Source organism: Arachis stenosperma, chromosome 2 (assembly GCF_014773155.1).
Source record: "Arachis stenosperma cultivar V10309 chromosome 2, arast.V10309.gnm1.PFL2, whole genome shotgun sequence".
Taxonomy (NCBI): Eukaryota; Viridiplantae; Streptophyta; class Magnoliopsida; order Fabales; family Fabaceae; genus Arachis; species Arachis stenosperma.
In genome coordinates this window covers 7,360,006-7,504,184 of record NC_080378.1, presented here as the reverse complement: position 1 = coordinate 7,504,184, position 144,179 = coordinate 7,360,006, and the positions used below count along the sequence as shown (strand labels likewise).

General features: G+C 33.3%; 14 protein-coding genes across 16 annotated transcripts in view; 10 read left to right on the top strand and 4 right to left on the bottom strand.

Moving 5' to 3' along the window:
• LOC130960780 (tyrosine-sulfated glycopeptide receptor 1) overlaps positions 1-2,043 on the bottom strand; it is a 3,717-nt gene extending 1,674 nt beyond the window's left edge. The window contains exon 1 of the mRNA XM_057886241.1: positions 1-2,043. This exon is cut by the window's left edge and continues 1,674 nt beyond it. Within this exon, the coding sequence (XP_057742224.1) occupies positions 1-1,848 (1,848 nt within the window). The 5' untranslated portion in view covers positions 1,849-2,043.
• A 36,732-nt stretch (positions 2,044-38,775) lies between these two features.
• LOC130961554 (uncharacterized) lies at positions 38,776-42,339 on the top strand. Its single transcript, XM_057887495.1, has 4 exons — positions 38,776-39,070; positions 39,441-39,982; positions 40,299-41,210; positions 41,744-42,339. The coding sequence occupies exons 1-4, from the start codon at positions 38,870-38,872 to the stop codon at positions 42,042-42,044; spliced, it is 1,956 nt and encodes a 651-aa protein (XP_057743478.1). The 5' UTR covers positions 38,776-38,869; the 3' UTR covers positions 42,045-42,339.
• Positions 42,340-44,792: 2,453 nt separating this feature from the next.
• LOC130961618 (uncharacterized protein C594.04c-like) lies at positions 44,793-47,409 on the top strand. Its single transcript, XM_057887585.1, has 3 exons — positions 44,793-45,064; positions 45,654-45,917; positions 46,742-47,409. The coding sequence occupies exons 1-3, from the start codon at positions 44,816-44,818 to the stop codon at positions 47,222-47,224; spliced, it is 996 nt and encodes a 331-aa protein (XP_057743568.1). The 5' UTR covers positions 44,793-44,815; the 3' UTR covers positions 47,225-47,409.
• A 14,443-nt stretch (positions 47,410-61,852) lies between these two features.
• Positions 61,853-63,722, bottom strand: LOC130962459 (uncharacterized). The gene is made up of 3 exons (XM_057888670.1): positions 63,221-63,722; positions 62,717-63,121; positions 61,853-62,598 (listed from the first exon to the last, which is right to left on the bottom strand). The coding sequence occupies exons 1-3, from the start codon at positions 63,720-63,722 to the stop codon at positions 61,853-61,855; spliced, it is 1,653 nt and encodes a 550-aa protein (XP_057744653.1).
• Positions 63,723-73,265: 9,543 nt separating this feature from the next.
• Positions 73,266-80,670, top strand: LOC130958813 (probable inactive purple acid phosphatase 29). The gene is made up of 3 exons (XM_057885244.1): positions 73,266-73,760; positions 74,512-74,906; positions 80,005-80,670. The coding sequence occupies exons 1-3, from the start codon at positions 73,427-73,429 to the stop codon at positions 80,464-80,466; spliced, it is 1,191 nt and encodes a 396-aa protein (XP_057741227.1). The 5' UTR covers positions 73,266-73,426; the 3' UTR covers positions 80,467-80,670.
• Positions 80,671-86,130: 5,460 nt separating this feature from the next.
• On the top strand, positions 86,131-89,591 carry LOC130961082 (probable inactive purple acid phosphatase 29). 2 transcript variants are annotated; one of them, XM_057886752.1, is made up of 4 exons: positions 86,220-87,344; positions 87,958-88,352; positions 88,445-88,907; positions 89,270-89,591. In XM_057886752.1, exons 1-4 carry the CDS (start codon positions 87,011-87,013, stop codon positions 89,278-89,280), a joined length of 1,203 nt encoding a protein of 400 aa, XP_057742735.1. In that variant the 5' UTR covers positions 86,220-87,010; the 3' UTR covers positions 89,281-89,591. The 2 variants fall into 2 exon arrangements, with proteins under 2 accessions (XP_057742734.1, XP_057742735.1); XM_057886751.1 differs by lacking the exon at positions 89,270-89,591 and having other exon boundaries at positions 86,131-87,344; positions 88,445-89,204.
• Positions 89,592-89,675: 84 nt separating this feature from the next.
• On the bottom strand, positions 89,676-92,232 carry LOC130961085 (chlorophyll a-b binding protein 7, chloroplastic). The gene is made up of 4 exons (XM_057886754.1): positions 91,983-92,232; positions 91,108-91,334; positions 90,041-90,555; positions 89,676-89,835 (listed from the first exon to the last, which is right to left on the bottom strand). The coding sequence occupies exons 1-4, from the start codon at positions 92,036-92,038 to the stop codon at positions 89,818-89,820; spliced, it is 816 nt and encodes a 271-aa protein (XP_057742737.1). The 5' UTR covers positions 92,039-92,232; the 3' UTR covers positions 89,676-89,817.
• An 807-nt stretch (positions 92,233-93,039) lies between these two features.
• LOC130961083 (uncharacterized) lies at positions 93,040-97,003 on the top strand. Its single transcript, XM_057886753.1, has 11 exons — positions 93,040-93,420; positions 93,703-93,783; positions 94,361-94,456; positions 94,563-94,646; positions 94,730-94,799; positions 94,927-95,009; positions 95,391-95,470; positions 95,787-95,885; positions 95,965-96,073; positions 96,303-96,392; positions 96,541-97,003. Exons 1-11 carry the CDS (start codon positions 93,139-93,141, stop codon positions 96,577-96,579), a joined length of 1,113 nt encoding a protein of 370 aa, XP_057742736.1. The 5' UTR covers positions 93,040-93,138; the 3' UTR covers positions 96,580-97,003.
• Positions 97,004-100,861: 3,858 nt separating this feature from the next.
• LOC130961456 (uncharacterized calcium-binding protein At1g02270-like) lies at positions 100,862-105,551 on the top strand. Of its 2 annotated transcripts, none has more exons than XM_057887355.1 (11): positions 100,862-101,195; positions 101,405-101,638; positions 101,718-101,822; positions 102,001-102,106; positions 102,306-102,526; positions 102,603-102,679; positions 102,773-102,866; positions 102,950-103,078; positions 103,723-103,833; positions 103,921-104,028; positions 104,806-105,551. In XM_057887355.1, the coding sequence occupies exons 1-11, from the start codon at positions 101,193-101,195 to the stop codon at positions 105,046-105,048; spliced, it is 1,431 nt and encodes a 476-aa protein (XP_057743338.1). In that variant the 5' UTR covers positions 100,862-101,192; the 3' UTR covers positions 105,049-105,551. The 2 variants fall into 2 exon arrangements, with proteins under 2 accessions (XP_057743338.1, XP_057743339.1); XM_057887356.1 differs by having other exon boundaries at positions 100,863-101,195; positions 102,953-103,078.
• A 13,180-nt stretch (positions 105,552-118,731) lies between these two features.
• Positions 118,732-122,449, top strand: LOC130960403 (NAC domain-containing protein 62-like). Its single transcript, XM_057885795.1, has 6 exons — positions 118,732-119,098; positions 119,381-119,649; positions 120,332-120,460; positions 120,554-120,910; positions 121,664-121,930; positions 122,067-122,449. The coding sequence occupies exons 1-6, from the start codon at positions 118,915-118,917 to the stop codon at positions 122,304-122,306; spliced, it is 1,446 nt and encodes a 481-aa protein (XP_057741778.1). The 5' UTR covers positions 118,732-118,914; the 3' UTR covers positions 122,307-122,449.
• Positions 122,450-126,173: 3,724 nt separating this feature from the next.
• LOC130962458 (serine/threonine-protein phosphatase 7 long form homolog) lies at positions 126,174-127,436 on the top strand. Its single transcript, XM_057888669.1, has 4 exons — positions 126,174-126,625; positions 126,699-126,789; positions 126,895-127,363; positions 127,420-127,436. Exons 1-4 carry the CDS (start codon positions 126,174-126,176, stop codon positions 127,434-127,436), a joined length of 1,029 nt encoding a protein of 342 aa, XP_057744652.1.
• On the top strand, positions 127,278-128,879 carry LOC130960405 (uncharacterized). The gene is made up of 2 exons (XM_057885797.1): positions 127,278-127,917; positions 128,548-128,879. Exons 1-2 carry the CDS (start codon positions 127,536-127,538, stop codon positions 128,703-128,705), a joined length of 540 nt encoding a protein of 179 aa, XP_057741780.1. The 5' UTR covers positions 127,278-127,535; the 3' UTR covers positions 128,706-128,879.
• A 405-nt stretch (positions 128,880-129,284) lies between these two features.
• Positions 129,285-130,327, bottom strand: LOC130962457 (uncharacterized). The gene is made up of 3 exons (XM_057888667.1): positions 130,201-130,327; positions 129,714-130,105; positions 129,285-129,638 (listed from the first exon to the last, which is right to left on the bottom strand). Exons 1-3 carry the CDS (start codon positions 130,325-130,327, stop codon positions 129,285-129,287), a joined length of 873 nt encoding a protein of 290 aa, XP_057744650.1.
• Positions 130,328-140,910: 10,583 nt separating this feature from the next.
• The window catches only part of LOC130962456 (uncharacterized), a 10,033-nt gene continuing 6,764 nt past the window's right edge, over positions 140,911-144,179 (top strand). The window contains exons 1-2 of the mRNA XM_057888666.1: positions 140,911-140,953; positions 141,372-141,595. Coding sequence (XP_057744649.1) covers positions 140,911-140,953; positions 141,372-141,595 — 267 coding nt within the window. The remainder of the gene's footprint in view (positions 140,954-141,371; positions 141,596-144,179) is intronic.

The following is a 144,179-nucleotide window of genomic DNA, read 5'->3' as shown; positions in this document are numbered from 1 at the left end:
AGATGGTATATTGCCAGAGAAGTTGTTGCTCTTCAAATCCAGCTGATGAAGGACCTTCAAATTTCCAATCTCAATTGGAATACTGCCACTGAGTCTGTTCCGTCCCAGATACATCACTGGTGGCAGATTGGAAAGCTGATTATATTGCATCTGGGAAACATTGTTGGCATCGGCAAAAACCGGTAACTCCAAGTAAGCTCTTTCGACTTTATCATTCGCCTGTTGTGATATCAGTGCTGGCAGCCTTGTAAGCTCAATAGGAAATATTCCTGTAAGGTGGTTAACAGACAAGTCCAGGTAGAAAAGCTGAGGAAGTGTACCTAACCAGGGAGGAATCGAACCACTGATTTCGTTAAAGGACAGGTCCAAGACCTCAAGCTTTGTCAGGTTCACAAGCCAGCCTGGTATTTCGCCGGTGAAACTACAACCTCCAAGTCCTAAAACTTGGAGCTTCTGGAATCCACCTGTGTCTGCTATGTCAACATCACTAGGTAACTTTTCATAGAAGAAATTTTTTGAGAGCATCAGAGTTTTAAGCTCCTTTAGCCCTGTGAGAATTCGCAGAGCCCCCGTGATGTTTTGCAGCTGGTTCCTTGAAACTGCTAGGAAAGAAAGGGATTGAAGGCCAATAATCTCATGCGAAATCTGTCCCTCGAGATTATTGAACGCTAATCTCACAGCTGTAAGATTCTTGCATGCATAGAGTGTTGGTGGCAAGATGCCACTGAAGTTATTGTTGCCAAGATCAAGTGTTGTGAGTTTAAGGAATCTTGAGAAGTTGAACGCTGAGAGATTCCCTTCCAATAAGTTGACCCTTAAATTCAACACAAGAAGATTGGCACAGTTCATCATAGATTGGGGCAAGGTACCAGTCAAGTTGTTAACATGAAGGAGCAAACTCTGCAATTTGATGAGTTCACCAATCCTTGGTGGAATTTTTCCTGTTAAATTATTGGAGTATAGCTCCAAAACTGTGAGGTTCGTGAGGCGAACAATGCCATTGTCGATTGTTCCACCAAGCTTGTTCCGGGGCAAAGAGATTTCTGTCAAAGAAACAGCATCAAAGACATCAACTGGGAGATTCCCAGTTAGTTCATTGAATCCTGCTCTAAACTTCTCGAGCTTTGAACACGCTCCGAGCCCCGGCTGAATAGTATCACCAAAATCATTGTAGGAAAAGTCCAGGAATCTCAAAGCCGAGGAGTTATGATCATTGATGCAAAAGAGTGAAGTTGGAATTTGACCTGTGAAGCTGTTATTGCTAACATTGAAATACACCAAATTCCCTCCTGCTGCTATATGCTGAATGAGAGAATGTTTCAATGTTCCATTGAACAAATTACTAGACAAATCAATCTCCTGAATCACAACACTTGTATTGGTATTTCTATTGCTAGTTTTGTTACTATCAACAAAGGGTGATTCTGGCAATTCACCAGAGAGCCTATTATAGCTTAAATCAAGAACAAGCAAATGATCAAACAGTTGGTATAGGTGGTCAGGGAGGTTACCAGATAACTGATTATGTGACAGATTAAGGTATGATAGACCTTCAAGACCGGTCAGAGATGGCGAAATTCGGCCGAATAATCCTCTAAATGGAAGCTCAAGATGTGTGACTCTGAGATCCAAATCACAGGTAATCCCTTCCCATTTGCAGCAATCAGAAGAATTTGACCAATTGAGAGAAGCATGTGTGGAAGAGATTGATATGTTGCCATAAAAGGCCAATAAAGAATCTCTATCATTCTTGTTACAACATGAAACTTGATGAATCAAAAAGAAGGAGAGAATCAAAGGCAATACAATAACAGATACCATCAAATTAAAACAAGAAGCTTGTGTCATCACAACTAAACAAGAATCAAAGATTGATTAAGAGGGAGTAATAACAGTTACAAGTTGTTGAAGTTGAAGTGATGATGAAGGTGATGAAGATGAAGAAGAAGAAGGAAGAGGGGAACACAAGGAAAGAGAAGAACCAATGTGGTGAGAGATTTTTGGGTTGGCATGGCTAATGAGCATGACCATCCATTGACTCTGCAAAAACAAATCAAAGGGTAAAAAGAAAATACTTTTCTTTTTCTTTTTTATTTTCTTTTCTTTTTCTTGTGGGGTGTGACGTTGACAACAACTAGTAGAATTTATTAATATGGCGACTATTAATAATAATAATAAAAAAACTCCCCACAACAATATAATTGCACGTTTGACTCAAATTTGATTTAATAACTTTTTTAAGATTAAAATAAAAAAGAGATAAACTCTATTTGAATTCTATCTTAAGAAAGGAAATATAGAGAAAAAGATTTTTATAAATGGTATATATTTGGATATTAAGATGAAGACAAAACCATTAAAATTGTCTTTGTTTCTCTAAAGATGTTTCTGTATTTTTGTTTTTATAAATACTAAGGGACACAAATTTAATTGAAAAAGATAATAAATATAGGAATAAAGATAAAACTTTTTGTTCTGTGATAAAATTTGCTCAATTTCTTATTCTATCTAAAAAATTTGAAGCACAAAATAAAATCACAAATTCTAATATTTTTATCTTAAAATATTTATTAAATATAGTCTCCAACAGACTAACATAAAAGATTTTTCTTTTAACTTTTTCTCAACTAATATTTTAAGTATATTCTCTCATTTTACATTTATTAAGTAAAAACAAGAAAAAATGTAAAAAAATATTAAATAGCTAAAAAAGTTATAGTTCACAACACAAATTAATTAAGAAAAAAAATTGAGAAAAATAATAAAAATAATAAAATGTTAGGTCAATATATAAATAATAAAAATTTATATGTAATTAACTTTATATAAAATTAATAATTAAAAATTATTAAATAATTTAATAAATTTAATTAAATTATTATTTTTTAATAATTTTTATCTAACTTCACCTAAAGTTAATTTGTATTTATTTTTTGTATAAATCTATAAATATATAAAAAAAATTTTAAATATATTGTTATACTGATATTTTACTAATTTTTAATCATTAATCTTAATTATAAAATATAATATATATAATTAAGATCCACAATTAAAAATTATTGAAATATTGATACTACGGTACACTCGAAAACTTTCCAAATATATATGTATATGTGTATGTATAGGTGTATGTGATGAACGTTTGTTGTGAGGTACACACGTTGAATGTGATTGGTACTAAGAAAGTTGTTGCTTTTGTGAATGATGAAATTGATGATCATCTCATGTTAGACAAATTCCACCTCTTCCACCACTCGCCGCCCCCTCACCTCACTCATCCCCTCCACCCTCCTCTCTCTCTCTCTCTCTTCAAAAGTAAACGCTTCATTTGTTTTTTATCAATGCCAACCATCCACTATCTCCTTTTTTTATATATATTATATATAAAAAATGTTAAATATATATATTATTTAATTTATTTTTAATATATATTTTATATAAATTATTAATTTAATAGTTAATTTTTTATTTATACTTATATTATATTTAATTAAATAATACACATTAAAATGTTAAATTATTTAATTAAATATATTAAATTATTTATATTTTTTGTTTCTTTTATATTGTACCATACCTCAATTATATTTACTAAAGTATGACATAAATATAGAAAAACAATATTTTTTTCTGTATTTTCTAAAATAATTAACAAAAAATTGTCTTGCTATACAATAACAACAAGATAAACATAATCCTACTAGATAAAATATATGGATCAAACGATATAATTGAACTCTATCATGCATTGAAAAATTTATCTCAGTAAACATAATTTTTTTATTTATCTTTAATTTAAAAAAAAAGAAACATATTATCTATTTTTGTATAATGTATAAATTGTTAAAAGTATTTGGAGCAAGTGGTATTTAAGTGGTGGCACCAAGCATAGAAGCACCTTCCATTATTATAATTTAAAGTTGTTTGTGTTGGGGAGTGGGGTGTGGTGGGGATATTCTCTCTCTGACCCTCAAGATCTCATTGGTACAGTTACTTTTCTAAAATGGGTCTTGCACTTTCACTTTGTACCCTTATTCCTTTTTTAACTTGTAAAGGTATCATTGGTTTTCATTTTGTATAGTCCAAAATTAGAGTCCTCAGAATTATAAAATATAAAATATGAGAAATATATTCTTCAATTTTTTATTGTTATTTTCACTTTAGTATTTTATTTTTTATTCTATATTTTCAATTTATAAAAATATTAAAAAGTTATTGTACTATTATTATTATCTCTTTTCATTAATTAAGGATTGTTTATAGTAATTTTATCATTAAAATTCACAATAAAACTCTACATTCAAATTATTTAACCAATTAAGTTAAAAACATCTACATTTTTTTTATGTGGATTTCGTAATTTTTTAAATTTTTTAATATTTTATGTGTTCTTTTTGTTTATGATCAATACTCTTTGATCTTATTTGAAGATTTAGATTATTTTTTTTTAAATCAAGCTATAAAATCAGGTTGAACAGATATTTTATTTTCAAAGACAATAAATAATGCAAGTTTATACTATCAGTTGAATTAGGACGAATTACTATTTTAAAACGAATCAAGTGGATGAGATTTGGTTCAAACCTCGTTAATGTAGTTCATTAGTATTTGATGCTCCTGTAGTAGTGTTCATGGTTGAAGGTTTGAATTTAAATGTAATATAAGATTTTTGAATTTTTTTTTGTTGAATCTATTTTTGTTCCTAGTTTTGGTGCATTTGAAAAGACATTTTGATTTAATCAGGAACATTTTTAAGTGTTTTTCAATTTTTCTTTGGTGTTCATGAGCAGTTTGTGTCAATTGATAATTTTTTTTCTCCTTCTCTTTTTTCCTCATTTTTCTCTTTCATTATTGGTATTGTCATTATCGTTGTCTTCTTTTTATATGTACACTGAAATTTCTTAATGATAATGACACACAAACAAACTCAGTTTAAAACAAGTTCAGACTAAAAGTACACCTTATTTAAATCCAAAATGCACCGCAATTACTTAATGATGACGACACACAAACTAACTCAGTTCAAAATAAGTTCAGACAAAAAATGCACCTTATTTAAATCTAAAATGCACCGAAATTATTTAATGATGACGACACACAAACAAACTCAATTCAAAACAACCACAGACTAAAAGTTTACCTTATTTAAATCCAGAATGCACCAAAATTACTTAATGATAACTCAAAACTCCTCCTCTTTCTTCTTTATCATTATCTTCTTCTTCTTTTTTTGTTTATTTTTTTCTTGTTTTACCTTCTCATTTACTCTCTTAACAAGAACAAAAATAAGAAAAAATCAAACAAAAAAAATGCATAATGATGCAAAATCATTAGAAAGAAAAGGAAGAAAAGAAGAAAATATAGCAACAACAATAAAAGAACGACGATGAAAAAAAGCACGCGAAGAAAAAGAAGGAACCCAAAGAAGAAGGAGGAGGAACACAAAGAAGGAGGAGAATGAGAAAAAGGGGGAGAAATACAAAAATGAAGAAAGAGAAGAAAAAAAAAAGAGGAGGAGAGGAATGCTGAAACCATTTCACGTAGTTGGAGTGTATATTTACACTAATTTTTGTTGGTTTTAAATTAATTTAATTGAACTTAGTTACCAATAAAATTTGAATGTGTAGCATAAATGTAAATTTCACTTGATTTTATTGTTTTTAATAAATATTCATTCAATTAAAAAGACAAAGTATAAAACAACCGAAGAAAGGAGTGGTATTAAATTAATCTTTCACATAATTTGATCATATTTAGATTCTGTATTTAAGACAAAAATATATAAAGAAACAAATATAAAAACTCGTTTAATTGTAGCGATAATATAGATACTAGTAAGGCTAGAGAAATAAAAAACAATTACGTACCTCAAATAACTTAAAATTATTTTATTTAACATTTATTTATTATAGAATATATTAAATAAAGTTAAAAGTAATAAATTTTGACCGTTTTTAACTTATATTATTTTGTTATCAAACATTTCATAAATTTTTCTTGTGATAAAAACCTTTTGTATTTTCCATATATTTTAAAAATAAATTCTATCTCTATTTCTTCACATCTTCACCAAGTGTCTCTTTCTTACCTACATAACACAATCCAAATTGTGTATCATTTTTTTAGTACAACAATTTTAAGACTTACTTAATGATTTATTATTGAAAGCCTAAGAGCCTGTTTGTTAGAGTGCCACATATAATTTGAGATAATTTTACCTTATATTTTGTACAGTATATGAATTTTATGTTAGTCAGCTCAAACGTTCGATTGATTAATTATTATTTCAGATGTGAGATTAAGATTACCTCTAATCATAGAACATGAATATGTAAAATTGATTAATTAGTAGATCCACAATCATGGACAGTTATTTTTTATACAACTATTGTGCAATCATGGTTTTTATTGATATTCCTATTTGAAAATTGACCCAAATAAGATTATTTTAGAAATAATAAAAGAGTTTATGAATTGTTGTATAATAATTATATAAAAAAAATGTATATCTAGTATTATTGTTAAAACATACAGGCTATAAATTAAAGTTCAAAATCTTTTAGAGTAGTCAAACTTAATATTAGTAGAATATATTCTTAAACAAGTAGTAATTTTAATATAAATTTATTTTCTAATATTCTCGTGATCTAATTTATTTTTATAAATTCATGATTCATTCTTAGTCATTACCAAAAAAATTAAAAAAAAATGTTATTTTAGTTTGGGACGATTTTTAACTCCTGCAAAATTATTGCAGTAATTTCGCCATTTTTTAAAAATTATTGTATGTGTTCATAGCTAGGTGGTTTTTATATTTTACAGCAATTAAGAATACTTACAACTTGTGTTCGAAATAAATTTTAGGTTTAATTATTTTTGTAATTTCTATGGTTTTATTAAATTTTTAATTAAGTCTTTATAATTTTTGTTAGATATTTTTAAATTGAATCCCTACACTATTTTTTTAGTTTTATAATTAGATATTTTATAGTGTAAAAAATGTTAAAATTTATTGAATATTTCTCTATAAATTAAAAGTATCTGTGATTAAGAATCTAATTAGATTTTTTTATCATAGTTTTTGAAAAAAATATTCTGTTAATTTTAATATTTTTGACATAAAAAGGACTTAATTATAAAATTAAAAGTAGTGTAAGAATTTAATTAAAAAAAATATGAGAATGTAATTACAAATCTAGTAAAATTATAGGAATTAACAAATTAATTAATGATTTAAAAAGTTTTAAATCGCCGCAATTTGAAAGAGACGCATAATCAAAACTGTCGCAATATCTATTAATAGGGTTTTATTACTTTGCTAATTAAACTCGCGGTGGATAACATAAATGACAACAAAATTTAAGAAAATTGACCAGGGTTTGATTGGACTACTATATACTACATTTAAAAAGAGGCAAATTGTATCTGGTCACGATTTTGCACATTTCAATATGATTCATAGTCAAACAATTTATTCAACCATCTGAACACGTCGAAAACTTGATATGCTTCTCATAACTAACAGATAAAGAAAGCAAATTGTTACCTTAATTTGTAAGAAATATATATAAAACGTTTTTAAAAGCAAAATCGGAATATGAAAAATATATAACATGTTCTCAAATGATCAAGTTGAGTAAAATTTAATATTTTATATATAAACGCTCTTAATTATTCCTCAGCATATATACCGTGTACACAAAATATTAGTTATTAATCCGCTACTACATATTAAAATATGTATTTGATAGCTCACAAAAAAATTGTATATTAAATTATTATCATAAATAAATTTGATTATTAGTTTATTATATGTTTAACTATTTTACTATGACATATTTGATTATTCTAATTGTTGATTATTTAATTAAAAAAATGTGTGAATATATTTATATATGACTGATTTAATAATTAATTTTTATTATATATTATAAATAGCTTAGTTTATCGTGTTTGTGTCCTTTTTTTTTGTTTTACTTATTTTTCTCCAGTTTTAAAAAATATAATTTCTTTGGTCAACATAATATTTAGCAACAAATTCTACGAACAATTTTCTATTTTATTTAGGATTTTGCTCATAATTTTTTTTATGTTATATATATATAGTCATTTTAGAAAAACAAATGATAAAATATACTAGATCATTTTAGACTTGGAAGTTGGAACTTTTTGAAGTTCGAACTAGAACAGTTTGTTCCTAATATTTTTTGCCAGCTGTTATGAAAACAATTATAATTCATCCATAGTTTAGACCTTCTATCATAATTTGTCGCAGTTACTATTAATATTATTTTATTCAATAAATCGTTATTAATTAGTAACATTATTTTACTTATAATTTCTTTAATAAAATATTTAAAAATTTGATGAAATTGGACTGAATTTATTCACACATTTTTTCTTTATTTTATTTTTCCCAAAAAGAAAATTTAAATAAATTGTTTATTATTGTTTCAAACTATCAATACAACATTATATTCAAGTAACTATATCACAAATATGTTAATAAACAATGCTAAGAAGGACTATGGTAAATCATAAATTTACCTGTATAATTTCTTATCCCATTTGTTACCTCCCAACACACAAAAAATACCCTAATAATTAAGAATATATGCATATGTTAAAGCTATTCAACTTGTTATGTATACATCACACATTTTTTGTTCTCACAGCAATCCGACAGGTTAAGGATTAATCTGTTGCGAATCGAAATTTTATTTAAGAAAAAATATGAGGAGCTAATAGAAATATTGCATAATGCATACAATGGGATTAAATTGAAAGTTAAAATATATTATGGGTAATTAATTAATTTTATATTATTTTTAATTTAAAATTTGAAACAAATTAGAATTACTGTCAGTTATAGAATCAAAATAAGAACCCCCTCTCTCAATACGCCATTACCTTCATTCTCTCCATTTTTTCGAAAATCTTGCCAGTGCAGCGCGTCCACGATCACCGCCTGCCGTCCGAATCTATTCTCCCTATTTAGTACCCAATTTCTCTCCTTCGCACCCTAATTCCTCTCTGTAAAATCCTTAACGTCGTGCCGCCTTACTCATAACAACCCGACTGCCGCAGCCACCGCCATTGACGCAGAAGGGAACGCGAAGGGCAGCAACATGCCGTCACGCTGCCGCACCATCGCTTCTTCTCTACCCAATCCTTATCTCTCTTCTTCGTTTTCTCAACCCATATCACCCCAACCATCACCCCCAGCCAACCAACCCCGTCAAACCGTCTGCAACCACCACGGGCGACCACCGTCGCCCACCCTCTCTATTCTCTTTCTTTCTTCTTTCCCCATTTCTCCCTGCCATGTTTGCTGCCCCACACCCCTATTCGCGTCTGCCAGCTCTGGCGAGTAACAGCCCGGTGTAATCCAGCAGCGGCTAAGTTCTGTGCCGCTGCGACACCATCACTGCCCCCATTCTTCTTTCTCTCCTTCATCAACGTAGGTTTCATCCCTTTCTTTGTCCCTAGTTCTTTCTATTTTATTTATTTCATTGCTTTTAATTCTGGTTGTTGCATATAGATTAGGCTTAGGACTAGTTAATATCTGTTGCTAGATTGAATGTGTTTGTTGGCTGAATTTTATGGGTTGATTGTTGCTTCCATTGAACTGAATGCTCGATTTACACACGATGCACACCATATGCTCGATGAAATGTCTAAATGAAATCTTTTTGTTTAATTCTTATGTATGGCCAGCATTTGACTTAAAATCTATTCTCATGAGGCATTATAATTTACAATTGTGTAGTTTTATGTGATTTCTAATGATGTTTGAGCTTGAATTTTGTTATGTACTTGTTTGTATTTTTTTTTATCAAAACACCAATTTGGTTAAAAATTCAAATGTTATCAATTGTTTGGTATATTTTTAAGAAGTGGATACCATGTTTTATTGAGTGATTTGAATGAAATGGTTTATTCATGTTGGTTTTGAACATAAATGATCACATGCATCATCACTCTCACTTATGTTTGTATATCTTCTTTTTGTGATTTTACAATGTGTTTTCAATAATAAGTGATGTTTCTATTTTAGGTTATTGATCATAGTTATTCTTGTGTATTTGTGGGATCATAGTACCATATATCACTTAATTTCTTTTGTTGGCTTTTTTTATTTGTGTTCAATTGTAGGTTGTGGAAGTGACTGAGCTAAAAACTGATGAGACGCAACGTGATCATATTGTTAAGTTGGATTTAGTTTATCATTCATTGAATTTAAGTATGCTTAGAGTTGTTGCACTTAGATATAAGTGATTAAGTTATAATAGACATGCTATTACATTGCTAAATTCTACTTAATTATGTCATATTCCATAATGTAAATTTATCACAAAGTGTAAATTTTCTCAATTATAAAACATGTGCCATTAGTATCATGAATATGTAATTAAGCAGAAATTTACCCAAAGTATTATACGTTGTGATCAATGACGAATAATCCAGATGTTTATTTCACTATGTTAGTAGATGATTATTTTTATTCATACGTGGATGGTTATTTAAGTAATCACATGTTAAATATATTGTCTTTCAGTTTAATATGGATTCGAATGTTTACTTTCATATACAAAATAGATGGTTATTTTTGCCACCTAGTAAATATATCATGATTAAAAGATATTCTACCAATATATTCAGATAAGTTCAGAAAATGAATGAGCAATCACATGTTAATCTTCATCAAGTCTCATGAACAAAATCTCAATACTCCAACTAGGGAATTAGCTCAACAAACATTTTGTATTAGAAAAAAAAATTCTGTTTATAGATATAATAAACTGGATGGTCAATTTCATATGGAATTGGATAATTATTTTCATAGACAAAATAGATGGTTATTTTTTATGCCTGGTGTTCATACCCTGGCCCAATAATAAAGGTCCAAGGTCCAAATAAAAGGCCTAGTCCAGAGGATTGATCCTTACTAAGCACCAACCTTCACACTAAGAAGTCGGTGTTAAACCCGACTTACTCCCAAGAAGTCGGGACGGAGAATAGTTGGCAGATAAGCACTCCTTCAAATGAGTAACTGCCTCTAAAATCTCTCTAACTACTTTATCGAGACATATCTTAACCTCCCTAAGATAATGGGACGGTTAACACCCTAAAAATATGGCACTACTCCAACGGTGGTTATTGGCTCACCACTATAAATACACTGACACCCCTCAGGTATCTCTAAGCCCAATACTCTCTAGACCTGCTCACACCCTTGCTAACTTAGGCATCGGAGTGTCTTTGCAGGTACCACCCCCCATTCACTCACGAACACAAGTCGGAAGGAGGCTCCAACGTGCAAACCAGCTCGGAAGCTACCATCCGCGAACGATTGGGCCAACCAAAGCCATCCATCTTATTAATCTCTGATTACCCACCGTAACATTGGCGCCGTTGCCGGGGACCCGAGAGATCATCCATCGATGGCGGATAGATCCCACGAAGAAGGCCATGTGGAGACAGATTCTGAACAAGAGAATCTGGACACAGGCAACAACGATGTGGACCTCACCCTCCACCAGGAAATCGATAATCAACACAGGGAAGGCACCTCCGGGGTAAAGAACCCGAAGGTAAACTCCTCAGAAGGGCACGAGTCAGAAAAAGAAGGACCACCCCATGTAAATGAACTCATGGGATTAGTCCACAGCCGCCTAGAGCAGTTAGAGCAGGAACGAGAGCGGCAAAAGGAAACTGAAAAGAGCTTAAAAGAGGATATGGAACGACGAAAAGATTTAGAAAGAAAACTCTTAAAGTTGGAATCCTCCCTCAAAAGTCGCAACTCCCGCGACGAACAAGAAGAACCACCCTTAGGTGGGGAGGATCCCTTCAGTGAGGACATAATGAGGGCTAAAGTCCCGAGAAACTTCAAAAGCCCTGATATGGACCTCTATGACGGAACCACGGATCCTAAGCATCATCTAAGCAACTTCAAAAGTCGGATGTATCTAGCTGATGCTTCCGACGCTACGCGATGCAAAGCCTTTCCGACCACTTTATCGAAAGCAGCAATGAAGTGGTTCGATAGCCTCCCCCCGAGGTCGGTTACTAGCTTTGAAGACCTCTCAATGAAGTTTTTGATGAGGTTCTCAATCCAGAAGGACAAAGTGAAACATGCACCGAGCCTCCTGGGAATAAAACAGGAGGTCGGAGAATCTTTACGAGCCTATATGGAAAGGTTCAACAAAGCATGTTTGGAGATTCAAGACCTACCTACCGAAGCAGTAATAATGGGGTTAGTCAATGGACTTAGAGAAGGTCCTTTCTCGCAGTCCATATCCAAAAGACACCCCACCTCCTTGAGTGATGTACAGGAAAGAGCTGAAAAGTACATCAACATGGAGGAAAACGCCAAATTAAGAGATCTGAGTTGGCGACCGGGGCCCCCTCCCTCAACAAAAGAGAGGGAAAGGGAAGCCAAGAAAAAGGAAGAACTCGGTCTCGAAAGGCCAAGAAAATATCACTCTTATACTCCTCTGAAAGTTTCTATAGTGGACGTATACAGAGAGATTTGTAACACTGAGAGACTGCCACCCCCTAGACCCATTAAAAATAAAAAAAGGGGGGAGCCGCAACGACTACTGCGAGTACCATAAAATATATGATCACTCCACAAACGACTGTTACGACCTTAAGAATGTGATAGAAAAGCTGGCTAGAGAAGGTCGGCTTGATAGATATCTCATAGAGAGGTCGGACGGTCATGGAAAGAGAAAGCGAGATGACATGGATAGAAGAGACCCACCACCGCAAACTCCAGAAAGACATATCCATATGATCTCAGGAGGGTTCGCGGGAGGGAGACTTACCAAATCCTCTCGCAAAAGACATCTCAAAAGAGTTTATCAGGTCGGAGAAGAGTCATCCGACCTCCCTACCATTTCATTCAAAAAAGAAGATGGGCAAGGAATAATCCCTGGACATGATGATCCAGTAGTGATAACCATGATCCTAGCAAATGCCCATCTCCACAGAACCCTAGTAGACCAAGGAAGCTCGGCGGACATCCTTTTTAAGCCCGCTTTCGACAAGCTAGGGTTAGATAAGAAAGAATTAAGAGCCTACCCCGACACCCTATACGGATTAGGGGACACGCCAATAAAACCACTAGGATTTTTGCCCCTTCACACTACTTTTGGAAAAGGGGAAAAATCAAAGACTCTGAGTATAGACTTCATAGTCATTGATGTGGGGTCAGCATATAATGCTTTAATCGGCAGAGCTACCCTCAATCGGCTCGGAGCAGTGGTATCTACCCATCACCTCTGCATGAAATTCCCGACCTCAGTGGGAATAGCAACGGTAAGGGGAGATCAAAAGTTGGCAAGAAAGTGCTACAATGAAAGCCTAAATCTGAGAGGAAAAGGCAGAGAAGTTCACACGATAGAACTCGGGGGCGCAAGGGCCAAAGAAGAGCTACGACCACAACCGGGAGGAAAAACCGAGGAGATACAGGTCGGTAAGGAGGAAGGGAAAAATACTCATATAGGAGCCAATCTAGGGGAAACCCTAAAACAAGGATTGGCTAAGCTCCTAAGAGATAACTCCGACCTCTTTGCCTGGAAAGCCTCGGACATGCCTGGGATAGATCCCGAGCTCATGTCCCACAAACTCTCGGTTTATCCAGGATCCCGACCTGTACAGCAAAGAAGACGGAAGCTCGGCCCAAAACGAACCCTAATAGTAGAAGAACAAGTACAGGCACTCCTGGAAGCTGGCTTCATCAGAGAAGTTAAGTACCCAACATGGCTAGCCAATACAGTGCTAGTCAAAAAATAGAATGGCAAATGGAGAATGTGTGTCGACTACACCGACTTAAATAAGGCATGTCCCAAGGACCCTTATCCCCTACCAAATATTGATACCCTAGTGGATTCCAGCTCGGGGTATCAATACTTATCGTTCATGGATGCCTACTCGGGATATAATCAAATCCCGATGTATGAGCCCGACCAGGAGAAAACATCATTCATCACACCCAGAGCTAATTTCTGCTACGTGGTCATGCCATTCGGATTAAAGAATGCAGGGGCCACATATCAAAGGTTGATGAATAAAGTATTTTCCCCTCATCTGGGGAGTCTAATGGAAGTATACGTCGACGACATGCTGGTAAAGACCAAGAAGGAAGTCGATCTCTTGTCAGACCTCTCTCAAGTCTTTGACACCATAAGGCTACACGGGATGAGACTAAATCCCGCAAAGTGCGCCTTCGCGGTGGAAGCAGGGAAATTTCTAGGGTTTATGCTAACACAAAGAGGGATCGAAGCTAATCCCGACAAGTGTAGAGCCATCCTAGAAATGAAAAGTCTGACTTGTTTGAGAGAAGTCCAGCAGCTAAACGGCCGACTTGCAGCCCTCTCCAGATTTTTGGCAGGCTCGGCATTGAAATCCCTGCCACTATTCTCCTTATTAAGAAAGGGATGCCAGTTCGAATGGACTCCTGAATGCGAGGAGGCATTCCAGGAGTTCAAAAAGTTTTTAAGCCAACCTCCTATTCTAACCCGACCAGTACCTGGGAAAGACCTCGTCCTGTACTTATCCGTAGCAAACAAGGCTGTCTCATCAGCCTTGATAAAAGAAGACGAGGTCGGACGACGTCCAGTCTACTTCATCAGTAGATTTCTACAAGGCCCTGAACTAAGGTACCACAAACTAGAAAAGTTTGCCTACTCCTTAGTAATAGCCTCACGAAGGCTACGACCCTACTTTCAGGCCCATACAATAAGAGTCCGTACGAACCAACCCATGAAGCAAATCCTCCAAAAGACGGATGTTGCAGGGAGAATGGTCCAATGGGCAATAGAGCTTTCCGAGTTCGACTTAAGATATGAAACTCGGACAGCGATCAAAACTCAATGCCTCGCCGACTTCGTTGCAGAATACGCAGGGGATCAGGAGAAAAAACCAACTACATGGGAACTCTATGTAGATAGATCCTCCAACAAAACGGGAAGCGGCGCAGGCATAATATTGGTAGATGAAAGAGGAACCCAGATAGAGGTTTTCTTAAAATTTGAATTTCTGGCTTCAAATAATCAGGCAGAATATGAAGCCTTGATTGCTGGACTAAAACTAGCAGAAGAAGTCGGTGCTACAAAGGTGATGATATACAGCGACTCACAAGTGGTGACCTCCCAAATAAGTGGAGAGTATCAGGCAAAGGACCCAAATATGAAGAGGTACTTGGAAAAAACTTTGGAATGCCTTGGGCGCTTTGCAGAAACCGAGGTCAAACACATAACTCGGGATCTGAACAGCAGAGCAGACGCCCTATCTAAGTTAGCAAGTACCAAACCAGGAGGGAACAACAGAAGCCTGATCCAAGAAACCCTTCAGGAACCCTCAGTAATAAAAGACAAGCAAGAAGTACTTGAGATAGTCGGTTTAGACCTCGGATGGATGAACCCTTTAGTTGAATACATGAAATTCGACATCCTCCCCAAAGAGGAGAAAGAAGCTAAAAAGATCCGAAGGGAAGCACAACACTACACCTTGGTGAGAAATATCCTTTACAGAAGGGGGATATCAACACCACTATTAAAGTGTGTACCGACCTCAAGAACTGACGAGGTGTTGGAGGAAGTACATAGTGGAATCTGCGGAAACCATCTCGGAGCAAGGTCACTAGCCAGGAAAGTAATCCGAGCTGGATTCTATTGGCCGACCTTGCAGAAAGATGCCACAGAATTTGTGAAAAAATGTCAACCATGTCAGATGCATGCAAATTTCCACGTGGCTCCACCAGAAGAGCTCATTAGTATCACTTCTCCATGGCCTTTTGCAAAATGGGGAATGGATTTGCTAGGTCCTTTTCCCCAAGCGCCAGGACAAGTCAAATACCTGATCGTGGGAATAGATTATTTCACAAAGTGGATAGAAGCAGAACCATTGGCCACCATCACCGCTCAAAGAAGTCGGAGGTTCCTCTACAAAAATATCATCACAAGATATGGGATACCTTATTCCATCACTACAGATAATGGAACCCAATTCACCGATGCTACCTTCAGAAGCTTAGTAGCTAGTATGAAAATCAAACATCAGTTCACCTCGGTGGAGCACCCACAAGCCAATGGACAAGCCGAGGCAGCCAACAAAGTCATACTGGCAGGACTAAAGAAAAGATTGCAAGAAGCAAAAGGAGCTTGGGCCAAAGAGCTCCCCCAAGTATTATGGGCTTACAGGACAACGCCTCAATCCGCCACTGGAGAAACGCCCTTCCGACTAGTCTATGGCGTAGAAGCAATGATACCAATAGAAATCAATGAGCAAAGCCCAAGGGTAATTCTCCATAATGAGATCGGAAACACACAGGGGCACAAAGAGGAGCTCGACTTGCTCCCCGAAGTCCGAGAAGACGCCCAGATAAGAGAAGCAGCGTTGAAACAAAGGATGATCACAAGGTACAACAAGAAAGTCATTCGAAGAACATTTGCTCCAGATGACTTGGTCTTAATCAGAAACGACATCGGAGTCAACAAATCAGGAGAAGGAAAGCTCGCCGCAAATTGGAAGGGACCATACAAAGTCAATGAAGTTTTAGGAAAAAGGTTATTATAAAGTAACCGACCTGAACGGCACTGAGTTCCCGAGGTCGTGGCATGCTTGTAACATGAAAAGGTACTACAGTTAAAAGCGAACTCTACTCCCTGATATACTCTTTTCCCAACTTCATGATTTTTTCCAAAAGGGTTTTTTCTGGAGAAGGGTTTTTAACGAGGCATCATAGTAGAGGCTAAGGGAAATAGGCTATTAAAACCCTTAGTAGCAAGAAGGTACCTTCCCAATTAATAAAGATCTTTTCTCATCTACAATATCTCTTATAAATTCCTTTCTAGTTTTTCTAAGTATTTTCTACGAAACGCGCCGACTTAAGCTCGACAAAACGTGAAAATCCCATGAACCGACCTAGATGGTCGTCAGGATAAAACGACGAGGTACAAGTCGGTGTAAAGAGGTTATACAAGCCGATCGTAAACAACTCGGAAACAACTCGACTCATAAAGTCGAAATAAACTCCGAGCGGAGAAGCTCAAAAACACTTTGGCTCAAAAGTCGGAGTGAAGAAACCGAGCAGAAGAAAAACGCATCGCAAAAATAACCTAAGTCATAAAAACTCAATAAAACATAGTTGAGCATGAGGAATAACAAAAAGAGATTGAAAAACTTACGAAAAAGTTTAAAGTCTGTCCCAAAAGTCCTTAAACAAAAGGCTCAGAAAAGCAAACGGGCCAAAAGGAAAGGTTTTTAAGAAAAGATCAAGGGGGACTTCGGAAAATTAAAAAAGCATACACGCATAAGGTAATCTAAACTCTTATCCAAAAAAGGGTATCCATTTTGTTAACTTAAAAAACCCCTTATCAAAAAGGGGGTATTTTTTAATATTTTTGTTTACGGCCTGGGAAGGCCAAAGAAAAATTGTTCAAACGGCACTACCAAACAGAAATAAATAAAGAGTTTAAAAATGGGGGGCCCACAGGCCGGACCCCCCAAATAGCCACTAATCATTTTTTAGAAGAAGGATCACCACCACCAGAATCAGGAGGAGCGCCGCCAGAGGCATCTATAGGAGATGAAGAGATGGGAGGATCTACTGAAGAACTCGGAGCGTCTTTAGAACGAGGAGGGGACTCAATAATCCTCTGCCCCCGAGTCTTCAATTCTGACTCGGAAACGATTACGGGGGTAGGAGGATCCACGATGACACCATCAATAACAACTTTGTCAGGATGTAAAGGAGAAAGATCCAAGTCGGGAGAAATCACCCTGACTTGCTCCAGGAAAATCCTCCAAGACTCCTCGGCGCCATCAGCAATAGAGTCCTCCAACTCATCATATGCCTTCCGAGAATTCAACAGATCATTCTTCACAGACACAAGATCATTAAATAAACTTTGATAGCTGGCCTGCGCTGTTTCTCTCAACTCCATCTCCATGTTGCACTGGGCCTGTAAAACCTTCCCTTTCTCCTGGAAGGTATCTCTCTCCTCCCTCAGCTTGGCGATCTCCTTCTTCAACTCTCCCTCATGCTCTTGATATGAGCGAAGCCTTCCTTCCAGCTCCTCGACCTTCGAGGTCATCCCTAAAGAGCTGAGAGGAGCCTTCTCAAAGATATCCAAGAGTTTGCCACAAACCCCCGCCGCTTTGAGACTCTCCTCGACCATAGTGGTAAGGTGGCTCCGAACAGACATATCGTCCATGCTTATACGAACATGGGGATAGATATTCTTTCGGACGAACGCAATAGCATCCGCCTTAACCTCACCAGAAGAGCCAGACTCTAAAGTCTTGCGCTTCTTTGGATCAGGGGAAGGTCGGACGACGGGGAGCGGCTGAGGAGGAGCTAAAGAAGAAATTACAATGGGCTTGGAAAGAGTCCCAATGTTCCGAGGAGGAGGAGGAGGAGAGATAACCCTAGCACCACCAGCCCGAGCGCGAGACTTGGCTTTGGCCTCCTGGACTCTCTGGAAGGATTCTTGAGCGTTTGTCTTTGCCATTTCTGAAGAAAAAAAAACAATAGCTAAGTAATCAAACAAGTCGGAATGATCAGTTGATAAGTCGGGAATTCAAAACAAAAAGCTACCTAGCTGCGCTTGGATAAAGGTCAGAGACCCTTGGAGAAACTTTTTAGTATCCAAATATGGGGCCCTCCCCCACACTTCTCGGAGGAACCCCACAATGGCAGCCTCTACTTCATCCAGGTCATCCAGACCATACTTCTCACAAGGGGAGGCCTCCAGCCAGTATAAGGAAAAGCGAGGAGAAGAGTTATCATCCAGAAAAAAGGGGTGGTGACCCTCTACAGCTTGCACTTTGAAAAAATAATTTTTGAAGTCATGGAAGGATTCGTCAAAAAGGGTGAAAATTCTCCGACCTTGTATGGCTCGGAAGGACACCCATTGCTGCTTATTGTTTAGCCCACTAAAGGGCTTAGTCATATGGAAAAGAAAAAAGAAAATCCTCAAAGAGGTCGAGAAGTCCAAAGCTTGACTAATAAATTGATAAATTTTCAGAAAACCCCAAAAATTGGGGTGAAGTTGGGTAGGGGCAACTCGACAATGGTGCAAAATGGACATCTCAAAATCCGAAAAAGGAAGAAAGACACCCAGACGGGTGATCATACATTCATACATAAAGAAAAAATGAGGGGTCGCCTCATTGGCCCTCCCAAAACAAACCCGGTCTTCTGGACCCGAGACTACCAACTCATACTTTGGCTCATCATCCTCAGAAACACAAATCCCGTGGTGAGTACGAAGATGAGTAATAAACTCCGCATCGACCAAAGGTTCCTCTCCTAGGACTGTGACATCAACCCATTGAGAAAGAGCTTCTACAGAAGACATTTTTCTAAAAACGCGACGAAAACCTACAAAGGAAAACGGAAAAAGAATAAAAAACGAAAGTCCCTAAGGGGATACGAAAGCCTACAACGTCACTTCTCCCTCTCCAAAGAAAATAAAAGCATGCAATCACAAAGCATGTCATAAAAGTAAAACACTAACCTTTATCCAAAAGTGAAGGTTGGAAGAAGCAGAGGTCTCCGAATGCAAGAACAAAGCACGAACAAAGAAAGAAGAAATTTGAAAAATTGCAGAAACGAAAAAATGAAAGAGAGGGAAAGTATTTATAAACATGCTAAGGGGCATAAAGGTAAAAGCGGAGCAGTCATTAATGAGAATGCACCGTTACCAAAGCCTACGCACATTCCTAACGGACACGACGCTTGATTAGACGTAACTGTCAGAACAAAAAAGACACGGAAAAGTCACGTCGGTTTCAGAAAATCACGTCGGTCCTCCAACAAGTCGACAACAACCCCGAGTAAAATACTCGAACCCAAGTCTCATAAAGATCTTGGGCTCAAGTAGGGGCACTGTTCATACCCTGGCCCAATAATAAAGGCCCAAGGTCCAAATAAAAGGCCTAGTCCAGAGGATTGAGCCTTACTAAGCACCAACCTTCACACTAAGAAGTCGGTGTTAAACCCGACTTACTCCCAAGAAGTCGGGACGGAGAATAGTTGGCAGATAAGCACTCCTTCAAATGAGTAACTGCCCCTAAAATCTCTCTAACTACTTTATCGAGCCATATCTTAACCTCCCTAAGATAATGGGACGGTTAACACCCTAAAAATATGGCACTACTCCAACGGTGGTTATTGGCTCACCACTATAAATACACTGACACCCCTCAGGTATCTCTAAGCCCAATACTCTCTAGACCTGCTCACACCCTTGCTAACTTAGGCATCGGAGTGTCTTTGCAGGTACCACCCCCCATTCACTCACGAACACAAGTCGGAAGGAGGCTCCAACGTGCAAACCAACTCGGAAGTTACCATCCGCGGACGATTGGGCCAACCAAAGCCATCCATCTTATTAATCTCCGGTTACCCACCGTAACACCTGGTATCGAGGGCTGAATTTTGTTATACTAGGGTAAAAAGTGGGTACATTTTCAATTTTAATTTAAATTTGGCCAAATATACAATTCATTGTACACATTGTATAGATACTCCATTGACTTTCTAGCGAGATTCTTTATTTAAAGGTTTGTTATTGGTCAATAAGTTGCTACATGCATAAAGCAAAATTTAAATCCCTAACACTTACTTAATTGGACTAGTAAACTAACCAAAAACCAATCCAATTAACTTGGTTACATTATACATATATATGTTGGAGTTTGACTTTTAATTAGTTTAATTTAATGCTAGTTGCAATTTTTTTTTTGTTCTAATGCAATTATCTTGTTTAAAGTAATATATCAACCATATAGGGAAAAATAGTGATTGACACATGCTTGTTGAGTTCGTTTCTTCTCTTTAATCTTAACAATATAATTAAATTAATAAGAAGATATATATAGTGCTTCATTAAAAGATGAAAAGAACCTTGCAAAAAGTAAAGTACAATGGGTATATTTTTTAGCTTATCTCTTGTTCTTAAAAAATGGTTACGTGCATACATATAATAATGTCAAAAATTATTAAAACATATATCAAACAAAAAAGTAGTATACTTGGTATAGATTCTGTGCTGAGTGTATATAATTTGAAATTACATAATTATTTTTTTTAAGATGTGTTCATGTGTTTGATTTTGAAAAATTTTGGAGAAGAATAATGAAAGATTTTAAAAGGTTAAGAGTTAAAACCTTATATATTCACGAGTTTTATTAATCACTAAAAACTCTCCAAACTCCTTATATTCAAGTTTTTCCTAATTTGAATATTTTATGATATTTAAATTTAATTTTTTATTCCTAATCAATTATTATGTTACTATTTAATATTTCAAAATTTTTTTGTTGAAGAATAAAATTAAGTGAAAGATAATTTTTTTTATTAGATTTGTAAAAAGTATTTACATTAAGTGCACCATAACATTACTGTTACTTTTTTTTCCTACATAATATTTAACAAAAAAATAAAAATATATAGTAATTCTTATAAATCGCATTCTCCTATTTATTTTAAACATATAAATAAAAGAATAATTTAATAATCTTTTCTTTCTCAAATAAACCAAAACAATAAATTTGCTTTAATTTTTTTTTAGGATCAAAGTAAGCACAGACCTGTTGCAAACATTTTTTTTTAATTTCTTCCCTTTCATAAAAATAGGTACTTAATTATTACGCGTTTTCAAATGATTAAAAACTATCAAAAAACATTGGAATATCCAAAGCATAATTTTGCAAATTGTCAAATTAATTAATCATGATAATGATGATATGGTACAAAAATATTATGTATAAGGTTTGAAACTGATTATAATACATAAAACCCATGTTGACTTTTTACCAACACATTTTATATGTATAAAGTCTAATTATTAATTAATTAATGATCATATATAATTAATTAGGGACTTCACAAGAGACAGCTACTTCTTATAATATATATAAAAACTGTGACTAGTTGTCGATGTCCACACGCATTGTTATTCAAAACCAAAATTTGGTTTATGAAATTTGGTTAGAAATAAATCATTATCATATAATCTTAATATATAAAAGCTATAATTCCTTTTCATCCATATATATTATATATATAAAATCAATAATCATAGTTTGACTTGTGATTAGTTGTGTCAATATGTTATTATAGTAGTAATCTCATTCTATGATTGGTAAATAATCATGCGAAGAATCACAATCTTGTTGAGGAAAATGTTTAGTTAGTATACTTATTATATTATAATGTTTTTTTTTTCCAAAATTTGTAGCTATCTAGATATATATTTATAGTCTCAATGACATGAAAATATATATTAGTATAGTCCCACACCATGACACGACATCTTAACTTATTGTTTAACTATTTCATATAGTAATCTCTGACAAAAACTCTAATTAAATATTTTTTACTGTGTGAAAACATACATGTTGTTACTACTTATTTAATTGAATATTATTTAAGAAAATTATTAAACTATTTATTATATAAAGGTAAAGTATTTTTTTAAAGTTTGTCAAAAATTTTAAAAATATTCTTAAATTTTATTTTAATTTATTTTAGTTTTATCTTTTTAATTTATATCAAATATATTTATAGCGACTAAATTTTTTAATTTTTTAATTCAACAACAATTTCATAAGAACAACCCTCAATACAATCAAATCAAGCATAATTTTTATGCTTTATTGTTAGACTGATCTTAAATTTTTTAAAAATTTAGCCGTCGAGGATTTATTTGATGCAAATCGAAAATTTCAGGGACAAAATTAAAACAAAATAAAACTTATGAGTATTTTTAAAATTTTTATCAAACTTCAAAAACAAAAAATATATTTTACCCAATAAAATTTAAAGGTATTATTAAAATTTTTAACAAACTTTAACAGGAGAAAATATAATTTATCCTTATTACAATAATAATAAATAATTTACTTAATCATTTAAATTTTGATAATAATTTTTTACCCAAAAAAATTAATAATCATGCAACTTTAGTCCATTCAACGACAAAAAGTCATCATCAAATTATATTAAAACTTATTAAATAATATTTAAATGATTTCACATTTACTCTTCTACTTAACCAATAAAATCCGGAGCCAAGTTCAGCTGCTAAGAAAGTTTTTACTCTTATAATAATTTGACTCACCCAAATCATTTTTTATATTATTATACAATTTTGTTTTCCAAATGACATAATAAATTACCCCGTTGATGATTATATTATATTGTTCATTTTACAAAAAATTATTATTGTTTTAATTTTAAAGAACATTTTATGAATGAAGAGTTATTTAATAGTTTGATCATTTAAAAAAAATTATATCAGAATAACATTTTTTGGAGAATTATTCAATAGTTAGACATATAGTTTAGTAATTAATTAATTATCTCCTGCTTAACAAAGACAGTAATAAATATAATCATTGTAATTAGCTTGTTAAATTTGCTGAATGAATTAAAAAAAGAAAAAACAAAAACAAAATAAAAGAGACTCATTAGACATAAAAAGTGCTCTAATAAACAATCATGAATGGATTTCGTAGCGGCTACGTTTGTTTAATTGTGATTCTCAAGTCACTTGACATAATAAATTAATAATCCATAAATATATATAACGCATCATATCTTTATTGCTTTGTTTTATTTTTATTTGATTATTTCTTACAAATCCATGCCTATTGGCTATTGCTATTAATTAGTTTTCATTTTATAGAGTCAATTCCAAATTATACCTATCTAAATAAATATTAGAAATTTGATTAATGTTTAGAGACATTTATATGTTATTTAAGTAGTAAGAAATGAATTACTTAGTAGTAGTTATATTAACTACTTAGCTAGCGGGACTGCCGATGTTCCTGATTTTTTTTCTTATTTTTTGTTTAACTTATTTAAGTTAAAAAAAATTAGTATTTAAAAAATTAATAATTAACTACATAATAATATGATGTTTTTGTCATCTAAACATAATTATAGATCCAATTTAAACGAATTTGAAAATTAATTGTAATTTTCATTAAAACGGTAACTAAAAATGAGTTTCAATATGATTATAATTAAACAATATGATTTTTAATAATGTTGATAATTTAGGAAAACGAAATATATTTAGAACACCGCTAGGGGTCAGCAGTTTTCTAACTTTTGGGCCAGCAAACAATCAGCAATAGTAATTTTATACCTCAAATAAAATAAAGCCCAAATCCATAAAGAAAGCGTGTATTCACGCTCCTTTATTACGCTCTCTTTTTCTCCCCAAAATTTTTACAATCTCTCATTTACACTCTTGCGCGCAATCTTTGTTGCTCTCAACGCTAGAGCACGCTCAACACGAATAAGCATTTTTGAGCTCGCTGTTCATCTCAAGTAGCGTCTCCAATAGCAGCGGCGTTACTCTCTGCAACAGCATCTCTCAGCTCTCTATCCATTCTCTTTCGTTTCTACTAATCCGTGATGCTTCTTCAAGATTAATGTGAAGGCCAATAAGTTTTGATTTTTGTTCATTTATTGCTTTCTTCAACTCTTACCTTCTTGCTGTCCATCATTTTGTATCCATTCAAAACATGCAACCAGAAATTCATAATAACACCCAAAAATATTACTCAATGTTTTCTGTCTATTCATGAAAAATCTTTAAGTACTCTATAATAAAATTTCTTTTGATTTTGATTCATCATTAAGTTATTATCTCAGTTGTTACTAGAGGTTTGTTGTGGTAGAGCTTTGGAAATTGAAGCTGAAGTTTAATATGATAAGACGCAACAACACTATTTTCATGAGTAGATTGGCCACCACCTGTTTGAGAAATTACCGCAGCAACTCTATAATAAATCTTCTCTTCTTCTACCTTTATTATTACTTTTGCCAGTCCATTTTGCCCTTGGTATGCTCCTGGATGTTGGTGGTTTCTGGTCAACGATTTATTTTGCTGTGCATGAAAATTATTCAACAGTGTGAGGAGCTATGTTATATCATATGACTTAGGTTCTTAATCCGATGTTTTGCATTCAATTTAATGAGATTTTGCACATCTCACTCAGCACATTTTGCACCCAATGTAATAAATTTTTGCACACATGAATTCGATATTTTGCACCCAATTTAATGAGATTTTGTACACATGAATCAGACAGTTTGTACACATGATAGTTTAATTTATCATGTAGAAAAAAATATTGTTTTTAAATAGCAAGTATAACAAATTTATTAAAAATATACACGTTAAATTATTTCAAATTTTAGATAACGAATGTTAAAATTAAGTAAAAAAATTAAACTCTTCTATTTGAAAATAATGACAAAAAAATTTTATTTAATTTTGACAAGAGTATTTTATGGTAGCAGGGCATTCTTCTAAAAACCATTATTCATTACTCAGAAACAACAAACAAGAAACATTAACATTTTTTATATTTTCTGTCTTAGTCATTTCATCAAACAGTTGGTTTGTGTTAATTGTGGATTGTTGCATTATGAAAATCAAAAGTGAATAAAGTATAATTTGGATTCTGTACATTCAATTTAAACTCTATTATGAAAAAGAAAAACAGCATACTTTGCGAGCTCAGAAATTCATAATCATAATCATCATTGTGTTCATTGATGCACTATGAAAATCATTACAAAAATCATGAAATTAGAAGAGGGAGAAATTGCTTACTTCAATATTCTGTTCTTCTAACACTGATTTCATGATCGATAGAGAAGAAAATATTATCCAAGAGTAAAAGGTGAAGCTTCAAGCTTTGTCAACGAAACTGCGATCGTAGAAGAGCGTATCCGGCTAGCGGTGTTCTGCGGCTAGTGTAGCGACCCTCAATTTTAAAAATATAAATATAAATAAGTTATAATTTATTTTATAAAATTAAAATTCCTTATTTTTAGAAAATTATTTTTATTATTAGTAATTGAACTAATTTTATAATAATTTGAATTTGATCAAATCTATATTATTATTATTATTATTGTTATTATTATTATTATTATTATAAACATTGGATATAATTCTTATGAGTATTATATGAGTATTATATGTATTATAAGTTTATATAATTTTACTCTCTAGTATTATAAATTTATTGTTGTTATTATATTTATTACGTTACTATTATTATTACTATTCTTACGTTTATTATTATTATTATTATTATTATTATTATTATTATTATTATTATTATTATTAATCATAAAGCATGAAAGTAAAAGGCGGTTTATATTTTGCATTAAGTTATATATATATATTATTATTATCATTATATATTGGACTGTGTGCATATATATATATATATATATATATATATATATATATGTCATAAGGCTTATATAATAATAAAGAAAGCCAAAGCGGTGGCTTATAGGCTTCCTTAAGCCATATACACACACACACACATATATATATATATTGTGTGAATATCGTAAGAGAACGATGAAAAGAAAAAACCACCAAACTTTTGGCTTCGATTTCTTGCAATCCGTAACTCCAATCAAAAATCTAATTTGGTGAAAGTATTCGTAGCCTCCTCCTCTACACGTTGGTACCATTTTTGATTAGTGGAAGTTGACAATGACGTAGCTCCTCTTTCCTTTGGATTTGGCCAACGGGAGTTTTAGGAGGCAAAAACGATTTTGGACGTTTTCTTCTTCGATAGCTCGGTCAGAAAGCTTCTCCAGAGCTTTGAATATTTTGATTCCGTACGAAGGTATGGTTTTGGTTTCTCATAGTTAAAGTTTAATGTCACGTGAAAACTTAGGCTAGAAGACCTTAAGATAGAACCTTAGAAGCACCGGCGGCGAGGAGCAGGGCGAGGACCAGAAGCACCGGCGGCAGTGACGGCGACGAGGTACCCTTCTTCCTCTCCCTGGCCGTGCATTTTCTCTCTCTTCACGAGCTTTTCGACGATGGCAAGACTCGTGGCAAGGCTCGCGTCTCCTCTCTCCCTTAGAAGCTCTCTCTCCCTCTGATTCTGATTTTCGACGGCGACGGCGGCTCCAAGCCTCACAGGTGTAAACCACGGTTAAATTAGTAAATAATTAGATAATAAATTATTTTTTAATAAAGAAGACTAGAAATATGAATATTATATCAAATTAGGATAGAGCTCATCGAAACGAGATTTTGACATAAATTTTAAAGAAAACGGTCCAAGATTAGACCGAACAGGCCGAACCGGTTGAACCGAACCCAAATCGGACCCGTGGGCCCAACCAGCTCAGCAACTAAATGAATTAAAACCTCTCTTCTTCCTCAATCAGCAGAATCACGCTGAAGCATAATAAGGAGAAGAGAAGCCATGCCAACCCTTACGGTAAAACTCAAAGTCCCGTAACTTCTCCGTCTGAGCTCCAATCGCTGTACCGTTTGCAGCTACACGTTTACCGTGTCAAGCTCTACGTTTCTATCGGAACAATTTCATAGGTAACCCTATATTTTATCTCAGCCTCTTCTTCCCTAATTATTAGAAAATTAGTAGAGATATTGAATTTCTTTGTTCTTTGATGTTTTAGGATCCAATTAGCTTGAGGAAATATTCACTCTTACTTATGTGAAGCTTGGATAAGATGGAGATACGATAATTCTATTTTAATTTCATTGAATTTGAACTTTGAGTATTAAATTGGATATATATGTGTTATAAATGTGTATTAGGTTGTGAATAAATAATTGGAGCTTGAAATTGTGAATACTGGAACTTGGAGAAAGCTGATTAGTTGAGGTTTTGAGGGCTGTGTTCTTTAGAAAAATTGTCTTGGAATAATACTTGGGAATCAGCTAAGGTATGGTTTAGGTTTCTTGCATTTAATATATAATGTTCTGTGAAAACTTAGGCTAGATGACCATAGGATAAGTTGGAATGCAGGTGTATATTTAATGTTTAGTAATGGGTTGATAAATATGCTTGGTTTGGTTTGGTGATTTGTTTGTAAGATGATATTGGTTGCCAGTTGGATCCTTAAAAGGATATGTGATTGAATTGTTGATTATATGTCTATATTTTAGTTTGGTTGAATGATGATTGATGAAAAGATATGGAGCTTGTTGAGGATTATTGTTGGCAATTTGGATTGGTGGTAATAGGTTTAAAAATAATTGGTATGAAAATTTCGAATGAAAAATGAGGTATTTTGTGTTAAAAGTCTAGGATTTGTGAACTATAATTTTTAGTTGAATTTTAGTTGTTGGATTTGAATATTGTATGAGTATCATTATTGATCTGAGGTAGATTTATTGTGGTAATTGTTATGATGAAGAGGAAGGGTATGTTAAATTGAAAAGAATGCAGGTTTGGACCCGAAAAGGGTGGCAAAGTCCGAGTTTTAGAGGAGATGCTGCCGAAATTTTATAAAAATTAGAGATTTTGTTTATATGTTTATTTAAAAAGATTTAGATTCAAAGGTTATATGGTTTGATTTTTAGTTATTAAGAAAATGAGCGTATTTTAAGTTTGATTCATTTAGAAAAGAATGAATTATGTTTTGAATTAGAACTATTGATGGACGGAATGGGAGGTGTGATAATGAAAGATAAGGATTGAATATGATTGATGTATGATGATGAATGAGATGCGATTGAGAATGATGTGAATGTTGATGAATTATAATTGAATTATTTATATGGCTTATGAATTTGAATTATCTGAGATACGAGATTCCCTGGATTAAGTGTTGTGGCTTGCCACCACGTGTACCAGGTTGAAAACTCGATACTCTGTTGACCCTACGACATAAGTGTGACAGGGCACTATATAAATTCCCGGGAATGTTACCCCCATTGAGCAATATTGATTATTTGAGATAAAGCTATGCATAGACTCTTGGGAATGCACGTCGGGGGACAGTCTACGTACAATTCAGACTTGTCGGGTTGGCTGGATAACCGACAGATGAGCCTCATCAGCCATAGGACAAGCATGCATCATATGCATATTACTTGAACTACTTGCTTGTGCTCTAATTGGGTGTGCCTATATGTACTTGCCATGTTAAATGTGTATTTGTTACCTGCAGTAACTGTAACCTTCTTGTACTTGCCTTTATCTGTCTATTTGTCTGTGAAAATGCATGATGGAGTTGGAGGTATAGAGGAATAGCAAGATGGGACATAGATTTAAGGTTAAGTTAAGTTTGGTTTAAATATTCTTAGAAAACCACCTTTTATGGCTTCTGTTTAATACTTTAAGATCTATAATCCGAGTGTCGGCGTTCTAGGATTGCATCTGGCATTTCCAGGACCTTATATATTATGTGTGTGGCACCTTTACCATACTGAGAACCTCCGGTTCTCATTCCATACAATGTTGTTGCTTTTCAGATGCAGGTTGAGAGGCATCTCGTTAGGCGTCTAAACTCTTGAAGCAGAGTGGTTACTGGGTAGTTTTGCTGTGCAGTGATGTATATATATGTATTTAGTTTTCTCTCCGCATAACTTGTTTGTTTTGATCCTCTTAGAGGTTTATGGAGAGGCAGGATTATGTATATGAACTTTTGGGTTTTGGATATGTATGTATATCTGCGTAAATATTCTCCGGCTAGTCTTGACTTTGCGAATTGAGTTAGGAGCTTGTTATTTTGTATCTTTGGCACTCTATTCCTACTTTTGTTATCTTATGTTTAATAAGTTAAGGTTTTCTTAGCATGCAAGTTAACTCGTTCCTTGAGCGTTGCGCTTTTATTTCGCAATTTTTATTTCCTCTATTCTTCAAGGCTCCTAGCATATTATAATTATTCTGTTATTATATGAACTCATTTTATTTTAGAGGTCGTAATACCACACCACCTCTGTTTTATGACTTAAGCGTAAAGCTTAGTGTGGTAGGGTGTTACATTATGGTATCAGAGCAATTCGTTCCTATAGAGCCTGAAAGACGGACTGATTGTACTTCTGTGCATTCTCTGTATATGTGTTTATGTGCTATTAGGATATCTAATTGATATATATGGCATAAATGTTTGTGAGCATGCATTTGGAACTTAAAGCATGAGACCTGCGATATTAAGACTGATCAACTTAATATCACTAGTTTAGTGTGTATAAGGACCATATGTCGACTCGCGGATGCGGTCGCGGGCGAGGTAGAGATAGGATAAGCACCATTACTTCTGGCCTGGCAGGGACTAATCCAGTAGACTTTATGGCTACTCTGGGAAATATGGCTGCAGCTATGCAGGCAACAGCCGAGGCATTGGATAATTAGATAAACCAGGGTAATCACGGGAATAATAATGATGAGGACGGTCCTATGACACTTGATACATTTCTAAAAGTTCACCCTCCAACCTTCAGGGAAACCTCAAATCCCACTGATGCAGATAATTGGATTCAGGCTTTGGAACAGGCATTGCAGGCCTAACAGGTTCCTGAGGAGCAATGGGTTGAATTTGGAACTTATCAACTGCAAGGTGAGGCTCAGTATTGGTGACAGGGGACACGATGTATCCTGCAGGTAGGTGGCACTGTGATAGTCGGGAGATTGGTTATTTAAGAATCCAATTTTGCTTGATTGTTCTGAGAAGTCAGTACAGTTTATGCCAAAAAGGTCAGAAGCGCCGGTTGTGGTGAATAGTTACTATTTGAACTCTATGATAGTAAACTGTTCTGGGACCGAATGTCAAGGTATTATGTTATTAATTGCGGGAGTGTCAGGTGATGATCAGAGTTCAGAGCAGATTCCAGTTGTAAGTGAATTTCCAAATGTGTTTCCGGATGATATTAATGAATTTCCACCTAATTGAAAGGATGAATTTGCAATTGAGTTGGTGCTTGGAGCCGGTCCAATTTCGATTACTCCTTATAGGATGTCACATTTATAAATGACTGAACTGAAGGCTCAACTGGAAGATCTGTTGGGTAAGTATTTTATCCGACCAAGTGTTTCTCCGTGTAGAGCGCCAGTGTTACTGGTAAAGAAGAAGGACGGAAGTATGCAGTTGTGTGTCGATTATCGGTAATTGAATAAGATCATTGTGAAGAATAAATATCCGTTGCCTAGAATCAATGATCTAATGGATTAGTTACAGGGTGCTGGTGTGTTTTCTAAGATTGACCTGCGATCTGGGTATCATCAGATAAGGGTTAGAGACGAGGATATTCCGAAAACTGCTTTCAGAACCTTATGGTCATTATGAGTATACAGTGATGTCTTTCGGGTTAACTAATGCCCCGGCCGTATTTATGGATTATATGAACATTATTTTTCGACCGTATCTGGACAAGTTTGTTATTGTCTTTATTGATAACATTCTTGTTTATTCTAAGTCTGAAGAGGAACATGCTGATCACTTGCGAATTGTGCTGCAAATTCTGAGAGACAAGTAGTTACATGCTAAGTTATCTAAATGTGAGTTTTGGAAGAGTGAAGTAAAGTTTATTGGCCATGTGGTGAGTAAGCAGGGAATAGTTGTGGATCCTGCTAAGGTGGAAGCAGTGATGAATTGGGAGCGACCAACTTCAGTGATAGAGATAAGGAGTTTCCTAGGTTTGGCGGGGTATTATCTGAGATTCATTAAGGGATTTTCACAGCTCGCCTTACCTTTAACTAAATTGACTAGGAAGGAAACGCCTTTTGTCTAGACTCCAGAATGTGAAGAGAGCTTCCAAACATTAAAGCACAGGTTGACTACTGCACCTGTATTGGTATTACCTGAACCAAGTGAACCGTTTGAAGTGTTTTGTGATGCATCTCTGAAAGGTTTGGGGTGCATTCTGATGCAGCACCAGAATGTTGTAGCATACGCCTCACGGCAATTAAGACCGCATTAAATGAATTATCCGACACATGATTTGGAACTTGCTGATGTTGTGTTTGCTTTAAAGATTTGGAGGCATTATCTTTATGGCGTTAAGTTTCATGTTTTCTCAAACCATAAGAGTTTGAAGTATCTTTTTGAGCAGAAAGAGTTGAATATGCGTTAGAGGAGGTGGATGGAGTTTCTGAAAGATTATGATTTTGAATTGAATTATCATCCAGAAAAAGCGAACATTGTGGCGGACACCTTGAGTCGGAAATCTTTATATGCAGCTTGGATGATGCTACGAGAAGAAGAGTTACTAAGAGCATTTCAAGGATTGAATTTGGGAATTAGAGAAGAATCTGAAATTTTGTGTTTGAGTCAGTTACAGATTTCAATTGATTTTAAATAAGAACTTCTGAAGGCTCATCGAGACAGTGAAGCGTTACGTAAGGTATTACCAGCAGTTGAACAGGGAAAACTGTGGAGAGTGTCAGAAGGACAGGATGGTTTGTGGAGGTTCAAGAATCGGATTGTAGTGCCAGATATTGGAGACCTGCGACAGAGTATTTTGAAGGAAGCTCATAAGAGTGGATTTTCAATTCACCCGGGGAGTACTAAAATGTATCAAGATCTGAAAGTGATGTTCTAGTGGCAAGGTATAAAGAATGATGTGGCATTGCATGTATCTAAATGTTTAACGTGTCAGAAGGTTAAGATTGAGCATCAGAGACCATCAGGGACCCTTCAGCCTTTGGAGATTCCACAATGAAAATGGGAGAGTATCGCAATGGATTTTGTGATAGGTTTGCCTAGAACCCGATCTAGTTACGACGCTATTTGGGTGGTTATGGATCGACTGACAAAATCAGCTCACTTTCTTCCTATTCGAATAAGTTGCACAATGGAGGAATTGGCTCGAATGTATATCAAAGAGATTGTCAGGTTACATGGTGTGCCTTCTACTATTATATCTGACAGAGATCCCCGTTTTACATCAAGGTTCTGGGGAGCTTTTTAGCGTGCCTTTGGAACTCAGTTAAGTTTGAGTACTGCGTATCACCCTCAGACAGATGGTCAGTCAGAGAGAACTATTCAGACCTTGGAGGATATGCTAAGGGCTTATGTTTTGGACCAGCCAATGAGCTGGGATCGATATATGCCATTAGTGGAATTTGCTTATAATAATAGCTATCATGCGAGCATCGAAATGGCTCCATATGAAGCTCTGTATGGCAGAAAATGTCAATCTTCGTTGTGTTGGTATGAAGCTGGAAAAAGGAGTTTGTTAGGGCCTGAGATGATAGCTGAAATGACTGAGCAGATAAATAAGATTCGTAATGGAATGCTTATAGCCCAAAGCCGTCAAAAGAGCTATGCTGATCAGAGGCGAAAGCCTTTGGAGTTCGAAGAAGGGAACATGTCTTTTTGAAAAGTTACACTAACCACTGGAGTGGGAAGTACCATTAAGACCAAGAAACTGAATCCCCGTTATATTGGACCGTTTGAGATCCTGAAAAGAATTGGGCCAGTGGCTTATAGAATTGCCTTACCGCCGTATCTTTCGAATTTGCACGACGTGTTCCATGTGTCACAGCTTCGAAAGTATACTCCTGACGTAAGTCATGTTTTGGAACCGGAACCAATTCAAGTGAGAGAAGGTCTAACACTTCCAGTAGTTCCGGTGAAAATAAATGACACCAGCGTTAAACGGTTACGCGAGAAGGAAATATTATTAGTAAAAGTAGCCTGGAGTCGAGCTGGTATTGAGGAACATACTTGGGAACTCGAATCGGATATGCGGAAGGACTACCCACATCTTTTTTCAGGTAACTGAATTTGAATTTTGATGGAAAATTTTTTATTAGGTGGGTAGGATGTAAACTCCGGTTAAATTAGTAAATAATTAGTTAATAAATTAGTTTTTAATAAAGAAGATTAGAAATGTGAATATTATATCAAATTAGGATATAGCTAATCGAAACAAGAATTTTGACACCAATTTTAAAGAAAACGGTCCAAGATTGAATTGAACGGGCCGAACCGGTTGAACCGGGCCCAAACCAGACCCGTGGGCCCAACCAGCCCAGCAACTAAATGAATTAAAACCTCTCTTCTTCCTCAGTCAGCAGAATTACGCTGAAGCATGATTAGGAGAAGAGAAGCCATGCGAACCCTTACGGTAAAACTCAAAGTCTCATAACTTCTCCGTTCGAGCTCCAATCGCTGCACCGTTTGTGACCACGCGTTCACCGTGTCTAGCTCTACGTTTCTACCAGAACAATTTCATAGGAAAACCTATATTTTATCTCAGCCTCTTCTTCCTTAATTATTGGAAAATTAGTGGAGATATTGAATTTCTTTGTTCTTTGATGTTTTTAGGATCCAATTAGCTTGAGAGAAAAGTTCACTCTTGCTTATGTGAAGCTTGGGTAAGGTGGGAATACGATAATTCTATTTTAATTCATTGAATTTGAACTTTGAGTATTAAATTGGATATATATGTGTTATAAATGTGTATTAGGTTGTGAATAAATAATTGGAGCTTGAAATTGTGAATACTTGAACTTGGAGAAAGCTGATTAGTTGAGGTTTTGAGGGCTGTGTTCTTTAGAAAAATTGTCTTGGAATAATACTTGGGAATCAGCTAAGGTATGGTTTAGGTTTCTTGCATTTAATATATAATGTTCTGTGAAAACTTAGGCTAGATGACCATAGGATAAGTTGGAATGCAGGTGTATATTTAATGTTTAGTAATGGGTTGATAAATATGCTTGGTTTGGTTTGGTGATTTGTTTGTAAGATGATATTGGTTGCCAGTTGGATCTTTAAAAGGATATGTGATTGAATTGTTGATTATATGTCTATATTTTAGTTTGGTTGAATGATGATTGATGAAAAGATATGGAGCTTGTTAAGGATTATTGTTGGCAATTTGGATTGGTGGTAATAGATTTAAAAATAATTGGTATGAAAATTTCAAATGAAAAATGAGGTATTTTGTGTTAAAAGCCTAGGATTTGTGAACTATGATTTTTAGTTGAATTTTAGTTGTTGGATTTGAATATTGTATGAGTATAATTGTTGATTTGAGGTAGATTTATTGTGGTAATTGTTATGATGAAGAGGAAGGGTATGTTAAGAAAAGAATGCAGGTTTGGACCCGAAAAGTGTAGCAAAGTCCGAGTTTTAGAAGAGATGCTACCGAAATTTTATAAAAATTAGAGATTTTGTTTATATGTTTATTTAAAAAGATTTAGATTCAAAGGTTATATAGTTTGATTTTTAGGTATTAAGAAAATGAGCGTATTTTAAGTTTGATTCATTTAGAAAAGAATGAATTATGTTTTGAATTGGAACTATTGATGGACGGAATGGGAGGTGTGATAATGAAAGATAAGGATTGAATATGATTGATGTATGATGATGAATGAGATGCGATTGAGAATGATGTGAATGTTGATGAATTATAATTGAATTATTTATATGGCTTATGAATTTGAATTATCTGAGATACGAGATTCCCTGGATTAAGTGATGTGGCTTGCCACCACGTGTACCAGGTTGAAAACTCGATACTCTGTTGACCCTACGACGTAAGTGTGACAGGGCACTATATAAATTCCCGGGAATGTTACCTCCATTGAGCAATATTGATTATTTGAGATAAAGCTATGCATAGAATCTTGGGGATGCACGTCGGGGGACAGTCTAAGTACAATTCAGACTTGTCGGGTTGGCTGGATAACCGACAGATGAGCCTCATCAGCCATAGGACAGGCATGCATCATATGCATATTACTTGAACTACTTGCTTGTGCTTTAATTGGATGTGTCTGTATGTACTTGCCATGTTAAATGTGTATTTGTTACCTGCAGTAACTGTAACCTTCTTGTGCTTGCCTTTATCTGTCTATTTGTTCGTGAAAATGCATGATGGAGTTGGAGGTATGGAGAAATGGCAAGATGGGACTTAGATTTAAGGTTAAGTTAAGTTAGGTTTAAATATTCTTAGAAAACTACCTTTTATGGCTTCTATTTAATACTTTAAGGTCTATAATCCGAGTGTCGGCGTTTTAGGATTGCCTCTGGCATTCCCAGGACCTTATATATTATGTGTGTGGCACCTTTACCATACTGAGAACCTCCAGTTCTCATTCCATTCGATGTTGTTGCTTTTCAGATGCAGGTCAAGAGGCATTTCGTTAGGCGTCTGAACTCTTGAAGCGGAGTGGTTACTGGGTAGTTTTGCTGTGCAGTGTTGTATATATATGTACTTCATTTTCTCTCCGCATAACTTGTTCGTTTTGATCCTCTTAGAAGTTTATGGAGAGGCATGATTATGTATATGAACTTTTGGATTTTGGATATGTATGTATATTTGCGTAAATATTCTCCGACCAGTCTTGACTTCGCGGGCTGAGTTAGGAGCTTGTTATTTTGTATCTTTGGCACTCTATTTCTACTTCTATTATCTCATGTTTAATAAGTTAAGGTTTTCTTAGCCTGCAAGTTAACTCGTTCCTTGAGCGTTGCACTTTTATTTCGCGATTTTTATTTCCTCTATTCTTCAAGGCTCCTAGCATATTATAATTCTTCTGTTATTATATGAACTCATTTTATTTTAGAGGTCGTAATACCACACCACCTCTGTTTTACGACTTAAGCGTAAAGCTTAGTGTGGTAAGGTGTTACATCACAGGCACCGTTCCCCCTTTTCCCTTTCTTCTTCTTCCCTCCCCCTCCTCGGGTGATCCCCTCTTCTTCCCTCTCATCTGTTATGTTTTTTTTATAATTTTTTTGTTAAGGGTAATTTGGTTATAAAAATTAAAATTTTAGTAAAATAGATGATTTTAAAACTAAGTTAAACTTTAGGGACAATTTTGGACAATTTTGTATGCAAAAAAAAGGTTGGGGACGAAACAAATTTTCGACCTATACTTTAGAGACCAAAATCGTATTTAGCCAAAAGAATATTATTTTAATTATATAAAGACAAAATGTCGCTAAAGTTTTGTAAAAGTCCACAGTAATATATAACATATCATTTAGGTCATCTTTAAAAAACTCACCACTGATAATTTAATATACAAAAATAAAAGTTCAAAAATTGAACACTTTTTTATTTTTATCATTTTTATTTATTAGATTGTATTTGTTATTGTCAATTGTCAATAGTGTTATAGAAATGACAAACCAATTTCCTCAACATTCCTATTTAAGGCAGGTTGAAAAAAATGTAACTATATACAATTGTCTATTCCACGGTTTCTTTTGTTGACTTCATATATAGTTCAATAATTAGAGGAAAAAAAAGAAAAGAAAAATAAGAGGGACATAAACAAATTAAAATAAACTATGAAATAGTAATATACTTATATATATAAAGAGAATTTAAGGATTTGTTTCAGTTTTTAACTTATTTGGTCTTTTTTTCTTCTTTCAATATTTGAACTCAAAATTATTGGTTATGCGACAAAAAAGTTACCATATTAATTAATATACCATGTAGATTATCGAGCGAATTAGTGCCTATTAATCTAATAAATAAAAACAAGTAATGTGTCGACAAAAATGGAATAACGGCAGAATTGGCTTCATTGAATGCTTCAAACTTTCAATTTTCACGTGGAACAAAGGACGGTCAACATAAAGTGTATTTGAGTTTCATATACTTATATATATAACTTTTTTAAGTAAATCCACATTGAAAAAAGTTGATAAGATTGATAAATCAGAATATTTGTGGAGTTCATCAAGAATTTCAATTCTAGTAGTCAAGTTTGTCATGTTGATTTGGAATGTTAGGCTTCCCAAGATTACACTTTCTTTTGGCATACAATAATAGTAAACGATAAATCCAAAAAGAATCATATTCATATGATATAGTACAAAGTAAGGTGCTTATGAGTTATGACTGAACCTAATTCTTAAAAAACCCAAAATTTAAACACTATCTTGGATACTTGAGAATAAAAAAGAAAAAGATAAGATATTTAAAGTTCAAGTATCTATTGTGAGATTAATCTTTTACTTATTTAGGGAGAGAATATTTTTAAAAAGTTAGAGTAAACCTATCAAGTATTAAAAGGCCTGACTTAGAGCAAAGAAATTAGGTCAAATGTTTAATGAATTTGGGTTGATCAAATAGTTAACTTACTTGTTTGTTTAAATAAGTATTGGAGTTTGAATCGTATCTTATACATAAAACAATTCATTAATTTGTAGTAAATTCTTATATACCCTATTTGTGCCTTTGGATATCGGTTGATTGGATTATCATGCTTACTGTCTGAAATTAGGAGTTATTTAAAATGCTTGAACTAATAGAACCAATCAGTGCTACTGGCTCTAATCCATATGCCTAAGTTTAGAGTGAGAGTTCCATTTTACTTTGAAGGTAGAAAAGCTAGACTTCTACATGTTTAGATTAGTCTTCGTTAGCTTAGTTCAAAATTCCCTTATATAGGTCTCAGGGTGCACCGAGAGACTCTATCGGTCGATTTACAAAGAATATTTTGCATATGAAATTTTAATCCATGATAGATTAGTTTTTGATCTGTCAGGTTGAAAGATGTGGAAAAAAATTTTTGGATGCAAATGTTTGTACTTAGATTTTTGTTTGTAATAATAATTAATAAGTCAATAACTAATTCGTCATAGATTTGAACTTTATTTAAAAATGTTGAGGAATAATCCTTTGCAAATTGGAGTTTAATTTAAGGGTTTTTCATTGGCCAACAAGATTCTATATACACAAGATGAGATTTGAACCCCTCATGTTTACTTTAATGGACAATGAATTACTGAGGTTGACCTAAGTTGATTTCAATTTATTTTTATAAAAGTGCCTTTTTGAAGGCCCATTTATACAAATGTGGACTTTAGGCCCAACAATGTATAGCCCAATAGCAAACGTTTATACAGTAATCAAAACCAGAAAATCCAGCCCAAAAAAAAAACAAAAAACGGGAACAAAAATGTTCTTTCTTTCTTGACAAAAAAAAAAGCTTGTTCTTTTCTCCGAGGTTCTTCTTCTTTCTTCTTCTTATAATTATTGTGATTGAATTTGAAGAAGAAATTTTCGTTTTTTCCTTGTGGGCAGTGTTAGGGGGTTGGTTGGTTCAGCTGATTGAAGGGTTAAAAACGATGTCGCATCGATTGGTGAAGAAGGTTCTGAATCAGCAACTCCATTTTCCCCAACAAGAAGAGATTCACCTCAAACCCCAAGAAGACGACGACGACGAAGAGGATGAACAAAACGATGATGATTCTGCGAATCGTTCTTCAATTAACCCTTTCGACCTTCTCAATGACCAAGACTCTGACCCCGCCGAAGAACAAGACCAGGTTTTCAATTTCCCCCTTCATTTTCATTTCGAGAATATTTTAATCCCCTTTTTAGATTGGAATAACCTCTTAAGCTCTTTGAATTCATGCACAAAGTATATAATTCTAGCTTGTCTTTTGTGCTTGGAAATTGGTTAGAAACACATTATGTATATATTGGAGGACTTGGTTTTAAGTTATAGTGCAAGTGCAATATGATTTTGATTGAAGATGTGATACTAAATCACAGAGTGTTTGAAATTAAAGTAATGTTTGGATTCTTCCTTATGAAGAGGAATGTAGGGGACTAGGGTCTAATGAGTATGTTAATTGCACTTGTTAGCTTCTAATCTTTAGGTTTTGATTGATAATTTTGCTATTTTGAATACAGGGAGATGAGTTAAAATCCACCAATGAAACTGTGGTGAGATATGATAATAAAGAAGAGTCATCTTCGAAGAAAGATACCTCATCAAAATCAAAGAAAAAGAAGAAGAAGAAAAACAAGGATAGTTCTGTTGCCAATAAAGGAGGATCCGAAAAGGAATTGGACTTGATTTTGGAAAATTTGTCACTGGATGTCAACTCTTCGAGTGAGCAGAATGTCTCTACCAGAGCTAAAGCAGTGAATGCCAAGGAACAAAATAAGTCTGTCAAACAGAATGCGATCTCCGTATTACAGGTGGATCCTAAGTATTTGAATGCCGAAAATGAACTGAAAAGAATATTTGGATCTAAGGTTGTGAAATCATTCGAGAGTAGTAGTAGTAGTAATATTCAAGCTAGCAGTTCTAGGCAGATGCGTGGAGTTAGGCGTGGACACTACAATCTTAGAAAGACTGTTCTGGTCACTCCAGCAGGCCATTGGCCCCGGTGGGATGGTTCTTTCTCCATGGAATTTCTCGAAACAAAGAACGGATATAACTACTTTAAGTAAGGATAATTTTATTTAATTGATTGAGAACATGTTCTAATTTGCTTTCTCTTTACTCCACTCGCCTTGTGTGTGGTTGTGTGTATCTGGATGTGTTGAAGGGGTAGACTTACTTATGGTATCTGATATTCAAATTCTTTTTATGTATTTAACTAGTGATTCTTGAACAGTTTCCACAGTGAGAGCCCAAATGAGTTAAGAACTGAATATAAATATTGTACTTTGCATCCTCATATCCTATTTTGATGTTTATGGTTATCGTAACCTTATTTAACTACTGGTAATTTCCCCTCATTGTTTGTTCCTATTATGTAGATATGTACACTCGTCGTCCTACTCCCAAGCTCAAGGCGCATTTGAAGCTTCCAAAGCAATAAATGACTTAAATGCTCTAGCTAGTGTATTGTTGTACCATCCATATCATCTAGATTCGCTTCTAACAATGGCAGAGTATTTCAAGGTAGTGGGAGAGCAACAGATGTCTGCAGATGCTATTGCCAAGTGTCTATATGCCCTTGAATGTGCATGGCATCCCATGTTCACTCCATTGCAGGGTAATTGCCAACTGAAGTTTGGTCATGACACGAACAAGCCCATGTTCACAGCTCTTTTCACTCACATGAAAAATTTGGACAGGCGTGGTTGCCATAGATCTGCTTTAGAGGTCTGTAAATTGTTGCTTTCTCTGGATTCTGATGATCCAATGGGGGCTATTTTCTGCATCGACTACTTTGCTTTAAGGGCTGAGGAGTATGCATGGCTGGAAAAGTTTTCTGAAGATTACAAAAGTGATAACTCCATTTGGTTGTTTCCAAATATCTCTTTTTCCCTTGCCATTTGTCGGTTTTACCTTGAGCGCGAGGCTGCCTCCAATGATGCTAGTGTAGGTTCTGAGAAGTCGTCTTCGTCTGATCTCATGAAACAAGCATTGATGCTCCACCCTTCGGTCATAAAGAAGCTTGTCGCCAAAGTACCCTTGAAAGATCGCATTTGGACAGATATTCTCAAGCATGCGTTTTTCCGATCAGATCAAACAGGCATTCAATCTCAAGACCACTTAATTAATATTTATGTTGAGAGAAATTATCTTATTTGGAGGCTTCCTGATCTACAAAAATTGTTAAGTGATGCTGCACTACAAGTGGTTAAGACCATAGAAAATAATCAAAGTGAAGTTAAGGATTGGGCTTGTGTCAGAAAAGAAGCTTTCTCATCCGAGAAAAACGAGTATGTGTTTCTTTCTATCTATTTTGTTTATATTTTTCGGTATGATGTTTTGCAAACCATTGTGAACCTGTTTATAGGTATACCTAGTATTCTAATCTTGGTACACAATTGATTCTATTTGGATTTTGGGATGAGTAAGTGGTGGTTAACTAATGTAACTCATAAAGCATTGGGCAGGCATGTTGATATATCTGAGCTACAAGTTTTATTCTTTTTGTGCTATAAGAGAACCTTGTAAGATGCACATGATATAGAATTAGGGAATGCGCAAGAGGTCGAGTATCAGACACAGAAATGCATGTTGCTCAGCATTAGTAACATTGGTGCTGAACTGCTGATAATCCATATACTTGATAGATAATTGTTTGATGAGGTTACAAGGAATCAACATGTTTGAAGCTTGTTCATCTTTTTACCATATAATTGAAAGCAAAAGAAAGTAGCACGATTAATCCTATTCGACATGAAACTTTGGATGCAGTTCATCATGGTAGGTTGGTCTTTTAAATAATCACACTTATTTTGTATGTTAGGTATGGACATCTGTTGGTATCTGATTTCTCGGACTCGGTTGCGTCCATTCCGCAAGAGAATCTGCAACATTTCATTGGTGGTCCAAGGATGATGAGGGAGGGGGGTCCAATACAGGATGAGAACCAATTTGCTAATTTGCAAGGCAATGGCCATGCGCCTCGGCCGGTCGCAAATAGGAATGCATTGGCTGTCTTGTTTGAGTCAATGCTACCATGGGTTACTTATGAGGATGGTGGACCGGAACCCGAACATGATGGTGATAATCAGCACAATGATCATCAAGGGCAAGAAAATCAATGAACTTTTGGATGCAACTCAACCTTGTTGCTCTAAAAGCCTTCTTTGGGGGAGTGTTGAACTATGATGAGATGTTCTTCTTGTATAGAGAGATTACTTAGGGAGCTTGATACTCTTAGAGGCCTATAAAATTTGACATACTTTGTAGTGTCTAATTTTAGGGATATTGATATCAAATTTTGTACTATTTTCATTATGAATTTTTGGAAATGCTTTTGATGTAAACCTTTCAATACTATCACAGAATCTTCTTATATTATTACAAGAGTTCAACTCTGATAACTATTACTCCTAGTAATACCCTTGTTTTGTTAGATCAAATATCACACACTTCCTTTATCTCATCATGAATGATCTAATGGTGGTTTTACATTTGGCATAGTAGTAAAGTAATATTATCAATAAAATTGTAGTAGTAGTATCATTATCAAAATCTAACCATTTATGGTGCTAGTTATCTTTTCATCAAGAAAATTGCATCAAATTTTTAAAAGGAACTTGCTCATAATGAGAGACATGTGGAAGCATTAGTATTGCAGATATGCTGCTATACTATAGATTATCATGATCTTTTATACTCTATGCCTATTTAATAGCACAAGATCCTCTAAATAAGTATTTGTTGCACAAATATTCTAGTAAACTCTATCATGCCAGCAATTAGTTTTATACCAACCTTTATTAAAGTTAAGACATGTCTTTTTATATTTTAGACACTTACAAAAGTATTTATGAATGACTTGTTAAATAGTAGTTATATTATTAGTGAAAATTGAATTTAATTTATAAAATTTGAAGTCATTTTTTATCAACTATGTCAATCATCTTTTATTGTATACATTATATTTGAATATTTTTTTTTGTCCACATTATCTCCCAATACGACAAATTAAGAACTAATCCATCGCAGATCTAAGCTCCATTTAAGGTTTGCTGTTGGCCAATGAATTGCTACATACACAAGACAGGATGCGAACTCCCGACACTTGCTTACGCGGATGAGTGAGATGACCACTCGACTAAACTAAATTGGTTTGTATTTAAATATTCTATTGGCCTTCCAGCTCAAGTTTGGCACAATGAGATTCTTTTCCACTCCTTTCTGCGTAGAATGAAAGTGTTGGGCATGATAACCTTCAAAGGCAATAGAAGCAGCAGAAAGGGAAGTAGGGGACCAGGTTTCCATGATGAAGTTGTCATGTGACTAGATACTAATCTATGATTAAGGGCACCACTATAGGAATGTAAACATCATTACAAAACTGCTAAGCATTGTTGTATAATGTAATGTCACTTAATTTATGATATGTTTGGGTTCACTTATTGTCATAAACTCTAACATCTATGTTAAGATATACTATGTTTCTCCAACTTCCTTGATTTTTTAACTTAAAGCAGTTATTGTGAGAAAAGTAGAAAACTAGGTAGATTTTTGTACAAGAGAAATTATATTTGTATCAGTTTTTAATACATCATTGTGTGTGTATGGAGCTGCTTGTAGGAAACCACAACTCCACAAGTAGCAAGTGATTTGTTCTGACTTATATCTTTGTGCAATAGCAGTGACACATAAATTAGGGATTATTACCAGAATGTAAATTCAATATTTATATTTAAAACTACAATCATGGATACACGTAGATAAAATTTATTCACTAATAAATTATTTATATAAAATACAAGAATGTAAAATATATATTAAAATATATAAAATAATATATGTAAATATACACAATAATTATTTTTTTATTTGTTGCGGTATCCTGGTTAGTAAGAATCAATCTGTTGCAAATTAAAACTCCATTTAAAGGTTTGTTGTGGATTCAAAATTTAAACCCGACACTTGTTTAAACGAACGAATAAACTAACTACTCAATCAACCTAAGTTAGTTAAATACACAATAATCATATTAAATATACATAAAAAATTAGCTATCAAATTAAGTATATCTACTAGTATAGAATATATATTAGAAATTAGAATATAAAATACAAACTAAAAATGTATGAAATAACACATATATTTATATACAAAATAGTTTATATATATATATATATATATATATATATATATATATATATATATATATATATATATATATAGTAATTTTGTATAACCAAATATATATTGATTGTTTTATATATTCATATTATTTTTGTATAACCATTCTAGGTATACATCAAAATTAGTCATCAAAATTAGTCACTAATATAGAATATACATTACAAAATATAAATGAATTAAACTACATATGTATTTATACACATACATGATAAATAATTTTAATGATTGATTTTGGTGTGTAAATAGCATTTTTGTTGTTGTATAACTAATTCAAAAACTCTAGGTAATTAGTAGTTTTTAGTAATTTTGGCCATTATTTGGCCAACTCAAATATTAAATTGTTTTTAATAAATAAATTTTATTAATTTATGTGTACAAATTTTAAAAAATATAGGTACAAATTATATTGATTTATGTGCAAATTATATATTTTTTGTGTGTAAATATCTATAAATATAAATCTAAATGATTGCTGGACAAGTATTAATCCAAAATGATAATATTTGCTGGTTATATAATATACTAATATTGCTGTAACCAATTATATATGTCCATATAACTAGATTATTATTAACTACTTCCTTATAATTTAGGGATTTTTTTTCTCATATTATTTTTTTCCCCTCTCTTAAAAGATCTATATATAGGTTTGAACTTTGAATGTGTGATGCAACTAACTGACTAAGAACCGCAAAATACACGCTACGACATGGTACTCAGTGGAAACCTGAAGAACGCTGTCATAGCATTCCTGGTTCCTCTTCCTTCCATCATCTTCTACCTCTCATTCCTCGAACATTATGATGACCAGTCAAATTTCTCAACAAAACTTGAACCTTTTTTGTCAACATTGTATTCTTGGTGCTACCACCACCCACTTTTATTGGTCAATGCACTCTTCTTCTTCAACGTCAATGTTCTCTTCTGGATCATAGGCCAATTCCAGCGTAGTCACTGGGTACATATTAATAAATTTCTCACTCAAATTCTCATTTTTCCTTTCTGGGTATCTTTGAAGTTGGCATTTTTGGCTTCTACTTATAAAGTTCTGACTCAACATTCAGATTTTTCCCTTCTGGGTATCTCTAAAGTTGACATTTTTTAGCTTGTTAATTGGACTGTGATTTAGCTTGTTAATTGGACTGTGATGAAATTCTCACTCAAATTCACGTTTTTATTCTCTGGGCATCAGCAAAATTGACATTTTTAGTTTTTAGCTTGTTAATTGAACAGTGACTCAAAAATCACATTTGTAATTTGTTTCCTATTAAGGGTGTAGATAAAGGCTAAGTTAGTTAAGCTGTTGTTATGATGATAAGCTTGTGATTGGTTGTTAGCTGTTATCATTCTGTTACATGCTTAGCTATATAAAGCTATGCCATGACTGTATAAACTCACTCATTCTAATAAAATTTTCTCTTATTCAGTACTATTCTAGTTTCTCTAATGCTTCACAGCACTAGCTACAATATTTCCCTTTCTGGGTTCCTCTAAAGTTGAGAGTTTGAGCTAATTAAGTTGATTTGGTTATGGTTTTGTTGTTACAGTTGATTGATCCGTATTGGACAGTGATACCTGTTATGCTTGTTCACTATTATGCAAGTCACCCTTTGGCACAGTTTGATTGGTGGAGGTCTTGGATTGTGGTGACATTGACTTGGATATGGAGTTTAAGGCTCACTCATAACTACTTCAGGAGAGAGAGATGGCAATGGGGTGCGAGGGAGGATTGGCGTTTCACTGAGATGAGCCACCAGTATGGGAAGCAATGGTGGTGGATTTCATTCTTTGCTGTCTATGTCTCTCAGCAGGTCATAATTTATTTATATGTTTTTTGTTTTACTCTTGTGGTTCAACAATATATGTCACTTTAGAAATTCGATGGATTCATATTTTTTGCATATTGGTAAACATTTGTTGCTTTGAGTTATGAATATATTGATGCTTGAACTTCATAAAGAATGAAGACTTGAAAGCTGAAATTGTAATTGCTGGTCATGGTAGTTGATGATCATTCTAGGGTATGGGAGGATGCAAGTTGAATGATGTCATTTTCGAATGACTTGATTCTTGAAGGATTTAGTCATGAGTTTTGTTTTGGTTAGTGATTGTATGGGTTCTGAATCCAATACGATCATACTTTGAGCCTGGTTGGGAATGACTTTTGCATGCGAGTATAATCTTGTTGTTGGGGAGGTTTATTCTGGTTTTTGGATCCATGTTTTATTTGGTACTTGTGCTATTATGAAAAATTTGCAGCTGTAATTGTAAAGTAACTATAATCATATATTGCATTTCACAAATAAAAAAGAAAGAAAGAGAATTTCTTTGAACTAACCATGGATGATATGTTCATCAAGAAATGGTTGGAAGCTAGAAACCAGAGTGTAAGTCTTGGTGTAATGATATCATTGTTGCCTTGTGATGATTTGGTGCCTCTCTGCTTGAAAGGGTAAGGGTGTGTGCATCATCAACCGGCTTCAGATCTCGCCTTGTGTACTAGACCACCCTTTTTACAAACCTTTAGGATTAATGCTTACGATTTCATGGACTAAAGTGAAATTTTTCTCTGTTTATTGATGTGCAATGAAATGGATGCTCTTTGTTTTCTAATTTTCACTCCTCACATTTGCAGGTGTTTCTGATTGGATTATCTCTACCCTTAAACATTGTGCACTCTGTCAATAAGCCTTTGAGCATCTGGGACTTGGTCGCCATCGTCGTCTGTTTAAGTGGCATCGTCATAGCATACTTTGCCGATACACAGCTTTATGACTTTGTGATTAGAAACAACAAACTAGAAGGTCTTGGTAAGCCAATGGTGCCTGTCCTTGACAGCGGCTTGTGGCATTACTCTCGCCATCCGAATTACTTCGGCGAGCAGCTGTGGTGGTGGGGATTGGCTCTATTCTCATGGAGCCTCGGATATCGATGGAGCTTTCTTGGTGCATTGGTTAATACCATGTGTTTAGCATATGTGACTAGGCTTGTTGAGGAAAGAATGTTGAGGAAAGAATGGAGAGCAGAATCTTTTAGGGTGTATCAGAAGACAACTTCAGTGTGGGTTCCTTGGCTAAAGTCCTATCCTTCTGCAGCAAAATATAAGAAGAGTGCTTGATTCTTTTCCTTAGTATAGTGATTGGTATCTGGATTTCTTCTCTGTTGTTGTTTGTTCAATAGAATCATGAGTTGTGTTTGCATGAATTCAATGTAACCATATATATTTAACTTGGGTTATAGACTTGTATGTATCTAAGCTACTATTTATGCTTTATTAAAGTTTCAAAGGTTTCACTAGTACAAAACTTCTACTTCATCATAAAATTATCCTGATATTTTCATTATTTTGTGCTGGCTTAAATCTCTTTTAACATGCTATTCCACATATATCCATTTTCTGTATCAACTGAGTATGGTATCAAGATCAAGTTAACAAGTCAATATGTTAAATATCACTTATTTATAGTGCAAAATAATTAGGTTTTTTTTTAACATATTTACTATTTACCCAAATGACAAAGCAAATGCAATGTAATTTTTATCAAAACTTTTCAATTTTCTATCCATTCAATTTTTCATGTGGCCAAATTAAAATTATTTTATTTAAATTAATACCTATTTCCTGTACATATGCCAACAAAACTAACAAGTTCAATTAATTAAATAAATATGTACGAATCTAAATGTTTGTTTGGACGTTATTATTTTGATAAAAAATATTTTTTTTATTTTTTAGCGTGTTTGGCAAATTTCTAGTAGTAAAAGTAAAAGCACTAGAAAAATAAAAAACATCTTTTTTTAGAAGTTAAAATTTACATCTTTTTTTAAAAGATCTTTTTTTCTTAAAAAAAAGATATTTTTTATGTAATAAATAAACAAAAAGTACTTTTATATTGTTATTTTTTTCCCAAAGATAGTAGGTTATATTTCATTAATTATTAAAAAATGAAATACAAAGATGTCCAAAAGCGGGACAGCATAATAAAAGGTGGGGATTTTCCAAAAACACTACACTGAAGGTATTCATCCAACGGTGCGTGGTCGAAAAACGAAGAAAAATCTTAAAGAAGAAAGAATGATAAATCAAATTGAATGTAACTAAGAGCTTGCCTCATGGAGATGACGACCTAAACTAGGAGTTCTTTGGATTTCACGGAGCAACTTGACAGAGCTTGCTAGAATGGCAGACGGCATAGAAGTAGAACCTTCAAAAATCAACTGGTTGCGAGCTTTCCAGCAGTTCCAGCAAATGATGGCATGCAATTGAGGATTACGGTCAGCATTCTTCAACGGGTTAAAGATCTCTATTGATGTAGTCCACCATGTCCAAAATTCGTTAGAACTCTGAGGGGGAAGACAGTCACGAAGATAACTCTGAGACCATACGTCTTTAATTCTAGAGCAATCGATCAAACAATGAGTGACTGTTTTCGTTGCTTCATGACAGCAGGGGCATATTGGTGATATAGATGGGATGCGATGATGAATCTGAGCAAGCACCGAAAGTCGGCCATGGAGAGCTTTCCAGATAAATAGCTTAATTTTGTGAGGCAAGTTCAACTTCCATAGATCAATCCACAGCTTTTTCTGCTGCATATAATTATGGCAAAGCTCCAGAGGCGGATGGTAAAATAAATAGCCAATTCTGTAACCTGAAGCTGTATCATATTGCTTGGATTTGTTCAAATCCCATTGTAATTTGTCCCTACTCTGCTGAATTTTAACTGACAAAATCCTGTTTGCAACGTCTTGGGGAAATAATTCTTGAATGAGATTCTGATTCCAATTCCTATCTTCAGTAATTAGATCTTTAACTCTTGGAACCAACTCAGAAATAGCCTGTCTATTTGGCATGTCAGAAATCATTAAAGGATACGGAGGAGGCAGCCAAGGATCCTCAAAGGTTCGGATATTCTCACCAGTACCCACAGCCCAATTAAGACCTTTTTCAACAATCTTTCGGCCTTCTAGTATGCTCCTCCATTCCCAAGAAGGTAAGACTCCAATTTCTGCCGTTATAGCATTACCATTGCTAAAGTATTTACCTTTTAGGATTTTGGATAATAAGGAAGTAGACTGTGTTACAAATCGCCAAAACTGTTTGCCTAAAAGCGCCAGATTTTGGATTCTGAGATCTTTAAATCCAAGGCCTCCTTCTTTTCGTGGGCGAGTCATAGTGTCCTAGCTAATCCAAGCCATCTGCCTTTCAGAACCTTTTTGTCCCCACCAGAACTGAGAAAGTAGAGAGTGAATTTCCGAAATTAAACCATTAGGCAACTTGAAGCAAGACAATATATAAATAGGAATAGCTTTTCCCACGGCCTTGAGCAATACGTGTCTACCACCTGACGAAAGAAGATTGCGCTTCCACCCTTGGATTCTTTTCTGAACTTTTTCTTTGATCATACTAAAAGAAGCCTTTTTTGATTTAGAGACTGTAGAAGGCAAACCAAGGTATTTATCCTGAGCCCCAATATGATTAATATTCATAGAGTTAGCCATTAGTGTACGAGTAGTGGAGGGAGTGTTGTGGCTAAAGAATACAGCAGATTTATTAAGATTTACCCTCTGGCCACTGATGCTTTCATAAGAATTCAATAAATGCAGAATATTTGAACATGCTTTAGGATTAGCCTTACAGAATAAGATGGAATCATCAGCAAACAGGAGGTGGTTGACCTTGGGACATCGCCTATGTATCTGAAAACCCTAAATTAGTCTGTTTTGTTCTCCCTTGTGTAGCAAGAAGGAGAGACCTTCTGCACAGAAAAGAAAAAGATAAGGGGATAGATGATCTCATTGTCGAATACCTCTATTTGGTTTGAAGAAACCATAAGGTTGTCCTTCCATAATAACAGAATAAGAAACAGTTGTCACTAATTCTCGAATCTACATGATCCACCGGGAGTCAAAACCAAACTTCTCCAATACAAACCAAAGAAAGTGCCATTCCACCCTATCATATGCCTTACTCATATATAATTTTAGCGCCATTTCATTTTCGAGTCCCTTTTTTCGTTCTTCAAGTAATGCATACACTCATGAGCAATTAGGATATTATCAGAGATTAATCTGCCTTTAATAAAAGCACTCTGCGTAGGGCTAATTAGTCTATTCATCATACCCTGATGCTTATGTACAAATACTTTGGAGATAATCTTGTAAAAGACTGAAGATAGGCTTATTGGTCTTACCTGAGTCATATCTTTAGCATCAGAAATCTTGGGAATAAGACAGATCTGAGTGTGGTTAAAACCCTTCAAGATTCTGCCCCATAAAAAGAAGCTCTTAACTACTCGAAACACATCACCACTAAGTATGTTCCAGAAGCTTTGAAAAAATTTTGCTATCATACCATAATCTCCTGGAGCACTTTGAGGATGAATGCTAAATGTTGCGCGTTTCACTTCCTCCATAGTCACTGGTCTTTGAAGCCTACGGTTCATGTGAGTTGTAACCTTAGGTTCAAAATCAGTAAACAGAGGTTCCGGGTTCTCATGACAAGTGGAGGAAAAGATGTCCTTGAAATAAGATTCAGCCACAGAAGCAATACCAGCATTTGAAGTAGCCACTTCACCATCACTGCCAGTTAGTTGTCAAATTCTATTCCTTCGGGTTCGATTTCTAAATTTCTGCTGGAAGAAAGCTGTATTCTGATCACCAGATTTGAGCCATTTGACTCTAGACTTATCTTTTCAATAAGATTCCTCATTTTACAATGCTTTTTCAAGTTTGTCCTCTATTTCTGAAATGATGTCACCTCCATGAATTCCTGCTAAACGAAGTTCCTCTAATTCCGATGTAGTAAATCAATCTCCACCTTCAAATTAGATTTGTGTTCTTGCTACCATCTGACAATCTTATGCCAACAACACTTTATTTTTTGAGCTAGGATATACATGGCTGAACCATCAATCTATTCATGCCAAACCTCTCTAACAATCTGCCTTATTTCATCATTGGAACACCATCTTTCTTGGAATTTGAATCGGTATTTAGATCTCTCAGTTCTCAGATTAGAGTCTAAGAGAAGAGGGGCATGATCCGAGCCTGATTCTGACAGTCTAAGAATCGTTGTATTGGGATAGAGTTGCTGCCAATCAACTCCTACCAGGAATCGGTCCAGTCTTTCCTGTATCAACTTATCACCCCTCCGTCTATTTGACCAAGTGAATAGTCTTCCGATCATACCAATATCAATCAGGGAATTATCATCAATAAAACTGTTAAATGTTTCAATAGAAGAAGGAGATTTAGCACCCCCACCTTCTTTCTCCAATTGATTAGAAATGGCATTAAAATCCCCCATTAACACAACTTTACCATCGAACTGTTAGGTGACTGAAGTTAATTCAGCAAATTAAGCCATTCTATGTTGATCATTTGAACTGAGATAAATACCTAGAACACCATAGGAATCATTAAAACCAGCTGTCAGAACTGATACCGCAATGAAGAATCTACTATGCTGTAAAATCTGAACAGTGCAACCATCCCTCCATGCCATTGCCAAATCCCCTGATAATCCATTCGGATCCACAATAAACCATTCCTTGAAACCACAAGATCTTAGTTTTCCTTCAACTTGTCGAGATTGATTTTTTGTTTCACAGATAAAACCAACCTCGGGGGAGTAGGATTTACAAATCCCTTTAAGATTGTGGATTGTCAGGGGTCTCCCCAAACCTCGACAATTCCACGAGAACAGTTTCATATTTCTTTGGGTGTCACTTTTTAGCCTCTTTGCTTCCTTTTCTTCTGTGGGGAGCGTTCCTGTTTTGAGGTAACTGTGGGGATCATCCATCCTTGGTCCTGGCCTGTTATAGTTAGGACTTTTTCTGCTTCTGAGATTGATGAGTTCTGTAACATTTTCTGGATGAGGCTTCTATTGTTGCCCCCTGGTTTGGTGCTGGCTAGTTTTGAGAGTGCGTCAGCTCGGGCATTTTGCTCACGGGGTATGTGGCAGATCTTGTAGTCCCCGATTTGTCCGAGCTGTTCCTTGGTCTTATCCAAATACTTTTTCATGGTGGGGTCTTTGGCTTGGTAGCTCCCTGTTATTTGTGATGTGACCACTTGCGAATCGCTGTAAATGTTAAGTTTTCGAGCTCCCATCTCTTCGGTCAGTTTCAAACCAGCTAGCAATGCTTCGTATTCCGCCTGGTTATTTGAAGCCGGGAATCCGAACTTGAGGGAGAGCTCAACTTGGGTTCCCTGGTTGCTTTCTATTATCACTCCTGCGCCGCTTCCGGTTTTATTTGAAGAACCGTCCACATAGAGATTCCACTCTATGGGGGTTTCCAGGGCATCTATGAATTCTGCGATAAAGTCGGCCAGGTATTGTGATTTGATGGCCATCCGAGCTTCATATTGGAGGTCGAAATCTGATAGCTCGACTGCCCATTGTAGAATTCTGTCTGCTAAATCTGTTTTCTGCAATATTCCTTTTAAAGGCTGGTTAGTTCGAACTTTAATGGTGTGAGCCTGGAAGTAAGGGCGGAGTCGTCGAGATGTTAGAACGAGAGTATAGGCAAATTTTTCTATTCTCTGATAGTTCAGCTCAGATCCCTGTAGTGCTTTGCTAATGAAGTAGACGGGTTGTTGTCCGTTTTCGTCTTCTCTGACTAGTGCTGACGCTACTGCCCTGCTTCATACTGCGAGATATAATATGAGTGGTTTTTCTTCTTGTGGTCGGGATAGGATATGTAGCTGTCCTAAGAACTTATTAAAGTCTTGGAAGGCTTGTTCGCATTCTGTCGTCCATTCGAACTGTTTTCCCTTTCTTAAAGTAGCATAGAAGGGGAGGGATCTTATCGCGGCTCCTGCTAAGAATCGGGATAGGGCAGCCAATCTCCCGTTGAGTTGCTGTACTTCTTTGACGCAGGTTTGGCTCTTCATGTTGAGTATGGCCTGGCATTTATCTGGATTTGCTTCAATTCCTCTTTGTGTGAGCATAAAACCTAAGAATTTGCCTGCTTCTACCGCAAATGTGCATTTTGCTGGATTGAGTCGCATATCATGCTTCCTGATGGTGTCGAACACTTGGGCTAGGTCGGACAATAATGTCTCTTCGCTTTGTGTTTTAATTAGCATGTCGTCCACGTAGACTTCCATGATCTTTCCGATGTGATCTGAGAAGACTTTATTCATTAGCCTTTGGTAAGTAGCTCCTGCGTTCTTGAGACCGAAAGGCATCACGATGTAGCAGTAGTTTGCTTTTGGTGTTAGGAACGAGGTCTTTTCTTGATCTGGTGGATACATGGGGATTTGATTGTACCCCGAGTATGCGTCCATAAACGAGAGATATTTGTATCTAGAGGAAGCATCTACTAGAGCGTCAATACTTGGGAGTGGGTATGGATCTTTTGGACAAGCCTTGTTGAGATCGGTGTAATCGGTGCACATTCGCCACTTCCCATTTGATTTTTTCACCAAGACAACGTTGGCTAGCCATAACGGGTATTTGACTTCTCTTATGAATCCGGCTTCCAGTAGTGCCTGTACTTGTTCGTCCACAGCTTGGGATCGCTCTGGCCCAAGTTTTCTTCGTCTCTGCTGCACCGGTCGAGATCCTGGATAAACTGCCAACTTATGACTCATTAGCTTAGGGTCTATGCCTGGCATGTCTGCGGCTTTCCACGCGAAGAGATCGACGTTATCTCGCAAAAATTGTATTAGTAATTCTTTTAAATCTCCTTTTAGGATTGTGCCAATATTGGTTATTTTTTTCGAGGTGTCCCCGATCTGAATCTTTTCTATCTCGCCTTATGGCTGGGGATGAGGTTCTTCTCGTCGGTGAACTCCACCCAGCTCGATTGTGTGGAACTCTTCTCCTTTGCCTCTGAGGTTTAGGCTTTCGTTATTACAGCGACGTGCCGTTTTCTGATCTGCTTTGATCGTGGCTATCCCTTTTGGGGTCGGGAACTTCATACATAGGTGTGGGATCTAGACTATTGTGTCGAGTTGGTTGAGTGTTGTCCGTCCTATGAGAGCGTTGTAAGCTGAACTTACGTCGACTACGATGTAGTCTATTTTGAGGGTCTTGGATTGGTCCCCTTTTTCGAAGGTTGTATGTAGTGGTATATATCCAAGTGGTCGAACCGGGGTATCTCCTAGCCCAAACAGGCTGTTTGGATATGCTTTAAGTTCTTTTTCTTCCAAGCCGAATTTATCAAAGGCTATTTTGAATAAGATGTCGGCAGAACTCCCTTGGTCTATTAAGGTGCGGTGTAGGTTGGCATTTGCCAATACGATGGTGATAACCATGGGATCATCGTGTCCTGTGATGATGCCGGATGCGTCCTCTTTAGTGAATGTAATTGCCGGCATGTTGAGTGCTTTCTCCTCTCCTTCGACATGATATACTTCTTTGAGATATCTTTTGCGAGAGGATTTGGAGATTCCACCTGCTATGAATCCGCCGTGTATCATGTGGACATATCTTTCTGGTGTCCGAGGTGATCGTTCTGTTCGTTTGGTATCTTCATCCCTTCGTCTCTTTCTTTGATCATCCTCTCGGGTGGCCAGGAATCAATCTAATTTTCCTTCTCTCACCAATTTTTCTATGATGTTTTTTAGGTCGAAGCATTCGTTTGTGGAGTGTCCTCAGACTTGATGGTATTCACAATATTCCTTTCGATTTCCTCCTCCCCTTTTGCCTTTGAGTGGCCGTGCTGGGGGGATTTTTTCTGTATGGCAGACTTCTTTGTATATCTCGACTAGAGATGCCCTGAGAGGGGTGTAGTTATGGTATTTTTTTATTTTCTCCCCTTGTTGATCTTCTTTTCTTTTGGATCCCTTGTCTTTGTCTCGGTAGGAGGCCCCCGATTTTGAGGTTTCTCCTAACCGAGCGTTTTCCTCCATGTTGATATAATTTTCTGCCCGCTCCTGCACTTCGTCTAAGGAGGTCGGGTACTTTTTTGATATAGATTAGCTGAAAGGTCCCTCTTGTAGGCCATTGATGAGTCCCATGATGGCGGCCTCCGTTGGTAAACTTTGTATGTCCATGCATGTTTTGTTGAATCTCTCCATGTAGTTGCGGAGGCTCTCCCGATCTCCTTGTTTGATCCCTAGTAAACTGGGGGCGTGCTTGGCTTTATCTTTCTGAATGGAGAATCTGGCTAGAAATTTTTTAGCTAACTCATCAAAGCTTGAGATGGACTTCGGGGGTAGGTTGTCGAACCATCGGATCGCTGTCTTTGTGAGAATTGTTAGAAAAGCCTTGCAGCGAACAGCATCTGGGGCGTCAGTGAGGTACATTCTACTTCTGAAGTTGCTGAGGTGGTGGTTGGGATCCGTGGTGCCATCATATAGGGTCATATCCGGGAGTTTGAAGTCTTTTGAAATTTTGGTTTTCATGATTTCTCTGGTGAACGGGTCTTGCTCTTTGCGTGAATTTTCTTCGAGATTAGCCCGGGGGGCTTTTGATTTGAGATCGGCTTCCAATTGCTGTAGTTTTTCTTCCAACTCCCGACGTCGCCGCACCTCTCTTTGGAGATCTCTTCCAATTTCCCGTTGTTGTTGGGTTTCTTTTTCCAGTTGTTTTAGGCGATCCAGGAGCGCTTCTATTACCCCTGAATTTGGTGAGTCTTTGTCTTTGTTGGTTTCCGGAGTGTTTTGTAGCGTGACATCCGCGTTTTTGTGCGGTGTCCGATCCTCCAGACCTGAATCGTGGTCGTTGTCATGGTCGTCCGCCATGGTGATGGAATGACTTCCAGGTTTCCCGGCAACGGCGCCAATGTTCCGAGGGTTACCTGAAACTGTAGGTCGATATCGGACGAGACCTTCTGTGCTGGTCGGAATCGATGTGTCCGGCTGGTGAATAGCGGCCGGAGCTGGCGCGTCCGACTTGTTGGACTGAAGGTGCCGCTGATCCTTTGTCACCGAAGGGTGGGGGGTACCTGCAAGGGACTCCGATGCTTAAGTTAGCAAGGGTATTAAGCAGGTATTGAGTAGAATTAGAGTATGAGTTATACCTGGGTGCTCCAGTGTATTTATAATGGTGAGATGTGACCTTCTGTGGATAAGATAAGTTAGTTATCTTATCTTATCTTTAGCTTTGAGTTGAGGTCAGCGTATCTTTCAATGGAACCGCCTTTATCTCTATAGCCTTAGGATTTGGGTCGTGCTCCTCTATTTGGGCCCTTTACTGGGCTCTTCTGTCGATTTGGCCGAGCTCTTTAAGAAGAGATCGGATAGTCTGACCTGAAGAGGTCGATCGCTTTATCTCTAATCATCCCGGGTCGGATAGCTCGACCCAGGGTATGAACATAACTTATTTTTAATATGTATTTTATATTTTAAATTTATATTTTAAGATTTATTCTGTACAAGTGATTATTTTATGTATACGTAGCATAATTATTATTATAATTATATTTTGTTAATGTAAAATATGATTAGGTTTCAAAATATCTAATTACAAATTAAAATACTAAAATAGTAATTTAAATAATAACATATAATTAAAATTTTAATTTTTTATATTTTATATTTTGAAACCTTGACAATATAATTAAAATGTTTTTTTTATTTTTGTATATATATGTCGTTAAACAATCATTTAAAGCTCAACTTTCATACAAATTAGTTCTTGATGATATTTATAGTTGAAAAAGTTCATTCAATTAGTATAGTTATTATGAAAAAAACTAAAGCTAATTTTAAAAGAAGAAACACAAATGAATAGATAATATTCTTTCGAGTTGATTTCTAAAAAAGATCACCAATCTTATTTAAATTTAAAAATTGATCATTATAATGAACATCTAATATGAAGTTTTCAAATTGGCTATCAAGTGTCAAAAGTTGAATAAAAAATTATTGTGGGGTCAAATTTAATAATTTAGTGGAGACAAATAAATATTATTATTATATACTACTCAATAAAATTTCAAATTATAGTGGGGGCGCTTGCCCCCACTCCTATATAGGTGGATCCGTCCCTAGTACTAAGTGATTGTATAATTGTATTCATTAGATTTCTATTTTTTTTATGTAATTACATTCATTCGTTATAAAGTGTCTTTGTCACTTATATATTATTTTTATCCTTTCAACAATTTATATTTTTTTTAATATTATTCAGTTGTAATAATATTATTAAAAATACATATTGTCATGATTTATAAAAAATAACATTAAAAATTAAATATTATTTTATTTATTAAACATTAATTATACTCATATTTGAATTTCATCTAATATTTTTATCATTATACTATAATATTTAAATAGAACCTAAAAAAAGATAAACAAAAGTAACTACTTAAAAAAACTGAAATAAAAAATAATTATATAAAGTCAGATAAATACACTTCAATCGAATGTTTTTATAATTTTACTTATAGTTAAATTTATGTCTAATTTTATTGATTTATAATGATTGAATTTTAAATTATTTTAAAATATCATTTATTATTAACTATTATAAAATTTAAATCAATTTTAATATTTTACTAAACAAGATTTTAAATTTCTTAATTAATTAAATTTAATACAGATCATTATCCAATTGAATAAAAAATAATGGTTAAACATAACTATTTTTTATTAAATCGTATATCTTTTTTGTATTTTTTGTTGAATAAATAATATTAAATCATATATAAATTATTAAATAAATGTATTATATAATATTTTTTACAAATTAAATTTTAAATTTATACTCTATGATATAGTTATTAATTTAGTTATGATCTTAATTTAGTTATTAAGTAATAGGCAACTTATTCAAACTATATTCATGGTCAACAATATAATCAACGGTTGCGTAGCCGCGTAGGTTAATACTCACAAAAAGCAAATAGTGAGGACAGGATAGTCCACATTCCACAAAGACTAATTCAATTCAAACCAAAAAGATAGATAATAAATTCAGTATAAAACTATAAGTGTGGGCCAAATGCTTCAACTCACTCAATGGAGTCTATACTCATGACTCATGTTGACTTAAAACCAACTTGTGTTAACGGAATGATTAATTCAGAGTTTAAATATTATTTTAGGGCAAATCACTTAATTAAGTTAAGAGGAGTATAAATTTACACAAATCAGCCAAATCAAAAATTGGTTCATGAATCAACCAGTGCACATTTCTATATAGTTCAAATTAGGTTATTTCGAACTTCATTTACATGTAATTCGAATCACCTTGATTCGAACTACACACACGCACACACCCATTAATTCGAATCAGTCTGATTCGAATTACACATAGAGTAATTCGAATCAGGTTGATTCAGATTACACCCAAGCACGAAATCCTAAGTAATTCGAGTTTGGCTGATTCGAATTACTCATTTTTTGGCTCTAGTAGTAATTTGAATTGTTGGTGTTTCGAATTATACTTGATTTGGCTATAAAAGGAGTTTGAACCAACCTCATTCGAACCACTTTTTCATTCTCATACCCCATCAAATCCCAAAGAAAACGACCCAGATTCACTCCAACAAAGGCTCGAGCAGGATATTCAGCCCATGGGGGACAATCCGGACAGACTATATCGCTTGGATGGAATTGCTCATATAGCCGGAGTCATCAACAACGAGGTTAGTACATAAATTTTTTTTAAAAAGTAGGATTAAGTAACTTATTCGTTTTTTTATATGCGCTATGTTATTGGTTTTGGTGGTATGTGACGTTGGTAACATTTTATGTGACTGATTTTTTATGTTTTGTTAGTGACAATGTATGTGGTTTTGTTAGTGGTTTTGTTGGTGGTTTATGTTAGTGGTTTTGTTAGTGGTTTATGTTAGTGGTTTATATTAGTGGTTTTACATGTGGTTTATTTTAATGGTTTTGTTAGTGGTTTTGTTGGTAGTTTATGTTAGTGGTTTTGTTAGTGGTTTTGCAAGTGATTTATGTTAGTGGTTTATGCTAGTGGTTTTGCAAGTGGTTTATACTAGTGGTTTTGTAAGTGGTTTATTTTAGTGATTTTGTTAGTGGTTTATGTTAGTGGTTTTGCATGTGGTTTATGCTAGTAGTTTATGTTAGTTTTTTCTGTTAGTGGTTTTTGTTAGTGGTATGTTGTTAGTGGTTTAGGGTAGTAGTTTTGTAAGTGGTTTTAATTATCTGGTTCATCATATGTGCAGCCCCAGCGATGCATCTCGAGCATGCGACGGCAACAGGGCATGCGACTCGACGAGAGGTACATTCCGTACTTGCAGATGGCAGGATTATACCATCTTGCGAGACTAAACGATAGATGGTTCAGATTGGATGAGCCCCTTGTCAGTGCTTTCGTCAAGCGGTGGCGTCTGGAGACACACACATTTCACATGCCGTTCAGAGAGTGCATGATCACACTATAGGACGTGGCGTACCAGTTGGGGTTGTCGGTCGATGGACGTTATGTTAGTGGTTGCTTGACGGATTTCCAGATATACATCCAGGGTGGCTGTCCAGCTTGGGTGTGGTTCCAGGAGTTGCTTGGTGTGTTACCTCATGCGAACCAAATCCAGAAGTTTGTAGTGAAGTGCAGCTGGTTCCAAAAGACGTTTGGAGAGTGCCCTGAGGGAGCCGACGAGGAGACAGTCAGGCGCTATGCTCGGGCCTATATCATGATGCTGTCAAGTACTCAGTTGTTTGCCGACAAGTTCGGCAACCATATTCACATTAGGTGGCTACTCTATGTGGCTAGACTTGAGGATATGGGTGGCTACAGCTGGAGGTCGGCAGCACTCGCGTGGTTGTACCGGTGCATGTGTCGAGTGGCCAACAGACATGTTGTGAAGTTAGCCAGTTTGTTACAGCTACTTTAGTCTTAGATCTTTTGGCGCTTTCCTGGGTTTAGACCTGCTGGGTATGATACGTTCAGCTAGCCCTTGGCCTCGAGGCATAGTTGTAAAAACCAAACCGGACCGGTCGGTTCGACCAGAAAATTAGTGAACCGGACCTTAAACCGGGTCGGTTTATCTTTTGGACCGTTCAAGGAAGAAAATCGGTATAAACTGGTAAGAACCGAAGAAACCGATCGAAACCAGTGAAAACCGGTACAAACCGGTCTAATCGAACCGGTTTGTTGTGAAAATTGTCAAAATGCTAAAGCAAAGGTTTGAAACTAGAACCTTTGGAATGCAGCCTCTTTCCCTTGCCACTAAGCCACCATGCTCCTTACTATTACATATGTCAAATAATAATTATATAGTATACATTCAATTATATAATATTATAAATATCTAATTTAATTTAATTTTTAATTTTTTATTTTTTTGTATTAATTATATTTTAATTATGTGCCATTATTAATACAAATATAAAGTTCACTAAAAATTTATTAATTTGCTTGATCTATTTAAATGCTAGTATTGTAATTAAGATTATTTGTTTTGATGCTAGTGTTAAAATCTACTGATATTATAGTTATATGACAAGCTTTATGAATGAATTGTTACTCTTATTGTGTTAAATTAAGATACTATTGTAGTAGTATTGATAAATTCTACATTTTTCTATTAGTTATTTTTAGAATTTGAGACTTGATTTTTCATAAAATGTTAGTGTAGATATGTATTTCAAATTTTAATTTTAAGTTTTTTATTATTTTTTATTTTTTATTTATATGAGACCGATTTTATCGGTTCAACCAGTAATTTATCGGTTGAACCAATAAACCAGTAAACCAGTAGGTTGACCGGTTTGATCACCGGTTCGGTTTTTACAACTATGCCTCGAGGTACTGTTATCATTTTTTCTATTTCGTCTTAAATTATTTTATTCCATGTCCGCTTATAATATTATACTATGTGGTCATATTTGCTTTCGTTACACCACCGATGTGACTTGCAGTTGGTCAGGTCACAATCCTTCCGCTAGCGAGAAGGGACCTCGAGTGCAGATGTGGAGGCTGAGGATAGACCTGTTACAGGCTGGGATGTAAGTATACGAATCGCTTACTTTTAATTAAGTAACCTTTCATACTTCACATCACGGTCTTTCCTAACGTTGTTGCTATGTATTTGTAGTTTATTTGGATGCCGTATAGCTCTCTCGACGTCCTTCAGGTTGTGCATCCGGAGGTGTTGGAGCCTCGTCATACGGCGTTATGGCGGTGTGTGACGACTTCATATATTTCGCCGTTATAGAGTGGCACCAGATTGATTGGGTGCTACCGCAGTTTGGTGGAGCTAGGACGTCCCTCACTCGCACGCCTCTTGTTGGGGTCCGGTATCACTGTCGGCCCATTGTACGGTGGCCAAAAACCCTCGAGGATGGGAGGTGTGAACCCCATCCGGTATACACTGAACACGGAGCTAAGATGATACACCTGGTGGACATACGACTGTCAAGTAAGCTGTGAATAAGCACAGCATGCCAAGGCATGAGGACACAGGAAATGAAGTGCCTGAAAATATCCACAGCCACATATCTGTGACCCGAGTGACACCCTGTAGCTCCCAAGTGAGAACGAACCGGTAGGAGTCGTCTCCGAGATGGTGAACTCCGAGTTATCTCTGTTGTACAATGTCACCGTGAAGCACCTCGTCGTCTTCAGATTGGCCTCTATACACTTCACCAGATGTTGACTGAATTGTTGTCCGGTTCCTAACTGGGCCTCTGCCTCTCTTCGCTTGCGAATAAATAGTTTTGCCAACCTCCCACAAGTTGCCTTCACCAGCGAGCACACCGATAGATTCCTAACCCCCTTCAGGATTGAATTAACACACTCGGAGATATTTGTCATCATGTGACCAAATCTCCTACCCTCATTCCGATGCTGAGTCCACAGTGAATACTCGATCTGGTTCGCTCAGTCACACTTGGCAGGGTCTTCAGACCGCAAAATATCAAACCAGTAATCGAATTCCACCTCAATCTTAGCATAGACTGCACTCATAAGAAGCCTCCTTGCGTCCTTGCCCTTGAAGGTCAGGGCGAAATTTGCTGCCACATGTCGAATACAGAATTCACAGTAGGCAGCTGGAGGCAGCCAGCCTTCGTCAGGAGCCTCAAGCGCAGCTTTGATTCCGTTGTGCCTATCTGATATAACCAGTAGACCCGGTTGTGGGGTCACGTGCTGCCGGAGATGGGAGAGAAAGAAGGACCAGGACTCGGCATTCTCACCCTCAACCAGTGCAAATGCAACAGGCAGTATGTTGGAGTTCCCGTCCTGTGCAATCGCGACGAGCAACGTACCCCCATACTTGCCATACAGATGGGTGCCATCAATACTCACCAAGGGCATGCAATGTCGGAATGCCCCAATACATAGCGAAAATGTCGAGAACAGTCGGTGAAAATAAGCTTGCGAGTCGTCGACCTGGCCCCCAACTCGAACAGGACTCGTCCTAAGGACTGCAACAGTACCTGGCATCGTCAACTGAACTCCTAACACCCACCGCGGGAGCTCGTTGTACGACTCATCCCAATCACCATAGATGTGGGCAACGGCCTTCTGTTTCGCCAACCAAACCCTCTTATACGTCGGCCTGAACCCAAAGTGTGCCGCCGTCGCATTCAGGAGCACCTTGATGCTGACGGATGCATGCATCAGCTCTAACCATTGGCATGATGAATGCCGAGATCACATGATAATCCAGACTCCTGTGGTCGCTAGAGATGGACGTCGCGAGACACGTATGTGGTCCGTTGTACCTTTGTACCTCCCAAATACCCTTGCGCTGCCGGAGGCATAGCCTAATCAACCATGTGCACCCATTCCCAAACTCATAACATTTTCTAACATACCGGCGATAGTCAGACTCCACCACCTTGTACTGTATCCCGCGTCGGATGCTATACGTCTTCACACTTAACACAGCCTCATCTTTATTCTGAAACTGCTGACCAACCTGAAACTCTGTCAGACTTGCAGACCCCTCGGCATCTCTAGCACCAAATCCAGCAGGCTCCCCAGGAACCCACTCCCGTCTCATGGCATCCAAGTCCAAAGATGAAAAGTGCGGAGGGTACTGCTGTGTGCCAGAGCTAGAATCACCTCCCGCCCCAGCTGGCTCACTCGCTCCAATATCATCGCCACTGTCATTAGCAATGATATCTGGCTCCACATCATCATCGTCTGCATCATCCAGCAATGCATCGCCCAAACCAGCCGGTGCAGCACACTATAAAGAGTTCGGCATAATATCCCCTATTCCAACCTCGCCGCCTCCACTACAGTTGAGATCAACAGTGAACGAAGGGGAGGCGACAGGCTCGACCGGAGGTTCATTCACAAGGACGAACGAAGATGCACCAACAGGTCTGGAGCTAGAACCAGCTACCATGCCTATAGTGTGGGTATTCCGGTTCGAACCCCCCGAGCTAGATACCACATCAACCAACTTCGCCAACAGTTCAAGTGTCCTAACTTTGGAAAACTGCCGACGACAATGAAACATGACCTGCAAGTCCTCATCACTCCCGATCGTGAAACAATCATACTTCACGATTTCTTGTAGCATTGAGATTGGAATGCGATAGAAAAATTTCTTAACCCGTTTCACGCCTTGCAGACCAAGTTTCTGTAATACAGAATTAACAAGGTCATCATAGCTCGTCGTAGGCCTCATAAAAATATTGAGAGGATCCTTATCGGTGAACTTCACACCAGAACGTATTTTCTTCTTAATCGATCCTCTGTGATGAACTAACACTATAAAACTCTCTTCACTAGCCATTTTCTCACTTTAATGAGATCAATTCACGTTCACACCATATTTATACACGTCTGGCCCTGTATAATTCGAACCAGTGTAATTCGAATTACTTAGGGTTTCGTGCCTGGGTGTAATTCGAATCACCCTGATTCGAATTATTCTTTGTGTAATTCGAATCAGACTGATTCGAATTAGTGGGTGTGTACGTGTGTGTATAGTTCGAATCATGGTAATTCAAATTACATGTAAATAAAGTTCGAAACAACCTAATTAAAACTATATATAAATGTGCATTGATTGATTCATGAACCATTTTTTGGTTTGGCTGATCTGTGTAATTTTTTACTCCCCTTAACTTAATTAGGTGATTTGTCCATTATTTTATATATATAATAATTTATTAGTTAATAATAAATTCTTAAATAAAGTTTGCAAACGGCTTGATTTCAATTTGAAAACCAAACAGTGAATGAATTTCTGTCATAGAAGATAGTACTAAGTACATTCATTGTGATATTGTGTATGGAAAAGATTACATATTCTTAAAAATATATTAAATACATGTTTTAAGAATATTTCTAATAATTTTAAAATATTTTTTAATAATATTAAATACGTTTTAGGTTACAAACCAGGGTGTCTTTTTTTATTAAATATATTTTTGGAAGTATGTAGATATGGTAGAGGTAGATGAATATATATTATTAGATGTATTAAATTATATCAACTTCTAAGAAACACAAGCCAATGGTAACTCAGAGGATCCATATACTTGTGGAGTCAGTTGAATAATAATAATAATAATAATAATAATAATAATAATAATAATAATAATAATAATAATAATCATCATCATCATCATTGATACGTGCTTCAAATGTTCGAGATATGAAGAGTTCAAGTATTATTTAGAAGATATTAGTTTACATGTTTAGAATATTTTAATTTAATGTATTTTGATTTTGTTTATTTAATTACTAGATTGGGCCTTATGATTATGGGCTTTAGGATTTTTCTTTGTTTTAACCTAATAAGAGGTTATAAATACCTCCTTAGCTATTGTAGTCGCAGTATAGAATTTTTAGAGGTTTCAAAACCCCTTTTTGGTTTCGTGATGAAACCATGGTGTGGACAATTGAGGTTGAGGAGTCCCTCTCTTGTTACATCGGGGAATTGAGTAGAAGGTTGAGGAGTCCCTTCGATTCAATTTCCAAACTATGGCGTTGGCAAGTTAGGTTGAGGAGTCCCTTTCTTGTTGCGTCAAGAAATTGGGTAGAAAGTAGAGTGATTCTCTTTGTATTCAATTTCAATCTATCATTTTTATTTTTATTTTAATTTCAATGTATCTTTTTATTCAGTTTGAATCCTTATTTTTTTGTTTATCTTTTATTTTCCATATCATTTGGTATCAGAGCTCAGGTATTAGATTAATTCTTATTAATCTATATTTGTTCTTCTTTTATCATAAAAAAAGAGTCCAGTATGTCGCATCTTTCTTTAAGTTTTCGTGTTCTTGTTTTTCGTTTGTGTTTCATTATTGTTTTGTCATTATTGATTTTATTGTTTAAAAAAATAAAAAAAAGCATACAGTGCAAAAAAAAAAAATATATACAAAAAATAAAAAAAAAGAAATTATCTTCCTTGTAATTTTTGTGCTTTTCATATTCTATTTTTTCCACCTACAAGATTCGAGGACGAATCTTTTTTGAAGAGGAGGAGAATGATACGTGCTTCAAATGTTCGAGATATGAAGAGTTCAAGTATTATTTAGAAGATATTAGTTTACATGTTTAGAATATTTTAATTTAATGTATTTTAATTTTGTTTATTTAATTACTAGATTGGGCCTTATGATTATGGGCTTTAGGGTTTTTCTTTGTTTTAACCTAATAAGAGGTTATAAATACCTCCTTAGCTATTGTAGTCGCAATATAGAATTTTTAGAGGTTTCAAAATCCCTTTTTGGTTTCGTGATGAAACCATGGTGTGGACAATTGAGGTTGAGGAGTCCCTCTCTTGTTACATCAGGGAATTGAGTAGAAGGTTGAGGAGTCTCTTCGATTCAATTTCCAAACTATGGCGTTGGCAAGTTAGGTTGAGGAGTCCCTTTCTTGTTGCGTCAAGAAATTGGATAGAAAGTAGAGTGATTCTCTTTGTATTCAATTTCAATCTATCATTTTTATTTTTATTTTAATTTCAATGTAACTTTTTATTCAATTTGAATCCTTATTTTCTTGTTTATCTTTTATTTTCTATATCAATCATCATCATCATCATCATCATCATCATCATCATCATCATCATCATCATCATCATCATCATCATCATCATCATCATCATCATCATCATCATCATCATCATCATCATCATCATCATCATCATCATCATCATCATCATCATTTTTGTAGGACCAAATTAAAATTGATTGTTAATCCTTCGCTAGATTTTATTTATCAGTAACCAATTTTAGCGACCGATAAATTTTTTTAGAATTAAAATAAAATTAATTGTTAATATCAATATCACTGTCTTATATCTTAACAACCGAATTAGCAACTAAAACAAAAAATAATTATACGCATCTTTTTACTAATTATCTTGCTAATATATTCTAACATTTTAAGATCATATGTATTGCTCTATTTACTCATTTAGCAATAATGTATTGTAGATTCTAAATGATATTTAGATCGTTATTTTAAAAAAATAAAAATGGATTATATGAAATTAATCATAAACGAACGAATTGGAAGTGATGGAAAAGAAAAAAAAAAGCAATTTTTTATTAGACTTGGCTATGTTAATTTCAGTTTATTGACAAAATAATTCTAACACTATTTTACTGATTTATTTAATTGAATGTTGATTATTGGTATTTTTTATATTTTAAAAATTCATTGTGAGTACTAATTTAGCTTATTACTGTTGGAATAATGGATTATTTTTTCATATTCATTGTGTGAACTTTTATTTTTAAATATTGGATTTGTATTGGTGTAATTCATTTAAATGTCTAAAAAATTATATTTAACATCGTTGCGGGAATATACAAAACGTTACTATCGTTTTTAATTTTTTTTAATTAAAAAAAATAAAAAACATCAAAACGTTCTATTTTCAATTAAAAAAATTATCCGATGCTGCCGTTTTGTAAAAATTATATATTTTTTATTTTTTAATAAAAACGACATTACTATTTTATATTTAACAAATTTAAAAATTATTTTTACATACAAAACATAAAAAATATTAGGGCACATTAAAAATTATTTTTACACATAATTTGTTCCAATATAAAAAAAAAAATCAGCCTCATTGTACAATGTACATAGTTATCTATAGACAGAAAAATAATGGTATGTATTTTATATTTGCTAGAGATTTTTTTCTTAATTAAATTCAATTAGATGTAAATAATAAACTATAATTATGTAATTCTATACCTAATAGAATTATTCCTAAATAACATATTTAAATTATAAAAAACCCCCTAAAAAAACCGTTTTTAATATGCATATAGATTTATCAAATTAACCCTAATAAATAAAAAAGAAAACAAATTTCGTACAGATTAATCTATGGATAGTTTTATTTGCGAATTTCATTACTAATATTATCTGCAAAATTTTGCTACGGATTAATTCGCAAAATTTTCTATAAAAGTTACTTATAATTTTTGTTGTCAGTTTTGTAACTTGTGAAATTTGGTACACCAAATTTTGCTAAGGAATTAAAATTTAATTCGCTACAACAGTTATTCATTAGCTTTAAAAGTAACAGAAAATAAAATTACCTGCAAACCAAAATTTGCAGTAAAATATGTAGTTAATCTGTTATTTTTTAATAGCACGAAAAATAAAAGGAAAGCAAAAAGCATTAGTTAATGGTAAGAGAAAAAAGGCAATCAACACTACAATGACTGAACATTAATTTTCCAAATCTTTTTCCATGGAACAATTGGTCCCCCTTCTAGATTTTGGAAATTGCGAACAATTTTCTCAGCTGGGAAATATTGGTCCACCATCTACACGTATTCCTATTCACAACACACTTGCATATAACTTTCTTCAATTGTTTACTTTTCTATATTGTCATTCTATGATACTGAGACACAGTGGTACATGGTGACACATGTCTGCTGTTTGATTTGGTGAGACACAGATTTTTGAAGGACACGGATAGACATGGAGACACTAAATTTGTGTACCTCCAATTTGGTGAGATACTGAGACACAACTTGTGAGACACTAATTTTTTACTCTTTTACTCTTATTGAATTTTTAAAATTTGTCCTCTTATCTTTCCAAATCTTTTTTTTCTCTTTCTCTTTTAGATTCTACAACTAAATTTACTTTTCTATTTTTTTCAAAAAAATATTTGTACATTTAATTTTTTTTATTTATTTAAATTTTGATTAATCTTTGATAAATTCTGAACTTTAATTTTCTATTTTTTTTCAAGAACAATTATATATTTAATATTTAAATGATAATTTAAGATGGTATTATAAGAAATAAAAAATTATTAGAAGAAATAAAAATTTAATGGTGATGGCATGCATTGTTTGGGATAATAGGTGTATTGTAATGGTAGTAAAACTTGTGGTTGAATGAAGGGTAATTCAGTCTTTTTTAAATATATGTGTCTTGTTTCTTATTTTTGCCAAACACAATATATAGACACAAGTATTTTATGTCCATGTCTTTAATGTCTGTGTCTCTGTGTCTATGTCTCATCAAATACATCAACCAAACGGAGCCCAATTCCCCATAAGCAGAACAAGGCAAAGACTTGGGAGAATTTCCCGGCACATTAAGGGTTTTGGATTTAAATCTTCTAAAGTTTGAATTTTATTTTAGAGAGTAAATATGATCTTTTACCCTTAAATAGTTTATTTTTCATATTTATTCTTGGTCCCACATATGAAATTAATGGTGAGAAATCACACTTTACTCTCTAAAGTAAAATTCAAACTTTAGAGGATCCAAATCCAAGGATTTTAGTATTGTGACGCAATTTTTTTATTTTTTATTTTTTATTTTAATTTTTTATTTCAATTTATTTTTCACACTATTAATAATTAAATTATAAATAATAAAAATTAATTATATAATATTAAATGTTTATATAAATTAAAAATTAAATAAATCAAATAAATACAATGAAAACAGTAAAACAAAATCCTAATCACTCAAGATTTTGGTAGTCGTCATCGTCGTCATCATTTCCATGATCTTGCTGAGACGATGGAGAAGGCGATGATGTTTGTGTCCCACCAACATCACTATTGTCACTAGTATTTGTTGCAACTGCCTACCTATTTGATAGTCGTATATCTTTCTGATGAGGGCATTGTGCTTCTTGTCCCATATAAAGTTAAGCTGCACAAAAAAACTTTAAATCAAAATGTATCGTATTAAACAAAATAGAAGATATAAACTAGCTAAGAAGGTTTGACTATATTAAGCTTTTACCACCAACTTCTAAAACCATCGCTCTTTAGTCTCAAAAGGAATCTTTTTGTAGCTCGACCGTGGATGATTGTACATCAGCTTGATAACGTTGGTCATCTCCTGAGTATATGCGTTGTTGTTTGGCGCAAACCTATCAACAATCTACAAATAAACTAATATGACAATATAAATTAAAACTTCAGAAGCAAATAACCATAATATATAGAGTTTTTTTTTAGAAATTTTGATAGAGTTTTATCTATAACTGGAATGCACCACAAATTTTATCCATCAACAATTAACTTAAACAGCACCAATTGTCAACAATCAATGAACAACAATCAATAATCAAGAAGTAACATCCATAAATTTACTAAACTAGAATCAATAATCAGGATAAATCAAACACTTTTAGTAATTCAATCCTACAATCCTAAATCTACTAAAACTAGAATCAACTATCAAGAATCACTAATAACGATATATCAAACACTTTCAGTAATTCAAACCTACAACCCTAAATCCACTAAAATTAGAATCAATAATCAAGAATCACTAATCACGAGTTATCAAACACTTTCAGCATATAAAAGACTTAAAATAGTACTTACGTTGTCCTGCCATCAAGCTCAATCATCATCCGGATGATGGGAGGTGGTGGAGGGGCATCAGTTGATTGGCTTTCGTGAAAAGATTCTGGCACCGTAATGTCCATCGCTAGAAGCGGCGTCGCCGAGACAGTGGGCTGCTGAGCGGATGGAGGCAGCGTCGTTGCCGTAGACGCGGGAACGTAGTTGGGGTTAGGGATCATGATGAACGGCTGGTTTGATGCACCCGCAATTTGTGACGTCACCGGGGTAGTCGGAGTATAGGGAGAGGATCCAAAATTTCCAGGGGTACCGGCAGAAACCCTTACCACAACCACTAGGCTGATCCACAACACCTCTATCTGTCGTTATGTCTACAAAGAGCATACCAATTAAAAATGTGCTAAACATATTCACATAATTCAAAATGTGTAATCAAAATAAATTACGTTAAACTTAGTTAAAGAAATACATTACCCGTTGAAATCAAATGAAACAAAAGAGGTAAGTACACATTCTAACTTCACAAACATTTAGCAATACATATTACTACATGTACATAATTTTGTCTGTATGCAAATAAAAAGTCATCCATAAGTCATTTAAAATGATCTTATATTTGATTTTCTATGAATTTACTGTCATTTTTACTCTTAAAACATATTGAAAATTAATATGACTTATTATCGAAGTCTTTTTTAATCAAAACTAAACAAAGAGAACAAATCAACAATAATCAGAAATTCAGAACAACAAATCAACCTTATAAATTATAATAACCAGTTCAGAACAAATCAACAATAATCAAAACATGTTTTAATAATTAGAATCGGAACAAATCAGAACTAAATAAGGAACACAAATCAGAACATGTTCTAATTAAAATTGAAACTAAACAAGTTCAATACCCTAAGTTCAGAATTTTAGAAAATCTCAAGTTTAAAACAAGTTTAATACCCTAAGTTCATAATTAAATAAGGAACAGAAATCAGAATATGTTCTAATTAAAATTAAAACTAAACAAGTTTAGTACCATAAGTTCATAATTTTAAAAAACCTAAGTTCAAAACAAGTTCAGTACCCTAAATTCATAACTAAATAAGGAACACAAATTAAAACATGTTCTAATTAAAATTAAAACTAAATAAGTTCAGTACCTTAAGTTCAAAATTAAATAATCAACAATAATCAGAAGTCTCAAAATAGCAAATAAACCTTGTAAATTATTTCAATAAATCAGAATTTTAGAAAACTCTAAGTTCAGAAGTATTATCTGAATAAGAACACCAAAACTGAGAAGAAGAAGCGACATAGATGGTAACGACATAGAGTGACTCCCGGAAAGGAGGAAGCTGCGGGGTTGATGAGAGGGGTAGAGAGAGAATAGAAGGTGAGAGAGTTAGAGAGAGGAGAGAGAGAGAGAGCCAAATTCGAATAAGGAAAAGCGGGTTCACGCTTCAAATTTACAACACATTTACCATCAGTTTTATTATCAGAAAAATCTTACGGTAATTATTGTGAGTTGCTAAAACGATATGTTTCACTAAGTGGGTTTATCGTCGGATTTTTTCGGGGTAAATCTGATCCTAAAGGATGCGCTAATATTTTTTGTTTTTCTTCCAATTATTACTAGCGGTTTTATCGTTGGAATCATAAATCCGTCATTAAAGTTGGGAGTATTTTATGACGCTAAATTCGACTATACTTAATGTTTTTTTTTTTTGTAGTAATAAACAAATTAGAAGTGATGGAAAAGAAAAAAAAAACAATTTCTTATTATACTTGGCTGTGTTAATTTCAGTTTATTGACAAAATAATTCTAACATTATTTTATTTATTTATTTAATTAAATGTTGATTATTGATATTTTTATATTTTAGAGATTCACTGTAAATACTAATTTAGTTCGTTATTACTGGCATAATGGACAATTTTTTTCATATTCATTGTGTAATGCAAATAGTTATTGATAGACAAAAGAATTATGGTACGTACTTTGTATTTGCTAGATATTTTTTCTTTAATTATATTCAATTAGATATAAATAAATTATAATTATGTAATCATGTGTCTAATAGATTGATTCTTAAATAACATATCCAAATTATAAGAAAGTCTAGAGAAGTTTATATAGATTTATCAAATTAATTATCACAAATAAAAAAGAAAACAAATTACCTACAAAATTAATTTGTGAATACTTTTATTTTGAGAAAATGACAAATTGATCTTTGACTTTTTAGTTTGCGAATATTTAAATTCTCGAAGATTTAAAAATATATTTAAGTCTCCGACTTTTTCAAAATTTGGACAAATCGATCCCTAAGTTTAATTTATTCAATTTTAAAACTTTCTCACGTATGTATCCGTATCAACCAGGTCAGTACAACGGGAGTTACGTTTGATTTTTTACTTGGGTCTGACAGACCCAAATAAACATGAAGGATTAATATGTCTAGGTTTTAAAAAGATCAGAAACGTAAATGTATTTTCAAATTTTCGAAAATTTAAATGTTTACAAATCAAAAGGTTAATGACTTATTTATCTCTTTCTCTAATTTTTTATTTACCAATTTCATTACTAATATTATGTGCAAAATTTGCTATGGATTAATTTGCAAAATTTTCTATAAAAGCTACTTATAATTTTGTGACTTAAGAAATTTGGTGCAAAGATTAGCTACAAATTTGCCGTGGATTTAAAATTTAATTTGCTACCACAGTTATTCATTAGCTTTAAAAGTATACGGAAATAAATTTACCTGCAAACCAAAATTTAGGCTAAATTACATATATAAATCAAATACAAGTAAATCTTACATAATTCTATCAAAAGAAAAAATGTTATAAGATTCTACTTGAAAAATATTTGTATGTAGTTTTAATGGGGCTAATTTAAATTACAAAATTCACAGTAATTTAAATCACATACATTCGAATTAGTCAACATCAACGTAATCACATAAATTTCATGCAATATAATTTTTAAAAATGACTTAAAAATGATAGGGAACTATAAAAATTTGTAACAGATCCATTTAAATTAGTGTGTGTCAAAACAGTGTATTAATTCGAATTAGATTGATTGAAACTAACGTAGGTCACATTTCTTTATAGTTCGAATCAATGGGATTTGAATTACTCCATGGATACAATAAATGCATAATTCGAATCGGCTCAATTCAAATTACGTTGATGTTGACTAATTTGAATTTATGTGATTCGAATTATTGTGGGTTTTGTAATTCGAATTAGCCTCGTTCAAACTACAAAAAATGTCTTTCTGGTAGAACCTTGTAACATCTTTTCTTTTGGTAGAATTTGTAATATCTGCTTGCATTATATATACCTGATTTACCCCAAAATTTACATTAGATGTATTAAATTACATCAAGTTCTTCTAAGAAACAGCACAAGTCAATGGTTGAGAAGACTCGGAGGATCCATAATTCCATATACTTGTGGAGGTAGTTGAATATTATTATTATTATTATTATTTTGCTATAAAATAAGAGCGTGTGAGATACTTCAAAGACATCATTACCTGTCCATACATAACATCATACTTTCAAAGTTTCCATTCATATAGTGTGATTTTCATTTATTTATTTTTCCTCTCTTGGAATTGGGATATTCGGATCCATTTCTAAGGTAACTTCACTTGAAATTCCAACCGAAAATAGTGATGGTTTTGAGTAAAAGAAGTGTTTTTGGCACCAATATTGAGATGGGGTTTGGCTTCATGGTTCTGGTTTTGGTGGCCTTACTGTTCAGTTTTAGTCCTATTTGTGTGTTTGGGGAAAAACATGAAAACCCTCACAATCAGAAGAAGCTGAGGTTTGACAAAAATGGAGAATTCAAGATTCTTCAGGTTGCAGATATGCACTATGCTAATGGAAAGTCCACACTTTGCTTGAATGTGTTACCTTCACAGAATGGTTCTTGTTCTGATCTCAACACCACTTCTTTTGTTCAAAGAATGATCCTTGCTGAGAAGCCTAATCTCATTGTCTTCACTGGTATTGTATACTATATATATAGTGTTCACTATTCAGTTTTTGTTATGTCTTTAGATTTTCATGTCATTTCTTTCTAATTATTATAGATATCTTACTGTTGTTTAACTTCCATTTTTTCTTTGTTTGGATAGGTGAAAACTCAGGTGCAGTGAAGTTGATAGTTGAGAGCTGTTAGATGATTTGACTGATTTGACTAAATTTTTATCTAACAATTCTGAGATATCAACTTTACCGTAAAGTTCCTTCACCTTTAGGATAACATAGTGTTTTTGAGTAAATTTTCATTTTAACCCAAATGTGCTCAAAATTTGAATGGATTTGTTAAAAGACTTTTAAAGAACATATTGATTTAAGGTTTCTAGTTTTGGTAAAAAATAGTTCACACCCCAACATTTACTAATCAAAGACGAAGATCATGGAGTGTGTATATACATATTGGTTTTTAGTTTGCATGGCTAAATAAGTTACAATTTGTATCTAGATACATTGATACTAATGACGGTGATAGATGTAATGTAACCAAAATTTCGATTTAACTCTTAAAAAATTTGGATATTATGATTTTAAATGAGTAAGTTGATTTTACAAAATTTCTACTAAATTCGACAAATTTTATAATTTTAATTTGGCTACGATTTCACATTTTACTATTTATTTTACTCTTTTGATTTACGTAAAATCTTGATTATTTTTTTACCTCGAATACAACAGAACAAAGATAACGGTGCAAATTTTTATTGTGATGTGGCAGGTGATAATATCTATGGTCGTGATTCCTCGGATTCGGCGAAATCAATGGATGCTGCATTTGCTCCTGCAATTGCATCAAACATTCCTTGGGTAGCTGTTTTGGGAAATCATGACCAAGAAGGATCCCTGCATAGGGAAGGAGTGATGAAATACATTGTTGGTATGAAGAACACTTTGTCTCAACTCAACCCTTCAGATGTTCACACCATTGATGGTTTTGGAAACTATAACTTAGAAGTTGGAGGAGTTGAAGGCACTGATTTTGAAAATAAATCAGTGCTCAATCTTTACTTCATTGATAGTGGAGATTATTCTAAGGTTCCTTCAATTTCTGGTTATGATTGGATCAAGCCATCACAGCTACTCTGGTTCCAACGAACATCCGAAAAGCTCCAGGTACCGTTATATATACAGGCTACGTTTGATTTTGAGAATAAAAAAAAAAAAACTGAACACTAAAAATAAAATATAAAAATTAATATTTTTATATTTTGTTTGGTATAAATTAAATATAAAAAATAACAAATTATAAAAGTACAAATTACTCTCAGTTTTTTCTACCGACAAAATTTAAAAAAAAAAAAGATAAGACACAAAATATAACTATGATAAATTAGTAAAAATAATATAAAAAAATAAAAAAATAAATTGTGCACTTAATACTTAATAGTATTTCTAATCTTCCAGAGGTGGAAATAGGATACCTAGCCTGCCTGTCATAAATTGTTAAAGTACTTAATAAATAAATATATTGATATATCTACAGTTAATTTTGTGTTTTTTAAAGTTTGTACTTGTTCTCCAAATTATCGATCTTATTCTTATACTGCTGTCATGTAGGACATTTCGTTAATTATTTAACTTTGATTTTATGGTGAGACTAAATTGAAGTTAAATAAAACTTTTGAATTTAAATAGAACATTTTAAACTTTAAAGATCAAAATAGAATTATGTCCAAACATAGAGTACCAATTTAATACTTTACTCTTTTGTTAATAAGTCAAGTTTAGACTCATAAAATAGTCTAATAAACTAGTTAGGCTTGCATATAATTTTTTATAATTAAAATGTTATTAAATTTATCATGTTTTATTATACTTTTTTTTCTATATGTTTAATACTTTAAAAGTTTAGATATTGTCATAAAGGTTGAAGGTAATATATTGCATGTAAATAATTAAAAAAAAAACATAATTTTTAAAAATATTTTTATGTTTTATTTTAGTAAAAAATTATATATATATATATATATATATATATATGTGTGTGTGTCAGGTTTAATATTAAAAAGAATTTATAACAAGCTGTAAGTTAGACTAGTGTTTCTACTTTTTTTATAAAAAATAGGATCCCGCTAGGGAGACAATGAAATATCTATACAATCCATACAATGGGCTGTTTATTTGGCCCAATCTAAATTAATAATGCAATTTAACCATTAATAACCCTCATTTTATATGGCCTTTTACCCTTAATTTTTACCTAATTCAAATTTTTTTCCTTTAACCCTTCTATCCCCGTCGTGGCCCTAACCCCCCCCCCCCCCAAAACCCCAATGGTCATTTGGTAAGACCCCACCCACCCCAACCGCCGCCCAGCTGTCCGCGAATCAACCCGCAGCCAACCGATTCGCTCCTGTGCGACGTGGAGCCTCCGATTCCTCCTACCGAAGCTGTAGCGCCCAACTTCGTCGCAACTACGCCCTTGCTGGAAGGAACTCCATCGCTCCTCACGCGGCTGAACATCCGTCTGCTGAGGAGTCAACATCCATCATCGCCGACTCAAGAACAGTGCTGGAGTAATAACCCATGGCAAGAGAAGCCCAAGAAAGGGCGGTTGCAAGAGACCTCATGCTCCATGGCGCTTCAGTGAAGAAGAACTCCATCATCCCAGCAAGAGTGAAAAGATCAGCAGAGCCAAGAAATAAGTACTGTAACGCCACCCATAAGAACGTTATGGGAAGAGGTTCCATTGAATCCGTTAGACCATGAATCAACGCTGTTTTCTTTCTCTTTATTTCGACTAACGCGACAACTGCCATGGCCACTATGGAAAGAACCAACCATGTTCTAATTCTTTGTATATGCGTGATTTCGGTTTCGGTTCTAGTTATTTTTCTTACGAATGGAAGGATGGCGTGGTCGTACATGGGGGCAAGAACCATGATGAAGAGACCTGGAAATACAGAGAGAGAAGCTGGTGGGACCTTGAAGGAACCAAGATTTGTGTCCATGGTGGATGATTGTTGGATTGAGAAGGTGGAAAGTTGAGCTAGGCAACAGTTTAGCATTATGATTGACATGAAAATCGGGAGAATTTTTAGTATTGTGGACCCTCTTTTACCTTTCGTAATTTTGTGAATATGTTGGTCTTCATTCACTCAGGCATGACATTCTTAAAAATGCATGAAAGTGAACATTCATTTTATCTGTGAAAGGAACCATCCATATTCTAGCTAAAATGAATATCCATCTAATTATGTCTTTATTCAGGAATTTATCTTTAGTTTTCCAAAGTGAAACGACTTGAAATTGTTAAACTTTGAGTTCTTGAAATTTGAACTTGAGTCGAGTTTCCATGAAGCATTCTGAACAGATGTTACAACAAAAGTGAACATCCATTTTTTCTGTGAAAATAACTATCTAGATTCTTACTATAACGAACATCCTGTATTTATCTAGAGATTTATGTTTACTTTTCCAAAGGCAAATGACTTGAATTTGTTAAGCATTGAGTTCTTGAATTTTGACATTAAGCCAAGATTTCATGAAGCGTCCTGAATAGACGCTATAGTGACCACGGTCTGAACATCCAGTTATATGTAAAGATGAACATCCAATATTTGTAAGTAGCAATAATCGTGTAATCAATAAGTGGGATCATATAATCAGAATGAACATCCATCTTGTCTAATAAATTAACCATTTGGATGGATACAATAACGGTGAACATCATTAATATTTACAAACGAACATCCAATTTTTTTTTAAAATAAACCCATTCTTTCTAGACCAGATAACCGTTTTCGTCTATAGTATCTAATACATGAATTACGTACTAAAAGTCATGTCCAACAGAAACTAACTATTGTCGAATGAGTTTAATAAATACATGAACCCATCAAATTGGTGGGGGCTCATTGCAGCCAATATGAGCACCGACCTCTAGAGTCCAAACCTCATAACCAAGATCCGTCTCTTCACTTCCAACCTCAATAACATATGACAGTTGCATGGCCTAGTACAATTCCAAAAAAATAATAATAAGATAAATTCTTAGTATATATCATTTGCTTGAAACCTCACTAATCAGCACAAACAATGCAACCTTAAAAAAGAAATCAAGTCAATCATTCTACCAAGCACATAGACCAAAAAAGAAACCTCACTAACCAGCACAAACAATATCACTATACATCACATACATGAACATGCAGTAGATACAACTACCAAGCACATAGTCCAGAAATCGATTTCAGAGCCAATGGTGACGAGTTGTTCTTTTCATTCATTTAGTGTTTATCATGTGTGATTATGTGTATATTCCAAACTGAACATACAGGAAGCATATTAAGTCGTCCATCCGTTGATAACTAACTCTTGGCTATTTAATTTTCATGATCAAATTAAATCTTAATAATGATAATAACATTCGCTGTTTTTCATATTCAACAATCTCATGCTTATATATGCAATTTACATTAAGCCATATAAATTCATATACCAATAAAAGTTAGTCCAAAGAAGACCTAGTTTCATCCAGCGTCACATTAATATACCATGCTTAATTAACACATACAAATTTCTCATACATAAAAGCATATAATGAACATAAAACCTTCATAAATTTGGTTTAATCATGAATGTTTATGATGCATTTGGGTAAGCATTAAACATAAAAATAAATACGCCACTTGCATGGAGTATGAACATCTAATTCACATGAAAATAATCATTCATTATCAATGCATTCAACGAACGTTGCTCACTATATTAGATTTCTCACCCTCGATGACATCATGATTTGCTACGTATTCATGTGTATGTGAATTGAGGCTGGAAAGCATAGTTATTGCAATTGTGTATTGAATTTGCAAGAGTTAATCAAAATTAGCACAAAGAAAATAATCAAGGCAATAATAAAGAAGCCCACTTATTCATGTCAAAGAGTATAAAATAATCACATAAACACAGCTCTTTGTTCAAAAAGCAATAATTTTGATGAAACCCAATTTTAATTGCTCAAAAACTTCAAAGAACGAGTGATGATGCATGTGATCATTTATATTCAAAACCAACATGAATAAATTATTTCATTCAAATCACTCAATAAAATATGGTATGCACTTCTTAAAAATATACCAAACAATTGATAACATCTGAATTTTTAACCAAATTGGTGTTTTAATAAAAAATCACAAACAAGTGCATAACAAAATTCAAGCTCAAACATCATTAGAAATCACATAAAATTGCACAATTGTAAATTATAATGCCTCATGAGAATATAATTTAAGTCAAATGCTGGTCATACATAAGAATTAAACATACAGATTTCATTTAGGCATTTCATCGAGCATATGGTGTGCATCATGTGTAAACAGAGCATTCAGTTCAATGAAAGCAGCAATCAACTCATAAAATTCAGCCAGCAAACACATTCAATCTAGCAACAGATATTAACTAGTCCTAAGCCTAATCTATATGCAGAAACAAGAATTAAAAGCAATGAAATAAATAAAATAGAAAGAACCGGAGACAAGGAAAGGGATGGAACCTGTGTTGATGAAGGAGAGAAAAAAGAACAGGGGCAGTGATGGTGTCGCAGCGGCACAGAACTTAGCAGCTGCTGGGTTGCACTGGGGTGTTGCTCGCCGGAGCTGGCAGGCGCAAATAGGGGTGTGGGGCAGCAAACATAGCAGGGAGAAATGGGGGAAAGAGGAAAGAAAGAGAAGAGAGAGAGGGTGGGCGACAGTGGTTGGTTGGCTGGGGAGTGATGGTTGGGGTGATCTGGATTGAGAAAACGAAGAAGAGAGATAAGGGTTGGTTAGAGAAGAAGCAATGGAAAGAAAGGAGGTAATGACAGATTGAGAAAAGGGTTTGTTGTTTTGATTCTATAACTGAAAGTAATCCTAATTTAATTCAAATTTCAAATTAGAAAAATTTCAAAATTAAATAATTATCTATAATTTAATTTTAATTACAATTAAATCTCTATTGTACGCATTGTACAATAAGGCTATTGTCTCCTCATACTTTCCCTAAAAAATAACACAAAATATAATTCAGTATCTTAGAATTATACCTATATCTTATTCATTAAACATAATTTTGAGTATCTGTATTCCTATCTTAGTATACGATACTTATAAACAAACACAACCTATCCGTTACAATGCCTGTTTGGTTTCTCATTTCACTTCAAATTTAAGCTATTTGGAACCGAAATAAGATGATTTAAATTTTAAACACAGATTATTTGTTACTTGTGCAGAAAGCATACAAAAGTGGACCAATGCCTCAGAAAAACTCTGCTCCTGGTCTTGCATACTTTCATATACCATTGCCTGAGTATGCTAGTTTTGACAAATCAAACTTCACAGGTGTCAAACTTGAACCAGATGGCAATGGCATTAGTTCTGCTAAGGTGAACTCCGGCTTCTTCGCGACGTTAGTCCAAGCCGGAGATGTGAAGGCAGTTTTCACCGGCCATGATCACCTCAATGACTTCTGTGGTAAGTTAACCGGCATAAACCTATGTTATGCCGGAGGATTCGGATACCATGCATATGGAAAGGCTGGATGGTCTAGGAGATCAAGAGTGGTGGTAGCTCGCTTGGAGAAGACGCCGGAAGGAGCTTGGGGAGATGTCAAGTCAATAAATACCTGGAAACGCCTCGACGATCAAAATTTTACTCAAATTGATGGACAAGTTCTTTGGAGCAATAGCTTTTGAAGTAAATACTTGCAATAATCTTTTGGCTTTCTTGTTACTAAATTATGTTACTAAATTTTCTTAGCATATTGCAAATGAAAAATCATTGTTATTACTTTAAGAGAATGGGGAAAGTGGGATATGGAAAATTATTCTGTTGTAAACTAAAGTTCTTTGAAGGAAATTAGGTAAACAGTGCTAAATTATTATGTGATTTTAGAACAATGTTTATTGCATAATTATGAACTACCTATGATTTTTGTATTATGTTCTTGTCATGTGAAAAATCAGTGCCTAGAGGTTCATGTTCTTATTACTAAAAAAAATTAATGTGCTCTATGTTGTTCTTTTGTGGATTTCATTGCAAGAAAATCATAAGTGAAACAAACAAAATGGTGGAGAACTTTGAGAATTTAGAAAGTGATGCAGACAAGTAATAGTATCCACATACATGACATGAAGATGATTTACTTTGGAGTTTGTTATAAGTTGCTATAAATTATATTGTTGTTAAGATGGTCATGATTCATCAATTGTGATACTATCTAGCAGTTAATTTTTTGTCTTGAGCTATATAGTAAATGAAAAATTGTTCATTTTAATTTTTTTTAATATTTTTTTGGAATCACAATATGATTTGCAAACAACAGACTAAAAGCATTTTTCATGTGTGAGCATATGCTATATTTTTTAGTGGTGGTAATAATAACTTAACATATAATTGCAGTCTTATAATCTATGCAAAAATTGTGGTTACTTTTTGAATCTAAAGTAAGAATTTGTACATTCAATCATCAATCTGTGCATGGCATTGATATAGAAGTAGCCACATTAGTTACAAAACCATGTTTCATCAATATTTCTCATTACAGACTTGCATAATTTCATTCACAATTGTCCTTAACAAGGGTAAAAGCCTGAGAAATAGTAAAACATAAATAAGATCAACAAAAACAAAAATATAATTGTAAATTGAAAGTCAAATTATTCAATCTAAATTAAAAATCTTATATAAATACAAATCTAACACGTTATATCTAGTCATATCTAGACATGTTTACGATGAACATGTCTAAATATGAAGAGCTATACTTATATCTATGCAAGAATTTTTTAATTGGTTCAAATGTGTTGGAACCATGCTCCCATAACAGCCAACATGACCAACCTTCCATTCTTAATTTTTTTTTACTTAAGATAGAACTTGTAGTATCATTACTAGAAAAAAGATCAATATTAAAATTAGTAAAAAATGGTGACTGAGTAGAGAGAATTGACTCAAAAGAGGAGAAACTAGACAACATGTGATGCTCCCAAAATAAAACATAACGAGATATACGAATACGTCGAGAGATAGAATCCCAATAACGATAACCCTTGTGTTCAGTGCCAAAACTAAGAAAACAACACATGCGAGCCCGAGGTTCAAATTTATTATGTTCATGAGGCTGAAGAAAGACAACACAGACACAACCAAAAACACAAAGAGAGTTATAATATGGAGAAGTATGATAAAGATGCTTAAAGAGAGTAGTGTTATCAAGGACAGAAGAAGGAAGTTTATTAATAACATGAACAACAGCGAAAATAGCTTCAGCCCAAGTACGCTCAGGACAGGAAGAAGAAATAAGCATTGTACGAACAGAGTCAAGAATGTGATGGTGTTTGCATTCAACTCTTTCATTTTGTTGAGGGGTACTACTACAAGAAAACTCAGATAAAATACCCCATGCAACAAGAAAACTTAATAGTCTGGTGTCTCGATATTCCATAGCATTATCCTATCGGAGGATTTTACTGACCTTAAAAAACTGAATTTTAATCATAGTGACAAAGTTAATATAAAGCTGAGGCAGCTCATGATGATTAGTCATAAAATAAACTCAAGTAAAATATGAATAATCATCAATAAATACTGCTAAGTATCGATCCCCTCCCATAGAAGCGGTAGGAGCGGGACTCCAAACATCAGAATGAATAAGATCAAAAGGAGAGCAAGCAAGAGATGAATTATTATGAAAAGATAAAGTTAGTTGTTTTGCAGTTTTACAAGAAATTCAATCAAAGAACTCATTATTAACTTGACCTAAAATACCCATAGACATGAGAGGACACAATTTTTCTAAAGAAATATGGGCAAGACGGTAATGCCACAAGAAAAGTGTAGATAGAGAAGAAATAGCATAGAGATTTGATGCAAAAGAAATATAAAGATTCTCGAGTCCAAACAATCTTCTGACCTTACATTCGTTCCTGATGATCTGTCCCGTCCGACGATCCTGCACACGACAACCAGAAATAGAGAAATTGACATCAAAATCGAGATCAACAAGTTGACTAACAAAGATAAGATTAACGTTTAATTTTGGAATAAAATAAGTACCAGGAAGATTAAGATTCGACTGTGAAATAAAATCCTTATGTGTCGCATGCAAGAGAAAACCATCAGCAGTGTTGATAGAAGGTGCATTTGTAGTGGTAAACAAAGATGAGAAAAGATGACAAAAATGAGACATGTGATTAAAGCAACCAGAATCAAAATACCATTTACAATTACTTGGAGGAGTGGAAAAAATAGTAGGGGTATCAGAAAAGGAGAGAAATTTCTTAAGGAGAGACTCAATATGGGATGGAGAGACAGAAAGTGAGTTGAGAGAAGCAGAATTAGTGGATTCAGTAGTAGCAGCAGCAGTAGTAGAAGCAGACATATTCTTAGAGTAGTTGGGACGAGCTTGATATTTGTTTTGATCTGAATGTGGTGAGCGAGTAGAACAGGTAGTAATCAAGTGTTCTAAGATATTTCAATAATAGCAGAACAATTTTGGACAATTAGAGTCAATGTGATCCATAATTGGAAGGTGCAACAAGTGCACCATCAATTTTCATTGTGATTCCATTGCTCTTGCAATACTCATGACTACCCTTAAACACTACTTTTCCAATTAAGAACCTTCCTTGTGGGACATAAATTGTTGATGGTGTTATTGTGTTGCATGCACTTTCCCATGCATCTAGAAATGCTCTTGAGGAATCAATTTCACCACCTGGTTTGGCACCAAAATCTATTACATTTAGGATTTGATCATCATAAGAAGCTATGGTTGTTTTTAATGTGAAGAGAAAATAATGTACTAGTGCTTTTATAACTAGAAGTGGAATAGTGTTATGTTTTGGCCTTAGATGTGCCATAATAAAGGAAGCAAAAGAAGGTTTGAAGAAGAAATTGGGTTGGGGTGTGTTGTGATGCATGCTTAGATTTGTTTTTTTGACATTCAATAGAAATACAGTCTGAGAAGAGATGCTCAGAACGGTTATAGTTGCGACAAAATTTATCTTTTCTGTTTGTGCCAACAAAAACAGTTAGAGCGAGTCAATCTTAGGCGTGTTTCTTCAGACTTAAAACGAGGAAGAGCATCTTCAAGACTAGAAAAGGGATTCTGATGAAGAAGAGAAGCTCTAACTAGCTCATAGTCATCAGTAAGTGTCATAAGGAACTGTATATGAGACGTGTTCGGTTGCAATAACCGTCATATGCCTTAGCATCAGTTGAATCTTTAAGAATAGGCTCACAAGAGGTCAATTGATCCCAAAGAATTTTCATCTGAGCAAGAAAATAAAAAACTGCTTGTCCATGTTTTTGCTTAAGACTATGAAACTCCTTTAGCAGTTGGTACTAATGAGAGAGGTTAAAAATAGTATAACATTTTGTTAAATGATTCCATACCTCTTTAGCAATTTCAAAATACCCAAATCGTAAATGAATGTCTGGAGTAGAGGTATTGCAAAACTAAGTGATAATCTGGTGATTTTTACTATTACAATCTTCCAATTTCTCTATAAAATCTTTCTTAGCATCCTCTTTGAATTTGGAGGTCCCTTCTTTTGATTTTTCAGTCACAATTGGTTTAACAGAACAAATAATATCACCATTCAAGCAGCGCCACAATTTGTGCCCTTTAAGAAATCCTCTCAAGACTTCAACCTAATGAGCATAGTTAGAGCCATTAAGGATAATAGGAATAGACTGAAAAACATCCGATTTTTCCATAATAGCATATACAAAAATGAAAAGAGAGAAGAAACTGCAAGATTGGAGTAAAGAACGAGAAAACAGAAGAAAAAATCGAAAAAAAGTTCACTAAAAAATTTTAGGAGGGATCCCACTATGTGCCACGTCATTCAATGAAAGATACATGGCAGCGTCTGAACGGAGGAGAAAAACACGTCAACGCTGACTCAACCGAGCTAGCATGCGGGTCAACTAATAGGCCGTATCGGGTCCAAATGTGGGCCTGACACGATGGAACTCGGGTCACCGAACAGGTCAAATGGGTACAGTTGCGGGTTGGGTGGGGACTGATGGTATCGCGGGTCGCAACACATGGATAGCTTCTGAGCCATTGATCTGGGGTCAATCTGACGACGTTGGATGAGTCTGGAAAGGAGAAGAAAACTGGTTGCGGCGGCGTGTCAGGGGTTTCCGGTGACGGGTTTGGATTCATTGGACTCGTAATGATGAGACGAAGAAAATAGTATGGTTAGTGATGAAGCACAACGCCAAAAAGGTGAGCGAAAAATAGAAACAAAACACTACGGAAAGAGAGAACAAAGAGGCTATGAACTATTTTTTATGGAGGAAAAAAAAACTATGTTCTTGATACTATGTTAAGAGCAAGAGAGTAATTTGAAAAAAAAAAGTTATTTATTATTGAGTGTATTCTAAATTTCAAATAATACAATATACAAGGATATATATATAGATGTCAGAAGAATCAAAACAATAAAGCGTAATATTCTACAATAAATATACAGTTATATTAAATAAATATAATTGATGCTAACTGATTTTAATTGATTCTAATTATACTCTAACAATTTAGATCATTATTTTAAAAAATAAAAATGGATTATATGAAATTAATCATAAACGAATTGGAAGTGATGGAAAAAAAAAAAAGAAGAGCAAGTTTTTATTAGACTTGGCTATGTTAATTTCAGTTTACTGATAAAATAATACTAACATTGTTTTACTCATTTATTTAATTGAATGTTGATTATTGATATTTTTATATTTTAGAGATTCACTATTCAAAAGTTTACTATTAATAGCTTTCTTCATAAAAATATATGTAATGTATTCCTACATTTTTTTCCTAATTTGATATATGAAAAGGATCATTAAAAAATTAAATTAATTATTTACAAAGTTAAATCTTAAATAATAATTAATTAAAATAATTGAATAAAAAATTAATAATTAAAATAGATGCATGCATATCACTTATAAATAATTTTAAACATATTTATATATCATGTTTGTATACATGTCCTTCTTGTATATTCTAATATAGGGTAATATAATGTAGAAAAAAATTTAAGTATACCAGTGTTTCAATTATTTTAATCGTTAATTTCAATTAATATATATTATATATATTTTTTATAATTCAGATCAACGATTAAAATAACTGAAACACTGATATTTCTAATATACTTAAAACTCTTTCTATAATGTATATAATGTAAGTGAACTGCTTGATTCCAAGTTGGGAGCCAAACAATGAATGAATTATGTCTGGCCTATAGAAAATAGTACTAACTATTAAGTGTATTCAATATATTTTAATATTCTTAAAATATGTTGAATACATGTTTTTAAGAATATTTCTAATAATTTTGTAAATATATTTGTAAACATTATACATAAAATTAAGTAATTTTAAATATATATTTTTTAATAATATTAAATATGCTTTAGGTTACAAACTAGGGTGTCCTTTTTATTAAATATATATTTAGAAGTATGTAGATATGGAGAAGGTAGGTGAATATCATTAGATGTATTAAATTACATCAAGTTCTTCTAAGAAAACATAGCACAAATCAATGGTTGAGAAGACTCAGAGGATCCATAATTCCATATACTTGTGGAGGTAGTTGAATATTATTATTATTATTATTATTATTATTATTATTATTATTATTATTATAAAATGAGAGCGTGTGAGATACTTTAAAGACATCATTGCCAAGTGTCCATACAAAACTACTTTCAAAGTTTCCTTTCATAGTGTGATTTTCATTTTTTTTTCCTCTCTTGGAATTGAGATATTCGGATCCATTTCTAAGGAAACTTGAAATTCCAATGATGTGTATGTAACTATGAATGTTCATCTATAAATGTTATCATATCCTTTGGTTTGTGGCAGAGAATTTAATGGCTTTTTAGAAAAACAATCATTCATTCAATTTATTACACATACCTGTCAACTTTCAACTACTTATCTATAAATATCATCCCAAGATAAAGACACCCCAAAGTTTTTAGCACTATGCTTTGTCCTCATCCTTATTCCTAGAGAACAAAGCAATGAAATTTGACTCAATCATCATCATTTATTAACCCAAAAAAAAAAAAGGATAGTAGCTGAAGAGTTTTCTGAATACTCTTTTGTTCTCTCTATATGTGTGTATCTGTTTATAATTCAGCATCCAATCATCCATAGTAGCAGGTGAAAAGTTCAGATTTTGAATTCTGTTGGGGACTAAAATCACCAAAATAGTGATGGTTTTGAGTAAAAGAAGTGTTTTTGGCACCAAGATTGAGATGGGGTTTGGCTTCATGGTTCTGGTTTTGGTGGCCTTATTGTTCAGTTTTAGTCCTATTTGTGTGTTTGGGGAAAAACATGAAAACCCTGAGAACCAGAAGAAGCTGAGGTTTGACAAAAATGGAGAATTCAAGATTCTTCAGGTTGCAGACATGCACTATGCTAATGGAAAGTCCACACTCTGCTTGAATGTGTTACCTTCACAGAATGGTTCTTGTACTGATCTCAACACCACTTCTTTTGTTCAAAGAATGATCCTTGCTGAGAAGCCTAATCTCATTGTCTTCACTGGTATTGTATACTATATATAGTATTCACTATTCAGTTCTTGTTAAATCTTTAGATTTTCATATCATTTCTTTCTAATTATTATAGATATCTTACTGTTTTTTAACTTTCATTTTTTCTTTGTTTCGGGTTTAGGGTTTAGGATAACAGGGTGTTTTTGAGTAAATTTTCATTTTAACCCAAATCGGCTCAAAATTTGAATCAATTTGTTAAAAGACTTTTAAAGAACATATTGATTTAAGGTTTCTAGTTTTGGTAAAAAAATAGTTCACCCCCCAACATTTACTAATCAGAGACAAAGATCATGGAGTGTGTATATGCATATTGGTTTTTAGTTTGTCATTTACTTTTTCTTCTAATTCTAATCTTTGTTTGTATGGGTAAACAAGTAACAATTTGTATTTAAATACATTGATACAATGACAATGGATCAAAAAATAATAGTGACAGATACAATCATAGTAACTAAAATCTAGATTTTCTTCTTAAACATCTTCCGATATTACAATTTTAAATGAGGTTTTACGTGAAATTTCGATTTTCTCTGCCTTGGATACAACAGAACAAAGATAGTATAAGATAACTTAAGGTGCAAATTTTTATTGTGATGTGGCAGGTGATAATATCTTTGGTGCTGATTCCTCGGATTCGGCGAAATCAATGGATGCTGCATTTGCTCCTGCAATTGCATCAAACATTCCTTGGGTAGCTGTTTTGGGAAATCATGACCAAGAAGGATCCCTGCATAGAGAAGGAGTGATGAAATACATTGTTGGTATGAAGAACACATTGTCTCAACTCAACCCTTCAGATGTTCACACCATTGATGGTTTTGGAAACTATAACTTAGAAGTTGGAGGAGTTGAAGGCACTGATTTTGAAAACAAATCAGTGCTCAATCTTTACTTCATTGATAGTGGAGATTATTATAAGGATCCTTCAATTTCTTTTTATGATTGGATCAAGCCATCACAGCAACTCTGGTTCCAACAAACATCCCAAAAGCTCCAGGTACTGTTCTATTGTTTGGTTTTGAGAACAGAAAAAGATTGAATACTGAGAACAGAAAAAGATTAAACACAGATTATTTGTTACTTGTGCAGAAAGCATACAAAAGTGGACCAATGCCTCAGAAAAACTCTGCTCCTGGTCTTGCATACTTTCATATACCATTGCCTGAGTATGCTAGTTTTGACAAATCAAACTTCACAGGTGTCAAACTTGAACCGGATGGCAATGGCATTAGTTCTGCTAAGGTGAATTCCGGCTTCTTCGCAACATTAGTCCAAGCTGGAGATGTGAAGGCAGTTTTCACCGGCCATGATCACCTCAATGACTTCTGTGGTAAGTTAACCGGCATAAACCTATGTTATGCTGGAGGATTCGGATACCATGCATATGGAAAGGCTGGATGGTCTAGGAGATCAAGAGTGGTGGTGGCTCGCTTGGAGAAGACGCCGGAAGGAGCTTGGGGAGATGTCAAGTCAATAAATACCTGGAAACGCCTCGACGATCAAAATTTTACTCAAATTGATGGACAAGTCCTTTGGAGCAAGAGCTTTGGAAGTAAGATATCCTGGAATACTTGCAGTAGTCTTTTGGCTTTCTTGTTACTAAATTATGTTACTAAATTTTCTTAGCATATTGCAAATGAAAAAATCATCATGTTGTTACTTTAAGAGAAGGGGGAAAGTGGGATATGGAAAATTATTGTGTTGTAAACTAAAGTCCTCTGAAGGAAATTAGATAAACAGTGCTAAATTATTATGTGATTTTAGAACAATGTTTATTGCATAATTATGAACTACCTATGGTTTTTGTATTATGTTCTTGTCATGTGAAAAATCAGTGCCTAGAAGTTCATCATGTTCTTATTACTAAAAAAATTTAATGTGCTCTATGTTGTTCTTTTTTGGATTTCATTGCAGGAAAACCATAGGTGAGACAAATAAAATAGTGGGGAACTTTGAGAATTTAAAAAGTGATGCAGACAAGTGATAGTATCCACATACATGACATGAAGATGATTTACTTTGGAGTTTGTTATAAGTTGCTATAAATTATATTGTTGTACTTGTTAAGATGGTCATGTTTCATCAATTTTGATGCTATCTAGCAGTTAACTTTTTTGTCTTAAGGTATAGTAAATGAAAAGATGTTAATTTTAATTTTTGTTTTATACTTTTTAGGACCACAATATGATTTGCAAATAATAGAGCAAAAGCATTTTCATGTGTGGGCATATGCTATATTCTTTACTGGTGGTGAATAATAACTTTAAGATATAATTGCAGTCCTATAATCTATGCAAAAATTGTGGTTACTTCTTGAATCTAAAATAAGAATTTGTACATTCAATTATCAATCTGTGCATGACATTGATATAGAAGTAGCCACATTAATTACAAAACCATGTTTCATCAATGTTTCTCATTACAGGCTTGCACAATCTCACTCACAATTGTCCTTAACATTCTCACTTGGGGGTGAAAGCCTGAAAAATAGTAAAACATAAATAAGATCATCAAAAACAAAAACATAATTATAAATTGAAAGTCAAATTATTCAACCTAAATAAAAATATCTTATATAGATACAAATCTAACACCTCATATCTAGACATGTTTATGATGAACATGTCTGAATATGACGAGCTAGACTTGTATCTATACAAGAATTTCTTGATTGGTTCAACTTACGGCGAAAATAGTAGCATGGCCAGGATCAGCAAGGTGTGCAAAGAGGTTGTCGATAGGGCCGGTGCCGGTGTAAATGTGCTGGAACCATGCTCCCATAACAGCCAACATGGCCAACCTTCCATTCTTGATCTCCTTTGTTCTCAACTCCTTGATCTTCTCAGGTGAACCGCTTCCCCATCCGAGAGGGTCAAACCATAGGCCGCCGGGATACCCTACATCAGTTCCGGTGAGCTTGTTGTTAGGGAAGATAGGGTCAGTGTTAACACAGCCTGGCTTGATGATATCAGCCCATCTTCGTCCCTCGGCCCAGCCGATGAAGATGAGCTCAACTATGAAGAGTGTGGTGGTGTCTGTGAAGTACTCTTGCTCCCCAGCAGTATACCATGAAGGTGTGTTTAGGATCCCAATCTTAGTTAGGAATTCCGGGATGAAGATGCCGGCGGCGCCTAACATAGCCCATCTGCAGTGCACAAGCTCTGCTTGAACATTCCATCTTAGGCTCTCTGGGTCAGATCCTGTTGAATCACAACTAGCTCTTATGAGTTTACGAGTCGAGTTCTACATTTCGAGTTAACCTTAGCTCCACGAGTTTAGGTGAACTCTCGAATTTGATAAAAATACTTGTATCAAGTTCATTTTAAGGATCTAACTTGGTCTAAATATTCTAACTTCAAACTTGGTCTAAATATTCTAATGGATACTTCTAAGGATGCTAATTAAATTTCTGTTAATCTCAACATTCTTAACAAAAATCACACATCAAACTTCATACCTTAATATCAATTTAGTATCAAACCATGAGTAAAAGTGAAAACAAAGAGTAGATTTTCAGTGTGAAAACTACAAATTCTGATTCAAAATATATATCAAGTTGACAAACTAGAACAACAAAATATCAATACATCTAAACATATCGAAAAATCAATGTATCTCGACAATAGATTCGATTTTTTAGTATTCTACTTTATCTAACTCGACAATTATTTTGAAATAGAAGTTAGACAAAAGTGTAAATAAAGTGAATCGAACGCATTCGAATTAAAATCTGCAAATTGATTCACAGTTACCAAGTCCTAGAGGATCAAATCCAAAGTCTCCGGGGAGACTGCCATCGAGCCAAGGCGGAGGAGTGCTGCCGGGGAACCAAAGGGGCCTATCAGGATCAGCTGCTACACACACTGTGGTGCTGGATCTAGCTCCAGTAGTTGGTGCTGTGAAGTTGTTCAACTTCAGCTTCCTTCCACTAAGAAATGAAGCTTTTGTGGTTCCCAACTGTGATCCATTCTTCTGAGAACTGCATACACAAAAAAAATCAATCACCAAATCAGCTATGTATATTCTATATATGTAATTTCGTATTCTAACATATACTTTATAGAGTGTCAAATCATAGTTAGATATACAATTATGGTGGAAACTAAGGTACAGTTAATATCATGCAAAGATCATAGTTGAGAGTCAATAGATAATAATTTAGTCAAATCTGTCAAATTAATTATTTGACGACTCTCAACTATCAACTTCTAACCTTGTGAAGTTATCTGCACTCGAGTTTTCACATATAATTATTTTGTTGTCAGAATTTCTGCAACAAAAAAGTTTAGAATTTAATTCTTATTACTTGTTCTTTTGAATAAAGATAGAATTTAACATAATTTATGCCTTTCATTTGGATCAATGCATGACACATTTTTTCACATACTATTAACCAATAATACACAAAATATGATTATGTTCCAACTAATTTGACTCATGTAGATGCTCTTTCCGTTCAAAAATACATGTGAAATTGATAAGATTGGTGTATGAAAAAGTCATAGTATCTAATACATTAAACTTTTCATGTAACAAATTTTATTAAGCAATGTGATAGTTATTCTTGGAAAAAAAAATAAAATAAAATATAAGAACATGATGAAGAAAAGATTGTGGTGGAACTTGCCTTGGGGAAGAGATGGCAACAGCTGCAATGGCAGAGGAAGCACAAGCAGAAGCCATGGCTGAGGAACTCAGCTTAGTTGATGAGTGATGAAAGGAAAAGGAAAATGCAATTATTATTATAATTATTTTTGGTTACTATATGCAAGATTTTCTTATCTCAATGGATAGGTATGGGAACTATAAATTAGATGGTGTGTTGCCACGTGGCATGTAGAATCCAATTGGATAGATTTACATGGGAGAAAAAATCAGAATCTAGTGGTTCACATCTGAGAATCTGAGACAAAATTCTGTGCCACCACAAAATAATGGATCAAAGATCAATAATCAATTTGTGGGACGATGTATGTCTCTTAAATTAAATTAAAATGAAAAAAGAAAGAATAAGACCAAGTTGACTTAACTCACTTCACATGCAATTTCATCAAGTTTCAAGATTTTTCCACATTAGAAGACTTAAATACTTAATCACAGAATCTCTAAAAAGTTTGAGGTTGATTGGAAATATTTGAGCTATAAATACTTGATTAATTTTTTTTTGTAATGTAAAATTTTTTTAATACAAACTTTTAAATTTACAGCAACATAATTTAAAAATGTGTAAAATTATAAGTATCTAGGGTAATTAAATATGATATATATGAGAAAATAACAAAAATTCTCTGGTAACTGGCTAGCATAAAATTTTGAATGTATAATCGGTAATTATTTTTTGGTTAATTATTAGCTGATTTTTGTTATCTCTTAATTGAACCGAAATAACTATAATAAAAAAAAATTATAAAGACAAATCTAACTAGAAACCTTTGTAAAATATAAAGTATGTAGATTGTGTCATTGTGCTATTGTAGAAGCAAACGTTTCTTTGTTTTTTAATTAAAAAAAAACTAGCATTTTTTGACATGGAAAAAAGGCATCAAATTTAAATGGGCCGGTTTGGGCCACTGTAACGAAATCGGATTTAGTTGAGCCCAAAAGTTATTACGAAAAAAAAATAGAGAGTGAAAGATACTAACGACGTCGTTCCAGTAATTTATGCTAATTCTGATCTTCGTTGCCCTATTCATTTTTCAAAAACCCTAACCACCAAAACCCCCTTCAATTTTCTTCCACTTCAGCTCCAGCTTCAGTTTCAGCTACCAATTACAAGAAGAAGAATGGGTGCGAAAAGGAAGAAGAGGAGCAAGGGTTCCGATAGTGACGAAGATGATGAGAGAGATTCACCGCCACCAAAGAAGCAAGGAGCTTCTGCTTCCTCCGATTCCAATTCGATTAAGCAGAAATCGAAGAAGAAGGAGATACTTCCTTCGATGATAAAGAACAAGGAGAAGAGATCTGAGATCCATGCCAAGCTCAAACGCCAGAAGAAGCTTGAGAAGCGCAATAAGCTCAAGGAACGCCAAGCCGCTGAGAAAAGAGCTCTTGAGCTCGGCGAAGAGGTTCTACTTTGATTCAATTGTATTAATGTTTTTTATTTCAAGAGAATAATTGCATTTGTTATTGGAATTTGGTGTATGCTTGGATTGGTGATTAGGATAAAAAATGTGATTTTTATGCTAAAATATCCTGATTTTGTTGCAGTTAAAAATAAAGATCACTATTTTTAGTTTTTTTTTTTTAAATTAAAATGTTGTCTAAGCTTGTGATTGTGATATGTTTTGAATGTTTATCTTAATTCACCGGAGTTGAATTGCTTCATTGTTTGTTTTGAACGGGTGCAGCCTCCAGAGAAGAAGGTTCCACGCACCATCGAGAACACCAGGGAATTCGACGAAACTGTTTGCATGCCCGACGATGAAGAGGTTTTCTTTTTACACTGTCTCCCTTGATCCCATTTTTTCACTTCAAAGTTGATTAATTTGAGCCTTTCTTTTCTATGTTCTGCTTTTGAGTAGTCTGCTAGCTCCTAGGAGGGAAAATAAGAAAAAGCATATAGAAAGCTGTTAAGAAAGAAGCTGGCGTATATTTTCTTTACAGATATGGTTTATGACACTGCGCACACAATGTAGTTGTTTAGTTGACATGCTTAGTTGTACATTTTGAGTTAGTTCTTATTAGAATTAAGGTTTTAGTTTTTGTTGTACTTAGACTCTAGAGTAAGATTTGATTCAAAGTTCAAACATGTGTATAAATATGGGTAATTGGTATTATATCTTTAGTTAAGTTGATGGTAGAATTACTTCTGGTGGTAATTTCACCTTTTTTTCTACAGAGGAATATGCATCATTGTGATTTACTAATCAGATGATATTCATAATTTTTAATCATGTTTAGTTTTAATTTCCTTTTTTTATTTTGCATGTTGAATTGCAACTGATATGATTTTAACTGTTTGTTTAAAAAATGCTTTATTTGATTTTTTTTTTGTATTTTTTGCAGTTATTTGCAGGAAATGATGCTGATGAGTTCAGTAAAATTTTGAGCCAGCAACAAACCCCAAAGATATTAATCACCACATGCCGTTTCAATTCTTCGGTAGGTCTGCTACATGGTATTGCTTTTGTCCATTATGCCTTTTTACTTCCTTTGCCTTGTTTCTTACATGTTTGCATCTTTTGGTTGAAAATAACTTAATCTGCAGAGGGGACCTGCTTTTATATCAGAATTGCTTTCTGTTATACCAAATGCACATTACTTCAAGAGAGGAACCTATGATTTAAAAAAGGTAATGGGCGTCTGTTCTCTATGTAGGTGTTTAATATGGAGAGTCCATTTGAATCTTCTTTCTAATTTTGATGTGAATGTCAGATTGTAGAATATGCGAAGAAAAAGGACTTCACTTCTATGGTGGTTGTTCACACCAATCGCCGGGAGCCAGGTAGGTTCAGGTCCTAGATAAGTTTAATGTTTTCACAATGTTATTTGTAGGATACTTATGCCTTTTCCTTTAGATTTCAGTGTGATGCCTATACAACATTTTAATTCCTCACTACATTGATTTGCAGATGCTCTCTTAATCATTGGATTGCCTGATGGACCTACTGCTCACTTCAAGCTTTCAAAGCTTGTTTTGCGCAAGGATATAAAGGTATGATATTTGTTCTTCATAAACATGATAATTTGTATGGGTCTATGGAATTGGTCTGCATATTTTTCAGTATGACTACAAAATTCATGCGCAAAATCGTGGGTGGAAAAAGAAAATGTTTTATGATGCGGTGCCTCAAGTCAAGAGGTGTTAGCCATTCTAACATATTTTGGTTGGGTTCCTTTTTGTATTTGCATTCATATACAAGAAACAATTACTTTAAGTTCCGTAAGTGTATACATATATCGGCCTTTGTTAATAGGAAATATTGGTAGATGAATCCATTTCTATTGATGTTAAGTGTGGCATGTTATGTCAAAGGTAAGTAGGCAATGAAGTATCCAACTTCTGTTGTTGATTGTATTATATTTTCCCTTTCAGAATCATGGAAATCCAACCAGTCACAAGCCTGAGCTTGTGTTCAATAACTTCACAACGCGTTTGGGGCATCGAGTTGCAAGGTCAGTCTTTACTCTTATGCTTAGTTTCTTATATGTTTCATTTGTTGTTTAACATTTATATGTTACTGGATGTGCTTCATTCTAAATTCTGGTATATTCAGATGTATGTATAATTGAAATGATGTTGTACTTGTGAGTGTTATTTTTTAAGAATTATTTTGAAAAGGGTGCAAACAATCACAAGGCTACCTTTCCTATTCTCCAAATTATCAATATTCTCTCTAGATCCTTGTCTGTTTGTGTAGCAATACTTTGTGTAATCTTTTACCCATCTTTTAAATCTCCTTATTTAATGATTTTTCCTCCTTTTAAATAGATTGATACAGTCACTTTTCCCACAAGAACCAGAATTTAAAGGCCGACGAGTGGTTACGTTCCACAATCAGAGAGACTTCATATTCTTCCGACATCATCGGTATATATCCCTTTGACTTACAAGCTACTAATATTGTCTACTTTTTACACTATTAATGATTTCATTTCCTGTTGTTAAGGTATATCTTTGAAACCAAAGAAATTAAAAAGACTGATACTAAAGGTAAAAAGGACGAAAAGGGGACAAATGAGAAAGTTCCTGATCACAAAACAATAGCTCGTCTTCAGGTTCGTGTCAGCTCTTTGCTATTTGCATTTCATTTACCACTAAAACTCTGCTTGTTGACTATTTGGTATTTATGTTAAACATGGCTCTGATGTTTTGCATTTACCTTCATTTTGGCCCTAATGTTTCTTATACTTCTTAGTGTTCAGCATTTTAGCTAATTATTCATTCAAGCATTGTTACTGTTTGAGGCCTCCAAACCTGTCTCTAATGAATTCTTTGAAAATGCAGGAATGTGGCCCTCGTTTCACATTGAAATTGATCAGCCTGCAGCATGGAACATTTGACTCCAAGGGAGGAGAATATGAGTGGGTTCATAAGGTAATTTACTTGTTAACCAAGCCTTATTGCTGTTTCAATTCCTTTTATGACTTTGCTAATCATTTCTACTGTCTTCTTAACACTGCTGTTTTTTTTTTTCTGTTTCTGTTTTCTATCTGTCCTTGTTCTTCTTTTACCTCACTTTTAGCCGGAAATGGATACAAGTCGGAGGAGGTTTTTCCTATAGTTCATGGAGAGTTGCATTTTGGAAGTTATTTCTTTTGGAGTAGGTTTTATCTGACAAAGATCGTTGCTTATCTTGAAGTTGTGGCAATCTGTCAGCATGGTTTTTCATGTATTTCCCCCCTTGCTTTTGGGGTCTAAATTCCTCAAATCTCTGTATACCAGTGCTCAGTTTTGACCTTATGTCCATTGTTAGTTCTCACAATTTAAATATAGTTTCTTAACTTGGAAATTGTTTGCTTCTACCATACTGATTTTCTTGAGCACCATTGCTTTTATTCATGTGCAACAATTTTATAAAAGCTTAGGCAAATTAAGTCAGAGAATTGATTCCAAATGAGCTGTACCATCTGTACTTTATGGCTTCATCAGGGATATGAATGTAACATACCAATCCTAGAAATGACAAGCAAGAATTGTTATTCAAATATTATGGAATTGAATTTATTATATTTATTATTATTAGTAATAGTAGAAGAAGTAGTAGTAGTGTTACTATTTTATAGTGTTTGAATTTCTAAGATGATTCTGGGAGGTGTTCCAAACTTTAATAATCTTTTTTATATATATTATTGTAATTGTTATTAATATTAGGTCTTATCCATGGAAAGAGATTAGCCATATGATGGATGAAACAAGCTGTGATCTTGTCAAACTCTTGATACAACTTCTGTGATCTGTCTTTAGTTAGGTCCACACGGTTCAACCGCTCTAATATCAATCAAATTGTGCTTCACCAATATTTTCAAAAATATCTAGGGTTTGTTTGGTTCTTAATTTTTAATATTATGTTTTTCTATGAATAAGTTTATCATCTAGTTTTATTCTTTTTATAATGCTATCTATTTTTGAGATCGTGAATGAAACTATGAAAGAGTGGAAGCATGAAAACAATTATTTATTAAAAAAATAATTCTAATTCTAAGACAATAACTTTAGATTGTTGAGGCGTTATTGTCCTTTGGTCATTTTGAACAGTTGGGAAGAAAAATAAATGTTGCAGATGAAATTGTTTCCTCTTTTCTTTGATATTGGCCTTTCCATTAATCAAAAGGTGAATTGGATACTTATCCTTAACATATACCATACCCCACGCTGCCAAATTTATCATCAATTATCACTTAATGTGGTCCATTGTCTACCATGTGTTCCTTATCTTTTTTTTTCTCCCTTCATTTATAATATAATTTTAATAAAACATTGTCACAATTCACAACTCGAAAAAGTGAGAAATTACTGTTTTAATGAGCAAAAGATAAAGACCAGAAACAAAAACCAAGATAAAGTCATCTTTCCTTAAACACCAAAAGCTAGATTTAATTTGTTCCCCCAAAAAGACTTGTGTTAGCATATACGTTAAGTATAGTGTTAATCACCTATTTATTATTAAGGATTTAATTAGAGAGTTAATTTTTCTTGTTAACATCAGTTATTTTTTAAAAATTTATCTTAACTTTTAAATTATAAATTTTTAAATTCTAACTTCTAATTCTAAATCTTCTAAAAAATAAGGCTAGAAAATCAATTTTATAATGAAAAAGGGTTAATATTGATTAATTAAAAATTAATTCATATATTTATTCTATTTTGTATCATTAAGTGAGGTGCCGACTTACTTTCAATAAAATTTTTTATTGTGAAAAAAAAGTGAGTTTATATGTGTATTATACTTGATATTAATATGCATATATAACGTTAATCTTCCATCACATATAATATATCTCATTCCATTTTTCGTTTTATTTCCTATATGACTTATTTATTAGTCATTTTTATTTTTAGGCAAGTGGATGCTGTCATGGTGTACACTTGTAATGTCTTATACTTTTTTTTTTGTCTACAATATTTTTTAATCTGATACTGATAGACTAAGAATTAATTTGTTATAGATCTGAACTCTATTTAAAAATTTATTGTTAGTCAATAAATTACTATATAATATATACATAAGATAAAATTCAAATTTCAAATACTTATTTAAGCGGATGAATAAATTAATCACTCCATTTCAAATTGTTTATTTATCTTATATGCATGGAGGTGATTTTAAAATCATAAGGAAAAGGGACACCGACATGTATAATTTGCATTTCTTTCCTAAACTTTGGTTAACCACAAAAATTTGCATTCCGTGTCCATTTAGATATTAATAAAATAGGGGGATGAAGCAATCATTATTTGAAAAAAAAAAAAGAAATTAAAGGAAAAAAAGGAAAAGAGGAATGGAAGGAGGGAGGTATAAATAACCATTTGACTCTTGAATAAAACTATATTAATGAAAACTGGATAACGATAAAGTATTACTAAACAATCACAACAATAGCAGAAACTTTTCTCTTTTAGGAAGGTTAATTTTTTATATGATGTCAAATGTTATATTTTGTAACCGGCCTGCTATGAAAACCACAGTATTATTTTAATAATAATAATCATCATAATAATATAATACCTTTCGTACAAAAAAAACATCAATTTGTTTTCTCAAAATTATTCCAAAATTTGGATGAATAATAATATTATAAAAGTGCAAACATTATAATAGGTCCAAATCAGTATCCTATTAAGCATGGATTAGTGGAATATTATTTTTCAAGATTACGTTATGTAAACTCAAAAAATTAGTTATTAAATTAATTATTTATATAAAATATATATTATAATATAAATATATACATTAAAAATATATAATATAATAGACATAATTTTATAAGAAAATATAATAATTGATTTAATAGTAAATATTTTGTGTGTAATAACATTTTATTATTTTTGCAAGAACAAACTAATAATTAGATATTTGAATATTTCGCAAAGATTTATAGATTCCTTATTGGCATTAACCAAACAAAAAAAGGTATCAAATTGAATATACGTACTTTAGGTTTGGCACTGATTATTTACTAAGTTTAATATGTAATTTATTTTTTTTTATAAAGGTTACTTGGATCATCAGTCTCATTTTTTAAAATTCTTCTTTTTGGAGGAATTGGGTGTTGTAGAAAATAAGCAACACCGACTAATTTGTCCACTTAAATAAGTATCGAGATTTAAATTCTGTTTTATGCATGTAATAATTTATTAACCAATAATAAATCCTTAAATAAAGTTCAGATTTATAATAAATTAGTCTCGAATTGAGAAATACTGTAGATAAAAAAATAAATAAATAATCAATAAAACAGTAAAAAAAATAACAATAATTCTTTGGTAAATTACTATGACCAAAAAAATTTTACTAGTTTATTCCTTTCTTTTTCATAGGAAGATGATGATTGATTTCTCTGAACTTCCAAGGCAAACAAAGAGAAGAAGAAAGGAATAAATTCCATTCACATTCTTCTTTCTGCTAGGGCATCACTTCACCCACAATTTGATGATGTTAACAAATATTCAGATTAAAATATTACTAACCTAACTCAACCAATTGGGAAAGCTTATTCCATTCTAAAATAGAAAGAATCATTTAAATACTTTTCTGTGGTAAATTTACCACTATATGAATTATTTTAAAAATACTTATAGTATGAGCTTTTAAAATTTAGAATAAATGTCAAATTAATTTTTAAAAATTTTTAATCGAATATTTTTGTCACTTTGGACCCTAATAAATTTTTAGACTTTAGAAATTCTCAAAAATTATTCCTGCTGGATTAATTAGTATTTTTATAATTTTAAATATGAATAATTTGTCTTAGAATATATTCTTTTAGAATTAATTATTTTATAATAAAATTTATTAAAAATTATTTGTTTAATATTTATACTAAAAATTTGATCAAAATAATAAATAAGCCAATATATCCAATAAATTTTTTTGAAAACTACTAAAAAATAAAAATTTATTAAAAACTAAAAATATTCAAATTTAGGGACTAATTTAAATGATTATTCTAAAACTTACCTTAGTGGGAAGGCTAATTAATTTAGAGTTACGGTATCTATGAATTATTGTAAATTAGAAAAAAAAAAGACACACTAGTTGAGTCAACCAATACCATTCATAAGACTACATATTTAATTATTTCTCCATAATATAATAATGCACAATATAATGAATGACATAACAAAATTATTAGTCATAGATATACTATAGATCAAAATTAAATAATAAATAAATAAATGTCTATTTGCATAGGCGTGTTGCCCAGTTGCCATGGTGATAAATGATACTGCAGTAATGCTAATTGCGTCATAAAGTGTCCTTCAATGATAATAAAAAAAAATGAAACAAAAAATTAGAAAACAAAATAAAAGAAAAAGAATAAAAATAAGATTCCAATTTCACGGAAACAGCATCGCACCTCTCTCTCTCTCTCTCTCTTTCTCTCTTTCTCTCTCTCTTTTCCATAAACAGTCATCTAACAACGAATCCAGAACAAAAGCTCTCTCTTTCTCTATATATACTACTCATACAACGAATGGAACAACGTTAACGACAAAAGAAGGCTTAAAAAGGAGCTTCAATTATATTTGCTTTTCAAAGCTTCATTTATTCAAACGCTGCTATAATTAGTGACCCATTTCAGCTTCCTACAGAAAGCACAAAACTTTGCTTCTATTTTTTCCAGAACCTTCTTTTCTTAGTACCCCTTTTGGACAGTGGCTAGGATTTTGAAAATGGTAAGTGATTTCTCGCTTTTGTACCTAAAAAGTTCGGTTTTTTGCTCATTTGGGTCTTGGTTTTTATGTTCAAAACTTGAACAAGTTTTGTTTTTGCTCATGTGGGTGTTTTGTTTTCAGCTCAAATTTGATTTTGGGGTGGTTTTGTTATGGATTTGGAGAAAATAAAAGAAGGGGATTTTGATGTTGGTTTATGCTTGGAATTTCAGGTAGTAGCTGCAGGTTCTAGTGTTGCTAAGCTCAACTTGAGAAAAGGGAAGGGTTCTTCTTATAATGTTATGAGCGGTGGTGATAACAGTGATGGAGATCTTTCCATTGTTAGTAATAACAGTGACAGTGAGTGTTGTTCATCATCAATGGTGGAGGTGGAAAGGGGTCCTTCATGTGTTTCATTCACCACTTTCAATATCTTGGCTCCTATTTACAAAAGGATTGATCCAAAGGTCTTGTCTTGTGCTATTTTCCCTTAGTTTTTAACATTTATGCAATCACTTGTGTCTTAATTTGTATGTTTTTGAACAGAACCAAAGCCTCAGGGAAAGTGAGTTCAGGTACTCCTGGTTGTCCAGGAATGAAAGTATTCTGAATTCCTTGCTTGCTGAATCATCTTCCATAATGTGCCTTCAGGTAGCAATTTCTCTCTTTTCTTGGTAGAAAGTGTAGGAATTTTAAGTATGAGTAGTATTAGTATATGTTTGAGTCAAGATGTGATTTCTGGTCAATTTTGTGGTTTTAGGCTTAATCCAATAATTTAGATATCCTCGAGTGTTGTGTGTGTGACTTATGATCCTTGTTTCATTTGTAGGAATTTTGGGTTGGAAATGAAGAACTTGTTCACATGTATGAGGAGAAACTAGGGGATGCTGGTTACCATCTCTTCAAGCTTGCTCGAACCAACAACCGCGGAGATGGTAAGTGTGTGTGAAAATGAAATTCATGGTCCATCTTGCTTAGATATTTGGATTGCTAGCATACTAGTAGTTAGTACTAAGTACCGATGTTCCATGCGTTTGAGGTTTTCCGATTTTTGTCATAATCTAAAGTATAAGTTTCTCCAAGTAAATTTGTTACTCTGTAGCTCAAAACTCATATCTACTATACTTTATGCAGGTCTTCTTACTGCTATACACACAAAATATTTACATGTTGTGAATTATCGGGAGTTGTTTTTAAACGATTTCGGTGATCGCGTTGCTCAGTTGTTACACGTTCAGTCTATTGCCCCTGTTTCGCAAAACCAAATGGGAAGTCTTCACCAAGAGTTTCTTATTGTGAACACACACCTGTTATTTCCTCACAATTCAAGTCTATGTATAGTGAGATTGCATCAGGTATGTCCATGTTTTTCTTCTGATTCACATATGAATTTTGTTTTCAATCTTATCTTAGCTTTCACTGTTTTTGTAGGTTCACCAAATTTTGGAGCAAGTGGAATTGTTTCAAAAAGAAAACAAGCTGAAACCGATGCCTATTATACTCTGCGGGTGAGTTTATTGTTCGATTTTGCTGCAATGTTGGTATGCTTAACAGAATCAGGTTTCCTAATAGTGTGAACTTCAATGTTCAATCTAATGCAGTGACTGGAATGGAAGTAAGAAAGGGCATGTATACAAGTTTCTTAGGTCACAAGGGTTTGTTTCATCATATGACAGTTATGCAGATTCCCACAAGGTTAATATCTTACTAGTTCATAAATTCTTAAGCTTTGTTTTAGATTTTTGTTTTCATGTTTTTTTATTGTCTTGTTAATCCAGCAGTGGGTTAGTCACCGAAATCATAGAGGAAATATCTGCGGTGTCGACTTCATTTGGCTTTGCAATCCGAACCAACCACGGAAACCTTTGAAGACAAGTTGGGCCGAAGCTGTTTTTAGCATACTCAAGGTGAGTAATACTATGCTGCTTATAGGTTGATTTGTAAAATTTGCTGATGAACTTAGAGACTTAAAGGGTGTGTTTTCGGCTTATCTAGTCAGAAATTACTTCCTTCATTGAAAACAAAAAATCAATATTCACATATTTGGATAAATTGTTTTGAAAAATTAGGATTTGAAAAGAACAAAACAAAACATTTCTCAGCTTTTGTTTTGTAGAAGCTGAAAAGTAGTAGCTTTTCAGAAAAATTGATTTTCAGCTTTTTAATTATATAGAAGATTTTAGTTTAAAAGTTATTTTGTCCAAACCAACTCGGGTTAGTTGAGTGGTTAGTTCACTCGTTTGCTTAGGCAAGTGTGGGGTTTGAATCTCGTCTTGTGTATGCAACAATCTATTGACAGATTAGTCCTTAAGCTTGTCGAGTCGGGGATACTGTGGGAATAAAAAAAATTACTTTTTCCTCAAGATGAAACAAACACACCTCTCCAACACATATCTGACAGACATATATTATACTATCCTTTTGATTTGTCATAGATTCATAATCATAGGACTCCCATTGTTGTAAAAAATTAATGAATCCTTGTGGCTCAAATGTGTATTATCCTTGTGGCTCTGAATATGACCTTTTTCCTTCGGGGATTTGATTTCAGTACCAGCTACGAAAAGCTTCGCTGTCTGAAGACGGTGCATTTACATTTCTGAAGGGCGACAATTGTGCCGATGCTGTGACATATCTTAGTTTCCATGAAGCACTGCGGCAGGTATACTTCACAATCTGCTAATATATGATAATGACATAGATATGAGGCAGTGAACTTAATCATTTATATGTTGCAACTGTTTTTCAGGTAAAATTAGTTGATGTGCCTAATGGATTATGCATTCAGCAGTTCCAAGATCTATGGAATCAAGCAGATGTTGATGGAAATGGGGTCATCGACTTCGAGGAATTCAAGGTATTTCACATATCTACGTTAATTACATGTCCCATTACCTGCAGGTGTTTTCTTTATCGCCCCAAATCCAAACTCATATCTGTCTTGCCTCACTTCAAGCGTGATCTTTCCTGTCTGAAATATAATCTATGACTTATGATTTATAAAAATGAAATACAAAGTACTAAAAATATCATGTAAGTTCCAAATATAATTAAATTTATCACACTACAAATTCTAAGCAATGTTATAAAAGTTTAAATTCATCAAATCCGATAATCTATCTCAATCATTCATTTGTGTATATGTTTGGGATGAGTACGGGGCGGGGTGACCACTACCCATACCTGTTCCATATCCAAACAATTATTGTCAGGTATTGTCGGTATATGCTCCAAAATCCAGTAAATGGTTGAAAAACCTGCCTCGTTCTGGGCGGGCAAATCAGTTGGCTCAAATTGTCGTCTCTGTTCAGTATATATTTGATTGGTTTAGTTTAATATTGTAGAGATTTGTGTGGTTTAGTTTGATGTTAGATTGATTCTATATCTTTGACCTATAAGCTCTTATTGTGCATAATCTATGAATGTTAACAGACTTTCATAGTTGTGATATCCACCTTGAACATTACTTCTTACATAGTATCCGGTCCTCGTCATTTCGCTTCCTCGTGTCTATGTTCATCTTTGTTTCGGTTATGCATGTCTTCACTCATCCGCAACCTTAAGCCGAAGCTGATGCCTTCATCCAATCTCTAATTCCATATGTTAATAAAACTGTGATATCTGACTTTTGCAGCAAAAGATTTGGAACTCTACATGTCCAGAGCCTGTATTGGAAAGCTTCAATGGTTGCATGGAGGATGCGAATGCGACGAATGAGCACGAAACCATCGGCTTTAAGGTGAAGAAGGCGATGTTGTTCCCTCGAGAAGTCGAGAGAGGACATTGGCCAGAAGAGTATTCTCTTTCAGATCATGCTAGGCTCACTGCTGTGTTTTCACCAGCAAAGATGAGATGTTATGGATCACAAAAACTATAGCTAGTTACTTCATACTTTAAATTATCAATATAAGCTTTTGTTAGATTTTTCTTTTTCTTTTTTTTTTTTTTAACTTTTAGGTTGTGGAAGTATATTATAGTGTATAGTCCTAAGAAAAATTATTTGTGTGGGGAGTCGAAAAAAAAAGGTAGGAAAAATTTGTAATCAAATTTTGGTAAGTCGTGGCCAAATTTTTCTGGCAATAGGGTGAAATTTTTTGCATTGTAAGAGTTGAAAGAAAGGAATCTCTAGGCATGCCTTTCTTTTCTCTAATTTACCCTTCTAAGTTACTATTTCCCCAAACATCATTTTCATTAGTTCATCCCATTCAAATTATTAGTCTCAATTTTTTGTAAGAAGAAACAAAAACCTACTAGCATTGATATTTTATTGTTGTTGATGGTAATCAGTGACTAAGAGAAAGGAGGTTGAATTTTAGATCTTTTTGTTGAATATTAATTTCTGTCCTTTTAAAGAAATTTTAGAAGATATTTTTACTTTTGTCTCATGTTGAGTTGAGAGATACTTTTGTTTTGTCTCGTGCCGAATTGAGAGATATTTTTTGTTTTCGTTTCCAGATTAACAGAAACTGAAAAAGGAGTAGAAAAAAAGAATTAACACTAGATATATTCTGGTTTAGCCACTAGGTACAATGTGGCTTATATCCAGTCTCTATCATAATAATGATGGAATTTCACTATGTTATCACTTATCACAACATTACAAACACTAATTTCTCTTTAGGAACTACCCATTTTTATATGGGACAAATTCAGATTCTACATCTAATCTGAATTTGACTAGGACTCAAAACTTAACTTTCAACTGCAAAGTGCTAACCCAACTTGCAAGAGAATCCACATAGGATCATGAATCACAACATACAGATATACAAAGAAACTCGGAGACATCTATGACTTTTTCTCTAATATTGATCACTGTCTTTTGACTTTTTCTTATAAATCTCACCATATTTGCTTTTTACCATGAGACCCAGATAATACTAAGAAAAAGAAACTAAAATGAAATTCATTGAAGGAGAAGAACTTTAGATAGCTTGAAAGTTATGAAAACTCTGTGCTTTCCACTTACTCTCCTTGATCTCAAGTTTTGGCCGTTCACCCTTAATATAGAAGGGGAAGCTTTCAAGGTTAAAACACTAACCCAACAATTTCTTCTCCTACCACAGAGTAGCAGCGGCTTCAACAGAGAGAGATGAGAGAACCGAGGATAATGCATGCAAGGTTACCTCATCTTTCTCAACCTTTTTCTTCAAGCTTTTTTAGTCTGGACCCTTGATCTTTACTTTGGCCCCAAGACTGAATTCGGACTCTTGATGAGTTTCTGACCCAGAGTAGTTTCAAGGTTTTCATATTTGCTTCTACCTTCCTAGAGGTTCAGACGCACTTTTTCTCTTGGTGAACAAAAATGGAAGTAAGCTTTTTTCAACTTAGATTTGCTTCTTCACCGAGGCAGATTGTTTATTTTTTTAGGCAAAAAAAAATCTTGAAGCATTTTTTCAAATCATATCTTCAATGGCAAATACCTTTCTTGGCTATTTTTTGTGAACTTCACTTTTTTTTCTGCCTTCTTCTTTGATGGATTGAAGTGACAAGACAAAAAAGAGGAGAGAAGAAAGAAACTTTAAGTGGAAACATTGAATGGAATTAAAACAAATTGAATTTCCACTTCAATTTCCCAAGATATTAAGTAACGTGTAAGGTATTTAATGCAATTAAATCAATTTAAATTTTCTCTTTCAATTACCAAGGCATAAACTTAATTGAGTTGAGATTTGGAATTCATTAGGCCATGAGAATAGGTAACTGAAGTATGCTTGAAGACTTGAGTCAATTATTTCTTTCTTTAATTTATGATGGGTCTGGTTGGATTTTTATTTCAGCCACTTGAATTAACCATGTGATGAGCTTATATATGTTTGGAAACCAAAAAGGGGCTTCTATTTGTTGGCCCATTAGAAAAATTTTTTTGCACACTAACAAAAACATCAAACAAACTATTGAAAATTATTTAAACACTTAAATATATTTAATAATATTTATTCATCATTTTTAATTTAAGTTTTCCGAACTCAACAATTGTGTATCTGTGTTGAACATATTTTATACACTATATTTATTTGATGTTTTTCCCATGTGTGTTTCTTTTGTATTTAATTATGTTTTAACAAAAATTAAAATATATTTTCTGACACGTTTGATATATCTAAATATTGTTACAGTTTAATAGAAAATTATATTTTTTTGACACGTTTCTTCATACTACATTATTATCAAGAATAAATTTGAAGAAAGAACAAGTTTTTAATAATTTTTAGTTAAATATTTTTATAATATTTTTAAAATATACTTTTATGACATATATTACAAGACATTTATTTTATATTTTTATTATATTTCCAATGCCAAATATGCCATACACCATTACTTCACATCACATACGTTAATGAGTTATGTTTATCTATTAGGTAATAATAATGAATATTATTTGAATACATCTTCAAAAGTAATTTAGATATTAGATTGGTTGGTTTATAAGAAGTTGTAAAAAGTTCTTATTGAACGGATCATTCCTCCACATGTGCAAGTTTATGATCATGATTATGATTATAGTTCAGAGTTATTTTATATTTAGTTTGACTATATATGCTTTGATCAAGATTGAGTCATGACCCAAAAATTAGACTAGACACATTCATATTTAAAATTTGACTTTAGTATATTATTAAAAAAATAAACCAATAAAAAATGTATACAACAACGATAAAAATTTATTCTACTAGATAGAATCAAATATATGGATTAAACGATGTCATTAATATTATAAAAAAAAATTTAAGTGTATTAAAGAACACTAATATTCTAATTATTTTAACTGTCTAGTTTAATTAATATATATTATATATATTTTTTATAATTTATATCAACGGTTAAAACAGCTGGAACACCGATATTTTTGGTACACTTGAAACTCTTCCTTATATTTATAATTGTTCATACCCTGATCCAACGTCAAGACCCAGGTTCAAATAGGACAAAAATGCTCAATCTATAGATTGGCCTTCCCACGCAACCGACCTCCTCCCAAGAAGTCGGATTCGATGCAGACTCCACTCTAAGGAAGTCGGGAACGAAGGTTAGCTGGCAGATAACACTTATTCAAATAAGTAACTGCCCCTAAAATCTCTCAACCCACTTCAGGAGCCATACTTCAACTTCCCTAAGATAAAGGGACGATTATCCTTCTTAAAAGGTGGAACTACTCCAACGGTAGTTATTGGTTCACCATTATAAATACACCCCTCAGGTATCTCTAAGTTCCAATATTCTCTAAACTTGCTTAGACCATTGCTGACTTAGGTATCGGAGTGTCTTTGCAGGTATCACCCCCTATTCACTCGTGTGCACATAAGTCGGACGGAGGTTCTCAAGCGCGAACCTAGTCAAAGAACTCCCTCTTTCAGACGATTGGGCCAACCCAACGAGTCAAACCCACTAATTTCCAGTTACCCATCGTAACAATAATAAAACTCTTAACATATAATTTTTTTTTACCATCTCATCTATGATTTTTTTATAATCTTCCTTTATTTATCTACTATCTAATCCACTCTCATAATATAAAATAATGATTTCTTTATGTAAGTTTCAAAGTTGCTGAAGAACAGTTGGAATTTGGAAGTTAGGATGACCGTACAATAAAGTTGAAAATAAGGAAAATGTTTTATAATCATAGTCTTATCAATTGAATATGTAATGATTTGGAGAGAGTGAGTTTGTGTCTCTTAGGTCATGCAATGATGCAATTATATGTTAGTGGGGAGCATAACAAACTACGGAAAAAGAGAAAAAGAGAAAAAGCAAAAGAAGCAAAGAATTTAGGCATCCACTAAAAAGATGAATTTAAATGGAGGATTAAGGGAGAGGAGAAAAAAAAAAACAAAGAAGAAAAAGACACAACATGGGGTCAAGTATATCATCAAAATGTCGACTAGTGTGGAAAAAGATTACCTATACTTGGGGATCAAGTATATCATCAAAATGCCGACTAGTGTGAAAAGAATTTAAATTTTTTTAATTTTAAATTTTTATTTGAAAAGATAAAATATGATCTATTATTTTTAATTTTTTTTAAATTTGTTTTTTTTTTAATATATATTTTTAGTTTCATTTGTAAAATAAATTATAAAAAATTATATTTTATTTTTTAAAATAAAATCTAAAATTTTACGAATTCAAATTCGTGTGGAAAAAGATTAACTATCAATTAATCATTCGAAAAATTTAATAACGGACAAAAAAGTTTTTAAAAAATATTATTGATAAAATACTTTTAAAAGAATTTGAAAAAGCGACAAAAATAACTAATAAATATTATATTTTTTGTGAATGATAAAAAAAATTTGTATTTAATAACTGATTTGTTCGTTTAATCCAAACTTTTGTAGTAACATCTAAATAAATATTTAGAAGATGTACAAAAAAATTTAGAACAAAATTCGATCTCTAAATTTTTTATTTTTCAAAAATACGTGTTCATTCACAATTAAAAATATTTTAAAAAGGTTCACTTAACATAAAATTATTAAATTTTAAAAATAAAAATATCTTTTTTTTTAAAAAAATGATTGCAAAAATTTATATCAAAGTCTGATTGCTAAAATCTTCTTTTAGAACATATATTTAATAGAGTAAAGTATCGTTTTTGTCTCCAACGTTTGGGGTAAGTTTTAAAGTTGTCCACTTGTTCCTAACGTGTCAATCGTCTTATTTAAATCCCTAACGTTTCAAAATTGACTCAATGTTGTCTTGTCGTTAGGAATCTATTAACAGAATTGGCGACGGGACAAAATTGAGACGATTTTAAAATGTTAGGGACTTAAATAGGATAAAAACGTTGGGACAAAAACGATACATTGAAATAAATTTTAATTTTATCCTTCAATAGCATCAATTTTTTAGTGTACATAGTATTCAATTATTTTTTAATCACATCTAAGTAAATTACAGTTAATCACATTACTTTTATTCTAAATAAATTATTTTTTTATAATTTTATAATTAAAATAAAATATTTTCTATAAAACTAAAAAATGTTAAATACATGTATTGATGCATCCACAGTTGATTTTGTGTCTCTGAAACTTGTACTTATTCTCCAAATTATTGACCTTGTTCTTATACTGCTGTCATGTAGGACATTTCGTTAGTTATTTATCTTTGACCTCACTGTGAGACTAAATTGAAGTTAAATGAAACTTTTTTGGATTCAAATAGAATACTTTAAACCTTAAGGACCAAAACAGGATTACGCCCAAACGTAGAGGACCAATTTAATACTTTACCCTAATATAATTTTACTTTCATTACTTAATTACATTACTTATAATTTTTTTTTATAATTTTACACTTTCATTCTAAATAAATTAATTTTTTTATAATTTTATACTTAAAGTAATGTAATTTTTTTATAAATTGTTGAGGTTGAAAAACTTATGTTTAATTTAAATGATAATCAAACATTATTAAAATATTAATTAAAAAATTATTAAATTATTATTTGCTTCCAATAGTTTGTTTAATGTGTGTATTAGTGTGCAGGAAATAAATTTAGTTTCCTATTGAGCCAAAAGTTACATAAACCCAAATTTGATCATTAAAGAAAGCTCAGTCTTGGACAAAATTATAAAAAAAATTAATGGCTGAACAAGTAATCACAATCCCACTTTGATAAAACAAAAGAATGATGAATTTGGGCCAAAGTCTCCTAGCATGCTTTGGTTATCTACTCTCTTATGTAATGGAATTTAAATTTTAATTTGGTTCATTGTAATTTGTATTTGCATTTGTATTTATAGGTAATCGGAACTTAAAATTAAATTGAGTTTATTATGCATTAAAAGTATTGTCTCTTCTCTCTCCTCTCTCTTCGATCACATCCATAAAAAAAAAAATGAAAAAATTATTTAAAATTTATAAAAAAAAAGCTATAAAAAAGATCCGAAAAAAACAAAAGTAAAATTTTTGCCATTATTTTGGTAATTTACTCCGTCGAGAAACAATGAATTTTATTATTGCAGCACTGCTTCTTGTTATAATAAAAAAGGTTAAGTGCATTAACCATCATATGTGCAAAGTATCTGGCTACTAATCAATAGTTTGGTTTCATTTCCTTACCAAATAAGATTTCTTAACAACTATAGAAAGAACATTTAATCTGTTTTATTCATAATTAGACTCTTTAAAAAGTTGTAATTTAAAGAGTCGAGTTTGATAGAGTGAGTTTATCTTTCATTTAAATAAAGTGTTGATTATTATTAGTCAATTTATTTGATGTAGATATATATAAGGGTGGGTAATTTAATAAAAAAATTTAGAAAATTGTGAAAATAGATAAAATAACAGTCATTCACAAAATAAAATTATTGAATTATAAACGTAATTAACGTCTTCTTTCCATTTAAGCATAAAAATCATGAAAAAGAAAAAAATTAAGTAATAAATTATGAAATAAAAGAAAAAAGAATTTCTCACTAAAAAAACTTAAAAGCTCTTCTAAAATCTTTTTCAGGAGTCAAATAAAATTAATTTAGTTCTTAGTAATGAAAATGATGAATTGATAATTATTAGGTTCTCCCAAATCAATTACTTATGAATCTCTCATCAAAGAAAATTAATCATGATTTAATTAATGCAAAGAAATTAATCCACTGGATGAAGACCCCACCACAACAAATAGCATCTTATGAGAAAGTACAAGACTACAAATGAATAATGTAATTCCATACATAGTTAATTATTAGTCAAGGTGATAGAGACTCATAACAGCTTCTAACCATGAAAAGGGAAATAATCAAAATTACAAAACACGTATACATAAGGTAGAGTAATCAGTTTGGATCGTTCAAATAATTAGTTTATTTGTATGTTTAAATAAGTATAAGAAATTTGAATATTATTTTATATATATAATAATTTATTTAAATAAAATTTAAATTTATGATAAATTAATTATTGACTAATCAAATTAAAAAACATCATAATATATATATATATATATATATATATATAATATATAAGTAGAGTATTTGTGGATAATAAATGAATATTATTTAAGTGGTTATAATGTTTATACAATTTTAATAATATATATATATATTACTTTGAGATCAGAGTTGAGGTGATAGACTCATAATAACTTCTAAGAATAATGATTAGAAGTTGCATGTAAATTTCTGTGTTACTTCCTGGATATTGTTGATTTTAGGAACTATTATAGTTTTGAGAAATATATATATATATATATATATATATATATATATATATATATATGCGTATATATTCTTTTGATTTGAAAACGCGTTTTTATAGCCGTCGTTTTCTTCTTTAAGTAGAAGGAAACAAGAAGGAACTACTTGACCTCAAAAAATAAATTTTTTGCAAAAAGGTAAAGTCAAGTTTTTTGCACTTGTAAAACAACAAAATAAATGCTAATAACAAATAACCAATGAAGTTATTTTAGGGCTCGTTTATGAAGTTTTAAAAGTAATTTTTTTTAATTTTTGACTTATGAAAAATAGTAGTATTAATGTCTTGTTTAATTTTTAAAACTAAAACACAGCTTTTTAAAAAGTTATTTAAGAGTTTATAGAGAAGTTAAAAAATGAACAATGCTAGGGAATCAAAAGGGTATTAGCCAAAAACCAGCCAAATATCTTTGGATAAATCTAAAATTTTTACGAGTTAATATATATGGATGTTTCTTCTGCTAAGTATTAGTATGTTTCTTTTTCATACTAAATGGATGTTCTTTTATATATTTTTCGAATTTTTTTGTGTTGCAAATGTGAATGTCTCTATTTCTTTAAGAATTTCATATTTTTTCAAATTTTATAGATATTTAATTATTTTTGCTAAAATATAATTGGATATTTTTTTGTTAAGTATTAGGATGTTTTTTTCATATTAAATAAATATTTTTTGCAGGTGAACTATTACTCCTATATTGTTGTTGTTGTTATTCAGTGGTTCCGCCACTCCCCATATTACCCCTCCCAAACGCCTTCCAGATCTAATGGCAGCTGAGCCACATGTCCCTTTTCTTCTATTTCAGTCTCAACACTTTTACTGGACAAGAGTGGGGCTCTGGCCACGTACACCCTTCCCTCTTCAACCCCACCAACCTCAACGCCACTCACTGGATACACCTCGCCAAACTCAACGGCTTCAACCGCGTCATCCTCACCGCCAAGCACCACGACGGTTTCTGCTTGTGGCCTTCCCAATACACTAACTACTCTGTCCGCTCCTCTCCCTGGAAGGCCGGCACTGGGGACGTCCTCGCTGACCTCTCCGACGTCGCCAAACTTGCCGGCGTTGACCTCGGCATCTAACTCTCGTCCTGGGATCGAAGGTGGACTTCATGTTGAAGCAGTTGTCTTAGATACGCTTGTTGAGGGCGTCGCGGAGAGTATGGAAATCGCCGGCGCTTCCAGCAGCATTGGTGAGAGAGGGAGGTCTGTGTGATTGTTAGAGGTGGGTAGGTTAATGTGAAAGAGAAGAAGAAGGCTTTTATAGGTTTTAATTAGGTTTACTTAATTAATTTTAAATTTTTTAAATTTTAAATTTAAAAAATTTAAAATTAATTATTATTATAAATTAATGTGGTTTTGTTTAATTTTTGGCTGATAACCTCTTGGTTCCATATACTTTTCCAAAAAAATAACTTTTCTCATAATATTACTACTTTTGATCATATTTCTATAAAATAAGCACTTTTAGAACTAAAAATTCAAATACAAAATATTTTTTTTATAAACTACTTTTAATATAGTCATTTATATATTGTTTAATCTATTTTTTTTAAAATAATTTAATCTAAACTAGACCTTAATTATATTTGATAATTAAATTGATGCATTAGCGTTAGTGACTTCTTATCATTAAACCCCCTAAGAGATACTTTTATAGAAAGTGATATCTTAATTAAGAATGTTATTTTCTGTAAAAATGGTGTGATTTATTTATTTATTATTTTTTTGTTACTAGATTAGCTAGTTAGTGATTCTATTTTTTTTTAAAAAGTTACTCAAAATTAATTTTCTTAATATATAGTTAAAGCTTGAAATCTTCATTGGAAAGGTAAGCAGGTGCATTCTAATCAATATATTATTTGTGTCAAATGTTTTTATCTACTATTAATTATGTGATACTATATAAATATTTAAAATAATGATTATAAAAGTTAAATACTTTATAGACGTGATAATATATAATTACATATTTATATAACATATTTTAAACATCTCATCAAGCATATTAATAATTTAATAAATAACTAAATTAGTAAATGCCGATTATATTTTACTTTCATATTCATTTTTTTATGAAATATAAGCTAAAATTATATTATATTATATTATAGTAGATACAATAATGGAGATATGAGAGAAAGTTGATATATATGTTTTTAATTTTTTTCATCATATATAATTTATAAAAAAATTAATTTTATAAAACTTTTTAACATTTATTAATATATTTGTGTATATAAAGAATTCTTTCCTTTCTTTGATAAGATATAAATTATCACATTTGATCATATCAAATTCGTCTTCTATCACGTAAATTACTTAAATAAAATAATTGAGTATAAAAACTATTAAATTATCCTAAATGAAAAAAAAAACAATATTTTTTCTCTTTCTTATCTTATATAAATTGTAGTTCTAAAATTTCGAGAAATACAACCATTTATACTTAACTAAATATGTGCATGAATAATATAAATAATCATTAATAAAATAAAAATATATTATATCTTTAAATTATTTATCTAAATTTTAATATTAAAATAACCATTTGTATACTTAATAAAATAAACTATAATTATTATTCATATTATTTAATATTTTTATTATTTATCTATATTTTTTTATAGTAAATATTCATGATTCAATGTATGTCAAAAACTTGTCATAATTCACGTCAGTTTCGAACTATTTATTAAAAAAGAGAAACCATCCACGAGAGTGAAAACTATAGGTATGCATAATATAAGCATAAAATGTGGGTCCTTTGCTGGTTTTAACTTTAAAGAATTAAACATAAATAATTTAGAGATTTCATGATTTACGTTCAAAAGCACTAAAAAACGAGGGACTTCAACAATTTATGCATAGTTTCGTATAAGCTATAAAATTTTTAAGAGGTTGGAAATGTTAAAATTTTTTTATTATTGACTTGACCATGATAAATATAATAATAGTGTGAACTTTTAATGCTAGAAAAAAATCTGTATAATTATGTTTGATTTTTAAAAATATTAGTATTATTTTTAAATTTTAAAAAATAAATAAAATACTTGTATTATTTTAAATAAATGTATTTGTATTTTTTTTAATTAAAAAAATTTAAATAAACGCATTGTTACTACTTTTATACTTGTATAGTTAGTGAATATTAGATAAATAGAAAAATGAAACCACTCACCCTATTGTTAAAAATCTAAAACCATGTAAATGGTTAGATATTGATTCTATAGATTGGTCGACATATTGTTACTGTGAGAGCGCAGAAATATTTTTAGACGGTGGTATTGTATTATGTTGTTAAGCTTCACGATTATTGATTTAAGTTTGATGAAGATCTTGTTAATGTATTTGATGAGTTTGAAAAATTTTAAATTTGTGATGACTAAATATTATTAATTTTATTAATTGTAAAATTATTTAATTGATTCTAATTCTTATTTATTAAATTAATAATTTTGTAATATAGGTTTTTAATTGTGTCGAAAATAAAAGAATTCTGGTACAAGCTTAAATTAAAGTTAACATTCAGCAATGATACAAAATTTTTTTGATCCACATGACTGAATTAATGGTTAGATTACTTGGGCCAAAATTGAACTATTATTGCTACAAGCCTATATTAATAATTGTTGTTAAACAATTCAATGTTTGGTCCGAAAATTAAAAGAAAAGAAAGAGGTTGCAATGCTTGCAGCGATACCTTTTTTCATCACATCCTGGATTTCAAAATTCATTTAACTTGTATTAATTGTCTTGAAAATATGAAAGAGAAAAAACAAAGTGATTTGATGGCTTTGATGGAAGTCTACATATTGCTACACAAAGCATGGAGAATTGCACCTAATTAATTTATCTTTGATAATATTCATAGCTTTGCTTTTTCTTTCTCTTTCTCTTTCTCTACTCTTTCTTCTCTCTCTCTCTCTCCGTCATTTTCCATCAGGAAACATGGAAGCATTAGCAAGCTACTAACAAGAAGAAGAAGGAGCTAGTAAAAAGACCATCACCATGATGGCAAGAAAACATAAAAAAATGTAGTGGTTGAGATTCTTATCACTTATAGTAAGATATGGTGATAAGATCTTAACTTCTCCATACCAAAAATGGTTGAAGGAAGATTTCGGCCAGCAAGGAGAAGATCTTTGGAATGGCTTGTCTCTGCTTTTGGGTCCATTCATCACAGAAGGTAACTAGGGTGGCTACGTGAGGGAGGAAGCAAAAGTAGAGCAGATGAAGCTATCATCATCATCATGAAGCATCAAGGGCCATAATCATCTTGGAGAGCAAGCCAATGATGGAGCGCTTGGATTGATGAAGATTGATGACCAAGGAAGGACTAGAGGTAATTGCATGTTGGGTTTTGTATGGGTTATCTCTTCTCTCTCTGGCCGAACTAGTTTGCATGGAGAAGAAGAAGTTGGCTTGGTTTTTGGTTTCAACTGTGGAGGCTTTTCCCTTCTATAAAAATGGAGAACAGCCACGGCTTGAAGCAAGGAGAAAGTGTGAGAGTGCACGGCACAGAGTTCTTAGAGCTACCTGAGCTAACAGTTTTTCTTCTCCTTCAATGTATTCTGTTTAGTATTTTTCTGTTTAATTTTGTCATGTCTTGAGTCTCATGAAAAAAGGCAAACAGTGAGGTTTGTATGAAAAGCCATAGAGCGAAAAAAGGCAGAGAGTGCAAAATTAAAAGAAAAAGCCATAGATGTCCTTAGAGTTCATTTGTTCATCTATATTGTGTTTCATGATTTTGTGGGAATCCCCTTGTAAGTTGGGTTAGCACTTTACAGTCTGTAATCAAGAAGATTATAGTGAAATTCCACTATTGTTGTGATGGAGATTGGATGTAGGTTGCACTGCACTTAGCAGCTGAATCAGGATATATCTGGGTGTTATTTTTCTTCTCTTCTACTCCATTTTCTGTTTCTGCTGCCCAGAAGATAAAACCGCAAAATATATCGTGCCAAGTGACAAGACAAAAAGAAAAGTCTCGTAGCTAAGGACGAGACAAAAATCACCAGAAGTTGTTTAAAAGACAAGCAAGTATTACTAAGCAAAAAGGGGCTAAGATTCAACCCCCCATTCTCTTAGCCACTGAAACCATCAGTATTTATAGCGCGATGGCGTCTAAAGGCTCATACCTTCTATATACCTTTCAGGGAGTGCATAATTACATTGCAAGATGTTGCCTATCAGTTTAGCCGTTTAGACTTTCAATAAATGGTGAAACTGTGAGTGGTTGTCTGACAGAATTTGAGTTGTACATTTTTTGAAAGAAGACCAACATAGATATGATTTCACGAGTTATTTAGTGAACTTCTTTCTGACCAATATATTTACAAGCACACTGTCTATTAGACTTGATTCTAGCAGAGATTTATGATTTTCCTACCGAATGCCAATAAAGATACCGTTAAAATTTATGTTTGAGCGTATATTATGGTGCTCTTGTCTATTCAGTTGTTTAAAAATAAGTTCGGTGTTCGAGTACACATTCACTGATTACCCTATGTTGTAAAGCTGAATGAATTGAAAAAATATAACTGGAGTTCTGCCACGTTGACATGATTGTACTACTGCATGTGTCGTATTGTCAATGTGATGCAGTTAACTAATTCGTTGACCCTTTTGTAACCATAATTATAATCATTTGGGCCGATTTTATATATTCTTTTAAAATTAGTAGTAGGTCCATGATTTATATAAAAATAAAAAAAATATTATCTTTTTTCATTTAAAATAATTTGATAATTTTTATATTTAGTTGATTTATTTAAGTAATTTATTTTTTTCTATCTATTTATCATATAAAAAGAATATGAAAATAATTTAGTGTTCAAATTATTTTTTTAAATATCTTTCATTGTACATAATTTATAAAATCATATATTTTGTTAATTATTATCTTGATTAATTTAAATTTATTCTCAGTACTATATTTATATAGGAAAACAGTAGATTAGTTAATACACTAATTTCAATTCTGTAAATAACAATTTTTTTTGAAATTATTGTTATTCCACCACTCTATTTCTTTTTCACTATGATTAAAAGTATTTTTTTATATAAAAATATTTTTTAAATTAAATAATTATTTTTTGAAATTTTTATTGTATCTTTTAGTTTTATATGTGTATAAGTTATACCACAAATTTTCTATATTTGTTTCTCCGACCAACTAATTTGATTAGATAATTTCTAACCGTGTGTTTTGCTTTTTATCTTACTCTACGAAGTTACGAAAAAAAAAAAAAACAAAAAAAATTGAAACTTCTCCCTTACGCCAAATTTCAAAGTCAAGTCAATGACTAACTTTGTTGCATTACAAATTCGACACAAACCAATCACTCATAACCAACACTCTCTGCTTCGCTTCAGTGCTGCTTCTTCTCTAACTCTGTTTCTTCATCTTCGTCTTCTTCGTCTTCTTCGTCAATCATCATCACCTTCATCACCTTCTTCTTCTTCTTCTTCTTCTTCTTCTTCTTCAACCAAAGCTTTAAACAATTTTCATCTTCAAAAAAACAAAAACAAAAATGGCTAGAAGTGCCACAATTCCATTTCCAATACTTGATTTCATTCCTGTTGGATTCAGGTTCAAGCCAACAGATGAAGAGCTTGTGAGCTATTACCTCAATCACAAGCTCCTAAATGACAATTTTCCAATCAATATTATCCCTGACATTGATCTTTGCAAGGTTGAACCTTGGCAAATTCCAGGTAAACCCATAATAAATAAAACCACCCCATCATTTTCATGTATCAAAGTTTCCACCTTTTTCATGTTTGATGATCCTATCCGGTATTAAAAATTTGAGAAAATGAAGTAATAAATATACAATTATTCAACAACCCCATCATCTTCATGAGACAAAGCTTGTACCTTTTGTTTTTTTGTCACTACCCCATGATCTTAATGTGACAAAGTTTGAAACTTTTCTTCATGTTAGTAACTTTGTATGATGATGTTTGATGATTGATGAATTGGGTTTTGTGTGTCAGCATTATCAAAGATAAAATCGGATGATCCAGAATGGTTCTTCTTTAGTGGACGTGATTACAAGTATGGAAAGAGCAAAAGATCAAACAGGGCAACCAAAGAAGGATATTGGAAAGCCACAGGACAAGATAGATACATAAAGGAAAGAGGAACTACCAATGTAATTGGGAGCAAGAAGACACTGGTTTTCTATAATGGCCGTGTTCCTAATGGTGTCAAAACCAATTGGGTTATCCATGAGTATCATGCTACTACCTTTGATGATAGCCAGGTACTTATGGTTTTTCTTTTTCCAGATAAGTTTTGCCTTGATTAGTTTTCATCTGTTTTGGAAATTGATCTTTGTTTCTATAATAAATACCCAAGTTGATTCTATTTCATATTATACTTTGGTTGTTCAACAAATTTTGAGGTACTCTAGAATTACTTTTTGAAGGGGACTAATTTCTTTTAGACCTAATTGTCTTTGATAGGGACTTATTTGTTCAAAATGCATAATTGAAAATGACCGAGAGAGTAAAAAAATTTGTTGGAGAACAAAGTGGTAGATCTAAATTTCTTTGGACCAATTTAAGTGTTCACTTTTGTTTTTTATCTATATGTTTTGTTGGTATAAATTACTATTATAGTGTATGGTTGTTGTTGCCCCTTCTTGTGATTTTGATGTTTCCTTATCTGATTGGTGATTATGTCATTGAAATTATTCCCATGTTTGTATTTTGTGTCATAGTCTATTCATGAATCATGACTCACTTTTTTTTCCCTAATTCATTCTTTTTTGTTGATTGGTGGAACAATTCATCATTGGTTTTCATGAAATAGTGGAATACTATTGAATTGTTGATTTTTGCTATTTAAGCTGTTTCTAGATGAAGTCTCCAATGAACTGAATTTGTGATAGTCTCCATTGTAGTATCAATTTTTCAGTGCTGATTATACTCAACATTCTGCAGAGGAATTTTGTTTTGTGTCGCTTGATGAAGAAAGCCGAGAGAAAATCCGAAGATGGAACTGATGCACAAGCCTGTGATGAGGGGGAACCTAGCACTCACATGGAAGAAGCAGATGAGAGTGTCTCAAATGTAAGCAGAAGCATCATTTTGATCTCTATTTCTTGGTTTATGCATTTAAAAAATGTTTGGGGATAGTTAATACATCTTTTATGTCTGTTTTAGATGTTTGTTTCGCCGGATGTGGACATGGATTCGATCTTCCACACACTGCCTCAAGACAGATCATCATCACAGCATTCTCCAATCGGCACTGAACAGCAAGAATCCTTTCCATTCTCCCCATCTGAAAATTATTACCTTGTAAATGAAGATAGCAGTATGCATATGCAATTCGAAACAAACGAAGAGAAGCAAGATGCTGAGAAATTTGCGGATTCGATTTTGGATGGTGGAAGTATAGCTATGTTTGAAGAAAGACAGCAGCATCATACTTTCATGAATAATCACCTCCGCTCGGTCCCATCAATGAGGGTATGCTATGAAAGCAGTGACACAGATGCTGAAGTAGTCTCTAGACGGGTAAAGATAAATCCTTAAAAATGATATTGGGGAGTTATATCTCCAATTGTTTATGAGCTATTTGTTGGTTATGTACATTAATTGTTGTTCACCAGTCTATGAAAAATGTTTAGTTAGTTCCTTCTATAGGATGTTAGAGAGATACTTAGCTGAAATGTCTGGTTTTTGTTTGTGTCCTGTTTGATACATGGCAGTTGGCACCTTAACAATACATCAGTGCATAAAGTGGAGAAAGGGGCAGGGAATGGAAATTAAGAAAATACTTCAAAAGCAATATTTTTCCTGGATTCATGACCCTTCTTTGTTTCGAGCCCTTTCAAGAATTGACATATAGCATGCTCGGTTTATGCTACTGATGCAACCCAACCATGGTTTTGGGTTTTCATAAGCCTATACCGAGCATGCTATATGAAACCGAAGGAGTATACTTTTTGGTGGCCCAAAACCATAGTTTGGGAAACAACTAAATGGAGATAAGTTTAGCTGTTTTCCAAACCATGTTTGAGTTTCCAAAAGCTAAATCAGCCATGGTATCCATTAATTCTCTGCTGAAATTATGTAGCATGTTTAGTTTAGTTTTTGATGACCCTGAGCCATGGTTTTAGAAAAAGTTCATCTTAAATAGCTTTTTCCAAAATCATGGTTCAGGGTTTCTAAAAAGCTAATCCAAACATGCTATTGATCCATCGGTCCACTTCTGAAATTATACAGTATGGCAATATTCCTGATTCTTCAACAATGTGTAATGATCAGGCTGGTTCAAGAGAATACCATGTATCAAAAATGGTTCAATCATCACATAGTGCTGCGTGCACAGATAAAACTAGAAGTATCTCTTCAGAAGACTTTTGGGGAGTGGATTCATCTTCATGTGACTCAAATGCAGATAAACCTTTTGAGATCAGTTCTATTGAAATTTCTAGTCCTCCATCGGCTCTAAGTAGATCGAAAAATCAATATAATCCGAGGCTATCTCAAACACATAGGAAGGTTTCAAGCAATGCAATTCCCCATCTTGAGGTGAGAACACCGAGCAGCCAGACTAAACGACGAAGAAGCCTATCTTGACTGAGTAGGCTGTGATGCTTCATTTGAAGAAAATTAAATTCTAACATGCCACTGATCATACCATGCTCCTATGTGATGTAATATGCAGGATAAGAAGAAATTGACCACTGTGGAACAATCAAGAAGAGATCAAGAAAAAGCTCAAAAAACTAGTCCAGGAAAGAAGCTAGAAACCAGAAGCTCTGATGTTAATAGAATTGGTAGTTTCATCCACCTAGAGCCGTGTTCATCGAGCGAAAGCCTGACTCCACGAGCGGTATACCTTGTTAATGTAGTTATTGGGATTTTGTTGCTTCTAGCCATTAGTTGGGATGTGCTATCTTGTTAGAGAAGTGTTGCCATGCAAGATTTGTTTTAGGAGTTTCATAGTTATATACATAGGTTAAGTAATAATATAGTTTACATAGATCTTGCACTGATGCAAAGATTACTGCACCTTTCTTATCATAATGAAATTTATGCTTGTGATTAGTGGTAACTTCATATTGTCATTAATTCTATAATTGCAGTCTTTAAGTCACAAAAATCATTTAATGTTAGAACTAGTTGAGTTCTAGACTTCTAGTGAAAAGATTCCTTTTTTTCATTCAATAAATGTTTGATTAGCTTGATTCCCAAAATGTGCTGACTTCAAATTCTCCATTTAGTAGAAACAGACCAAAGTCAATGTTCCAAAAGAAGAAAATTTGATACAAAAGTGCATAAAGTCAAAAGCAGGTTACACAGCATGTGGCAGTAGCAGTGTTACTTTGAATAGGATCTTTGTTTCATTTTACAATTCTCTCAAGAACCAAAATCATTGAATGTATCTCAGAAAGTTTATGTTCATAGCAGAGTTAATTCAACTAGAAGAGTTTGATTTAACCATAAGGTCAAGGTTGAACTGCAATTGCAGAATCAATGATAACAAAAAAGAACTACTAGATGCAGGTTTAGAAATTGTTACATAAATTTGGATATTGGATTCAACATTTAGCAGATATTCTATGATCAAATATTTTCTTTCAAATTGTAATAAAGAAATGCTTCTCTCTACTTTCATATGGCACATGGAACAAACTAGTTTTATACTTATAGTTAAAATATAAATTTAATTATTCTTTTAGTTCATGTACTTTTTATTAAATTTATAATTAGGTCTTTATATATATATTTTAATTAGATTCTTATATTATTTTTAATTTTATAATTAATTTTTTTAATTAAAAAATATTAGAGTTAACTGAATATTTTTTTGTAAATTGAAAGTATTCATAATTAAAAATTTAATTAAATTTTTTATCGTATATATTTTATTATTTAAAAGAATATTTTATTAATTTTAATATTTTTCACATAAAAATATTTAATTATAAAATTAAAAAAATATAAATTTATTATTTATTTTAAGCTGACTAATAAATTAACTATTATTTTAACTCAAATTAAATTTTTTTATTCATCCATTTATTTGAATTGGAAAAGACTATGACTTGAAATGGCGGTGACAAGAAAGAAATTTGTTGATCAAGGTTTAACCTTTTTCATCAATCCTTAATTATTGATGTGACAAATTGAAATGGTATAATGACAAGACTTGTCATATCAATATTTAACATTTATCCTCAATACTTAATGAAATAAAATAATGATAACAATTCAAATAGGTCATTGTTAAATTTTATTGGACTAAAAAATAATTTTATAGAAATTAAAAGCAAAATACAAATATTTTATAGTGACAAAATGTTATTTAATTCCTAAAAATATGATTATTTTAATAATTAATTATTTCCTTAAGAAAAATATAATATTTTCGTTCTTTATTTTTTTTTTCTAACTGCTTGGCCTATAATAGATATCAGTACTATAACTTTCAATTTAAATAGTTTCAATTTCAATTAATTTGTAGTTTATATAATCATGTAATTAATACCTAAGCTGATATTTTTAACTAAGCTATACATTTATTAATTTAGTGTCATTTATATTTTTATCCAATAAATTACTTATTAAATAAGGATATTTTAATATATAATTTTGTAATATATTCTTTTTTATTTTAACAAAAGTTAAATTTTTTTGGATGCTTATAACTTTAACTTAATTAAAGTTATTAATTAAAAGTTGTTGTGAAACATACGTAAAATTTAACTTTTAATATATTTATTAAAGATAAAATTTCAAAAAGTCTTACTAATATTAATCTTATCTTATACTCTTAAAATATTTGTTAACTAAATCTGTTTTATTAATAACATTTTATCTGATATCTCTCGAACATATATTAACTAAATTCATCTTATTAATATCATCTAATTCCTTTTATAAATTAATTTCTTCTTTTTTTATAAATAAATTTTTATATTTTAAAATTTAACTATTATATATTTTAAGAGTACAATTAAAATTTTTAGTAATAAAAAAATTTAATTTTATTTTAATAAATAAGTAAGTAATGTATTAAAAATAGTAAACTTTTACATCTTAACTTGTGTCATAAATACATGTTAACTAAATTTTTATTTTATTTTTCTTTTTTCAAGTGACATACCTTGATGGAAAGTACAACAGACTAGATATAATTAAAAAGCATGCAAAATAACTTGGAACTGAGAGGACCCGAATCAAAATTGAAAATTGGCCCAAAGATCTTATTATTTAATTTGTTTTTATTTATTCATTTATCTCACATAGAATTAAAAGAGACAATCATTTAAACGCTATTTAATTTTCATATGGAAGTAACAAATGTGCTTCACCGGAATATGGGAAGGGAGGGTTCCTCTCATGAATGTGGTGTCAGGATGGACGGCAAATCGGACCGTGCGACAGACCAGAGTCAACACGGAGGGTCCGTTTTGTGTGTGTGTTAGAACACGTAGAGTCCGTTTTGTGTTCGACAAGGCGCTTGGTCCGAGTTGCTGCATGTTGGACACGCGGCACTCATTCGCTGCTCCCCAGACGGTGCCCCACATACAAGGTTGGTGGAAGGAAAATAAACACTCACCATCCGAGTTTCACATTTCAGCCATCACTTTCCACTTCCAAACTCCATTGCTCTTCTTCATCCTTGTGTTGCTGCTGCTTTGCATGGTGGGAAAGAAGGAAAGATGCCCAAAAAAAATAAAACCAAAGATGTTGATCGTCCTGAGTTGCATATTACACACTATCTTAGTGTACCAGATTATGTAAGTTTGTTATCATTTTTTTTAATTTTTATAATTATAATTATTATTGTTAAAATTTTAGTAGTTATTATGATTGTTAGGATCTGAACTTAGAAATAGAAATATAGAGTAGAACAGTTAGGAAATAATTTAATTTTGTTTGAATTATTTCACTGTTTCTGTATGAAATTTATTATTGTTAGTATTTTATTGGTTTTGATGTGTATAGATTGCCATTGTTGTTGCTGTGATTATAATAAAAAAAACGTAGGAATTTTTTTTATTTTTTTAAATTTTTTTGTATAATTTTCTTCAGGATTTTGTTATAATTTTTAGAATTTAAGAATTGAAATATTATTAGAATAGTTAGAAAATAAATTTTAAAAATAAAAAAGAGTGCCGAAATGTTGATAATTTTTGGATACAGGAAGTTTTTTTTTTTTTGAATAAATTTATAAATTTTTAATTATCTATAATGGTTACTGTATTAGTAAATTATTGTTGTGGCTACAATAAATAATAAAGAGGTGTAGAAAATGATAAATAAGAACTGCATAATAATCGAAGGCGTGTTACTTTAATTAAATGTAATTATCATTATAGGAGACGTTAATTAATTATTATTGTTAACAGAAAACAAATTTAAATAGATATTTACGATAATTGTTACTGTTTTTTAAATTTAGAAATATATGTTTAAATTTATTTAAGTAATAGGTAACATGTTATATTATTTAAGCAATAGTTTGCGAGTTGACTAATGACTTGTTTTGCTTGTTTTAGAAATTAAGAATGTTGACCTGTGACCATCCACTTCCCCCGGATCGGTACAACGATCGGGTGGAGGACCATTTACGAGTTACTGGATTCTATCATGCATCTCAAATTGGTGTAGTGCAAAATCAGAAAGCACTCGTGAATGCTCTAATAGAACGGTGGCACCCTGAAACACATACGTTTCACCTTCCAATTGGTGAGTGTGCCGTAAGTCTTAAGACGTGGCTCTAATTCTTGGTCTCCCGACGGATGGTCTTCCAGTTACTGGGATGACAATGAGCAGCTTCTCAGCGTTGGAGGCGGAATGTTTGCATCAATTTGGAGTGGCACCGAGAAAGGTAGAGTGTAGAGGATGTTGTATAAGACTGACTTGGCTGCGGGACCTAAAAGAAAACATTCAGTTGACTGATGACTTAAGTATACAGAGGTACGTGAAGTGCCATATTATGTTGCTGATCGGGACGATCTTGTTTGGGGATAAATCTGGGGCAGGTGTGCACTGGAAGTTTCTACCCTTGCTTCGTGACTTTGCCAGTATTGGACAATATAGTTGGGGTTCGGCTTGCCTTGCACACCTCTACAGGGGGCTATGCAGGGCATCTCGTTATAATTGTAAGGAAATAGATGGTCCAATAACACTTTTGCTTGCTTGGGCTTGGCTCCGACTGCCATATCTGTCGCCGATCCCGAGAGAGCCCCACAGCTTTCCATTAGCCAACAGGTAATGTCACGTTACAGTCTACTCGTAGCTTTACATTTTAAATTTAGTTATCTAATTGAATATGTGATATTAGGTGGCGTAACTGGGAGCGTGGTGATCGACGATATAGGTATTTGAATCTAGCTCACTTTAGGAAGGCCTTTGATGAACTCCAGGAAGGCCAGGTGTGTTTTACTAAAATATTAATGATTTTGGGTCATTTTCATTAGGCATTTTTATTGTTATTGATGATCTGGGTTGTATTCATGAGTATCTTTTTTTTTTCCCAGTTTGTGTGGGTTGCGTATGCTGTGGATCGCGTGAACCCGAACATAATTCCTCCTGAGATCTATATGCAATCGGTTGTGTGGTCTGCTACTGTTCCGTTGGTGTCATTTGAATGTATCGAGTGGCATGCTACCGACAGGTACAGGCGACAGTTTGGTTTGGTTCAGGACGTACCTCAGCAGGAGCAGAGTCTTGACAAGGCGCATGGAGAAGTACTGACTGGTCCTAAGAATCTTAACTGGGCCACAACGCCGACTCATTCAAATTGGGTTATGCATTGGACAAACAGGTATAACTACGTTCTTTCTGAGCTTCCCATGCCTTCACAGCATCCGTTGGAAACTTATATGTACTGGTACCAGTCAGAATATGGCAACCACTTGAACTTGTCGAATCTTGTGGGTCAAGAAAGTGATGACGATAACCAGGATATGGATGAGGGTAATCAGGATATGGATGATGGTGGCGAGGGTATGGATGAGGATAGTCAGGATGGGGATAATGACAATGAAGAGCTGGAGCCACAGTCGGTGCCGCCTCCTAGTTCCAATCCAGTTCCACTAGAACAACCTCAGTTTTCAGGCCAGTATGTTCCTCAGACACAGTTCTCCCCATCCGTTCCAATGCCGCATCATATTGGGGTATGTCACAGTTTGAAGCAGGAGAAGGAGGTTCTTTTAGTCAGTTGCTTGAGTTCATGCGTGCAGATGCCACACAAACACAATATCCCAATCAGCCTGATATCTTGGCAGGTAGGTATTCATTGGATGCAAGGCTCCCGTGCCATACCTCGTCGGTCGCTTCAGGAGGGTTCGTATCTGTCGATTCTAGTAGAAGTGTAGGTGGACGCGGAGTTCTTAATAGTCAACATGCTCATCGTGTTGACATGGGACCACTTCAAGAAGATGATAACCCACTCGAGCAAGACACCAATGCGTATCTAGTAGATAACCCGGATGAGGAGGATGACGATGATGATGATGAAATAGAGGATTTCGATGAGGATGAGGAATCCCGCAACGATGGTATTATGCTTCGTATTTTCCTTTACATATTCGATTTTATTATCAAATATTTGTGTTCATTCCTGGTATCCATGTTGGTTTGAGTACTTTATGTTACATTATTTAATTGTTATCATTTATTTGTGTTCATAAGTGGTATCCATGTTGGTTTGAGTACCTTATGTTACAATATTTAGTTGTTATCATTTATTTGTGTTCATAAGTGGTATCCATGTTGCTTTGAGTACTTTATGTTACATTATTTAATTGTTATCATTTATTTGTGTTCATAAGTGGTATCCATGTTGCTTTGAGTACTTTATGTTACATTATTTAATTGTTATCATTTATTTGTGTTCATAAGTGGTATCCATGTTGCTTTGAGTACCTTATGTTACAATATTTAGTTGTTATCATTTATTTGTGTTCATAAGTGGTATCCATGTTGCTTTGAGTACTTTATGTTACATTATTTAATTGTTATCATTTATTTGTGTTCATAAGTGGTATCCATGTTGCTTTGAGTACTTTATGTTACATTATTTAATTGTTATCATTTATTTGTGTTCATAAGTGGTATCCATGTTGGTTTGAGTACCTTATGTTACAATATTTAGTTCTTATTAGTAATTTTATTTTTCTGTTATACAGGCGGGTCACAGACTCCGGATGACAAAGGCAAAGGTTATAATTTGAGGATTGATCCACCACGTCGTAGCGCCAATCGCTACACGCCGTCTGTGTTAAAAAAGGCCGCGAAAAAATGCAAGAACATAGTGACACATGTAAAGTGGTCAATGAGAAAGTAGTTGTGGTGTAATAGTCTTATTTATGTATGCATGACTTGTAGTAACTACTTATTTATACTTATCCGGAGTATGGTTTGTTTAGTGTGACTATGTATTAATAAATTTGGCTACGGACTATGTTTTAGTAGGTTGTTTGTTTAGAGATTTTATGTATGTATGAACGTATTGAATGGATTAAATATGTCGACTATTTCTCTTTATGTCAGATTATAAAATGTTACAGATGGAGATTAAGGCTCGGTTGCCATAGTTTATAACACAACACAGAACAGGTTTCATATAACATAGTCGCTTAATTCAACCTCACAACTCATGAGAAACCATATACTGCCACATAGATAATGTAACATACATAATGTCAACACAGAACAGGTTTCATATAACATAGTCGCTTGAATCAAACTCACAAGTCATGAGAAACCATATACTACCACATAGATAATGTCACATACATAATGTCAACACAGAACAGGTTTCATATAACATAGTCGCTTAAATCAAACTCACAACTCATGATAAACCATATACTACCACATAGTTAATGTCACATACATAATGTCAACGCAGAATAAGCTTCTACTAATGCTCTCCACTGGCATTTGCACGACCATGCTGACGGCATCTGCCACGGCTGTGCCCCTCAGCCCCACAAAGCGTACATCGCCTAGGCCGACGTAACATCCGTGTGTCCATCTCGTTCAAGAATCGCGTCGTTCTTGGGCGACCTTTCCCGAGGCGCCTCAAGAACGGATTCGGGATGAACCTAGGTCCGTTGTAAGCTGGCCATGTAGTAGGGTTACCTAATGGCCTAAACCTTGCTCGGTACACCCGCCGAACTTGGTCCATCTTATACACATCATGAACATACACTTGCCAATCCAGTCGCTGGTTGGCACAACATGCAAACACATGTCGACAAGGGATCCGGTCCACCTGGAACTCACCACAGTCACATCATAGCCCACGTAGGTCCACTGCAAACTCCATTCCACTTGGCATCTCACGTACCTCAAAGACCTCGTTCTGCCGGTCAAAGCAGCTAACCTGAATGTTTCCTGACGCTAGTCGGTTTGCATGCAACTTTGAGGTAACGACATCGGAAAACACATGGCCAGCATTAATCCGGGCTTCCGCTTCCGCTCTTTTCCGGGTAAACAACTCGTTCAGCCTGTAGAATGTTGCCTTCACAAGGGCTGTCACGGGGAGATTGCGTGCACCCTTCAATACTGAGTTTATGCACTCCACTAGATTTGTCGTCATATGACCCCATCTATATCCACCATCAAAAGCCAACGCGTACTGTTCCCGGGGGATTCGGTTTAACCAGTCAGTGTATGCCTCGCCCCGTTCTCGTAAACGTTGGTAACGCACCTCGAACTCACGCACCGTCCTCGAATATCCTGCAGGATAGAAATAAATTAGGGAGACAATATTCGTGAACACACTCATTCAATGGAACTCTTATATTAAATTAATTAGCTACACTGCTAGTTACCTATGTTGACGACAAGTTTCTGCAAGTACGGCGCCTTGAATTTTCTCAAAAAATTGGACTCTATATGCCTGATGCAAAACATATGAAAGGCTCTCGGAGGTGACCAAGCCCCATTACTCCTTTCCATAGCTGCATTATGGATTCATGACGGTCGGATATAAGCCCCACACCATCCCGAGTGACAACGTGCTGACGAAGGTTACTCAGAAAAAGTGCCACGCATCTGAAGTCTCTCCCTCCACAATTGCAAACGCAATTGGGACGATATTGTTGTTGCCATCCTGTGACACTGCCACTAGTAGACAACCCTTGTACTTTCCATACAAGTGGGTCCCATCGACCTGGACAACTGGCTTACAATGTCTGAAAGCTCGAATGCAGGGGTAATAACTCCAAAATACACGATGCAATACCCGAATATCAGTCACCAAGTCATCACCTTGATATGCAGGCATAGTCTCAAAATGAACAACAGCTGACGGCTCCTTGTGACACATGGCCTCAAACCATATAGGCAACGCTTCATACGATGCCTCCCAGCCTCCAAATATTTTTTCCACTGCCTTTTGCTTAGCCAACCATGCTTTCCGATAGCTAACAGTGTAGTTGAACTTCGATTGCACCTCAGAGATAACCGATTTTACCTTTAAGGCGGGGTCAGCCTCAACCAACGGCTTAATTGCTTCTGCAATCGTTGTTGAGTCCAGCTTAGAATGATCCTGAGAAATTGTTGCTCTGGTACATGTGTGACTGCCATTATACCTCCTTACAACCCAACAGTACTTCCGGCTGATCATGCTAACCCGGATAAGCCAATCACATCCTGACCCATACTGTATACACTTCGCATAAAATGTCAACGGCTCAGACTCATACACCCGATAATCTACGCTTCTTCGTATAGTATACTCTTTTATCGCCTTAACAACAGCATCCCTCGAACTGAATTCCATCCCAACGACAAATTCACCATCTGCGACAACAGGAATTTCTGCGAACAGCCATACAACAAATTTTAGAAACATAAATACTTAAACTATCGAAAAAAATGTCAACTAATGATGACTAAATCAGTTATAAAAAAAACCCTCCACGGTAATTATTTTTAACTAATTTACTAACACATATTTATACTCAACTAATCAACTAACAGATCCTAATTTTAATTAAACTAATTTACTAGTTATATTTACTTATTTAACTAATAAATTCCTATTTTATTTTCAGTTAAATTTAATTTAAAGAACTTCAGATTTAACAAAATTTAATTTACCTAACTTACCTATATTAACTTAATAAATTCGAATTTAAGCAATTTTAATTAATTTAATTTACTTCTTATACTTACTTAATTTACTAATCTTTGCCTATTTATACTAACTTACCTTTAATTTAACTAAATTTAACCCGGTTAACAAATTTTAATTTAACTAACTTCCTTATATTTACTTAATAACTTACAATTTTACCAATTTTAATTAAACTAATTTTCTACTTATATTTACTTAATTAACTAATAAATTCCTATTTATATGGACTTAATTTTAATTTAACTAAATCTAACAAATTTAACAACATTTAATTTAACTAATTTACTTATATTAGTTAATAAATACCAATTTAACCAATTTTAGTTAAACTAATTCACTAATAAATTTCAATTTATAATTACTAAATTTATAAAATTAACTCATAATTATGGAGAATCACGTACCAGTATTGATATAATCCGGAAACTCCGGAACATGCATGGCTTCCAAATCCAAAACTCGCATGAATGATGGCTCCTCAAACGGCACATCGTGTGCCAGAGCAGTTGCGACATCAGACACATCCGGAGCCATACCTCCGTCACCTGGAACCTCATCTCCATCTGGACCAACAACTTCGTAGTTGCTTTCGAACTCATCCTCGCTGTCACTATTGTAATCCTCCCGTAGAATATTACGGTCGGCCTCAGATTGCTCAAACTCCACATACAACTCGATGAACGATACTTGTCTCCGATTTTCAATATACATGGAAAACATATCTTGCATGCTCACTTCGTCCGTTACATATTTCGTTTGAAACTGGACGAATCCACCAAACACTTGTATAAGATTTCTGTATAGAATACATGATATCCTTCTTGCCCTCTCAGAATCAATCCTTTCACATATCACACCCTTTAACTCTTCAAATGAGATTGTAAAAGGAATCACCAGATCTAATGGATTCTCACAAACAAATGTTACTCCTTCAGATGTTTGTAACAAAATCTGACCAAAATAATACACCTTCAATAACACTCTATCACATTTCTCTAAATCACATTAACAACCTCATAGACTTGAGTATCAGATTTTTTACTACTTCACTACACAAGGAACGAAGGAGATGAAATAAATAAAAACCACAGCACCGTTGAAGAAGGGGGAAGAAGACGATGCGATAGTGATTCCTCTGATCTGCATTTTCACCAACTTTTATTAAAGTCCCCACCAAATCGGACCATGCGATTTCCTAACTGAATTCAAATAAATCATATAATAAGAGAAATCGTACCCTCCGATTTCACAACGCCAAAAAAAAAAAAAAACTTCAACTCGGATGGTCCGATTTCCATGCTCCAGAATTTCATCATCTCCCCTCCCGCAAATCGGACCTAACGATTTGCATAAATAAACCAAACTCTCACAACTCGCACCATCCGAGTTGTGGTGCCTGTCACTAATGACAAAAGCTGCCCCACAATTATGTATTACGCTCCCAACCATCCATAACCATGTAACACACACACAAAGGCTCCATATCCATAAAAATGAGCCTTTAAAATGGTGGTGACAAGAAAGAAACTTGTTGATCACGCCTTAACTTTTCCATCAATTTATGGTTTTAAAATATTGTTCTCTTGGTCAACAATACTTTAATGTTAACCATTTGATTAAAATATTAACTTTGTTTGAATTTTTTTCTTAAAAATATTAATCTTTTGTATAATTTTTTTTATCTTTGGGTTTTGTATTATCAATCTCATAACTGCTATGTTTTTTTATGCAGAAATGTATAAGTTACGGAATATTTATCTCTTCACAAAAAGTTACGGTATATTTCATATTTAAAAGATTCTAATATTTATCTAATTTATCTATCCTATTATATAAAAATGAATTTTTATACTTAATGATAAAACTAGCGTGACATATTTTTAAGAGTATTTTTTAATTTATTTCTTTTAACTCATTAAATATAATTAATTATGATGACTTAATTATATCAATTAATTAATTTTATTATATATTTAAGTATCACAGAATTTAATATTATATATATCAATTAATTAAATATGATTGTTAGAATATAATTAGGATCAATTAGATCAATTAGCATTATTCAACATATCAGAATATTTATTATAAGATATTACGTCTTTATTATTTTGATTCTCTCATCACCTATAAATATCTTTCTATATTGTATTATTCTACACAATTTGAATACTCACAAACATTTTTTCTATTGCTCCCTCTCCCCTTTCTAACATGGTATCGGAGCCATGGTATCCTTCTTGAGGAGGATAAGTTGATTTTCTTCTAGTAAAATCACGATACTTTTCATACTTTTCTTTCGTGTCATTTTTTTCTTCTCTTTTGTCAATGCTTTGATGTTTTTCTAACCTCACCAATCAACTCATCCACTACTTATTTTCATGAAGAACCTACATATTTTTTGTCACTTTTCGATAGTTTGTCATCTTTTCGTACTTTGTCTTTTTTTAACCGTTTTTTGGCAGTTCGTCATTTTTTCAGCAGTTTTTCGGCAGTTGGCCACTCTTGCGCCAGTTTCGTTTGCGTTCTCTTCCGGTAATTTCGTCTGAGTTTCCTTCCAGTAGTTCCGTCTGCGCTTCCTTCTGGCAGTTTCGTCTTGGTTTTCTTGTGGCAGTTCTGTCTGCGCTTCCTTCTGACAATTCTGTCTGTACTTTTTTCAGGCAGTTCTGTCTGTATTTTTTTAGGCAGTTCCGTCTGCACCCGTTCTATCAGTTTATGCATTTTTTTATTTAGTTGTTTCAAACAAATTTCAAACTCAAGTTGTCACTTGAGTTTGAGGAGGGATGTTAGAGTATAATTAGGATTAAATAGATCAATTAGCATTATTTAACATATCTGAATATTTATTATAGGATATTACGTCTTTATTATTTCAATTCTCTTAGCACCTATAAATCTCCTTTTATATTGATCATTCTACACAATTTGAATGTGCACAAATTTTTTCTCTACTACTCTCTCTCTTATCATTTCTAATAATAATAAATACAATTTAATTTAGTTTAAACTTCATTGTTTTATAATCTTCTCTATATATATATATATATGACAAAATAAAATTATAAAAATAATCTTTTTATTACCACTTTAGATATTTTAACTTTTTTTTCTCTTTACGTGTAATTTTGTTTTGCGTTAACTTTGTTTATTTAATGATGAAATATACTTATGTTAATTCTATCATATAATAGTTTATTTTTCTCCTATGTATTTTGATTTGTATAGTTACTATTGATCTTCTTGTTTTTGTTTTCTTGAATTATTCTTTATTTTTTTATGACTTGATAATTTAAATAAAAAAGCAAAGAAAGAAAAAAAAAAGATGGCCAAAGACAGAGATTAGAAGCCTAAAACAGCAACATCATTTTTCTCAGCATTATTATTAGGGCAAATGACCCATATAAACCAAGCATTGAATATATTTACATGATTCCACCAAAGAAAAAATATTACAAGGTTCCACCAAGAAGACTTTTCTATATAGTTTGAATTAGTGCAATTCAAATTACACATTCATAGTAATTCGAATCATACTAATTCGAATTACACACACACAGTCAAGCACTAATTTTAATCACCATTATTCGAATTACACACACTAGGACACACTAATTCAAATGGGCTAGGTTTGAATTACTCAAGTTTTCGTGCCCATAGTAATTCGAAACAGGCTGTTTCGAATTACTCCATGTTTTGCCTATATAAGGAGTTCGAATTAACCTCATTCAAACCACTATTCCGAATCTATACCCCACCAAATCCTAAGAAAAACGACCCAAAACTACTCCAACAAAGGCTTGAGCAGAATATTTAGTCGATGGGGGGTAATCCGAACAGACTTTATCGTTTGGATGGAGTAACCCATATAGCTGATGTCATCAACGAAGAGGTTAGTGCGAACTTGTTCTTTTAAAATAAGAGCGAATAACTTTTTTTATATATTTTTTTGTTAGTGATTTTGATAGTGAATGATGTTAGTGGCATTGTTAGTGAATGATTTTAGGGATTTTATTAGTGGTTTTTGATAGTGAATGATTTTAGTAGTTTTGTTAGGGATTTTGTTAGTGGTTTAAGTGGTGAATGATGTTAGTGGTATTGTCATTGGTTTTTTCATTGGTTTTGTTAGTGAATGATGTTAGTGGTTTTGTAAGTGGTTTTGTTAGTAGTTTTGTTAGTAGTTTTGTTAGTGGTTTGTTGGTGATTTTGTTAGTGGTTTTATTAGTGAATAATGCTAGTGGTTTTGTTAGTGGTTTTATTACTGATTTTGTTAGTGGTTTTGTTGGTGGTTTTGTTACTGGTTTTATTGGTGGTTTTGTTAGTGGTTTTGTTAGTGATTTTGGTGATGGTTTTGTTAGGTGTTTTATTTGTGATTTTGTTGGTGGTTTTCTTGGTGGTTTTGTTAGTGGTTTTGTTGGTGGTTTAGTTAGTGATTTTATTAGTGGTTTTGTTAGTGAATGATCTTTTCTTAGTGAATGATTAAATTTTTTTTTATTTTCTGGTACATTATCTTTGCTGCCCCAACGATGCATCTCGAGCATGCGACGGCAGGAGGATATGCGTCCATACGAGAGGTACGTTCCGTACTTGCAGATGGCCGGCTTATTCCATCTTGCAAGGCTGAACAAGAGATGGTTCAGACGGAATAAGCCCCTGGTCAGTGCGTTCGTTGAGCGCTGGTGTCCGGAAACGCACAGGTTTTATATGTCGTTCAGGGAGTGTACTATTACACTATAGGACGTGGCATACCAGATAGGACTGCCGATTGATGGACGTTATGTTAATGGTTGCCTGATAGATTTCCAGACATACATCCAGGATGGTCGGCCAGCTTGGGTGTGGTTTCAGGAGTTGCTTGGCGTGTTACCTCCTTCGAACCAAATTTAGAAGTTTGCAGTGAACTGTAGCTGGTTCCAGGAGACCTTCGGAGAGCTCCCTGAGGGAGTCGATGAGCCCACGGTTAGGAGGTATGCCCGGGCCTATATCAAGATGTTGTTAGGGACTCAGCTATTTTCTGATAAGTCCGGCAACCGCATTCACATTAGGTGGCTCCCATACGTAGCTAGGCTTGAGGAGATGGGTGGCTATAGTTGGGGATCAGCTGCTCTCTCGTGGTTATACCGATGCATGTGCCGAGTGGCGAACAGACATGTGGTGAAGTTAGCCGGACCATTACAGCTACTTTAGTCATGGATCTTCTGGTGCTTTCCTGGATTTAGACCTGCTGGATATGATAAGTTTAGTTGGCCATTGGCCTCGAGGTACTGTTATGTTTTTTTGTCGTCTACTATTATTTTATTATATCTACGTTTATATTGCTATATTACTTGGTGTTATTTTCATTTCGTGATAACATGGGCGTGGGTTGCAGGTGGTCAGGTCACAATCCTACAGCTAGCGAGAAGGGACCTCGAGTGCAGATGTGGAGGCTCAGGATAGACCTCTTACAGGCTGGGAATGTAAGTAAATGGACCACTCCTTCGGATTATATACTCTTTCAGATTAGCAAGTGTTCTTGGCTAAACGATGATGCTATGTATTCGCATTTTATTTGGATGCCGTACAGCGCTACTGACGTTCTTCAGGTTGTGCATCCGAAGATATTGGAGCCTCGGCATACAGCGTTATGGAGGTGTGTGACGGCGCTGATATATTCCACTGTCATAGAGTGGCACCAGATAGATCCGGTGCCCCACACTATAAAGAAGTCGGCACCCTATCCACAATACCAACCTCTCTGCTACCACTATAGTTGAGATCAATAGCGAACGACGGGGAGGCGATAGGCTCGTCCAGAGGTGCATTCACAGGCACAGACGAAAATGCACCAACAGGTCTCGAACTAGAACCGGCTACCATGCCTATAGTGTGGGTATTCCGGTTCAAACCCCTCGAGCTAGATACCACATCAACTAACTTTGCCAACAGCTCAGATGTCCTGACCTCGAAAAACTGCCAACGACAATGGAAGAGGACCTGCAAATCCTCATCACTCCCTATGATGAAATAATCATACTTCACGTTATCTTGCAGCACTGAGATCGGAATGCGATAGAATAATTTCTGAATCCGTTTCACACCTTGCAGCCCAAGTTTCTGTATTATAGAATTCACGAAGTAATCGAATCTCATCGTATGTCTCATAAAAATACTCAGAGGATCTTTATCAGTGAACTTCACACCAGATCGTGTTTTTCTCTTAATTGACCCTCTGTAATGCACCAACACTACAAAATTCTCCTCACTAGCCATTTTGTCACTCTAATGAGAGGAATTCACGTTCACACCATACTTATACACGTCTGGCCCTTCATAATTCGAATCAGCTACTTTTGAACTACCTAATGATTTGCTCACTATATAATTCGAGTCAGGGTCATTCAAACTACTCTATGCATAATTCGAATAAGCTCTCTTCGAACTACCTACGAATTCATGCATTCATAGTTCGAATTGGTCAGTTTCGAATTACCCTCCAGATAATTCGAACAGCTCTGATTCGAGTTACTCCCATTTGTAGTTTGAGTTGGTTTGATTCGAATTACATATAGGCATGCTTTGGTTGATTCATGTCTTGTTTTTCCTTTTAGCTGAATTATGAAAATTGTGTATCCAATTGGCTTATATGCGCGTTTTGCCCTTATTATTATTAATACGAAATTTATTATTTCTTTTCTAACATTTTTTAATATGAGCTTCATTCTTTTTCTTTATTAATATTAATGCTTTTATTATTTTTTCTCTTATTATAAATCACTTTATAATAATTGTTTGATAGAATTTTTTTTGGTCTAATAGATTTTTTTCTTATTTTTTGTCAAAAATAATTTATATTAGGAAAAAAAGAAGATACAAATTAAATTTTAAAATTCAAATTTAAATAAGATGTGCAAAGGGTAACTATTGAATTCATTTGGTAGATTTAAACTCTTTATATTATCGTCATTGAAAATTTTAAATACTATTATAAAAGTATAGATATTTTTATCTTATTGTTCTTAAATTATATATTATACCGTGTATTTGAAGAGTTTCATCTTTTTTAAAATAAGTGTGACATTATATACTTTTTTGGATACAAAAGAATAATGAAGGTGAAGTGAGTAACAAAATTTATTATACGATAAGATACAAATTTTTAGAATTTCTAACACAATTGACAAATTTTTTGTTTCAAAATTATTTTTTACCTTTTATTTGATTTTTTATAATTTTTCTTGATTTTCTTAATTAATTATGATTATAATAATTCATCACAAATTTGTGTTTTGTAGAGAAAATTTATCAATCATAAAATATAGAAGACTTAACCAAAAAATTTAAAAAATATTAATTAATCACAAAATTAAAAAGTACGAATTGTGCTTTTAATTATGCTGTAAAATACAAATTGGGACTATTTAAAATTAGCTTTTTACCATTAATGTTAACTTAAATTATAATAAGATAAAAAGTAAAAAATATATATAATAATTTAATTTAATTATTTATACTACCAAAATTATTCTTTATTATATTCCATTCATTTTTATTCATTGGTGATTTTTAATTGTCTATTTTAAATAGAAATTTGAATGGATTGAATTGATTTTTTTCAAATTAGTAATATAGTTATTGTAACATTTTCTTTGGTGAGTAATATTTTTTAATTTATTTAATCTGATCAATAATCTCTTTCTTATTTTATACTAATTTAATTAATTAAAGTTAATAAATTTCAGTTATTTTAATTCTTACAATTTTTTATTCTAATAATGTATTTCAATTAATATATTAATACAATTTTAATATTTATATGTCATTAATAATAATAATCTTATTTTAAAGTAACATTTTATCCCCAATATATATATATATATATATATATAAAATATGTCTAATGGTAGAAAATTTACTATTTTTTTTATACGATTAGATTAGACATATTTATATTCAATTTATTTGATTATTTAATAAGAATTAATTATATTAAAAGATTAGATTAAGATTATGGTAGATTAATTATATTGTTTTTAATTAATTATATTAAAAGATTAAAATTATGATAGATTAATATTATTTTATTACTTTTTATTTTGATATTAGTTCAAATATTTAGTTTTTTTTATTATTATTTTTATTCTCTTATTCTATGTGTTTATTCTTATAAATCTTGCTAAATTAAATAAGATGTTGTATATCTTCTTTTTATTCCTCTTTTATATACACATAAAATTTATTAAATTATTTTTTCCGTCTAATAATTTTGTTTCTCTTATTTTTTTTTCAATATTTTATTGGTTCTTATTTTTCTAAATTTTACTTTAATTTATGTATTTGTTCTTATTATACCTAACATTTTTTATTTATGTATAATATACATTTTTATATATATTACATAAATATGATTTAATTCCATTAACTTGCCAATTTTTTTTTGAAAAATCTAAAGCTATAGCACAAAAATATATTTATAGATATTTTATTTTTTAACTAAAAAATATAATATTTTTTGTCACATTTGTTGAAATCCTAAGTTAAATATGAATATATATTTTTTAAATAGAATAAATTTATTTTAAATTTTTTGCATCTAAAAATAATATTCTATCAATATTAGAATTATTTAGATAGATAAGTAATAGTGAATATAAAATTATTTAGGATGGATAGAACTAACTACATCTTTTTATTGAAAATATGAATTTAAAAATATTATATTCAATTCTCAATAGTCAACCTCTCATTGAACCATTTTATGTTCAAAAGATTTTTGAAGAAATGAAATAATTTTAGGTATATAATTTTTTGTAAAAATTTAATTAATTCAAGATATTTATTGTCATTAATTAAAAAAGTAAATTGAAATGACAATGTAATATTTTTATACTCTTAAAATATTATTTATTTATTTTTCTAGTTTTTTTATTATCCAATGATCATATTAATATAATTTAATTCAATAATTATTTATCATCATTTGATTAAATAAAAATTCTATTTTATTTGAAAATTTTAGGATTTCTCAACCGCAAAATCATCCATGTTAAATCATTAAAAAATATAACTGAGAGTGCGGAAGCGTCCTTTTATTCGAGAGCATGATTGGGATCAGAAAGCTTGGCTCTTGTGGTTGTTTGATCTTCGTCAACCAAAACCTTCTGTATCCCTGATAGGGTTGAATCACAATTTCACTGTAAGAAAAGAGCTATGCAGACGAGTTTGATGTGTTGGAGACCAAAATTCTGAAGTCATTATTTATACTTAAGTGTCACTCATTAAATTCTAAAATTCAAATATATTGTATATATGGTTTTAATCTCATTTATCCAAATCAAAAGTAATAATGACTTATTTAATTCAATATTTATGACAATAAATGAGATCACCGTTTTATAAGTTATTTAATGTGAAATTACAAGGCATGGCAAAATCCCCAGCGGGACGGGTAATCCCCGCCGGGGCAGGTATGGGGGGTAATTTTTACCCGCGGAGAAGGGGCATGGGGCCCCGTATAATAAACGGGGCAGGTGCGGGGATAGAGGTTCCCACCCCGTGGAGACCCGTTAAATCCCCGTTTATATGAAAAGATGAAAATACCCTTGATATATATATATAAGTGAGCCATTGTTTTCGAAACCCTAGCTGTCACATACTCACACATGTTTCACTGCTTCAGAGACAGAGAGGGAGAGTCTCATCTCCTCTCCTCTTCAGTCTTCACACCTCCTTAAAGGTGAAACCATCAGTCTCGTCTCATCTCTTCTCCTTCTCGAACACCGCCGACCACCGACTGCTGACCGCCGCGTCCCACCCTCTGGGTCCTTCAGCGCCGCAGTCTTGTCTCATCTCCTCTCTATTCCTCCTCGAAGTTCAAACTCTCAGCCCCTCCTGTCTCCTTCTTGAACACCGCCGACCGCTGCCTTCCACCCTCTGGGTCCCTCAGCGCTGCTTCCCAACCCCTTAGTGGCTCGGTTGCTCACTGCAGGACTCGATCTCACTGTCGCGGCCACGTTGTCTTCTCTTCGTCGCGGCAGACTCATCACCGGTCGTCGTCTTTTCCTCTTCGCCATTCGTTCGCCAAATTGCTGGTCTTTGGCTCTTTGCTGGTCTGCCCCTTTTCTCCGTCGGATAAGTCAGTCCTGTGGTTTTTGAATTTATGTTTTTGAATTAGGTTGATATGGTTCAAGAATTTTTGAATTTCTGATTTTGATTTAGGGTAATTCGGTTTTGAGTTCTGAATTTTCTGATTCTGATTTCTATTTAGGGTTGATTTGATTTTGAATTTTTGAATTAGGGTAATTAGGTTCTAAGTTTTGAATTTTCTGATTCTGATTTCTAATTAGGGTTTATTTGATTCTGAATTTCTGATTTAGGGTAATTAAGTTCTGAGTTTTAAATTTTTTGATTCTGATTTCTATTTAGGGTTGATTTGATTCTGAATTTTTGAATTAGGATAATTAAGTTGTGAGTTCTGAATTTTCTGATTCTGATTTCTAATTATGGTTGATTTGATTCTGAATTTCTGATTTAGGGTAATTAGGTTCCGAGTTATGAATTTTCTAATCCTTATTTCTATTTAGGATTGATTTGATTCTGAATTTCTGAATTAGGGTAATTAGGTTTTGTGTTCTAAATTTTCTAATTCTGATTTCTAATTAGGGTTGATTTGATTCTGAATTTCTGAATTAGGGTAATTAGGTTCTGATTTCTGAGTTAGGTTAATGAGTTTCTGATTCTGAATTTTTTATTTTTAATTTATAATTTATATTTTTGAGTTAGGTTAATGAGATTATGATTCTGAATTTCTGATTCATGATTTATATTTTGGATTAATGTGATTTTGATTCATCATTTATAAAATATTTTCTTTAGATGCATTGAGTAATACTCACTATCATCCCTAAAATTCATAAAATTATTTTCTTATTGATGTAGGATTCAAGTAAGTCGAAATCTACTATTACTACCATTACGGGATGAAAGGAAGATTGAGATGGTAGAATTATATTTTTATGATGTGATGAACTTTATTTGGTTGTTTATGAATATGGTTGGTTGTTTATGTAATATTTGGTTGTTTATGGATATGTTTGGATGTTTATGTTTGTTGTTATTGCTATTTAAATCTTTAAAGACTATGGATATTATGCTTGTAATGACAATTGATAATTATCTATCATTTTTTCTAATTTTTTCATTTTTTTATTTTTATTAATTTTTACAAAAATTCGCAGGTATCCGCGGAGACCCAGATCCTTGGCGGATATGGGGTCCTCGTTATCCATCGTGGGGACGGGGACTGATATTGGCGGCGGGGGCCGGGGGCGAGGGCCGGGGGCGGGGCCATGTCCCCGCCCTATGGGACCCGTTGCCATCCCTAGAAATTACTTAATTTGCAATTATAATTAATATATGTGTTGTCCAATATATTAAGAAATAATAATTTTCTAACAATCTTCCACTTGAGCTATACATATATATTTTTCTACGATAATCACCTTATAAATTTTATGCGCACATCTGAATGTTATTTCCTGGATTACTTTAATAATTTGGTTTGTCTCATATATTAGTTATGAAATTACCGCGCAATTTTTATCACATTAGTGTTGCAACGAAACCACGATGATTGCCATACTAAAATACTCAACCACATAGATCGAATTTAGATGAGAAAATTCAAAAATTACATGCAAAAATGATCTCATGCATGCCTATTTCCAACTGGTCCAACTTGAATAAAAAATTCATTTTATTTGATGACAGACTCAAATGAAACTGCAACGGCAACACCCGGGCTCGTAGCAACGGCGACTAAGTGATAAGTCTATGGAAGAAGAGAAGAAGAACTTAACAGACTCACAATGAGAGAAAGGGGGAAAATTTTACCTAGAGAAAAGGGACTCGGTAGGAGAAAGGTGGCGATGGGCTCAACAATGACGGTAACGGGATAAGCAGCAATGACGATATGAGTTGTGAAAGAAGATGAGAGCTGTGAAGGAGTAGGCGGTGATGGGCTCAGCAACAACAATAACGGGAGCTATGGGGTTTTTTTTGTAAAGAAGCCGAGAAAAAGAAGACTCTGAGTAAGGATAACTGGGTTTTTCTTGCATGGCTATAGAGTATGGACTCAAGCTGTGAATCACTAAATCTGTGATGTGAGGCAAATCCTAATTCCTAAAAGTATTTATATGTATTTATCCGAGGCGGGTACACTATAAACCCGACCATGCCATGTCCTAAACAAAATCTGCCCGACTCGAGTCAAGTTATTACCCTCCCCAACCGGATATGGATGGGTCGGGTATCCGCGTATTCGGGTACTCCTGCCAAGTCTAACCACGTATTGATGCTCCATTTATTAATGGTTTATCGGTAGCCAATGGATTATTACATACACAAGACGAGATTCTAACTCCTAGTAGTTGTTTAAGCGGATGAGTGAGATGATCACTCAACAAACTCAAATTGATTAAGACAAATTCTAATTATTTTTAATATTTTAATATTAAAAATAATGAGAGTTTGATTTTAATTATAACTTTGTAAAATATTTATAATATATATTTTATTTAATTTTTTAATAATTTTTTTATATAATTTTATGTATTATCTCGTATAAGATCGGGAATATATACTAGTACAAGAGTAAAAAGTTAAATTTATTTTTATTAAATACTTTAAATTAGT

Bases quoted from the DNA above. Each gene is read 5' to 3' on its own strand.
- LOC130961554 (XM_057887495.1), top strand. From the start codon at position 38,870: ATGTCGCATCGATTGGTGAAGAAGGTTCTGAATCAGCAACTCCATTTT. The intron at 39,071-39,440 runs GTTTTCAATTTC...TTTTGAATACAG, and splicing joins CCGCCGAAGAACAAGACCAG to GGAGATGAGTTAAAATCCAC. The intron at 39,983-40,298 runs GTAAGGATAATT...CCTATTATGTAG, and splicing joins AACGGATATAACTACTTTAA to ATATGTACACTCGTCGTCCT.
- LOC130961618 (XM_057887585.1), top strand. From the start codon at position 44,816: ATGGTACTCAGTGGAAACCTGAAGAACGCTGTCATAGCATTCCTGGTT. The intron at 45,065-45,653 runs GTACATATTAAT...TTGTTGTTACAG, and splicing joins AATTCCAGCGTAGTCACTGG to TTGATTGATCCGTATTGGAC. The intron at 45,918-46,741 runs GTCATAATTTAT...TCACATTTGCAG, and splicing joins CTGTCTATGTCTCTCAGCAG to GTGTTTCTGATTGGATTATC.
- LOC130962459 (XM_057888670.1), bottom strand. From the start codon at position 63,722: ATGGCTAGTGAAGAGAGTTTTATAGTGTTAGTTCATCACAGAGGATCG. The intron at 63,122-63,220 runs GTAGTGGAGGCG...TGGATGATGCAG, and splicing joins GTTCACTGTTGATCTCAACT to ACGATGATGATGTGGAGCCA. The intron at 62,599-62,716 runs GTATTTGGGAGG...GCCAATGGTTAG, and splicing joins ATGCCTCCGGCAGCGCAAGG to AGCTGATGCATGCATCCGTC.
- LOC130958813 (XM_057885244.1), top strand. From the start codon at position 73,427: ATGGTTTTGAGTAAAAGAAGTGTTTTTGGCACCAATATTGAGATGGGG. The intron at 73,761-74,511 runs GTATTGTATACT...GTGATGTGGCAG, and splicing joins TAATCTCATTGTCTTCACTG to GTGATAATATCTATGGTCGT. The intron at 74,907-80,004 runs GTACCGTTATAT...TTACTTGTGCAG, and splicing joins GAACATCCGAAAAGCTCCAG to AAAGCATACAAAAGTGGACC.
- LOC130961082 (XM_057886751.1), top strand. From the start codon at position 87,011: ATGGTTTTGAGTAAAAGAAGTGTTTTTGGCACCAAGATTGAGATGGGG. The intron at 87,345-87,957 runs GTATTGTATACT...GTGATGTGGCAG, and splicing joins TAATCTCATTGTCTTCACTG to GTGATAATATCTTTGGTGCT. The intron at 88,353-88,444 runs GTACTGTTCTAT...TTACTTGTGCAG, and splicing joins AAACATCCCAAAAGCTCCAG to AAAGCATACAAAAGTGGACC.
- LOC130961085 (XM_057886754.1), bottom strand. From the start codon at position 92,038: ATGGCTTCTGCTTGTGCTTCCTCTGCCATTGCAGCTGTTGCCATCTCT. The intron at 91,335-91,982 runs GCAAGTTCCACC...TTGTGTATGCAG, and splicing joins GTTGCCATCTCTTCCCCAAG to TTCTCAGAAGAATGGATCAC. The intron at 90,556-91,107 runs GTAACTGTGAAT...GTGATTCAACAG, and splicing joins ATTTGATCCTCTAGGACTTG to GATCTGACCCAGAGAGCCTA.
- LOC130961083 (XM_057886753.1), top strand. From the start codon at position 93,139: ATGGGTGCGAAAAGGAAGAAGAGGAGCAAGGGTTCCGATAGTGACGAA. The intron at 93,421-93,702 runs GTTCTACTTTGA...GAACGGGTGCAG, and splicing joins CTCTTGAGCTCGGCGAAGAG to CCTCCAGAGAAGAAGGTTCC. The intron at 95,010-95,390 runs GTATGATATTTG...TTTCCCTTTCAG, and splicing joins TTTTGCGCAAGGATATAAAG to AATCATGGAAATCCAACCAG.
- LOC130961456 (XM_057887355.1), top strand. The intron at 101,823-102,000 runs GTAGCAATTTCT...TTTCATTTGTAG, and splicing joins CTTCCATAATGTGCCTTCAG to GAATTTTGGGTTGGAAATGA. The intron at 104,029-104,805 runs GTATTTCACATA...TGACTTTTGCAG, and splicing joins TCGACTTCGAGGAATTCAAG to CAAAAGATTTGGAACTCTAC.
- LOC130960403 (XM_057885795.1), top strand. From the start codon at position 118,915: ATGGCTAGAAGTGCCACAATTCCATTTCCAATACTTGATTTCATTCCT. The intron at 120,461-120,553 runs GTAAGCAGAAGC...TGTCTGTTTTAG, and splicing joins CAGATGAGAGTGTCTCAAAT to ATGTTTGTTTCGCCGGATGT. The intron at 120,911-121,663 runs GTAAAGATAAAT...TGTAATGATCAG, and splicing joins CTGAAGTAGTCTCTAGACGG to GCTGGTTCAAGAGAATACCA.
- LOC130962458 (XM_057888669.1), top strand. From the start codon at position 126,174: ATGACAATGAGCAGCTTCTCAGCGTTGGAGGCGGAATGTTTGCATCAA. The intron at 126,626-126,698 runs GTAATGTCACGT...ATGTGATATTAG, and splicing joins AGCTTTCCATTAGCCAACAG to GTGGCGTAACTGGGAGCGTG. The intron at 126,790-126,894 runs GTGTGTTTTACT...TTTTTTTCCCAG, and splicing joins ATGAACTCCAGGAAGGCCAG to TTTGTGTGGGTTGCGTATGC.
- LOC130960405 (XM_057885797.1), top strand. From the start codon at position 127,536: ATGTCACAGTTTGAAGCAGGAGAAGGAGGTTCTTTTAGTCAGTTGCTT. The intron at 127,918-128,547 runs GTATTATGCTTC...TCTGTTATACAG, and splicing joins TGAGGAATCCCGCAACGATG to GCGGGTCACAGACTCCGGAT.
- LOC130962457 (XM_057888667.1), bottom strand. From the start codon at position 130,327: ATGGAAAGGAGTAATGGGGCTTGGTCACCTCCGAGAGCCTTTCATATG. The intron at 130,106-130,200 runs GTAACTAGCAGT...TCTATCCTGCAG, and splicing joins GAAACTTGTCGTCAACATAG to GATATTCGAGGACGGTGCGT. The intron at 129,639-129,713 runs GTACGTGAGATG...GGTGAGTTCCAG, and splicing joins GGCAGAACGAGGTCTTTGAG to GTGGACCGGATCCCTTGTCG.